Consider the following 144,179-nt stretch of genomic DNA (forward strand, 5'->3'; position numbering starts at 1 on the left):
GGTTATAAAAATATATTAAACAGCACAACTGTTTCCAACATTTATCATAAATCATCATATTAGAATGATTTCTGAAGGATCATAAGACACCAAAGACTGGAGTACTTGCTGATGAAAATTCAGCTTTGCATCACAAAAATAAATTACATTTTAAAGTATATTAAAAAAGAGAACCATTATTTTAAATTGTAATAATATTTCATAATATTACTGTTTTCTATTTTGTTTTTGTTTTTTTAACTGCAGGCTTGATGAGCATAAGAGACTTCTTTCAAAAACATTAAAAATAGTAATGTTTCCAAACTTTTGACTGGTACTGTATTTGACATCTTGACATTTTAAATGTATTTACTGTCACTTTTGATCAATTTAATGCGTCCTCGCTGAATACAATATTAATTTCTTTCAAACTTATGAATGGTAGTGTAAATAGACCTGCCTGAATAAACCAGGAAGTTCAGTACACGCACTACATGATGTCATATAGAGGAGATCGGGGCAAGTTGTCACAGGGTCTGTATCTCAGTAACTATCAGGTTTTGAATCAAAAGCATAAAAACACACACGTTTTTCTCTTACGCTTCTTCAAGTCGGAATAATTTGTGTGTATTCTGCAATTAAACCACACTGACATAAAGATAAGAGTCACTATATATAGGCTATATATATATATATAAGTAGAGTATATATAGAGTATATATATATATATATATATATATATATATAAATATCATTATACTATATACTGATGATGGGAGATTTGTTCTCAGGATCTTTCATATGTTGTAGTTAAATATAGTTCATTAATTACAGTGTATGTTGTGCAACACAATGGTTTGATATCGGTGTGCAACTCTCATGATTAAAAAAGTATAGCTTATGTTATGGAAAATGGCTAGACAGTATTTTCAAGGATATTCTTCTCAATAATGTTACATTTAATGGGGACATTAAATTTAACATTTAATTTAATATTCAACAAAAATATCGATCTGCCTGCATTTACACTATTTTATATATAATTTTATATATATATTTTATATACTAATTTTATATATATATAAAATTGAACTAAATAACTTTTTTACAACAAAAATGAACCATCACTGAACTTACTTAAGCTGGACTGTGAAACTATTTTCTTCTGGAAACAAACTTTTTTTTTTGCATTATTTTCCTGTTATCTCTGTAAAGCTGCTTTGAAACACTCTGTACTGTAGAAAGCGCTGTATAATATAAATCAGTGTCAGTAAACATCAGAGACACAGCTTCAGTTCAGCGGCTGCTTTATGCTGCCATCTAGAGGAATCACCAACACACTGACTCAACATTCACTCACTCCTTTACGATGTCGAAAACTGACCATTTAACAAGTGTGTGTTCAGACAATATGAAGAAATGATGGGGGAAAAAAGGCTTGATTATAATGTCATTAGTTTATTTGGCACAAATCTCTTCGATTTACAAACAGTCTTGAGTCATGTTAGCGCATTAGCATGAGATTCGTTTGATAAACACAGAATGAACTTCACGATGAATCTCACCAGCGCGCATGAATTCATCAAACAGTTTCCAGAATTGATCGTTGAGTTGCTCCAGATCAATCTCAGTGTTTTATTAGGAGTCTCGGATGTTTAAAAGCCATTTATTAGATTATAATCGTTGTGCTTGAGCGTCGTGTGATTGTCAGGTTAGTAGGAATAAGAATGAGATGATAACAACAGCCCCAAGAAGTAACTATACTCTTAATACACATCTGAAATCTCACTGTCATGAAAATATCAAAAAAGGTGCCATTTATTGTAACAGGTTTAAAAATGATGAAACAATTAGATTCGGATCTAATGAATCACATTGACTGAAGTGAACAAATACTTTTTGGAGTCACTGTATAATTCAATATTCATCCAAAGAGAAAATGAAGAGTTCAGATGCAAAAACCTCTAAGTGCCATCTGAAATTTTCTTCTAGAATGATCATTTTCATAAATCTTGTATATTTAAGTTCAGTAATTTCACTTAAATGACAATTAATAAGTAATTTGCATTGTCATTTAAGTGAAATTACTGAACTTCAATATACAAGCTTGATAAAAATGATCATTCTAGAAGAAAATTTCAGATGGCACTTAGAGGCTTTTGCATCTGAACTCTTCATACTTGTGAGTCCTGTAGTTTCATATTAAAAGTCTCCTTTCAGTAACACACTAATGGTTGAAGACCGAATGTGATTTGTTCATTATCCAGCTGAATATTGGTTAATTACTGCAGTTAGTAACACTGTAGTGTCCCTCTGTGAGGGATGATGCTGAAGTTCATGTTTCGTTTCTCTCTCCAGGCACTTGGGAGCTACACACACACGAGCTGCACATTCATACCTGTGCAAAACACACACACACACACACACACACACACACGCACACGCACACACGCACACACCCTGTCCTGGATCAGCGATAAAGGGTAAAACGGGTGAACCTCATGAAGAGATGACCAGCTCATATTTCACCCCAAAATAATAAAAAAGTATTTAGGTAAAACTTTATAAAATACATTACCGTATGCAAGTATTTTTAATGCATTAATAATGCCTTCTTATAATGCCATGCATCATGAATAACTGTAACCTCATCTCTAACACTTATCTATTCATTGTTACACCTTTAGAAATAAACAATTCATTTCAAATTGCACAAGGAATCTACAAATATTATAATGCATCATAAATGTACACTATGGCTACCTTTATAATGAATTAAACATTACGTGTTTTTGTTACTATATTGCAGGAAGGGATGTTTTTAAAATCAGCAAATCAACAATTAAATTAAATTCAAAACAATAAATACTACCATATACATACAATTATACTTTTAAATAATATATAATTTGGGAAAAAAAAGTGTGTTTAAGTGATGTGCTTTTTTAAAAACTTATAATCACATAAATTATATTCAAAACAACAAATGCTACCATGAAGTATACCTATAGTTATACTTTTAACTAATATTTAATTTGAGGTAAAATGTGTTATTGTTGTGCAAAAATACATAAATCTCAATGGTCCTAAATCAGGCTACATGCAATTCATGTAAAATCTTATTTATCTTTTGATTTCGGAGTGAAAAATGACCTGATCATCTTCATGAGTCTCACCCTGATATGAAAGTGATATCCAGACAAACACATGCTGTAAACTCGACATGTGTGTGTGTCCAGAAACGCATTCAGTCGGTATTGCACTTACAGGACGTTCAGTCTGTGACGGCGGGACGTACATTCAGCGCGTCTCTGACTAGCAAACACACACACACACACACACACACACACACACACACACACACACTCGCTCGCTCGAAACACAAAATGCTTGCATCAGAAATCAAAAGCTAAACAACTGTTTCCTCCTCTTCATTGGCAGCATATTCTCAAAAGAGTGACACTTTACAGTCAGGATCATTAGTTAACACGAGTGTTTTTTAATCTCAGTTGATATTAATTTCAACATTTACTAATACATTAATAAAATCAAAGATTGTATTTGTTAACATTAGTTAATGCACTGTGAACTAAAGCACTGATTAACTAACAGTCACTAATGTTAGTTCATTAATACATCAAGCTAATGTTAACAAATGAACCTTATTGTAAAGTGTCACCCAAAAAAAAGAAACTAAATTTGTTCTGTTTTACTCCGGGTCTCTGCGCCGCTACCGCGCGCTGTAGCTGAACTGCTGAAACTTGCGCAGCAGGATCTGCGAGAGGTCGAAGGTCATGAAGCTGATGCCCACAGCGATGGGCCCTTTGACCCAGTTCATGCTCAGGCCCTTGTAGAGTCCTCGGATCACGCCCTCCTCCGCCACGATGTCCCTCATGGTGCCGGTGATGGTGCCGTACGTGTGTCCGGTGACGCCGGCCGTCTGCATGCGTCTGCGCACCACATCCAGCGGGTACGAGGAGGACTGGCCGATCAGACCCGCGCACGCACCGAACGCCAGACGCTCGTACGAGTACGGCTGAGAGCGACCCGTGTGCTCTGAAACACAGAAGAGACCAGTTACTGAGGAGACAGAGAAGAGCCAATAAAACTAAACACAATGCTAACACTTCACAAAACGGTTTATTAGGTAACTACCGTAGTTGAAGGGTTCGTTCCCCCAGAAATGAAAACTCTGTCAGTAATTCCTCTCCCTCATGTTGTTCAACCCCGTCAGACTTTCGTTCATCTTCAGAACACAAATGAAGATATTTCTGATTAAATCTGAGAGCTGTCTCACTCCTCTATAGGCTTCTCTGTTAGTGAAACTTGCCGGTCCAGAAAGTTATTAAAGACGATGTTTAAAATAGTCCGAGGACTACAGCGGCTCAACCTTCAGATTATCAAGCGACGAGAATACTTTTAGTGCGCAAAATAATGGCTTTATTCAACTCTTCATGTTCTTCTGTGTTTCTCTGAGTGAGTTCACGTAGTGTAACAGCAGCGCTTCTGTGTTATACGTCAGAACGGAGGCTCACTATTGGCCGACGCTGGTCATGTGTCTGATTCTGGCCAATAGTGAGCCTGCGTTCTGACATAACATCAATAGTTGAATAAAGTCGTTATTTTTGTGTTTTTGCGCACTAAAAGTATTCTCGTCGCTTGATAATCTTAAGGTTGAGCCACTGTAGTCACTCGGACTATTTTAAACATTGTCTTTACTAACTTTCTGGGCCGGCAAGTTTCACTAACAGAGAAGCCTATGGAGGAGTGAGACAGCTCTCAGTTTTAATCACAAATATCTTAAAGGTCCCGTTCTTCGTGATCCCATGTTTCAAACTTTAGTTAGTGTGTAATGTTGCTGTTAGAGTATAAATAATATCTGTAAAATGATAAAGCTCAAAGTTCAATGCCAAGCGAGATATTTTATTTAACAGAAGTTGCCTACAGCGAACGGTCGATTTGGACTACATCCCTCTACTTCCTTCTTTAATGACGTCACTAGAACAGTTTTTTGACTAACCTCCGCCCACAGGAATACACAATAAAAGGGGGCGTGGTCTTGTTGCGCTCCCACGGAGAAGAGGAAGAGTTGCGTTTGTAGAGTGTGTTTGTCGCCATGTCGTCGAGACGCTGTTATTTTCATCCCGGAGTCCAATCACCTTTGTTTGGCCTTCCCAGGGACGCTGTACTTCGAGATCAATGGATACAATTTATGCGCATGCCAGTCTCCACGTTATGGGAAGAGGCGTGACCTTTCCGGGCAACGTGTGCTAAGCTGCTGTCGAATCACAACACAGGAACCGCTGGCACAATCAGAACTCGTTACGTATTTCTGAAGGAGGGACTTCATAGAACAAGGAACTCATCAGCTCGTTCTTAGGACAGTGAAAACAGCGTAGTACAGATAAGTAAATTGTGTGAAAAATACTGTGTTTTTTTACACGCGAAACATGAACACATGTTATATTGCACACTGTAAACACAATCAAAGCTTCAAAAACACACGAAAAACAGGACCTTTAATTTGTGTTCTGAAGATGAACGAAAGTCTTACGGGGTTGAACAACATGAGGGAGAGTAATTACTGACAGAGTTTTCATTTCTGGGGGAACTAACCCTTTAATATGAACTAAGAATGAACAATACTTCTTCAGCATTTATTACTCTCAGTTAATATTAATTTCATCAAAATGTAAGTTTTTTTTAGCTTTTAGTATTAATATGTTACCCTTAAGGTTATTAATAAGCTGGTATGTTCCAAAAACAATTCGCATTTAGGAGATATAAGCATTAATAGTTAAGAAGACCAGTTAACGAGGGTTATGAAACCCATAGTTGATGAATTAACTAATGGGACATTGTTGTAAAGTGTTACCGTGTTTTCTGGTTCAAGAAAATAAAAAGGTAACACTTCACAACAAGGTTAACATTAACTATATTAGTTAACATATGAACAATACATCTAAAGCATTTATTAATCTTAAAGTTAATCTCAATATTTGACTAATTTGCTCTTTAAAATCAAAAGTTAACAGTTTATGCATTGTGTACTAACATTAACAAACAATGAACAGTTGTATGTATATTAACTAATATTAGCAAGGACTAATAAATATATTGCTCACTGTTGATTCATGTTAGTTAATACATGAACTAATATTAAAGTCCCCCTGTGGCTAAATCCAGCTTGTAATGTTGTTTATGTGTCTATGTGGTGTTTTTAATGTGCTTTAAGACAAACCATGTGTAAATTCATAAGTCGACAGCATTGCTGAGTATTTCCTCCTTAAAACTGCAGTGAACCAAAGACAGTCTCAAAAACACGCTTTGAAATCGCTGGTGTTTCTGACGTCACAAACTACCTTGTAACCAATCAGATCAACGTGTGATCGTCAACCAGTGGATCTCTGAGCTGAGTGAGTGAGTGGAGGCGGGGCTCATTTGCATATTCATAGAACCGCGCATACTAAATGAGGCAAGGGTGTCGAGTTACAGCTATTTTAAGGTATAATTTTAAGGCATGAAGACATTTTTTTCAAGGAAAAAAACATTTAAATATGTAATTTTGGTGATCAAAAATGAGTTTTAAGGGATAAAATTATTGACTACAGGGGGACTCTAACAAATGAGACCTTAATGTAAAGAGTTACCATAAAACTAAAAGCAGTCAATAATTTGAAACTAAAAATGACACAGAAACTTAGACAACAAATAAAAAAACGGAATGGAAACGCTATAATAACACTGAATCTCTCTAACTCACACACACACTTTCTTGTACATCTATCTTTATGAGGACATTCATTGACACAATGCAATCTCTATCCGCTTACCCTAACCTTACCCATCACAACTAAGTGCCTAACCCGACCCCTGACCCTAAACCGACCTTTAACCTCATTATAACCTTATCCCTAAAACCAAGTCTTGACCCTCAAACAGGCCTTTAAAGTGAGGACATTTTGGCCGGTCCTCACTCTCTGAGACCTCTTTACTCTCTTTGTCCAATGGTCTAAAACTCAAACTGGTCCTCACAAAGATAGTTGTACAAGTACACACACACGCACGCACGCACACGCACACGCACACACACACGCACACGCACACGCACACGCACACTCTACCTGCGTGAACTTTCTTCAGCGTCTCGTATGTAAAGAAACTGATTCCTGCGTACGGCACGACGCCGAGGATGGTGGGAGTGAAGCCCCTGTAGATCGTCTTCAGCCCCTCCTCGCGAGAGATGCGCACGAACACGTGCATGATGTTACTGTACCTGAGGACCAATGACATCATCACACACTGACATCACACTCGCGTTTCTTTACAGCAGTTGTTGCCTTAGCAAACTTCCAAGGACGCCTCACGATGACAAAACAAGCATTTAAAAACATCTGAAAATCAAGATGTTTCTAATTTGAATTCACTCCCTAAACTAATGTTTGTCTTTAAAGAACCAGGATTCCCACAGTCTTGGAAAACCTGGATATCATCGTTGCTGTCGGGCGGAAACCTTATATCTCCATTTTTCAACTTTTTAAATTTTCCTTTTTTTTAACGGGAATCCATGCGATCCCAATGGATGAATCAATGTCTTCTGAAGTGAAAAGACTGCGCGCTTAAGAAAAATACTTTGCAAGAATGAAATGAAAGAATGAAAGTGAAGACATTTGTCATTTGATTTATTTTCTTGTTATGTTTCAGCACTTTTCTGGAATGATTTGAGCTCTTATTGTTTTTATAAAGTTAATATGAACTGTAATTTACGCTTTAAGGATGTTATTTCTCTTTGTAAAAACCCAAAACAAATCTTTATAATCCACTGTTAACTTTCGTATCCTTTATTTTCACAAAGGTTTCTAAAGAAAATACCAACTTTTATAGATTTCCTATGTGAAGTAGAATATTTAATCAAATCACTAAGAAAAATTGAAAATATTTTTTTTTAAAGAAATATGATTCTTTTATTAATGCACCATGATTGATACCCGTTTTTCTGAGGGTGTTTTTGCTCGTTTGATTTTTTTCATTTCTTTTCTTTGTTTCATTCTTTCCAATTTGTCCTATGTGAGAATATTTCACTGTGCAAGAATGATAGAACTTGTTTAATTTATACTTTTGTTGGAAATATTCTAGATTTCTAAAAGATGTGTGCTTCCACTATTGTAATATTTTCTTGAAATATTAATAAAAAATAAAATAAAAAATAGACCAGAAGCATTAATTTATAGTTAAAAAAGTTCAAAATACTAGTATTTTTGTTACACACACCTAGCGTTTGGCTTCAGAAGGCATTGATTCATCCTGTGGGTTTTGGATTTTTGGAGTATGGATTTTTCAAGCAATGGCATTCAATGGCATTATATGGACTCACGGAGAAGGATTATTTTCCTAAAAAAATCTTTGTTTGTGTTTATCTGAAGAAAGAAAGTCATATCCATCGGGGATGGCATGAGGGCGAGTAAATGATGAGAAAATTTCATTTCATTTAAAAAAAAAAAAGTTAATTTTTATCCCTTTTTCCCCTTAAGATAGATGGATGAAACGTCTTACATTTCCTTGGGTGTGACGGCCATGCGTGCGCGGACCATGTCCAGTGGGTACGTGATCATGGCAGCCGTTGTTCCCGCCATCGAACCCGCCAGCAGCCGCGGCACAGGCGGCAGAGCTCTGGAAAACAGGATAATTTCACCATTAAATATAATTCATCCAAAAACGGCTTGTTTGGATATTGTGGGATCTGTGGAATCATTTGCATATACATTTGCATATGACTGCCTCCAGAGCAAGACATCAACCAATAGATTTACATCATCGCACCATAGGCCCCGCCCACCCTTGCGTAACTGTCATTTGCGTACACTGGATATGAGCGTTGAGTCATGTCAAAAGCATTATAATGAATGACGCTGTCTACACTGGATACAGTATACAGATGCTCGTTCACTTTCTGTCCACACGCTCGAGTCTGTCGATAACAGGACAAATGGAAGAAGAAATGGAAGCATAAGGAACATTCGCTTTGACTCCAGAAGGATCCCAGCATCAGAAACGTGGTTTAATGTGGATTAACGTGGATGTTTGTTTAATTTCTCATTTGTAAATCGCTTTGGATTAATAAATGTACATGCCCATGTAAATGTGCAGTGGTGAAGCACCAGTGACTCACTTGCCCTGGAAGCCGTAATGCTGTCCCAGAATCCTCTTGTATTGTTCATGTGCGCAGAACTGGATGGCAGCGTATGGAATAACGCGCACCATAGTGGCCGAGTTTCCCCTCCACAGACTGAAGAAGCCATCCTTGAGATATGTGCGGTAAATTAACCTGTACGCCTCCTGGAAATGACAAAATGTATATATTTGTGACCCTGGATCCAGTCTCAAGTCGCACGGGTATATTTGTGGCAATAGCCAACAATACATTGTATGGGTCAAAATTATTATGCCAAAAATAATTAGGATATTAAGTAAAGATCATGTTCCATGAAGATATTTTGTAAATTTCCTACCGTAAATATATAAAACATGTATTTTTGTGAGTGAATGCAGCACAAACTTGAACATAAATGCACAACTTTAAAGGAGATTTTCTCAATGTTTCGATTTTTTTGCACCCTCAGATTCCAGATTTTCATATAGTTGTATTCAGCTTTCATATCCTGTATAAATCTCAATTTAAAAAAAATCCAGGGTCCAGGGTCACATATGCATTTTATTCAAAGTGACTTACAAGTATTATTCAAGTATATCAGTTCATACATTCCTAGGAAATCGAACCCATGACGTTGGTGTTGCAAGCGGCCTGATCTACTGTTTGAGCGACAGGAATACAAACATGGCATTCATCACAAAATATACGAAGTCATCTGCAGACTGACAGATATATCAAACTTTTAAATGTATATGCAAAACCACTGACATGTTAGCGCAGAAAAAAAAGTTGATTCACATTGAAAAGTAAAACACTCACCTTAGCGGAGAATCTATTCGACGACACTGAAATGAGAAGATGAAGAGAAATATTTAGAGTTTCACTTGTTATTTCAGATAAAAAAAAGCTATTCAGCAATAAATAAGAAATAAAGCACTAATATGTATTCCTGTGAAACATTTATTGTGCAACAACAAGGTTTATTTACAAAACTAGGGGATTATTCGTACATCATCATTCTTCAAAATGCCTGGATTTCAACTTTAAAATGTGGATTTACATTTATAGTATAAAGATAAAATGGTAAAAAAATAAATAACCTTTTAGAGTTTCCATTTTTTTTTTAATTTAGTTGTTTTTAAGGAACCCATTCAATATGACTATGCAATAACAATAATAGCTATTATTATTTTATGATTATTGTTGTTATTAAATATTATTTATAAGTTATAAAAATTAAACAAAACAATAAAGAAATACAGTACTATAGTAATAATACCATTGCACGGTAAAATATATTATTTAATAAAATAATTTTACAGTAAAATCACACTAATATACATCGTTTTCAAATAAGGCTTTTATTTTGGCGGAAATTTGTGGATTTTTTGGGGGGAATTTTCATAATTTTAAAGCTTTTGCTGACAACAGTTTTATAAACAATTCTCGTTGCAAATTTGGGAAGTTGGTTGGCGCATTTCATTTTCAATTGCACGTTATAATTGACCCGAACTCATCGGATCTACATGAATCACACAAATGACCTATTTTCGGTGAAAGGTGACAAGTTTGCACCCCTGTGAGGTGGATGTATAAAGTCAGTTCTCCTCAAGTTCACACAGGTGACATTAATAACAACTGAGATCTTACAGTGTGACATTATTGATAACTGAGATCTTACAGTGTGACATGACTTACAGCGATGATCTTGTTCGTACAGTCTGACAAGGAACAATCGTAAAGGATGCTAATAAATCGCACAGTGTGCACCCGGCTTAAGTGTATTTGAAGTGTTTAAAATACTTTAGTGCCCTGCTAATGTGTAGTCAGTCACTCAAGGAAGGTTAATAAGAGTTGTTCTTGCCTTGGAAGATAATCTTGGTTCGATCCAGTGGGGCGACAGCGGTTTTAGCCACAGCTCCTGCAAACGCCCCCGAGAGCAGAGAGTTCAAGACCGACCGGCCCTGTTTAAAACCCTACACACACACACACACACAGATTAGTTATGATTCATAAATATTTTCACGTAAATACCTCAATCCACATCTTCTAATAGTTAAACACACCCAGTGTTAATCAGTAAGAATGTGATGGAGTAAACATGTCCAGGCATGACCACATACTGTGGCTTCTGGGAAGGACTCAAGCCTTCCCTCTAATCTTTATAAAGCAGAACAGGTTTATATTCACACTCTTAATCCGTTTCCACACACAAACTCATGACCTGAATAACTGCCTGAATACCTTATTTATCAAACCTCAAGTCTCAGCATGCCGAACGACTGAATGACTACAGACTACAGATTCATCCGCCCTGTTCATCATAATATGAAGGATCCTGTACCTTATAGAAGCAATTAAAAAGGTTCTCCACATGCAACATTTAAAATTATTAACAAATGCATGCACAATTATCCATGATCTTTGTAAATATTGCAAATGTATCGTATAAATCTCATGGATAATTGTGCATGCATTTGTTAATAATTTTGAGACTAATTTCATCCCATTCTATGGCAATTTGGGGGGGCGAAATGCAATTGTAATTGTGTTTAGGGTTGCACAGTTGGCCAAAGTTGTGTGATTATACATCAATATGGCTAAAAAATAATCATTATTATTACTTAATAAAAATATAAAAACGACTAAAAGGTAATATTTGATAATCACACTAAGCCATAATGCGATTTTGGTTTAATCCAGACACTTTAACCTGTGAACCCTTGTAAAACACTGAGACGGCTGATGGGATTTACTGTAAACGAGACGATCAGCAGCCCACATGGAAATAAAAACAAAAATATCATGCAAAATAATGAATGATGGTCATGATAATAACTATAATAACAGCTAACTGAAATAGAAACTGACTCTTATTCTAAATATAAAAGTGTATGACATTATTTTGAGCATGAAATCGTCCCACATTTCTGGATAATCGTAGATTAAATAAAAATAGAATTATAATATTCTCTCTCAACACTTCTTATTGCTATTATAAAACATTCATAACATGATACAAATATTAAATGTTCATTACAAATGTTACTTTATGGCATTACACATTAGCTGGTACTACATCACTGCTGGAACACTAGATTGACCAATCAGAAGACAGGAACAGGACTACATTAAACATTAAAGCACACAGTGACTCTACAGGACCCGAGAGAGGAGAGTCACCGGTTAAAGAAAACACTGGAAAATACTTCGGTTATCTAGAGATAGAGACGACAAGGAACTTTCTTCCAACAGACATTTGATCCCAAGATCACTGATGGAAAGCTTAACCCATGACTGAAGATCTCAGTCAGCTTGTAAATAGATGATGAGGTCACACACTTTCCACTGATATAATGGACAATCCGTCCATTTAAATGGGTATTAGATGTTAAAATGTTTTCTTGCATGCCATCTTAACCCTACTGCGTCATATTTGATATGCAAATTTTGATGCAAATGGCCTCTAAATGATCAAAACTTTGATTAAAAACCTGTTGCACACAATCTACTGCAGTCCTTCTGTCGTCTGATTGACAGTTCATACTTTTTTAGCAAGTAAAAGCCTTTAAATATAATTTTTAAAATGTTCAGCTTGTGGTTCACGTGTCCTTATCATCTTTAATGATTTAATAAAGTAAACGTAATAACTTTGATATTGTCAATAATGTTTTTAAGATGAACACTTACTGGACTGAAGCAACTTCGGTTTACTTGATTATCCATACATCATTTATTAGAAATATCATGTTAAAATGTGAGTCTCAAATATGATCATCAGGCTTTTGAGGAAGGTTTATTTGTTCATCTCTCAATCACTGTATTGCATTAAATGTAATGTGTTTGTAAAATGTAATTGCAATAAATGTAATGGAATACAATGATTGAGAGATGAACAAATATGCTTTAAAATGCAGAGCTTTGACATTGGGAAATATCGAGTGACAACGACTGATATTTATATGCATTTTATGCAAGTATTTTGTCATGATGTTATAAAGACCTCATTGATTTACATTACAAGCATCAGAATTTCATCTTATGTTTTGTACATATAAATATCTGCACTAAATTGCATATTTTTGCTAAGTTTGGGCCTGTGAATAAAACTGAGCTGTTTTTTCCTCCATATTCTCACTATATCAGACTATCTGAGCCATAAAAGCCTGATGTATCAACAAAAAACACACAAAAGCAATAGATTGTTTTCATATTTTGTCTCAAGTTTCAATAAACTGTTTCAAAAATAGACTATGATTTCATTTGTCAGGCTTTACAGGGTTGATCTCAACTATGAGTAATTCATTTGTGGTTTGACTTCCTGTAGACGGTAAACACTGACTCTTTCAATATAATCTTCTGTTCTTCCTGTTGCACAAATAAAGACCAGCCCGAAACACCTCACAAACTGGTTTTTACTTCTGCATTCTTTAACAACACAATGAATGTGGATTGATATGGTTAACGTGCAATTATTTCTACAGAAATACAACGGTTGTGTCATCATTTACAAGCCAGAATCCCCACAAATAAAGTCATACGGCTTCAAAATGACATGAGGACGAGTCAAAACATTTAAAATGTAAACGTAACCCTTGTGTTGTGTTGAAAACCCTGCAACACCTTTGGTGTTCCCAGTCAAAAATGACCAGCCTTTTGAAAAAAAAATTGCTTGTAAATCTCTCGTTATGCTTTATCATCACCTAATATTGCATTCAGTCTTTTTTGTCAAATTATTTTCATTCAATTAGCACAGGTTTTGTATTTATTTTTTGAAACTGACTGGTCGTAGACCTCATTGATTTGAGTGAAAAAGGCATTATTTGTGGATAAATTTGTCAATATTCAACAAAATATGGGAAAAATGTCCAGTTTATCACACTACTGTGCTGTAATGTTTAACCAGGAAGTTTGTTTTTAAATATTTTTATTTTGTACAAAATGGAACTGTAAATTGTTATCTGGTTGTACAGAAACATTTTATTAAATATTGCCAAAATAACCCACAAATAAAATTTTTTTGGTCAAAAATTTAGGCTCATCATAAGCACAAATAAAGGAGGCCTACGATCAATCAGAGCCAAAAAGAAATCCAAAACCTGTGATAATTGAAAGAAAACAAGTTGACAAAAAAAGACTGGATCCAATATTGGGTGATAATATAGTGTAATGAGAGATTTATACAAAAAAATTTGTAGGCCAGTCATTTTTGACCCGGAACACCAAAGTGCAACAAGGTGAGGGGGACAAAAAATTACAAAAAAAAAAAAAAATCTACTTTTTTGGGGAAGTAGTTACACCTTGAGAGAGTAAAGTCAGTAAGTTTTAGTCCAATGTGATAACGTTACCTAGCATTTTCGGGAAAAAGAAAATGACCCAATAGTCAGAATCAGTCGGGACCAAATGGTGCAATCTTACTGGCTGTTCTCTGCTGTGGGCGTGTTCAGAAGTGAGTGTTCTTACCTCTGATTGGCTGGAGGCGGGGCGTGGCAGCACTTCACCCGGTGCCAGCGCCCCCTGGCGCTCCTGAACTGCATTACCCATGCCAACCTGATCCATTCATACACGCCAGCACACCGGGGGCTCGCCGGCCGACACGCTGACACTCACACCACACCTGGAGAGACATGAAATTAATATTAGAATGTACATCCCATCATATCCACCTTTTTCCTAACAAGCCTACTGCGTTTTAGATGATCCGTCAACTCAAAGATTAAGTTCAACTCAAAAAGACTGAAACAAATCATTTCAAAACATAAGGTTGCGCAACAAATAATCCTGATCCGTAAGCTGTGAAACTTCCTTCATGTTCTCGTGTTCAGACTTCCAGAGAATAACCTAACGCTTGGTATTTTAATGTGATGTGTAATGAATGCAATCACTGAAATCTGTTCCTCCTGATTATTTTCTTTTTTTCCCCTTGTATTCTGCTGTAACAGTATAAAAAAAGACAACTTATACTAGGCATTAGTGATGCACGATATATTCATTTTTAATGTTATCGGCTCAATAAGAAAATTTGGCCGATATCTTAAAGCTGATAAATAATGTATTATTTCCTTAAGCTGAGACACTTCAGATGCGCACTGTTCACCATGATGGATTTAAATGCTTGAAATAAGTTATAATGTGACCCTGGACCACAAACCCAGTCACATGGGTAAATTTTTTGAAATTGAGATTTACACATCATTTGTAAGCAGAATAAATAAGCTTTCCAGTGATGTATGGTTTGTTAGGATAGGACAATATTTGGCCGAGATACAACTATTAAAATCTGGAATCTGGGGGTGCAAAAAAATCTAAACATTGAGAAAATCTCCTTTAAAGTTGTGCATTTATGTTGGCGATTGTGCAGCATTCACTCACAAAAATACATGTTTTATATATTTAAGGTAGGAAATTTACAAAATATCTTCACGGAACATGATCTTTACTTAATATCCTAATGATTTTTGGCATAAAAGAAAAATCTATAATTTTGACCCATACAATGTATTGTTGGCTATTGCCACAGATATACCCGTGCGACATGTGACTCGTGACGTGATCCAGGGTCACATATAGGCTACATAAAATTATAATGAGAACATCATTATAATTGTGTGCTTGGGACATGGTGAGACTTTTGCTTTTGTAATCAGGCTCTCAAAAATTATCTAAAATTTGGATTTAGATTTATCGGCCAACATATCGTTTATCGGCTTTCGAATATCCAGAATTATCGGGCCAAAACTTTAATATCGGTGCATCCTTACTGGGCATCTGTATTCTGCTCTGCTTAATTTATATAATATCCCATGAATAATTCACTGCACTAAGTAAGAATCTTTCATGTTTCTCCCCAAATCCTCACGTCTCTTTCCAGGTTTGTTTTCACACGGATGCTTTAAAATGTAATCGTCTCCCGTTTCCACTTCTAATATTACCAGCGTTACTGGAATGTTTCTAAAGCTGGGAAACACAATGTTTATTCTCTGTCAAAATTATGGAAATCATTTTGAAATATTACCAATGATCCAGTTAATGAACATTTTTGATTATGGCAACGTATGTTACATAATACAGACTTTACACAGTGATATTTAATATTGCTGAAGAAATAAATCAAGCGTTTGGGGTTATTCATGGTCTAATTTGCGAATGCTTTTACACTTTTTTTCTTTTTTTTTGCACTAAAAAAAAAAACAAATCTTGCAAATAATCCTACAAAAAGTTTAAGTTTGTTTATGCAAAATATATTATCAGATTTGAAGTGACATGTCTTTTCATGTGATTATCTATGTGTATTATCAATCATATTCACAAGATTTTCATCACAAAACAGATTATAACCATAAATGCAAATATTGAATTATTAATCTGACTGTGTTCAATGAATATGAAATTCACTCATTCAGCAAATAAAAAGTGAATTGGTTTGCAGAAGCAGGCCAGAGGAACTGATATGTGACGTGCCGACAGGAATCCAGAAGCGCCTGGATCAAATCTCATCTGAAAGGGTCACACAGATGGACCTCTAATAATAGCGCGAATGCTGAATTATTCAAGGTCCTGGAAGCCAGTGAGACGAACAAGGCCTGAGCAACACAGCTTAATATAGCACACAACTTTATGTATCCTTCTGAATGTAATCTATGCATGATTTATTCTGCTAATGGTTCTGTGATACTAGTTGGCAACACAATAATAACAGAAGTGATCAAGAGGACGTTAATAAGGTGTTGTCAAAGACTACTTTTATGATTGATAATCCGCTTTTTGGAGCTTCAAAAACTCGGGCACTATTCAATGCCATTAAAGCTGGGAAGAGCCAGGATATTATTAAAAGGGGTGGTTGATTATGATTTGACTTTTCTAACTTTAGTTAGTGTGTAATGTTGCTGTTTGATCATAAACAACATCTGCAAAGTTATGACTCTCAAGAGTTCAAAGCAAAGGGAGATATTTGCTTTTAAAGAAATCGCTTTTTAAGGACTACAACAAACGGCTGGTAGAGACTACACCACATTCCTCCCGGGTTAGTGACATCACCAACCCTTGAATTTACATAAACCCCGCCCCCTGAACACGATTTATAGATTATCAAGACAGAATATGCTAAACAATGACTAGAAGATAACTACACATAAGCTTCATAAATTCATCAACTAACCATTCAGAAATGTTGTCTACATGTTGTCACTTCTTCTCGAGTCTCTCCATCTTTCTGACTCCGGTTTGAACATAAAAGACTAAAAGTTTTTGAACTTTTCAATCAATCAATCAACTTTTATTTGTTAAGCACATTTAAAAACAACACTAGTTGGCCAAAGTGCTGTACAAATCTAAAAATTACTCAACACTCAACAAACAGTACTCACACAAAACACTGGGTTAATATACAACCCCGAGCAGTATCTGGAAACCTAGGGGCAATTGTAAGCCTCAGCATAGAGGTGTGTTTTTAGCATAGATTTAAAACATTCTAACGAGTCACAAGATCTGATATGCAGAGGAAGACTATTCCAAAGACGTGGGGCTGCCACAGAAAATGCACTATCTCCTTTGGTTTTTAACCGTGATTTGGGAACATGTAGGAGCAAACTCTGGGATGATCTAAGGGGTCGAGCAGAATAGTGATGCTGTCTCTGTATCAGACATGATACATACTCCGGAGCCAAACCATGCAGACCTTTAAAAACCATGGACAAAACTTTATATTGGACTCTAAATTCAACCGGAAGCCAGTGCAAAGAGGCCAGTACCGGAGAAATCCTAGACCATTTCCGTGTGCCTGTCAATAGTCTGGCTGCTGCATTTTGCACCAACTGCAGCCTTGATAACAATTTTTTAGACAATCCTAAGTATAGCGAGTTGCAGTAATCCAATCTGGATGATATAAAGGCATGAATGACAGTTTCCATGTCCTTAAACGACAAAATGCTCTTTAATTTGGCGATGCTCCGCAATTGATAAAAGCTACTTTTAACCACAGCATTGACTTGTTTGTCGAATTTCAGCTCTGAATCAAAAATTACACCAAGGTTCCTTGCTTCCTTAATGGCTAAGGGGTCAAGATGTAAAGTAAGCTGTTTAGCTAACTTAGGTGGACCAAAAATCAGCACTTCCGATTTAGACTCATTGAGCTGCAGAAAGTTATCAGCCAACCATGCTCTTATCTCATTCAAACACTCAGACATAGTAGTAATGTTGGGGTCATCATTGCATTTCATGGGCACATATAACTGGATATCATCAGCATAACAATGATAAGATACATTATATTTTTGGCATATTAGTCCCAGGGGGAGCATATAAAGGGAGAACAAAACAGGACCAAGACATGAGCCTTGAGGAACACCTGAGGAGACCGGCTTAGAGGACGATATAGAGTTTCCAAGCTCCACTGCAAAAGATCTTCCATCAAAATACGATGTGAACCACTTAAACGCAAGCCCCCTGATCCCACCCCTCTCCCTCAAACGATCAAGAAGAACTCCATGATCCACAGTATCAAAAGCCGCGCTAAGGTCAAGAAGAACTAACACCGCCCAGTTCCCAGAATCTACAGACCACAACAAATCATTTGTCACTTTAATTAGTGCAGTTTCGGTGCTGTGTTGAGACCTAAAACCGGATTGAAATATCTAAAAAAATTTATTTTCTTTTAAAAAAGCTGAAAGTTGATTAAGAACAACCTTCTCCAATAACTTAGCCAGAAAGGGCAATTTAGAAATTGGACGGTAATTGTTTAATACTGATGGGTCTAAACTTGGTTTTTTTAAAAGTGGCTGCACCAAAGCATGCTTAAAATAAGATGGGACCACACCTTCTACAAGGCTTTGATTCACTATCGACATGATCGTAGACCCCACTTCATCCCAGACCTGAATTAACAAACGTGGTGGGACCACATCAAGCGAGCAAAAAGATGGCTTAAGATGTTTCATGACTTCTAGCAGATTAGATAGTGACACAGGCTCAAACATCCATAAAACATCCATTTCAGTGCATGTGTGTGTGAGGTAAAAGGACACAAGCTCTTGAAGCTCCGCCCCCTGTGCCGGGAGCAGCAACTCATTTGCATTTAAAGGGACAGACACAAAACGGCACGTTTTTGCTCACCCTCAAAAAGTGACAATTTTAACATGCTATATAGCTTCAAAAACTCGGGCACTATTCAATGCCATTAAAGCTGGGACGAGCCAGGATATTATTAATATAACTGATGAAAAGAAGAAAATCATACACCTAGGATGGCTTGCGGGCAAGGAAATTATGGGATATTTCACATTTTTGGGTGAACTATCCCTTTAAACAGCGTCCATTAGGGCTCTTAGTCAAAAAGTGTGCATATTTGGAGAAAAATTTATTTATCATCACATGTTTGCAAAATATTTCATCATACAGAATACCATTTCTATTCATATTTCACTGAATTATGCGATCTGAAGAGCGAAACTCTGACGTTACTGGTTTGATCGCATTAATACAAACACTCGATGGTGGTTTAAAGTGAGTTTTGAGTAAAAGGGTGATATATTAGGTGGATTAATGTAGAGTGGGATGAAAGTGGTAATAAAGGCTATAATAAAGGCTAATAATGGCTAAAATACAAACAAAATAACAATAAAAGAATAATGAAGATTAAGTCTCATGGCAGAGGAGTGAAAGGATCGTCGAGTGAGAACAATAGAACGTGAATTGATCAGATATTAGACAATCGCTTGCAAATGTGTGTTTAAAGGGCAATATAATATTTTATTAGCATCTTATCAGCCTTCTCTAAAAACACACATGAACATGGTCTTGGGAAATGCTTCATAAAATGCATAATTTTTGAGGAATCATCCTCAGATTTGAAATGAAGCATGAGCAGACTTGTGGCTTCGGCTTAATTGTGGTTATAAGTTGTTATACCACACATACACATGATATAGTTTTATACATTTAAAATATATATATTAATTAAATAGTTTTATTTTATGTTTGAGCTTGTATATGAACGAACGAGGCATTTATATATATCTCCACATTAATAATAGTCTGAGTAATTCTTGAACTGTAAACTCTCAAGTGTTAACTTTCTAAATATATGTTGGTTATGTGTCTATTCAGAATTAATTATGAGCAGCAACCTTTTTATTTTGGGCATGTCATTTACGTCCCACTTGCCAAAATGGGGGGTGTTTGGTAATGGGTTTAAGACAGGAGAAAACCTGTGGCCTATTCTGTGTGTCGAGGTGAACTGGAGCCAGAAGATCAGTGTGTGAAAGGTCCTTCACGCTGACACACATTCAGTGCGCACACACACACAGCCCCTGCAGACGGCATGTCACGTGACGCGCTCGATTACACCTGACTATTCAGAGTGACTTTAGTAATTCACGATTAGGTCTATCACGCAACAGATTAACAGCTTTTTAAACCTTGGGTTAACCAACATTTCACAATTGAGATTGTCATACATGAAACTGTCATTTTTAATCGTCTGTAAACTCATTTTGTTTCACAATGTTCATACAAATTGTTGAGAAATCTTAAAAGTCCCCCTGTGGTGGAAATCCAGCTTTTAAATGTTGTTTATGTGTCTATGTGGTGTTTTTAATACGCTTTAAGACAAAGCATGTGTAAATTCATAAGTCGACAGCATTGCTGAGTATTTCCTCCTTAAAACTGCAGTGAACCAAAGACAGTCTCAAAAACACGCTTTGAAATCGCTGGTGTTTCTGACGTCACAAACTACCTTGTAACCAATCAGATCAACGTGTGATCGTCAACCAGTGGATCTCTGAGCTGAGTGAGTGAGTGGAGGCGGGGCTCATTTGCATATTCATAGAACCACGCATACTAAATGAGGTGAGGGTGTCGAGTTACATTCAAGATATTTTAAGGCATGAGGAATTTTTTTTCAAGGAAAAAAAACTTTTAAATATGTCATTTTGGTGATCAAAGATAAAATTAGGCTATTGACTACAGGGGGACTTCAATGCAAAATTCAACGCAACTCGATGCACCTTGACACAAATCTATACAATAACAATAATCCTATAACAGTAACTAATTAAAGTTAAATTTAAAATTGTTCAGGGACAACATTTGTGGGATTCTGTTGATCTAAAATGGGTTTTTATGTAAATTCAATTTATATTTCTTAGTATGTGCATCTCAAAAGTTCCTGTAAGCTGGAAAATGTTTAATTACTTTTTTCTTTTTTTTTTAACAGTGCATCGCACTAGCAAGATAACCCAGGATTGTTAACCCAGGGTTAAAAATTAATGACACAGGGTTAAAGGATCTCAAGTGGGAAAGGGTTTTTTAACGATTCGGACACCAAAGCAACTGATCTGTTTTCACGTTGGGTTGAAGTGTGGGACGGTTTCCAACACCCCTCCCGCTCGCCTCGCTCTATCCCAGTCTTTTATGTTCCCTGAGGATCAGATGACAGACCCAATGAAAGCCTATTGTGATTCGCAAAGAGCAAAAATACAGACAACCAACAAAAAATAACGACAGTGTTTAACAAACGGCGACGGTATAAACACAAGAAACATCTTATATGGAACTGCACACAGTAATGCATGCATAAATATGGCTTAAAAACTGATGTTTACATGCGAAGATGAATATGATCATATTCCAAATATGATCATTCTTGTGCATGGAATCCTAAAATTGATACCGCATTCATTTTCATGTATATATACATTGTTACTACTTTTTCTACTGGCTATTTATTAAAATCAATTGTTGATTATTCCATTTGAAACTATTTTTTTTTTAATCTCTATTTATTTGGTTTAATCTTGTTTTGTTTTTTTACACTGTTTTTCTCACAAATTTTGGTTTCCCTCAGTTTGATGTGTTATTTATGAAACATTACATAAGATTTCTCTTGTCGGAGAATCAAAACAGATATCAAATATAACACCAACATCAGCCAAATAATACTTATTTATGAGACATATCAATCATTTTACGTTGTCTATTTTGCAGAATCAGCCAAGGATTATATCTTACCAAGTAAAAGCATCAAATACAAAATACCTGTCATCAACAATAGACAATAAATGCTTGTTTATGAAACGTATCCAGATTCATTTACAACCACTGAGCATGTAAATCCATCAAATAAAACACTTGTCATCACCAAAACAGATCATAAATGCCTATTGTCCTCTAACATACCATGATTGTTTACGTTGTTTGTTTAGCAAAACGACGTCAACTGAAAATGGGCCATTGTTAAATATTTACTCGGAGACAGATATGAACTCATGACACAATTCTCAAAGTCAATATCAAAGTGCTTTAACCTTTTAGCCAGTTAGCAAAACAACTGTTATTAGCATTACATTTCAATGGAGCTTCTGGCTTACCTGACAGTCTGACAGCACCTGTTGTAGTTCTGCGGAAAGATCGAGAACAAAAACACCAACTTTAATGGCATCTGATAGCAGTCTTCTCAAACATTCCCATGGTGTTGGACTACTGACCTCATACACAAATATATGATGAAGTGATAAACTCCAGTCACCATCCACTTACATAAACAGTAACGTTAGCCAGTCACCATCCACTGACATAGAAAAACAAGCTCGCGTCAAACCACACGAGTCAGTTCTGCAGGAAAGCTGGTTAAACACATTTTACTCCACTTTTACTGCTGATGCTGTGACTTTGAGCTGGTCTACTTGCACATTTCACGCGTCTGCTGTGCTGTCACACACTAGCATGCGAGCGTTGAAGGGCGAGTCCGCGTGCATTGTGGGAGTTGTAGTCCAGAACGGGAGCGCGCTTGACGTGGATAGGCTCGCTCGAGGGGCGTCAAAGCGGGTAAACATTAGAGAGGGTGGGGTTTGAAGTTTTAGCGAGAACAATGCTTCATTTAGGCATAAATAAGATTTTTCCGATAGATAGGCATGAATAAACCTGCTGTCATCATGTTTCCCGTTCTTTCCGACAATAGAGCATGCGACGTGCTGGTAATCACGACTTAACAAGTGGGAATGTAGGAAGTTTCCGATAGCACGTGAATGCAGCGTAAAAGTCTGTAATGCTGAGAAAGGCGTGGACATGATGATACCATGGTATTATCAGGGCGTGGCATATAATTACTATGGTAATCAGAACAGTACCATGGTCTTATCAGGGAGTGACATATAATTACTATGGTAATCAGAACAGTACCATGGTATTATCAGGGAGTGACATATAATTACTATGGTAATCAGAACAGTAAAATGGTATACATCAAATACAATCTTATATCAGATCAGATGTAATATAATAGTCAGTGGCACTTTATTTATTTATATGCACTGAAGAAACAGTATTCTTTTGCAGAAAAGGGCTAGTAGTTTGTTGTATATTTTTGTCATTTTAATTACTTTTTAAAAAATGTATGTAGTCTATTATTTTTATTTAAATTTTAGTTATGTTCGTACATCAAGTTAAACTAAATGAAATAAAACTAGCTGAAATAAAAGTTTTTTTAATATATTCAATTATTTTAGTAGCTCAAGTTAAACTAAATGAAATAAAACTAGCTGAAATAAAAGTTATTTTAATATATTCAATTATTTTAGTAGCTCAAGTTAAACTAAATGAAATAAAATATAGCTGAAATAAATTAAATATTAAAATAACTTTAATTTCAGCTAGTATTATTTCTAAAATAACTAAGATTACATATTAAATTAACTTTTTAGTTATTTTAGTACATTGAGTTAAACTATATGAAATCAAACTGAAATTAAATTAAATTAATGAGCTGCAATTAAAGTTATTTTAATATTTAATTTTATTAATAATATATTATTTTTAAGGTGATTTTATTTCAGGTAACAAAAGTTATTGTTGGTTTTGGTTTTAGTTTTAGTTAACTATTAAAAGGTACTCAAGTGTCTCATATCGTTAGAATCCTTGGCTGAAAACGAACAAAACGTGGATTTGATCGTCACTTTGGCGAAATTTTCAGGTATTTTGGATTTTTCGAAAAAAACTATTTTTGCAGTCCTAGTTTTTTTTGCACGATCGGAACCAAACCAACGCAGAAAGATTCTCAGGAGTCTGATTGCCAATAGTAAACAAAAAAAGTTGAAATTTCGATTCACGTCCGCGACGCGACGCCAAAATGGTCGAAGTGGGCGTGGCCACTTTTACTAAAACGGCTATGCGTCTTGAACGGAATGAGATAACTTCACCAAACTCGGTACACCTATGTACGGCCTCGGTCTGAGGTCGCATGGAAAAGGATGCAGCGACTGGCCACTTGATGGCGCTATAAAATGAAAAAACACGGAAATGGCTAAAGCTTCACAACAGTCAGTCCTATTGACTTGAAAACTTGCAAGTGGTATCTTTGTCCAAGGTGCCGTGATTGTCTATGAGGACATTCGCGTATCTCGAAAAACACGTCCGCCGTCGGCCAATGAAGTTCGAGTAGCTGTCAGAAAAGGTTAATAGAGGCCGATCGGAACGAAACAGGCCTCTACAGGCCTTTGAGAATTTTTTTTTAAGAATCGGCCACCAGGGGGCGCCTTTGCATCTTTTTCCGCGCAAAGGATTGGATATCACCTGATTTTTTGCAAATACCACGAAGTAGAATTCTTATTCCAAGCAATTTTGCCTCTAGAGCTACCTCTGTCAATCAAACCGTTCGTTAAATATTGGAGATTATTTCAACAACCCATTTTCGTGAACTGGACCGAGGTTTTTGGCTCAACCGCGAAAATTGATAAAAAGCTTTAAAACATATATTTCCTAAGTAAATAACCCGATTTGGCTGTAAACGGTCTTTTCCATCTATGATCTAGTAGTTACAGGTTTGCTAAATAAAACATAATACCTTTTTATGCATGTGCTTAAAGGCCTTAAAGCACTTGAACCCTGTTAATTGCTGCTTGCAGCTATATTTTATTTGATTTTGCAGTTGTAACTATAACAACAATAACCTATTTATTTTAGTATACATTTACAATGGTACATTTTTGTACCGGAATATTGAGCTGGACACTGTAAAATCCTAAAGATGTGTAATATAAACATGCCAATGTGCCTCTAGAGCTGCTTGGTTTAATCAACAAACACAATCGGTTCTAGTACAGAGCAGGTGTAAACAGAGCATCAAGTACTGCAACACATACAATTGAGAACACATTGGTGGCTCTAATTTTAGCTCACCATGTCTTCTTGTGTGCATGAAAGGGTATTTTGGCATTAAGCATTAAATGCACTGCAGTGAACGCACATATGGGATACGGCGCTGGATGATGGTCTTTACATTAAATATACTAAGGGTTAAATGCAATCCAGAAATGCACTTCTGTTAACGTCAGCTCAAATGAATCCAGACCAAGAACAGTGGTCATTCAAGGTTAAAAAACATTGTACAAACTATAAATAGCTGCAATAACATGTTTAGACACAAAAAAAAACAACTGTAAATTGTAATGCATCTTATGCACGTGGTCTGATATCACTGGAAGGATGTTGGATCACATACATCTAGCACGACCTCCACAGTTAGGACATGTTTCCACATGACTTAATCGTGATTGTTTGAGTGTAGCAGACGTTTGAGAACGCGTTGGTTCAGTGACTCAGGCTTCCCTTCGTCCCTGTCCAGAGTTCCCGCAGCTCCACCTGGCAGCCGAGGTCTCTGAGAGCGGCTCGACCCACGTCACCACAGTCCCTGTGAGCCGCCAGAGCCTGCGAGATCAGCGCCTCCGCCCCCATCTCCAGAATGGGCTGAGTGTAGTCGCGCGAGCGGGCCACCAGGTTCCTCAGCAGCATGCAGGACTGTTTCTGAAACAGCAGGAGACACCACATCACAGCAAACACGGAACAGAGCTTCATAAATCAACACAGCCTGAGGAAAGACACGTCACTACAGCATCTGAGGAACATGTGTTCAGTTTTTGTTTTGGCTTTTTAAGAAAAAGAAAAGAAAGGGAACAGAAGTACTTAGAGAGTAAAAATATGATTCAAATTGGTTCAAAGTATCTGTCAAGAAGCAATGTAATAATTTTATTAAAATAAATATATAAATATAAATATATAAATATATATATATATATATATATATATATATATATATATATATATATATATACATACATACATATATATATATACATATATACACACACACACAGCAAATGTATAAAACAGAAATTGTTAAAATAGGTTTTATTCAAAATCACTATGAGCCAGTGTCATTTTTGTATTATTGAGATACTATTATTCCCCCTTCTATGTAAAGCGCTTTGAGTGCCGAGAAAAGCGCTATATAAATGTAATGAATTATTATTATTAATTATTATTATAGTTGAGTAATATTTTTAATTACTTTAATTTATTTTATATTTTTATTATTTTAATTTTTGTTAAAGTTTTAGTAATTTTGTTGAGTTTTGTTTTCATTATTATTAGTTTAAATTTTTTTTTTGTTATTTGTTCATTTGTTTTATTTATTGAAGTTAATGTCTAATGTCAGCTACCGACATACAACTATAAAGGCACGCCCCTGCTGATTGGATTTCTGCCCCTTACTGCATCATGAGTGGACACGCCCCTTCCTGTTGATTGGCTCTCTCCCTCTCTCCTCCCCCATCATGAGTGGATACGCCCCTTGCTGCTGATTGGCTCTCTCTCTCCCCACCCCCCTCAATGAGTGGACACGCCTCTTCCTGCTGATTGGCTCTCTCTCTCCTCCCCCATTATGAGTGGACACACCCCTTCCTGCTGATTGGCTCTCTCCCCTCCCCCATCATGAGTGGACACGCCCCTTACTGCTGATTGGCTCTCTCTCTCCTCCTCCATTATGAGTGGACACACCCCTTACTGCTGATTGGCTCTCTCTCATCCCCCATCATGAGTGGACACGCCCCTTTCTTCTGATTGGCTCTCTCTCCTCCCCCATTATGAGAGGACACTCCCCTTACTGCTGATTGGCTCTCTCTCTCATCCCCCATCATGAGCGGACACGCCCCTTACTGCTGATGGGATCTCTCTCCTCCCCCATCATGAGTGGACACGCCCCTTACTGCTGATTGACTACAAGTGTGTTTTGGTGCTCAGTCTGATCCACTTTTCCACACTTTTCACTTTTTCAAAAATCGCTTACTGCACCTTTAAAGTGACTGACCAAGATCACAGGTTTTGCATGAGCCTTGAATGCAATGCAAGTCTCTAGTTTGGATAAAAGCATCTGCTAAATGCATGAAAGAGGACGTGCTTTACCTGCACATTAACGTTAGATGGGTGATTCTTCATGGCCTGCAGGGCCGCCAGCGCGCCGCCACACTCCATGATGACTTTACAGTTGTTGGGTTTGCGGAGGGCGAGAACACACAGCGCCGCACATCCCTGCTCACACACCTGACCCACACACAGGAAGAACAGAGCAAAACACATGAGGAACTGGGTTTATGAGGAGCTTCAGAAGTAGCTTAGATTAACAAGTGATTTTGAGCTGAATTAGTTACCCAACAGTCACACAGTTTTAGTGCAGCACCAAACAAAAAAAATCATTGCATTATTAATTGTAACAAATTTTTATGAAAATAACTGATGATAAACAAATTGTTTTCAGATACATTTATAAAAATGCACAAATGTTAAAGATTTGGGGTCAGAACACATTTTTTTATTCAATAAGGATTGATCAATTGATCAAAAGTGACAGTAAAGACATTTATAATGTTACACAAGATTCTTTCAAATAAATGCTGTTCTTTAGAACTTTTTATTCATCAGAGAATCCTGCACAGAAATATGAACTATTTTCAACATTGATAATAATCATAATGTTTCTTGAGCAGCAAATCATCAAATTAGAATGATTTCTGAAGGATCATGTGACACTGAAGACAGAAGAGACTTGTTAAAATGTTATAAAAACTTCTAACAAACTTTTGAACGGTAGTAACACTGAAAATGTGAATCTATTAATTAGTCTCAACTTCCAGGCCAATTTCCTGGTAATTAGCAGCATTTAATTATTGATCTTCTTTATGAGGCATTTTAAATACTGAACATTATTAATTATTATTATGATTATCAAATGTTTCTGGAAATAGCCCTTGTGTTGAGTGAGTGTATGAAGTATTTATACAGTAGTCAACATCTGAAGTGGATCAAAACCTTTCATCAAAGTTATACATGAATTGTGAACAATACCGTTCGGTAATACCATATACATTCATTTGAGTTTACCAGACATTCTGGATAATAATTAAAGGGGTGGTTGATTATGATTTGACTTTTCTAACTTTAGTTAGTGTGTAATGTTGCTGTTTGAGCATAAACAACATCTGCAAAGTTACAACGCTCAAAGTTCAAAGCAAAGGGAGATATTTGCTTTTACAGAAATCGCTTTTTAAGGACTACAACAAACGGCTGGTAGAGACTACACCACATTCCTCCCGGGTTAGTAACATCACCAACCCTAGAATTTACATAAACCCCGCCCCCGGAACACGATTTATAGATTATCAAGACAGAATATGCTAATCAGTGACTAGAAGATAACTACACATAAGCTTCATAAATGCACCAAATATGTTGTCTACATGTTGTCACTTCTTCTCGAGTCTCTCCATCTTTCTGACTCCGGTTTGAACATAAAAGGCTAAAAGTTTTTGAAATGTTCAGTGCATGTGTGTGTGAGGTAAAAGGACACAAGCTCTTGAAGCTCCGCCCCCTGCGCCGGGAGCAGCAGCTCATTTGCATTTAAAGGAACAGACACAAAACAGTGCGTTTTTGCTCACCCTCAAAAAGTGACGATTTTAACATGCTATATAACAATATCTGTGGGGTATTTTGAGCTAAACCTTCACACACACACTGAGTCACATCAGAGACTTATTTTACATCTTGTGAAAAGGGCATTATACCACCTCTTTAAATAATAATTGGCACTGTTTAAAGGGGACACACCTGTGCATTGCCCATGTGACGGTTCATCGCCATCATGATGAGTTCCCCCCCGCCTGCATTCACGACAGCGTCTTTAACATCATCATTTCCAGCGATGGCCTTCAACGCACTGAGCACCTGCTTCACGAGCTCCTGGAAAACCGTTTCACAAATCAACAGATCACATCAACAAGCCGTTCAAACTCTTGAGCTTTAGTTCTGTTCACAGTGCAGAGACTCTCACTGACGAGCTGAAGATGCAGGAGCTCACCTGACTATCCAGACCATCGGCCAGGAGTGTGATCATGAAGTTCAGGCCTCCGAGGTCCACGATGTCCTGACAGAACTCGTTTCTCACGGCCAGACGGGACAGAGTGGCACAGAGTTCACTGAGAACTGAGGTGTTTTCTGAGTGAGCTGAGAAATAAACATCATCATCACCGGTCATTCATAAACTAATACACACTGCCGGTCAATTAAAGGGATACTTCACCGATTAGCATTAAGCTTTGTATCAGTAGAAACCCGGTAGTATTTTGGAGTGACCGTGCTTCCCTCCCTCATGTCCCCCTGAGACGAGAGATTTCTGTATTGTGTGTCTGGAAAAAACCCTCATTTATCGTCATCAGAGGCTCTTTTGTCCAGAGGCGAGAGACTACAGCCAGTAGGAGGAGCTCGTCCCGCATGTCTTCAACCCGCCCATAGGGGGATCTCACCATAAAACACCGTCTCTTCAGTTTCCAGTCGACTAGTAGCCTAGCTGTATCATTTCTCCCGATACTGCCCTCTGTAACCGGTGGGCGTGGCTTGGGCGTGTCCTCGTAGGGCAGCGAAGCAAGTGCATTCTGGGAGTTGTAGTCTTTCATCCACATGAGCCAAAAATACATTTTCTGGCGTTTCTCAGTCTAGAAGGCACCAACTTCTAAAATAATTTCACATTTCTACTACATAAATGACCCAATTTAAATACACATTCATCTTTCCAGCGGTGAAATATCCCTTTAAATTTTTTATGTTTTTGAAGGAACTCTTTGTGTTCGACAAGGCTGCATTTATTTGATCAAAAATACTGTAAAAACAATGAAATGTTATTTGAATTTAAAAGAACTGTTTTCTATGTGAATATAAAGTGAAGTGTAATTTATTCCTGTGATCAAAGCTGAATGTTCAGCATCATTACTCCAGTCTTCAGTGTCACATGATCCTTCCGAAATCACTCTAATATGATGATTATCATCATTACATTTATGATTATTATCAGTGTTAAAAACAGTTGTATTGCTTCATATTTTTGAGGAAACTGTGATGCACTACTGTTCAAAAATGTGGAGTGAAAGTTAAAAAAATAACTTTTATTCATTAATGATACATTAAACTGATCATAAGTGACAGTAAAGACATTTATAATGTTACAAAAGATTCTATTTCAGATAAATGTTCAACAAAGAATCCTGAAAAACAAAATGTTGCACGGTTTCCACAAAGATATGAAGCAACACAACTGTTTTCAACACTGATAATAATCATAAGTGTTTCTTGAGCATCAAATCATCATATTAGAGTGATTTGTGAAGGATCATGTGACACTGAAGACTGGAGTAATGATGCTGAAAATTCAGCTTTGATCACAGGAATAAATTACACTTTACTATATATTCACATAGAAAACAGATATTTTAAATTATAATAATATTTCACTGTTTTACAGTATTTTTGATCAAATTGGAGATTTCCATCAAAAACATTAAAAACGTCTTAGTAGTGTATTATGCAGATATTCTTTGCATGGTCGTTACAGTAAAATTGATTGGTAACACTTCACAATAAGGTTCGTTAGTTAACATTAGCTAACTACATTCGTTAACATGAACTAGTAATGAACTGCATGTATACAGCATTTATTAATCTTTGTTAATGTTAATTTCACCATTTACTAATACTTTATTAAAATCTTGTTAACATTAGTTAATGCACTGTGAACTAACATGAACAGTATTTTTATTAACTAACATTAACAAAGATTAACAAAAACAGTAACAAATGGATTGCTCATTGTTAGTTCATTAATACATTAACTAACGTTAACTAATGAACCTGATTGTAAAGGGTTACCAATTTATTTTATGATTTATTGATTATTGCATGCCTAGTGGCAACTTGGCTCACCTTTAGCAGCTTCAACAATGACTTTCAGTCCGTTCTGCTCCACCACGATCATCCTGGCGTGTTCATGAGCCTGTCCAAAGGGAACACGCAGGTCATCGTCGAAGGTCATGACCCTGAGCGCGGCACAGGCCTCCCTCACGACCTCGGGGTGTTCGGTGTGGCGTGTGATGCTCCGGGTGAGCAGCGGCAGCACGCCTGCCTTCACCAAAGCCTGCCTGTTGTTCTCGTGCTTCAGACTGAAGTGGCGTATGATACGCACACACAGGGAGGTGAGAGAGGCGTCCGTCTGGTGCGCAGTTAAAGCGCCGATTAAAAACTCACGGCCTTCGGCGTCCAGGAGATCCGGCTGGCCGTCTGTTAGCACTGAGAGAGCGGAAAGAGCAGCAGAGAGCGCTTCTTTCTCTTCACCGGCTCTCCGGCAGCAAGCGAGGATTGTGGGATACGCTTCCTTCTGAGCGGCCAGGTATCGCTGTGCGAAGCCGAGAGAACACTGTTCGGTAAAGACTCTCAGATCCTCCCGGACACATGCGGACGGGGACACCAGTGCAGCTTTGAGCGACTCTAAAGCCTGAAAATATGCCACTGGTTAAATAGAGGAATAATGAAAAGAATAGTGATTTAGATAGAGAACATGCCAGTCTCAGTGGAAGTGAGGTCGTGAGGTTAGTTTAGCTGCTAAACACCTCATATGAAGATATACCTGAAGAACCTCGTGAGCTTCTGCGTTTTCTTCAGAACTGACTTTCGGCACTGCTTTAACGATGAAGGTGAGATCCACACCTGTGTGTAATAATCAAATCACTTCATTATCATGCATCATATGCATATTATGTATCATATCACATATCTACAAAACAATGCAATAGTGTGAAGTAAAAAAAGTATTATTAACATTTTAAATCACATTTTTGTAGTTCACTTAAGTAGTCATTCAATGCAAAAATTTTATTTTTAAAAGTACACAAATATTCCATGTAGACTCTCTCATTTTTTTGTACATTTGGAGTGCTGTCAGTACAGAGAACAACGACAAAAATCGGTGTTGCCTACACCGTGTTATCCTCTTTTTAAAATTTGCACCCTGTTGACTTCAATGGGGCGAGTTTTAAACCTGATTTTAGCCTCTTAACATCCTTGATGTGTCATTACAAGTGCACAGGTCATGTGAGTGATTCCTTCAGAGTGAACACGAGTGAATCTGACTGCAGTAGATGTGAAAGATATGAATAAAAATGATGTTTATTCAGCCAGCGCTCATACCTGTATTTACTTCCCGTTTTCGGTCGAAGACCACAGTAGTCGATTGTCGAGTTCACGCGCATTGGTTTAGTACCTATGATCACGTGCCCGAACTCGACAATCGATTACTCTGGACTTCGACCGAAAACAGGATGTAAACACAGGTATGAGCGCTGGCTGAATTAACATCACTTTTATTCATATCTTTCACATCTACTGCAGTCAGATTCACTCGTGTTCACTCTGAAGGAATCACTCACATGACCTGTGCACTTGTAATGACACATCAAGGATGTTAAGAGGCTAAAAGCAGGTTTAAAACTTGCCCCATTGAAGTCAACAGGGTGCAAATTTTAAAAAGAGGATAACATGGTGTAGGCAACACCGATTTTTGTCATTGTTCTCTGTATTGACAGCACTCCAAATGTACAAAAAAATGAGCTCAATGTTAAAATTGACCGGAGTTCTCCTTTAATATGAGCTATATGAGATACCTAGGTAAATGTTGTTTGAACTAGTTTTAGATGGAGTTCAGCATGTTGCACTGCAGTGTGTGTGTGTGTGTGTATGTGTGTATATATTTGTATGTATAAATATGCATTCATGTACATACATGCATGTACACCTATACATGCATGCATATACATGTTCATATCTCCACATGCATGCACATACAATTTCATATATAAGTACACATGCATGCATATACATTTTAATATACATGTCCACATGCATGCATAGTATACATGTTCATATATATATATATATATATATATATATATATATATATATATATATATATATATATATGTCCAGATCCATGCATATATATAATATATTCATATATGTCCACATGCATGCATATATATACATATATATATATACACGAAGGGTGTACAAAATAATTAAGCAGACACATGAATTAAAACTAAATGCAGAGATGATTTTTCATTTGTTAAACAAGTTAGGAATTGAACCTCTACTGGAATTATCACACAACTCACCCTGAGACTCAAACTGCTCGATAGCCTCTTTCAAAGCTTCGCTGCCCTCCATGTCGAACTCCTCGATGTTTTCTCTGACCACAGCATCGAAGGTCTCCTGAGTGATCCTGCGCTTCGCCATGATGAACTGATGCTGAATAAAACATCAGAATATGGGTGCAGTTTCAGTGCTGCTGTTTGCTTTTATAGTCTGTTTCTTAGGCATGTACCATGATAATACCATGGTATTCAGTAAAGTACCTTTGAGAAACTTCAAATACCATAGTACATTTGGAAATCGTTCAATATTATAGTATCACAATCTGATAACGTCACTAACGTACCATTATAGAGACGCGGTACACTGCAATCAAGCGTGACTAACACAAAAACAGTGTTTATTACCGTAAAACACTCGCTGTAGGTTACAGTACCTGAGAGTGACATTTATTCGTAGCCAAAGCGATTTAAAAACAAAACTGATAAAGATCATGAAACTCACCAACACCCAAGCTGGAAGCCCTGATGATAAAAGCCTCCCTGGAGATGAGAAGACAGTGGGCAGTACGCAAACAGCGCAAGTGTAGAACAGCGGCTGAGCCCAACGGAATTTAACTGACGCAAATGCTTCGTGAATTACAAGTTACGACAAAAACCTGCGTTGCGTTGTCTTTAATGTGGCTCGGGTGAGATCTGTGAGAGAAATAGGTTCCACCTCATGTAATAGTTACAAACAATATATTTCTTACATTTTTCTAAAAGTGTATGCTATATTAACTGCATTTTTTTCCACGAAGAAATTATATTATTATTTAAACTATTTAAACACACCTCGCATTTAATTATAAAGGGGCATTTGACCACACATACTTTTCAAAGTTATGTAATTGTTTCACAAGTAAAGCATTAAAACATTAATATACGAATGAATGAATGAATGAATGAATGAATGAATTCACGAATGAATGAATTATAGATTAACATAAAAGTAATGCAATAGACACAACATTGAAAATTGATAGCGTTTATTTTGTATGCATTTATTCTGTTATTTACTTAAACATTATACAAATAAATTACGTCCTATTTAAGCAGTTATATGTGCATGTATTTTACTGTTTATTTATTTATATATTTATTTAACGTCCCATTTAATTAATTAATTAATATGTATTTGTTTGTTTGTTAGTTTATTTATTTACTTACTTAAATATTGTAAAACTAGCGTCATATTTAAACATTTATATATTCATGGATGTGGCATAAATTTATTTATTATACAACTAACGTCCTATTTAATGTGTATGGGTGTGGCATTTATTTATTTATGTATTTTATTTACATAAATATTGTACAACTAGCGACCTATTTAAGCATTTATGTGTGCATGGATGTGGCCTTTATTTATTTATGTATTTGTTTGTTTGTTTGCTTGCTTGTACAACTAGCTCATATTTAAGCATTTAAATATGGATGTGGCATTTATTTATTTATTTACTGAAATATTGTACAACTAGCGTCATATTTAAGCATTTATATATGGATATGGCATTTATTTATTTATTTATTTAAATATTGTACAACTAGCGTCATATTTAAGCATTTATATATGGATGTGGCATTTATGTATTTATTTATTTACTTAAATATTGTACAACTAGCGTCATATTTAAACATTTAAATATGGATGTGGCATTTATTTATTTATTTACTTAAATATTGTACAACTAGCGTCATATTTAAACATTTAAATATGGATGTGGCATTTATTTATTTATTTACTGAAATATTGTACAACTAGCGTCATATTTAAGCATTTATATATGGATATGGCATTTATTTATTTATTTATTTAAATATTGTACAACTAGCGTCATATTTAAGCATTTATATATGGATGTGGCATTTATGTATTTATTTATTTACTTAAATATTGTACAACTAGCGTCATATTTAAACATTTAAATATGGATGTGGCATTTATTTATTTATTTACTTAAATATTGTACAACTAGCGTCATATTTAAACATTTAAATATGGATGTGGCATTTATTTATTTATTTACTTAAATATTGTACAACTAGCGTCATATTTAAGCTTTTATATATGGATGTGGCATTTATTTATTTATTTACGTAAATATTTTACAACTACTAGCGTCATATTTAAACATTTAAATTTTAATGGTTGTGGCATTTATTTATTTATTTACTTAAATATTGTACAACTAGCGTCATATTTAAGCTTTTATATATGGATGTGGCATTTATTTATTTATTTACTGAAATATTGTACAACTAGCGTCATATTTAAGCATTTATATATGGATATGGCATTTATTTATTTATTTATTTAAATATTGTACAACTAGCGTCATATTTAAGCATTTATATATGGATGTGGCATTTATGTATTTATTTATTTACTTAAATATTGTACAACTAGCGTCATATTTAAACATTTAAATATGGATGTGGCATTTATTTATTTATTTACTTAAATATTGTACAACTAGCGTCATATTTAAACATTTAAATATGGATGTGGCATTTATTTATTTATTTACTTAAATATTGTACAACTAGCGTCATATTTAAGCTTTTATATATGGATGTGGCATTTATTTATTTATTTACGTAAATATTTTACAACTACTAGCGTCATATTTAAACATTTAAATTTTAATGGTTGTGGCATTTATTTATTTATTTACTTAAATATTGTACAACTAGCGTCATATTTAAGCTTTTATATATGGATGTGGCATTTATTTATTTATTTACTGAAATATTGTACAACTAGCGTCATATTTAAGCTTTTATATATGGATGTGGCATTTAATAATTTGTATGATTTATTTCAGCCATGCCATATGACTGGTAAATGCACATTGGATTTTGCTCCTGTGTCTGACGCTAGGAGGAGCTATAAATGTCCGCGTTGTCTCTGCGTCATGACGCTAGGATGAACGCGTCATCTGAATATAAGCGCGCGCTGAGCGTGACGCGTTCTTCTCCCTGCCTGTCCCCACCAGCGGAAGGCAGCGTGCTCTCTGTTCCAATATCAGTGCCGAGTGAATCCAGAACCATCTGCCAAAATGGTGCGTATCACACATATTGCTTGACCAGATACCGCTGTGCGGAGAGCGGATTCAGATGTTAGATTAATCATTTTTGTGTATAACGGGATTTTCGGTCCGATGTTTAAGGGAAAAGGCCGGCTAGTTTTCCTCAAAACAAAATGGCAGCGGCTGTTTTGCGGCATGACTCATTTCTTAAAACACTTTGTAAATTATTTGTCGTTGTTTTGTAAATGTGTTATAAGTAGTTTATTACATTCTCAGCGTAATGACTCAATCCAGAGCCTTATTGTTACATTTGAGTCGTTTAGTTTGGTTTTCCCGGTTCCGTCAGACCGGGCCGGGCTAGCCTGTTAGCTCACGATGCCACGTATTGTGAAAAAAAAATCGTGTGTGAGGAAAATCTAATATATATATCCTTTTTGGTAGCCATTTTTGTAATTCTGTATCTTCATATTGTATTTCTACTCCTAGTTATTACATTTTCCGCCTGTTTGTGAGGGTCTGTGTGTGGTTTTATTCACTTTGCCGGTCGGTGTAACGGCAGGTGTCGGGAGTGTTCAGGCTGGCCGCACGCGCACCGGCACTCCGCAGTCACATGTGACCAGTGACGTAACCAGTGCGTGTCCCGCATGTGCGGTTATCAGCGTGGCCACATCATCATCACGCACATGGCCGCCTATTGTTTGCGCAACGGCTTCCGGGAGAAAGGGCGCAAAGCGATTAATATTTATGGAGGTTCTTTATTCGCCATTGTGTTTAATGTCACACCGCGGCAAAGTAATGCTAAACAACCCATAAACGCGTTACTGCCAGTTTATTGTACTTTTGACAGGCTCTGCTAAAAGCACGTGACACTGGATATTGAACATGACACATTTGATGTTTATATGTGGATAGCACCATTTGCATCGTATGCGTTCTCTCTCTCTCTCATACACACACATATATATATATATATATATATATATAAAAAAAAAAAATCTTGATAGCTTGAATCATAAATGTAAACTATATTATCATCCAGCTCTAATCTGCTATATGTGACTATAAAGACAACAACAACAACATGGTTAACACTTTCTATAAAGCCTGTATTTATAATGCATTATAAGTTTGTGTTATTAATTAAATTACATGCATAATGCCTTATGACAACATTATAATATGTTGTATCATCTGGTAAATAATCATAACAACAGTTACAATACATTATAATACTTACCCATTTGTGGTTATAACTTTTAAGAGTATGCATTATAACACTAGATAAAGCCTGCATTTATAATGCATCATACGGGTATTCATAATGCATTATAAGCAAACTTCTAATGTGTTGTATCATCACATGAATAATTGTTATAAATATATATATGAGACAACATACTGACAGAGCGTTGGCGCTTCCTGGGTTCGATTCCCAGGGAAAGCAAGAACTGATAATGTAAATGTGTACCTTGAAATGCAGTGTAAGTCGCTTTGGATAAAAGCATCTGCCAAATGCATAAATATAAACATTTGAAGTGGATCAAAAAAGTTAATCAAAGTTTTCCTAAGACAAGAACGGGTATTCAAAATTCATGTATAACATTTGTCTTGGGCCTAGTGTATTCTGCACTTCCAAATCACACAAAAAATAAATCAATCACATTTACACAAATAACGGCTGCATAAACCATAAGACCAGCAATAAATAACCAACAGTAAATAAGAATTATAATATAAATCAATAAATATCACCCCTGTGTTAGATAATAAGTGATAACCAGAGACACTCATATGCCTTTGTCTTTGCCATTCAAGATTCTAATGGAGGCAGGCACAAGAGTTGTCAAACCGGTCGACATTTGGGCACTAAGTAACGTCTCCCTGAAGGCAGAACCACGTACTCCTCAGGGTAAAGGATGTGAGAAGGGTCACAAGTTTATATATAATATCTCGCTGCTCTCTTCCAGGTGAACTTCACAGTCGACCAGATCCGTGCCATCATGGACAAGAAGTCCAACATCCGTAACATGTCCGTGATTGCGCACGTAGACCACGGGAAATCCACACTGACCGACTCTCTGGTGTCCAAGGCTGGGATCATCGCTTCCGCCCGCGCCGGAGAGACCCGCTTCACTGACACACGCAAAGACGAGCAGGAGCGCTGCATCACCATCAAGTCCACGTAAGGCGCCTGGAAACTGCGTTGCGATATTAAAACTGCATGATATTAAATGCATAGAAACATTAGCATGCATATCTAAACCTGGAAATATCAGGAAATTTTAACATTTCAAGCCTGTAAATGAAATACATAGAAACATTTTCATGCATAACTGGGAATTTTAATATTGCAAGCCTGTAAATAAAATGCAATTAAATGCATAGAAACATTAGCATGCATAACTAAACCTGGAATTATCAGGGAATTTTAATGTTGCTTCTCTGTAATCAAAATTCAATCAAATAAACAAACTTATCCATGTTATGACGTAAATGATATGATGCAGGGAGTGGTTGTGATGTGCACGAGGGCAAAGTGCTGTTTACCTGCCGTGTCAGTGCTTTATGGTATTGAGTCATACGTTTATTTTCCACTCTGGAATAAAATCAAATATTTGTGCTACACCCTGTTATGACTAAAGCCCTGTTCGCACGGGATTAGCATTACCTGGTGACCTCTAGTCATTAGTAATAATTGCGGAGGTCGTCTGTGATCTTAATCCCGTGTGAATCGGCATCTCTGTGATTTGTAAAGTAAAAATTCCCCCGTAAATGACCTTCCATATTTCGCCGAACACGAGGTCCTGTGATGATATTAGTGCCGTGCGAATCGGCATCTCTATGATTTGACGGGGTCGTATATATTTAAGGTTTTTGATTCCTGTGCACCTTTATATCCATCGTTCATGAAGAATAAAGGCTGCGTTGGAGTGTTTTGATGGTATTTTGGGTGCTGGGTTATATTGCTATACACCATACGATACAACTATACAATTTGCTGAGAAAGAAAGCTGAAAATCATTAGAAGCATGAAAACAAAAAGAATGATTAGATGGAGATGGAGGACATGTATAACAGAGGAATGTTCCTCACCACATGCTGTTTATGATATATCATACAGCTAGACCTATAATTGACATCATATCCAGGAGATAAGTCAGTGTAAAATCACAGGCTTCGCTGACCCCGTGCGAATGCGCCACATGACATTCATTGATTTCTAAATCACACGAGGTCCCCAGATAATACTAATCAGTGCGAATAGGGTTTAGCATAACCCAAACCAATTGTCTGACATGCTCACTAGAACAGAAACTAAAGCAAAGTTGCGTGTCTAATACTGATGATGTACGAAGAGCGTGTTGTTGAGTCCTCTTCTGTTGTGCCTCTTCAACAGCGCCATCTCCTTGTACTACGAGCTGAACGAGAATGACATGGCCTTCATCAAGCAGTGCAAGGATGGGCTGGGTTTCCTCATCAACCTGATCGACTCTCCCGGCCACGTGGACTTCTCCTCGGAGGTCACGGCCGCTCTGCGTGTCACAGACGGAGCTCTGGTTGTGGTGGACTGCGTCTCTGGTAAGTGTTTTACTATGTTTACTGTGCATCATACTGTCATTGATGTGTAGCACGGAATAAATCACCAAATTCGGTCTTAAAAAGAACTGATTTCATACAAGGGATCGTACAAGGTGGTTTAAGTGCTTGAAGGACTTGAATTTGATGTTTTAAGGCGAGACACTACAGGTGAATAGGGTAAAACTTAACTAGCAGATATCACCATGAAACTTTCCCAGTTGATTACCTACATTAAGATGAGAAAAAAAAATGTATTACAAGTTTTCTGTAATTTAATGTTTAATTATGCAAATTAGGCCATATCTAATTAAATGTGCTAATTTGCATATTTTAAAAAACGAAATCTGAGTATTGGATAAAGCCAGGTTCAAAATTATTTTTTCATTGTGTTCACATATTAGATGGGGATGGGGGATGGGGGAATTACAGAGGGATTTATGGATATCTACTTTTGTTATCCTGCAAATCAAGAATATACTGTCAATAGCCTTAAAATTAGTTGCCATGTTTTTTGGAATAAAATGTTATATAAATCAGGCTAGGAATAATATATTTACAAATCCCTCTACAAATCTTCATAATATAACTAGGTACAAGACTGGAAGGTTTGGTGTATATATGTGCTACTGAAGTGGAGATTTCAGACTTGGAGAATGAGAGAAAAGTCAGTTTGAGAAAACGGGCTTTAAAGATTTATATCAGCCAATGAGATTGCGCATTCAGCCCTTTCTCTTTCACGATTGGTTGCTGATAAAAAGGAAATGACCATATTTGGATCCGACAGCATTGTACAGGAGAGAGAGAGCTTTCTAACGGTGTGTGTGATTTAGAAAGCCAACTTTTGTTGAATTTATGAGAAATCTACAGACGCAAACAGACAAAGTGTAGTAAAATAAAGACCTAAATGTGTATTTCAGACTTTTTTTCACCACAAGTCTGAAAGAAGACATGTTATTGAAGACTAATACCCAAAAATCTAAAAATTGACCAGTAAAAAAAAAAACGATGTTTTTGCCTTCCGTGTCTCGCCTTAAGCATTATCGTATCGCATTATTTAATGAGTTATCGCATTTTTCTTCAATATCGTGCAGCCCTAGTTATGGCCTTCATAGGGTTTAAAATGTGCCGGTTGCTGAATCTACAGGATGCTGAGTGTGCTTTGTGCCCAGGTGTGTGCGTGCAGACCGAGACGGTGCTGAGACAGGCCATCGCCGAGCGCATCAAGCCCGTGCTGATGATGAACAAGATGGACCGGGCCCTGCTGGAGCTGCAGCTGGAGCCTGAAGAGCTTTACCAAACCTTCCAGCGTATCGTGGAGAACGTGAACGTGATCATCTCCACGTACGGAGAGGACGAGAATGGACCTATGGGAAACATCATGGTGAGAACAGGCACTCGTTCACTTAACCTTTAACATGCTGAAATGGTCTATGAGGAGAAATCATGCACCACTCTGATGAGCTGACGAACCACTACTAACCCAATATCTGAGACCTGCGCTGATCCTGTAGGGATACTGGTAACACTTTACAATAAGGTTCATTAGTTTACATTAATGTATTAACTAACAATGAGAAATACATTGTTCATGTTAGTTCATGGTGCATTTTTGCAGGTATGACGCAAATATGCTATATTTTCAAAATTTCATAATCATTTAACAAACAAGTATTCATTACTTCAAAGAGCTCATTGTTTCTGCATTAAATGATTACATTGTTGAAATTTTTTGCTAACTGTGATTTTTGATTATCATAACTTAAACAGTCACCTCTGATAACAGATCACTCTAAATTGACTGTTCGCAAAGACCCGCCCCCTTTAGTTACTGTTGCTATGTCCGACAAGCCATGCCGCTCACACACTACACATGTTTCTCACACAGTGAAACACATCGCAGAGTAGAGAGGACACTGACAACACACTGAGACAGGACAGACCAGGTTACTCTTGATATGAAACAAAGTCTCTCACCTTAAAGGGGGGGTGAAATGCTCATTTTCACTCAATCTCCTGTTAATCTTGAGTACCTATAGAGTAGTATTGCATCCTTCATATTTCCAAAACGTCTTTAGTTTTATTATATTTATAAGTTAAAGATTGGCTGTACCGAGTCTTTCCGGAAAAAACCGAGCGGCTGGGGGCGGGCCGTGTGGGCGGTGTGCTAAAGCTGTGCTAACGCGCCGAGCTAGTAACGTTAACAACACACAGAGACATTTGAAGTAGTTTACTCACCGTGACTGCTCGATCCTTAAGCATTAGACGATCTGCAAATAAGTCGATCTGGGCTTTGTTTATAAAACAATCATCGTCGAAATGCAGGGAACAAAGAGTCGTGCACAACCTCCGTTGATGCTTCGAAAAAACAAACTCCATCCACTATTCCCTTAACGCTGGGTTCTTTGGGAATCTGTGCAGGGTTGTCTTGCCCTGGCAACCAAAAACCCACTTCTTTGGTGACATTGACTTCCCTAAAAGCCGAGCAGAGCGCTTTGAGGTAACGTACTGCTTTCGCTCTCTTCTCTCTCTGGTCTACGAGTGCGCGCGCGCCCGCGGAGAAGTGCCCTTAGGACCCATATAAGGAAATTCCGCTCTATCTTACGTAAGACAGAGCCATACTCGAAAAAAACTTTCCGAAACTTGTGACAAACCGGAAGGAGTATTTTTGGAACAAAAATACTCCTTCAAACGTACAACTTAACTTTTGAAACTTTGTCCATGTTTAGCATGGGAATCCAACTCTTTAACAGTGTAAAAAACTCAGTATGCATGAAACAGCAATTCACCCCCCCTTTAAAAGTTGGTCATTTAAAAAAAAAAGCAATTTAAGCAATAAATACCGTTTTGTGGCTCTTAAATGTCTCTCAGATCGCTCAGTTAAAGCTGCTCGTGAACCGATCTCGTCCTTCTAGTTCACTTATAGCATCAAATAAACATGAATGAACATAAGAAGGAATGTTACCGTTTTTCAAGTTTAAATCCACCAACGTTAGTCTAACTCTCCTGACCGCTTTGTCGGACAAAAATGGCAGATTATGATTGGTCAGATCGCCTGTCAATCAAACTCCCTGCGACGGGTCAATTGTAATGTGGACTCATGCACTTTCTGTAAAGCTGCTTTGAAATGTGTATTGTTAAAAGTGCTATACAAATAAACGTGAATCGAATTAACTAATGTTAACAAATACAATCTTTGATTTCAGTAACGTGTTAGTAAATGCTGAAATAAATATGAACTAAGATTAATTGATGCTGTAGAAGTGTTGTTCATGTTAACTAATGAACCTTATTGTGAAGTGTTACCATGATTTTTAATAGCAATAGCCAATGTTAGAGCAGTGATGTAGTTAGGCTGATTTCTGATCCGTGTTTATTCTGCTTTCTCTCAGATTGATCCAGTGATCGGTACCGTGGGTTTTGGTTCCGGTCTGCACGGCTGGGCCTTCACTCTGAAGCAGTTTGCTGAGATGTACGTGGCCAAGTTTGCTGCTAAAGGTGAAGGTCAGCTGAGCCCGGCTGAGCGCTGTAAGAAAGTGGAGGACATGATGAAGAAACTCTGGGGTGACAGGTGAGACTCACCAGGATAACACAACGAAATAAACCACAAATATCATTTTATTCATTCATGTGAATTGAATAATCGTCAAAAGTTCTCGAATGCTCAGCAATGCTGTTCATTTGATTTAAAAATCAAATCAATATTATGAAATATTATTGCAATTTCAAGTTTACTATGTGAATATATAGTAAACTGTAATTTATTCTTGTGATCAAAGCTGAATGTACAGCATCATTACTGCAGTCTACACTGTCACATGATCCTTCATCAGGTTTGTATGATATGCTGATCTGCTGCTCAAGACACATTTTATCAATTATGAAAATATTTCATTTTTTTCAGTATTTTGATGAATGGAAAGTTCAAAAGATTTTAAAAAATTTAATCTTTTGTAACATTAAGCAGGCTTTACCCATCATCTGATTAATGCATCTTGCTGAAAAAACTTGTGAACCCAAAAATTTGAACTTATACATTACTCGTGCTTATTAAATTCAGCGGTTACATGTTACTCATCCTCTGCTTCTCTTCCAGGTACTTTGACCCGGCCAATGGTAAATTCAGCAAGTCCGCCACCAACCCTGAAGGAAAGAAACTGCCCCGCACCTTCGCCCAGCTCATCCTGGACCCAATCTTCAAGGTATAAATCTGTTTGCCAGCCGAACAAGTAGGATTGGAGACCGTTCACATTTTAATCGGTTCACTTTACCCAACGGTACTTTAGGCATGTTTACCTCAATAATTGTAAAGAAACTAAGTAACTTGTAGAAGTGTTATTGACATTATGCCAGAGCTTCCTTGGTCTCTGTCTGCCAATGTCTGATGCTTGAATATTAATAAAAACAACCATTTTAGTAATAAATAAAAAAATAAAAAAAATTATCTGAAATATTCTGTTTCCCACAAATTCGGTTGTGAATTTTCTAGTAATCCAATGAAGACGTAAAACATTAATTTAATTGATCTTTTATATGAAATTAAACTTTTTTTTTTTTTTTTCTCCATTTTTTTTTTTCAAACATGCGGCACAACTGAGCTTTATACTGATAAAATTACAACATAGTTGAAAGTGTGATTTATTCCTTAAAATAAATTTATTATTATTAGTATTAAATTAAGATATCTGAATTCTACTGTACAACTAGGGCTGCACGATTCTTGCTAAAATGTGAATCACGATTTTTCTCCATGGGAATTGAGATCACGATTCTCTTACACGATTCTCATTGTTTCAACCAAAATCTATTGCACTCAAGTACAAAAAAAAACAAAAAAAAAAAACAAAACAAAGGACATTTAAGTATAATAAAGTGCAGGAGCAACAAAAATTGTCTCTTTTCGATTTTAGACCCCTTAAAGTGAATAATTTTAAAGCTTTATGTTGTTGAACATAAGAGAACATTAACATATACAATAACAGCCTAAATAAAAATAACTAAATAGAACCTGTGCTTTTTGCTCCAATTGGCACACAATGTACATAGTACTTACATCTACTGTGTTTACGGGAATACTCGACTTGGCGTTTTGAAATATTTCTGTGTTTATTTGGCCGTTTAGATTTTATGTAAAAGTCAGTGCCATTAAAAGTACCAAGTTCGGTACCCAACCCTACGAACAAGCCTCAAATCTGTTTTCAATACTCTGGTGATCATACCTCACTTCCTCAATCTCCAGGTGTTCTTTAGTTATTGAGTTAAACATTCCTAAAGTACCGAAAAAGGTACAGTTGGGTACCGGCACCGAATTTCAGATACCGGTTGAAATGTGAACGGTACCCAACCCTATCGCAAATGCAATTAATCGTTCAGCCCTATTGCCAACCGAAGCCTCGAATCTGTCTTCGATACTCTGGTGATCATACCTCACTTCCTCAATCTCCAGGTGTTCGATGCCATCATGAACTTCAAGAAGGAGGACACCGCCAAGCTGATCGAGAAGCTGGACATCAAGCTGGATGCCGAGGATAAGGAGAAGGAAGGCAAGCCTCTGCTGAAGGCCGTGATGCGCCGCTGGCTGCCCGCCGGAGAGGCTCTGCTTCAGATGATCACCATCCACCTGCCCTCTCCCGTCACGGCCCAGAGGTACCGCTGCGAGCTGCTCTACGAAGGACCTGGAGATGATGAAGCTGCCATGGGTACGACAGTCGGTTTATACGTTTCTCTGCGGTGTGCAGGGTTGATCACTTCACTCATCTCTCTCTCAATAATCAATGCTATTTGTTCAAATATCTTGCACTACTTTATCAGTGTCTGATCTAAAGCTGGGAAAATGATCCGTAACTGATGAAAAAACGTAATTCCGGTCAAATATTGTGCTACAAACATTAACATCTTTAACTTGTCAATGCTTGTAAATGGTATAAGTGGGAGAATCCAGAGCTATAGTGTGCATGCACCATGTCGGGTGGTTCTTTGCTTCTGTGTTATGCATTAAAATAGTTTTAATGCACGGTTAGCGTTTGACTCTCTTGCATGTCTGATTTGGTTGTTCTCGTCACAGGTGTTAAGAACTGCGACCCGAAGGCTCCCCTCATGATGTACATCTCAAAAATGGTGCCGACCACCGATAAGGGCCGTTTCTACGCTTTCGGCCGTGTGTTCTCCGGTGTCGTGTCCACTGGGCTGAAAGTGCGAATCATGGGACCAAACTTCACCCCTGGGAAAAAGGAGGACCTTTACATAAAACCCATCCAGAGGTGTGTAGCGCTCCAGATGCATTAACACTACTGATGCACTGAAATAATGTTACGTTTTTAGTAGGGCTGGACAAAGATTAATCGCATCCAACATAAAAGTGTGCGTAATATACGTGTACTGTGTATAATAATTTTGTATATATAAATGTGCGTGTATATATGTAAGAAATATTTGCATCTATATACTGTATGCATAATTTATATTCTATATAAATATTTTATATAAATATTTCTTACATTTATACATGCATGTGTATATGTATATACGAAATTATTATACACAGTACACACACATGTAAACACACTTTAATTTTGGATGTGATTAATAGTTGCCCAGCCCTAGTGTTTTGTTAACTGAAAAAGTTAAATCAAACTCAAACAGAGCTGTATATAATGCATTAAAAATATTTATTTCAGCCGTATATTCATTGCCAAAATTTAAACCAGGTATAATAAAAAAATAAAAAAAGTACCTCCTTTCTGACCCTGAATGTCAATTCCAGGACCATTTTGATGATGGGTCGTTACGTTGAGCCCATTGAAGACGTGCCATGCGGTAACATCGTGGGTCTGGTTGGTGTGGACCAGTTTTTGGTGAAGACCGGGACCATCTCGACCTTCGAGCAGGCCCACAACATGCGTGTGATGAAGTTCAGCGTCAGCCCTGTGGTGCGAGTGGCGGTGGAGGCCAAGAATCCTGCTGACCTGCCCAAACTAGTAGAGGGACTCAAACGTCTGGCCAAGTCCGACCCCATGGTGCAGTGCATCATTGAGGAGTCTGGAGAGCACATCATCGCTGGCGCTGGAGAACTTCACCTGGAAATCTGCCTTAAAGATCTGGAGGAGGACCACGCTTGCATTCCACTTAAGGTTTGTGCATGAACAACTGTCTTTAATCCTGGTGTGTCACTTTAAAAAAAGTTACAGATGGGTCATCCATAGAGGACATAAATGTCGGTGTCAAAACTCATTAAAATGAGACCAAACCTAAGTCTGTGCTCCTAAACTTCACATTTTTAAGACCCTTGACAGATTATTGAAGTGAAGAAGAGAAAAAAAAAAAGTTTATGAAAATGATTTAACTGTTTCAAATCAAATATATATTTTATGAAACATGAACTCTAAAACTGCTAGAAAATCAAAGCCATAAATCTAAACAAGTTGAAATGTGAAAAAATGAGCTTTCAGTAAGATTTTGTTTGGGTGCAGTACCAGATTTTCCGCATTAGATGGCAGCAAAACTCACTGGGACACAGTGGCTGGATTTGTGATTTGCTGTAGTTTTTCTCTCCAATATTACACACACATATTACACTCATACAAACCACACTCTTGACATCCATAGCAACACACCCACACAAAATTATAGCTGAATAATTCGCTCTAAAATATGCAGAATAAAACGAGTATTTGCTTTATTGGCCAAACCTGAGAAAATTGCACCATCTGGTTAAAAGTGGAGAACTTAAAGCAAAAACTTGTCCGTTTTAAGCGTACCCTAAAACAGTGTTTCAGGCAGTGCTGCAGCAATAGGCTATACAGGTTATAAAAAGTGTATTCTAGCAGACCCCAACAAATTAAATTATGAACTTGTACATGTGCATAATATGGGCACTTTAACTAACTAGTTTCTTTAGTGATGTTAACTTGTTTTGTAAGATGGACCCAGAAAAACTTTTAGTGTGTTTTGTATCTGTGGTATTCCAATCAGTCTGTGAAGCTGATTTAGCAGTAAATTGAACTGCAACTAACCTGATGTAACCTATGACCCGTCGATCTCGTTCTCCAACAGAAATCGGACCCCGTTGTGTCATACAGGGAGACGGTCAGTGCAGAATCAGACCAGATGTGCTTGTCCAAGTCCCCCAACAAACACAACCGTCTCTACATGAAGGCCAGGCCGTTCCCAGACGGTCTCGCCGAAGACATCGACAAGGGTGAGGTGTCGTCCCGTCAGGAGCTCAAGACCCGCGCCCGTTATCTGGCCGACAAATACGAGTGGGAGGTCACAGAGGCCCGTAAGATCTGGTGCTTCGGACCCGACGGAACCGGACCCAATGTCCTGGTGGACGTGACCAAGGGAGTGCAGTACCTGAACGAGATCAAGGACAGCGTTGTGGCCGGGTTCCAGTGGGCCACTAAAGAGGTGAGAGACGCTCAGAATGAAATGGGCTGCACAATATATCGAAATATCGCAAATTTATAAATCACAATATGCATATCGCAATGGCTTGCAATATGGGTCACGACGCATTAGTAGGTTATGTAATTAAATATATTTTAAAGATAATTAAGTTTATTTTACATACTTTAAGCATTATCGTATCGAATATCACCTTATTTAATGAGTTATCGCATATTGCATTTTTCTTCAGTATCGTGCAGCCCTGGTTTGTGTTAATACCGGTTGTGTTGATGTCTGGTCTGGTCTATGATGAGAAATCATGCACCACTCTGATGAAGTGATGGATAACCCCTACCACTAATATCTGAGACCTCCACAGACATGAACACAGTCAGATCTACAGGGTTGTGTTGAAGGACAATTGTTCCTGGACATTCATTTTGAAAATGTTATTATAATTAGGGGTGTCATGATTACATTCGTCACGATTCAACACAAATACTGAACTCACGATATAATAATCGCAATATTTGTAGCCTTCAATAATATATTAAAGCCTTTGTGTCTCACTCTCAGAAGATTTGGATTAGACCTGATTATTTTACGATGCCTTTGACACTCTTAATGGACTTTAAATGGAGAGACTGAAATCTCTCAGGTTTATATTTTATTATAATTAGGGGTGTCACGTCACGATAGATGAGCAACAATTTGATACAAATCGTGAGACTGAACTCATGATATACTATCGCAATATTTCTTAGCCAACATAAAGTTTTTAATACTATCAGGAACAACAAATATCCCCCCACTGTATTATACATTTATATCTAGTATTTTATTGTAGTATGTCAAACTCTAACCTTTTTTTTGTTTGTTTTGGATTTGTTGGATCTCTTGCTCAAACTCTCCCAGTAATGCACTATACATATAAGAATAAACCATCTAAAATGCTTTGAATAATCATACTTCTAAAACTAAATGTGATATGGTGATATAAATTATGTTTGCGCTTTTATTTTGAGGGCCGTTCCAGTGCGTCGTCCTCAGATGATCAATGCAATCAATCAGTTTTAAGTGCAAGAAGGCATTCCCGAACTCTAAAGGGTTACTCATCCAAAAATTTAGCATTCTCATTCTTGATGTTTTTGCATGTCACTTCAGCATTTGAGCGTGCATGTTATCTACAGTACGCGCGTTGTAAATCTGTTCATCTTAAGCCTTCGTGTCTCTTCAGAAGATTTGTATTAAACATGATTTAATGTCTTTGAAAAGACCGAAATCTGAGCCTTGCATAAAATTAGTCAATCACGAATCATCATCGCATTTTTATATTGTGACTATAATGATATATCATTACACCCCGAGTTATGATTTTAATAAATATTAATGCTAATATTTGAAGACTTGTTTCCTCCCTGTCCTTTTACTTTCTTGCTCCTGATGTTCAGCTTTATTTGCTGAGATATTGAAGTGTTGCGAGTGAGGACGCATGCTCACGGTCTCGTTTCTCTCTCCTCAGGGTGTGCTGTGCGAGGAGAACATGCGTGCCGTCCGCTTCGACATCCACGACGTGACTCTGCACACGGATGCCATCCATCGCGGCGGTGGCCAGATCATCCCCACGGCCCGCAGGGTTCTGTACGCCTGCCAGATCACAGCCGAGCCCAGACTCATGGAGCCCGTCTACCTGGTGGAGATTCAGGTGAGGAGATTCACCTGCAAGAGTCATGAGCTGTATGAGCTTCATCTAACGGTTCTGTGTATCAGGGTTCCCACGGGTCCTGAAATCCTTGAAAGTTTGTGAAACTGAGAAAAATTCAAGGCCATGGAAAGTTTGTGGAAATAAACATAAGGACCTTTCTATGGAAGCTTGTTTCCGCCACAGAATAAAACATTTTAAAATATAATTGCGACTTTTTATCTCACAATTGCGAGTTTAAATCTCGCAATTCTGACTTTTTTTTCTCGCAATTGCGACTTTATATCACGCAATTCTGACTTTATAACACATAATTGCAAGTTTATATCTCGCAATTCTGACATCTTTTCTCACAATTGTGAGATATAAAGTCCAATTCTAAGGAAAAAAAAGACTGACTTTTTTTTTTAACCTCAATAGTTTATATCTCACAATTCTGACTTTATAACACGCAATTCTGACTTTATATCTGCTAATTGCGTATTTTATATATGCTAATTGCGTATTATAAAGTTACAATTGCGAGAAGTAAGAATTCTGACTTTATAAGATGCAATTGCAACTATTTCATGCAATTCTGACTTTATAACACGCAATTGTGACTATTTCACGCAATTTTGACTTTATAGTACACAATTGCGAGATGTAAACTCGCAGTTGTGAGAAAGTTGCAATTATCTTTTAAAACGTTTTATTCTGTGGCGGAAACAAGCTTCCATACCTTTCACACTGAGATTCCGGAAGTGTCCCAGGATCGTTTGATTTTGGTTCATTCACTCTGCCAGTGATTGTCTGGAATCTGTGAGTGCATTCACACACATCCCGTAAAGACACAACGTCAGGATAGCATGTGACGTGTAACGTACGTGTCAAACATGTGGTACAACAGCGGAAGTTAGCATTTTTTTTTCCGGATTTGGTCGTACATTAACGCATCGCATACCGTTCCACAAAGCTGGCGAACGATCTCAGGCCCTGGATTTTTTTTTTTTTTTTTTTAATAAACATGCATGGATACAGGTCCTCGAAAGTGCTTGAATTTGAAGTTTTCTGGAAAAAAATCCATATTTCCTCCGGTCTGCTAATGTTATGTGCCAACACTTCATGGCCTATGCACACTAGCTAGCATGCATGCTTGATTTACGTTAGTTACTCGCATTTACGCGTTACGTTGTGTTTCCCGCATGAGGTACTTATTGTACGTTGCCATGACGCATGAAACTACTACAATGGTACCTCAACGTTTCGCAGACAGCCGTGAAACATTGCAAAACTAGACTGATGTAAACTTGCTCTCACTTGAAATGTGTCCCCTCAAGTCCTTTAATTTGAGGGTTTTGGACCGGGAAAGTCCTTGAATTTGAAGTTAATGGAGGTGTGGGAACCCTGGCTCATGTCCTGGCTGGTCTATGATGAGAAATCATGCACCACTCTGATGAAGTGATGGATAACCCCAACCACTAATATCTGAGACCTCCACAGACATGAACACAGTCAGATCTACAGTGTTGTCTTGAAGGACAACTGTTCCTGGACATACATTTTGAATATTAAATTATAATTAGTGGTGTCATGATGCAAAATCACGATTCAACACAAATACTGAACTCGAGATATGATACTAGCATATACTTATGTTTACACAATATGTTTGAGTGTTTCTCACCCGCATCTCTCTCTCACACACACAGTGCCCAGAGCAGGTGGTCGGCGGCATCTACGGCGTGTTGAACAGGAAACGAGGCCACGTGTTCGAGGAGTCACAGGTCATGGGAACGCCCATGTTTATCGTTAAGGCCTTCCTTCCCGTCAACGAGTCTTTCGGTGAGTAACCGTTCCCATTCCTCTTCGACTGCTGCTTTCTTCATTGCTTTTTTCTAATAAAATAAAATGCATTGTATTAGAAGTCGATTTTTACCAAAATGCACTTATTGACAAATTTAACGACTCATTTAAGTCCCATTTTATTCAAATAAAAACTTGTTTCTTTGCTGATGTCCTCTGTCTGTGTGCAGGTTTCACAGCTGACCTGCGCTCCAACACCGGCGGTCAGGCGTTCCCTCAGTGTGTGTTCGACCACTGGCAGATTCTGCCCGGCGACCCCAAAGACGCCGCAACCAAGCCTTTCCAGATCGTCGCCGAGACACGCAAACGCAAGGGCCTGAAGGAGGGCATGCCGGCACTCGACAACTTCCTGGACAAGTTATAAACCGCTGAACGACTCGCCTCCCACTGTTAGCCCAACCTCTGCGCTTTACTCTCTCATTCCCGTCTCGTTCCTTCCCTCCTGCACTCGCTTCCTTCCCTCAGAGTACACGAGAGGGACTGGACTGTACAGGGCACAAACATCACATTTCTCACATGCAAACAGGGAAGTCAAGTGGATTATGTAAATCTAAATAAAGAAAATAAAAATTGAAAATTACTCGAGTGTGTGGCGTGTCATTGCTGGTCAGTTCATATGTTGATTTCATGCGTTTATGGGCTTAAGGTGCAGTTTTGCCTTTTCTGGTCCTTTTTCTTGCACTTTTCCGAATCTTCGATTCGGAGTTTCCAACACAGCGAAATTATGAATTGAACGTATCCTTCACAATGCATAACAATGAAATGTTGATTTTAAATAACTTTACATCTGTCTGATGAAAAAAACACTCCGTTCCTGGTGAAAACAAAAAAACATGTCAGTCTCTTGTAATTTATTAACATCTAGTGCTGGAAGATTTTTGCTCATAGATTTTTTTTTTTTTTAATTCTACCGGTTTCACGGTATGACTTTTTTTTTTTTTTTTTTTTTTTTTTTTAAAAGCATGACTGGGTGTTAACCGCATTTTCTGCTGATTGAGAGAGGAAATACTGCAGTAGATTAACTTTGAATGCCCTATTTTACTGTCTTACTGAGTGAATATTGTAGAAAAATTCCACTAGTATTAATACAGGTTTGAAAGGCTGTTTACAAAGAGGTGCCTTTTGGAAAATCAATTTGTGGCGGGCAGTGATGATATTGTGAACCGATGTATGGGAAAAACTGTAATATAATTTGACAGCTATCAATTATAGTTTAACCTATCCATCTTTATTGTCATGCTAAGTAACACATACAGCTGTGCCTCACAACAGTGCAACACTGAAAACGGACCCTCTCAAACAGTGTCACGCCGCATTCCGAATGTTGTTGTAAGTGACATACACCAATATTGGGATATATTATAAATTCATATAACAAAAATAAACACTGGTTTTATTAGGTATGAACTGGTATACTGCCCAGCACTAACATCTCCAGCACATTTTTTAATTACCCAAAGATCAAACATAGTTCACCCCTCACACACGTTATCACATCCGTCAAAAACTTAAACTCGCCATTGGCTGGAATATTAGAACTAAAAACAGCCGTCCAGGGAGTACATGCATTACCAGGAAAATACACACTACCAGATGTTTCGACTACATTTTCCGAGAAGAGGAAGAAATGCTGTCTGTCAGAGACGATAACTTACATAATACATAATGAATTTGTTCTTCACTCGCTGAAATTGAATTGGAATGATCACAGAACCAGGTGAAATACTTTACACTGCAGGCTAAAGAGAAAAAACGCCAGTCCAATTGAAAAACTTTACCGGGTTAGTGAAAATCATTCAACATGTGTTGTACTTTATATTTTGACAGACATTGTAAAGATGATACTTTTTACATGATTTGTTACATTTAATTACCCCTTAGCAAATAAATCTGAGATTAAAAATGAGGATTTTATGAAGTAAAAAAAAAAAAAAGTTTGATAAAATAATCAAAAAACACTCAAAGTTAATTACATATCAATATGATTTATGCTCGCCACTAATTTAATGAGACAACTGCTATATCTTATAGTTTTAGTAATAATATTGTTAAACATTGTGTCGTCAAAATGATAAATGTCAACATTATAAAGACACAATTTCTCTTTCATTAATTTGATATAATTCAAGTTTTCTTAGTGTCTTCATGATTATCATGCTTCTTTGATCTTCTTGGGAAAAGTTTTGAGATCATGGTCACACCAAGTGCTCGTCTGGTTCCTGAATGTTCCTCAGACTCCGGGATGGATCGCAAAGACCCGAATCCTGAGCTGTGAAATGAGACTTCTGAGCGTGATGAGCTACAAACTGAAGCGCTGTCTGCTCCTGGTCGTGATCTGAATGAACTGTAAGCAGAACTTCCCACAGACAATGTGTCCGACCGCTGATCTCCACTCACTGGGGGAAAAACATTTAAATCAGTAAAAGGTTTGAAACTCTTATATAACAAAATTCTGAGATTTAAAACTTTCAATATGTTCCTAAAAATAACACAGTCTATTGGTAATCATTAAAACATTATGCAAATATTTTATTAATCTGATGGTATTTTACATGTTTTTTCCCTGTTTTATCTATGAAATATCTTTATTACAAGCCTGATTGCTATTTAATGCAATCATTTAAAGTTGACCATATAGATGTATAGAGAAGAAGAAATGATCAGTATAAACAGGTGCTTAAAAAATGTTGATCATCAACCTAAGAAGATCAAACTAAATATTATATGTGCTTTTTTATTTTATTTCATATCAGGTTTGCATTTATTTTCATAAATTCAATAATAAAAAAATTGAGAAAATGGAAGGAGATTTAGGCTAGAAAGGGTCCAAATTTTATTATGGGCGAAAATATGTGGTGACAAATTTACGACAATGTAGATTAAATATTATATTTTCACAACAAAACAGATGGTATTCATGGAAACCATGAGCTCTAATGCTGTAAAGAAGGTCACAGGGAGACCAAAATGTACTGAAAGTGCCAAATAAAACAAGACACTCACTGTTTGGTGGTGGCAATTCAATGCTGTTATATCGTTTTATGGCCCCTGACTCGTAACTTGTGTGAGATGAATCTCTGGAATGTGATGAACTGAAAATTGTGTCTGCTCCTGATCGTGATCTGAATGAACCATAAGCAGAACTTCCCACAGACCATGAATCAGATCCATCATCTCCACTCACTATAATAATGAAAGCAGAGAGCAGATCAGAAGAACATTTACAACATTAATGTCTTTGACAGACACTTTTATCCAAAGCAACTGACATGGCATTGAAGGAATATATTCATCAGTTTATGTAATTAATTCAGATGGTCAACTTTTTGTTAACTCTAAATGGGCCAGGGAAGGAGGATTCACTTGGTTCACACAGAAACAGAACATTAGGTATATGATTAAAATGTTCAATGTTGTTTGACCCTGCAGCTTTTGCCTGGTTTCCTAATGAAGCTAAACAGGGTTGAACCCAAGTATAGGTCTCTGCAGGACAGTAATAGGAGTTACCAGATCAGTGGGTGAGGCCATAAACAGAGGGGCGTTTTCAACCGTGTTCCCTGATTTGCCCACGTCACAGTGTGGGTAGGGTTTAGGGGTGGAGTTGGGTGAAGGGCATCATTTTCAATGCATGATTTATAAACACCCACCAGTTTGAAAACACCCACAAATTTAGAAACGTCCACTTGTTCTGCAGAGACCCCATACTCATTGAACCTGGTCAGTATCAGGAAGGTAAAATGCAGTCTTGGTAATAGCACTTATATGAGATTGAAATGTAAGTGACAAATAATAGTATGAGCAACCCCAGAGCCCGTCTACGGAGAGCCTGGCCACTCCCTATTAAGTCGTATTGTACCGAATTGTGGTTGTAGTTCCACCAGAGCTCCACTGGGGGCGATCGCCCATGAGTGCACAATGAATGGGAGTCTATGGAGCTAGACGGCTAAATTTGTCTCTTTCACCCGATTGCCGTTGAGAAATCTCAGATTTGATTGTAGGTTTTGCAAGTTCAACATGGGTTATAGGTCGAAAGTTGAATGAACGAGTACTTATGTCCTTTTGATTTCTTACAGGTTGAGTTGTTGTTGCCCATAACACGCTAGCATTCTGCTAATGAACGCTGATTGGTCAGTGAAGGACTGATTACGACCAGAGATACCGCTTGATGGTCTTTTAAAACAACAAAACAAAAACTCTTCTAGCGCGTGTGTTTGCCTGTGTCAGCTGTGTTGTGTGTTTCCCTGTGTCAGCTGTGTTGTGTGTTTCCCTGTGTCAGCTGTGTTGTGTGTTTCCCTGTGTCAGCTGTGTTTCCCTGTGTCAGCTGTGTTGTGTGTTTACCTGTGTCGGCTGTGTTGTGTGTTTCCCTGTGTCAGCTGTGTTTACCTGTGTTTCCCTGTGTCAGCTGTGTTGTGTGTTTGCCTGTGTCAGCTGTGTTGTGTGTTTCCCTGTGTCAGCTGTGTTGTGTGTTTACCTGTGTTTCCCTGTGTCAGCTGTGTTGTGTGTTTGCCTGTGTCAGCTGTGTTGTGTGTTTCCCTGTGTCAGCTGTGTTGTGTGTTTGCCTGTGTCAGCTGTGTTGTGTGTTTACCTGTGTCGGCTGTGTTGTGTGTTTCCCTGTGTCGGCTGTGTTGTGTGTTTCCCTGTGTCGGCTGTGTTGTGTGTTTCCCTGTGTCGGCTGTGTTGTGTGTTTCCCTGTGTCGGCTGTGTTGTGTGTTTCCCTGTGTCAGCTGTGTCGTGTGTTTGCCTGTGTCAGCTGTGTTGTGTGTTTCCCTGTGTCGGCTGTGTTGTGTGTTTGCCTGTGTCAGCTGTGTTGTGTGTTTCCCTGTGTCGGCTGTGTTGTGTGTTTGCCTGTGTCAGCTGTGTTGTGTGTTTCCCTGTGTCGGCTGTGTTGTGTGTTTCCCTGTGTCGGCTGTGTTGTGTGTTTCCCTGTGTCGGCTGTGTTGTGTGTTTGCCTGTGTCAGCTGTGTTGTGTGTTTCCCTGTGTCAGCTGTGTTGTGTGTTTGCCTGTGTCAGCTGTGTTGTGTGTTTCCCTGTGTCAGCTGTGTTGTGTGTTTCCCTGTGTCGGCTGTGTTGTGTGTTTCCCTGTGTCGGCTGTGTTGTGTGTTTGCCTGTGTCAGCTGTGTTGTGTGTTTCCCTGTGTCAGCTGTGTTGTGTGTTTGCCTGTGTCAGCTGTGTTGTGTGTTTCCCTGTGTCAGCTGTGTTGTGTGTTTGCCTGTGTCAGCTGTGTTGTGTGTTTGCCTGTGTCAGCTGTGTTGTGTGTTTCCCTGTGTCGGCTGTGTTGTGTGTTTGCCTGTGTCAGCTGTGTTGTGTGTTTCCCTGTGTCGGCTGTGTTGTGTGTTTCCCTGTGTCAGCTGTGTTGTGTGTTTCCCTGTGTCAGCTGTGTTGTGTGTTTGCCTGTGTCAGCTGTGTTGTGTGTTTCCCTGTGTCAGCTGTGTTGTGTGTTTCCCTGTGTCAGCTGTGTTGTGTGTTTGCCTGTGTCAGCTGTGTTGTGTGTTTCCCTGTGTCGGCTGTGTTGTGTGTTTGCCTGTGTCAGCTGTGTTGTGTGTTTCCCTGTGTCGGCTGTGTTGTGTGTTTCCCTGTGTCGGCTGTGTTGTGTGTTTCCCTGTGTCGGCTGTGTTGTGTGTTTGCCTGTGTCAGCTGTGTTGTGTGTTTCCCTGTGTCAGCTGTGTTGTGTGTTTGCCTGTGTCAGCTGTGTTGTGTGTTTCCCTGTGTCAGCTGTGTTGTGTGTTTCCCTGTGTCGGCTGTGTTGTGTGTTTCCCTGTGTCGGCTGTGTTGTGTGTTTGCCTGTGTCAGCTGTGTTGTGTGTTTCCCTGTGTCAGCTGTGTTGTGTGTTTGCCTGTGTCAGCTGTGTTGTGTGTTTCCCTGTGTCAGCTGTGTTGTGTGTTTGCCTGTGTCAGCTGTGTTGTGTGTTTCCCTGTGTCAGCTGTGTTGTGTGTTTCCCTGTGTCAGCTGTGTTGTGTGTTTGCCTGTGTCAGCTGTGTTGTGTGTTTCCCTGTGTCGGCTGTGTTGTGTGTTTGCCTGTGTCAGCTGTGTTGTGTGTTTCCCTGTGTCGGCTGTGTTGTGTGTTTCCCTGTGTCGGCTGTGTTGTGTGTTTCCCTGTGTCGGCTGTGTTGTGTGTTTGCCTGTGTCAGCTGTGTTGTGTGTTTCCCTGTGTCAGCTGTGTTGTGTGTTTGCCTGTGTCAGCTGTGTTGTGTGTTTCCCTGTGTCAGCTGTGTTGTGTGTTTCCCTGTGTCGGCTGTGTTGTGTGTTTCCCTGTGTCGGCTGTGTTGTGTGTTTGCCTGTGTCAGCTGTGTTGTGTGTTTCCCTGTGTCAGCTGTGTTGTGTGTTTGCCTGTGTCAGCTGTGTTGTGTGTTTCCCTGTGTCAGCTGTGTTGTGTGTTTGCCTGTGTCAGCTGTGTTGTGTGTTTCCCTGTGTCAGCTGTGTTGTGTGTTTGCCTGTGTCAGCTGTGTTGTGTGTTTCCCTGTGTCAGCTGTGTTGTGTGTTTGCCTGTGTCAGCTGTGTTGTGTGTTTCCCTGTGTCAGCTGTGTTGTGTGTTTGCCTGTGTCAGCTGTGTTGTGTGTTTGCCTGTGTCAGCTGTGTTGTGTGTTTCCCTGTGTCAGCTGTGTTGTGTGTTTCCCTGTGTCGGCTGTGTTGTGTGTTTCCCTGTGTCGGCTGTGTTGTGTGTTTGCCTGTGTCAGCTGTGTTGTGTGTTTCCCTGTGTCAGCTGTGTTGTGTGTTTGCCTGTGTCAGCTGTGTTGTGTGTTTCCCTGTGTCAGCTGTGTTGTGTGTTTGCCTGTGTCAGCTGTGTTGTGTGTTTCCCTGTGTCAGCTGTGTTGTGTGTTTCCCTGTGTCAGCTGTGTTGTGTGTTTGCCTGTGTCAGCTGTGTTGTGTGTTTCCCTGTGTCGGCTGTGTTGTGTGTTTGCCTGTGTCAGCTGTGTTGTGTGTTTCCCTGTGTCGGCTGTGTTGTGTGTTTCCCTGTGTCGGCTGTGTTGTGTGTTTCCCTGTGTCGGCTGTGTTGTGTGTTTGCCTGTGTCAGCTGTGTTGTGTGTTTCCCTGTGTCAGCTGTGTTGTGTGTTTGCCTGTGTCAGCTGTGTTGTGTGTTTCCCTGTGTCAGCTGTGTTGTGTGTTTCCCTGTGTCGGCTGTGTTGTGTGTTTCCCTGTGTCGGCTGTGTTGTGTGTTTGCCTGTGTCAGCTGTGTTGTGTGTTTCCCTGTGTCAGCTGTGTTGTGTGTTTGCCTGTGTCAGCTGTGTTGTGTGTTTCCCTGTGTCAGCTGTGTTGTGTGTTTGCCTGTGTCAGCTGTGTTGTGTGTTTCCCTGTGTCAGCTGTGTTGTGTGTTTGCCTGTGTCAGCTGTGTTGTGTGTTTCCCTGTGTCAGCTGTGTTGTGTGTTTGCCTGTGTCGGCTGTGTTGTGTGTTTCCCTGTGTCGGCTGTGTTGTGTGTTTCCCTGTGTCGGCTGTGTTGTGTGTTTGCCTGTGTCAGCTGTGTTGTGTGTTTCCCTGTGTCGGCTGTGTTGTGTGTTTGCCTGTGTCGGCTGTGTTGTGTGTTTCCCTGTGTCGGCTGTGTTGTGTGTTTCCCTGTGTCGGCTGTGTTGTGTGTTTCCCTGTGTCGGCTGTGTTGTGTGTTTGCCTGTGTCAGCTGTGTTGTGTGTTTCCCTGTGTCAGCTGTGTTGTGTGTTTGCCTGTGTCAGCTGTGTTGTGTGTTTACCTGTGTCGGCTGTGTTGTGTGTTTCCCTGTGTCGGCTGTGTTGTGTGTTTCCCTGTGTCGGCTGTGTTGTGTGTTTCCCTGTGTCGGCTGTGTTGTGTGTTTCCCTGTGTCGGCTGTGTTGTGTGTTTCCCTGTGTCAGCTGTGTTGTGTGTTTCTCTGTGTCGGCTGTGTTGTGTGTTTGCCTGTGTCAGCTGTGTTGTGTGTTTACCTGTGTCGGCTGTGTCGTGTGTTTCCCTGTGTCGGCTGTGTTGTGTGTTTACCTGTGTCAGCTGTGTTGTGTGTTTGCCTGTGTCAGCTGTGTTGTGTGTTTCTCTGTGTCGGCTGTGATGTGTGTTTGCCTGTGTCAGCTGTGTTGTGTGTTTACCTGTGTCAGCTGTGTTGTGTGTTTGCCTGTGTCAGCTGTGTTGTGTGTTTACCTGTGTCAGCTGTGTTGTGTGTTTCCCTGTGTCAGCTGTGTTGTGTGTTTCCCTGTGTCAGCTGTGTTGTGTGTTTCCCTGTGTCGGCTGTGTTGTGTGTTTGCCTGTGTCGGCTGTGTTGTGTGTTTGCCTGTGTCGGCTGTGTTGTGTGTTTACCTGTGTCGGCTGTGTTGTGTGTTTACCTGTGTCGGCTGTGTCGTGTGTTTGCCTGTGTCAGCTGTGTTGTGTGTTTGCCTGTGTCAGCTGTGTTGTGTGTTTACCTGTGTCGGCTGTGTCGTGTGTTTCCCTGTGTCGGCTGTGTTGTGTGTTTACCTGTGTCAGCTGTGTTGTGTGTTTGCCTGTGTCAGCTGTGTTGTGTGTTTGCCTGTGTCAGCTGTGTTGTGTGTTTACCTGTGTCGGCTGTGTCGTGTGTTTCCCTGTGTCGGCTGTGTTGTGTGTTTACCTGTGTCAGCTGTGTTGTGTGTTTGCCTGTGTCAGCTGTGTTGTGTGTTTGCCTGTGTCGGCTGTGTTGTGTGTTTGCCTGTGTCGGCTGTGTTGTGTGTTTACCTGTGTCGGCTGTGTTGTGTGTTTCCCTGTGTCAGCTGTGTCGTGTGTTTGCCTGTGTCAGCTGTGTTGTGTGTTGCCCTGTGTCAGCTGTGTTGTGTGTTTACCTGTGTCAGCTGTGTTGTGTGTTTACCTGTGTCAGCTGTGTTGTCGATGCCTCGAGAGAAAAGAAAGTGCAGAGCTGAAAGCACCAAAGTGACTGAAGGATTGCCGTAAAGCAGTATCTCTGGTCGTACGATGTGTATGACGTCATTGACATTTTAAAAGACTTTTTAAAGCAAATAAGGGACTCTAAAAAATTATATCCTGAGAAAAGTGGATTTTGATGGGTATAGCGCCACAGACCTCCATTCATTCTGGACAAAATGGCTATCTCCGATTTTGATTTAGGCAGGGAAAATTTTCTGCTATGTCGAATTTTGTCCAAAACCTACTTTTGCGAACTAGTCCCTGGTTTTTCGCCCGATCGGAACCAAACCAGTCTAGGACAATTCTCTGGACTCTCTAGATCAATAATTATCAAAAAAAGTTGAACTTTGGCATTTGGGTGGCTGTAACAGGGTCATTTAGAAAAGGGGCGTGGCAAAATACACTCAAAAGCCTATAAATCCCAAAGGAAAACTCAGAACTTCACAAAAATTGATGAGCATATGTGTCAGAACATGGTGAGGAAGAATGCAGAGTTTCATGGAGATCGGACCATAGGTGGCGCTATAACTGGCAAAAAGCCTTCATTCTTATTAGGGGTTCAAGCATGAAATGCTGAAACCCTCTTGTAATTGTAAGGATTTGCAAAACGCATCGTGCAGGACAAACCGTAAGGCCTAGAGACTTGAAACCTGGCCAGATGGTAGGCCTCCATTTGGGGACAACCTATCAGAGTATGACCCCGAATGGCCCATAGGTGGCGCTACAGCAACCAAAAGTTCAAAATTGCTCATAACTCTTAGACCGCTTGTACCAGGATCAAGTGTCTTATATCGTTGGAATCCGTGGCTGGAGTCGGACAAAATGGCTATTTCCGATTTGCTCGCCCTTCAGGCGCCAATTTCGAGTAAATTGCATTTTTTTAAAAAACCTATTTTTGCGAACTTCTCCTAGGTTTTTGGCCCGATCGGAACCAAACCACTGCAAGAATATTCTCTGGAGTCTGACAATCAATAATCATCCAAAAAAATTTAAATTTCAATTAATGGTCGATAAGGGGAACCAAAATATATGATGGCACCAGGTCCACTTTTTCTAAAACGGTTATAAATTGTGAACGGAAAGAGATTTTTTTGCTTAACTTGGGATACATCTTCCTGAGCTCAATCTGAGATCACTTGAAAAAAATTGCAACAATTGGCCACTTGGTGGCACTATAAAACGGTTATAACTTGTGAACAGAAAGAGATATTTTCGCAAAACTTGGGACACATGTTCATGAGCTCATTCTGAGGTCACGTGAAAAAAAATCATGACAATTGGCCACTTGGTGGCACTATAAAATGGTTATAACTTGTGAGCGGAAAGAGATATTTTCGTTAAACTTGGGACAAATGTTCATAAGCTCAATCTGAGTTGACATGAAAAAAATCGTGACAATTGGCCACTGGGTGGCGCTATAACAGTGAAAAAAATCATGAAAATAGCTATAAGCGCACCCAACTGTTAGTCTACTGAAAATTGGCATGCAGTCTCTTTGTCCAGGGTGCCATGATAGTCTATGAGAACATTGGTGTATCTAAAAAAACTCAGTGTACGTCATTGGCACAATGCCTTGAAGGAGCCTTAGAAGTTTCAAGCCAGTGTTTTTTCACAGGAGTGACCTCCTAAGACTCCTGAATCCTTGCCGAGTCCAACAATACCAAACATGCCATGTTTCGCCTTATGGTTTTTGTAAGTGTCATTTAGAGCTTTAAAAAATTGTGTTTATCTTCAAAGCCGTTAGTCCGATCGAGACAACAACAAAAAAACAAAGGAAATTTGAAAACATAGGTAAATAGCTAAACAATAATGCCAAAATGTTCAAATTATTATAGGAACTGACAAAAAAATGAATTAAATCCAATCAATTTCACCCATGGATCATTTTGATGCTCTCACATGTTTGAAACGAACAATGATGGATTGTGATGAAATTTGTTTTGAATTGGGACTGGCGAATCCCCGTCCATACTGTCAATGACCATTCGCAAAGACCCGCCCACTTTAGTTACTGTTGCTATGTCTGACAAGCAACACCACTCTCACACCACACTAAGTTCTCACGCAGTGAAAAATACATTGCGGATCAGAGAGGAGACTGCGCGCTGACAGACAAGTACTTTTGATATGAAACAAATGGCGCTATTCACTGCGTCATCATTGCACGCGCCAGACGGAGTATCCTGAATAAAAAACAGCAAAAACAAAAACATCCAAAAACAGCATACACTCGATTTCCTCCATTGTCCTGTGTGTGTGGCAGCGGATGTATCTCGCATAGAAGATTAAGTCACGGCAGTTTCCTGCGGCGTCGCTATGACGACCAGTTACTATTGTGGAGGTACTATCTGCAATAGAAATTGGAGCGAAAAGCGAGCCGAGCCGAGTCGAGTCGAGTTGAGTTGAGCTGGTACTGGTAATGGAAAAGCGCCAAAAGTCTCACCTTTCAAATGTAGTCATTTTTTAGAGACATTTAAACAATAAATACCGTTTTGTGACTCTTTAATGTGTCTGACAGATCGCTGTAGACTCGAGGCTCAGTTAAAGCTGCTCGTGAACCGATCATCTCTTCCTTCTAGTTATAATATTTACTAGTCAATGGCGATTCTATTGCCAATGTGTGCGTAGAGGGTTGATGAGATGGAATTAATGTAGCCCCATCAATAGATAAACAATAGATAAAAGTTCAGACTTTTTTAAACCTAAAAAGGAAAGACCATTGGGAGAAATCAGAATTATATATTTTTTATACTTATTAGGACACAAATAATACATTTTCACGTTTATTTTATTTTAAACTTCACCTAATGGGCATGGAAAGCTGCTATAGCTGCCATATAGGCTACACCTTAATAGCGGACGGGGTAAGACCAGCAGAGAAGCGATCTTGGAGACAGCGGGCAGTTAACTGGGTCCTAACCACGCTCTCTACACCAAACGGTGAAAACATTCCACTTTAGGCCGTACAGTCTCCTTGTGGATGGAGCTCTAGAGTATGGTCTTGATCACTCCGGCTGACATGCCAGCCTCTAGATACAGAGCCCCCTTAGGGGCCAGACACACAGTTTCCACAGCTCTGGGAAAGAAGGTCCTTCCTGAGGGGAATTTCCCACGGAGGACCTGCCAGGAGTGATATGATGTCCGAGAACCATATTCGGGCCGTCCAGAACGGGGCTACCAAGAGTAGACTAACCCTGTCCCGACGGACCCTCTCTTGAACTTGAAACAATCTACATTGTTAAAAGCGCTATATAAATGAGGATGACTTGAACTCCCGAGAGCAGAGCCTTGGCCTGTACCATGGCATCCAGCTTGTCTGGGGTATGGGGAGAACCACAGCGGACAGGTGGTTATAAGGTGGTTCTCTGGGCAGGTGTTAACATGCTCTTTTTTGTGTTGAGTCTCAACCTCAAGTACTTTATATGGCCAAGAACTGAACCGGCATTTCCTGAGACTGGGCCAGTATCAGCCAGTCATATAGTGTCACTATCACTAGTATCAGCCAGTATCAACCAGTATCAACCATATATAGTTCAATACATGGAAGCCCTGGAGCCTCAGAAGGGCCAGATCTGCATCCAAGCATTTGGTAAACCTGATATTGGTAAACTTCGCCCCCAAAAGCAAACCTCAGGAACTTCCTGTGAGAAGGAAGGATGGGTATGTGGAAGTATGTGTCCTCGGACCTGATTTGACTCACGATGGTGGGAATAGCCAACATCCTGAACCTGAATCTCCACAGAGAACGGTTCAGATGCTGCAGATTTATCATTCATTAATTCAGGCTCTTAACGTCGAGGACGACGATTGGCATGGCGATTCAGTGCACCAAGTTTTGCTACCGTACAGGAGAGTGCTGAGAATACAGGCCTTGTAAACTTTGAAGTTGCTATGTAACCAGATTTTAAACCTTCCTACATTTGGAAATGCATAGAAACCTTCCTACATTTGATCTTACGATAATTTCTCTGATGTGCGTACATGACACAAAAACCGTGCATGTGCCTCTCTTCCAGATGTGAAATTTATAAATCGCAAATGATTTAGGAATTGTGTGCAGCAGAATGGTTTCCGATCTCTGCATTGTAAATGCTGCCTTATTAATGTCATTAACATGTAAAAGAGCACCAGTCAACGTCCACATCTTTTACTTGAGAATGAAGAACGGCAAGAATTGCTTAGATTTCCAAATACCTGCAGTACTCCGACTCTCTGTCACAAGAAAAAAGTGTGTATGTCAGCTTAGACCCTGATGTGGTGCTAAGAACTTTTCCACGTCAAAGACCATTTTTATAAACATTAATGTTGGCATGGATTTTAGAGTACACAAACTATAAGATCAATTCTGTGCTTTCACACATTTTAAAAAATAGGCCCATAGTCTAGAACAACGAGGAAACACATCTGAGGCTATATGTAGATAATATTCATAATATTTTATGATGTCACTCACTAGTCTGTGATCTGAATTCCTCTCTCCATTTGTCCAGGTGCCCTTCAGTTTTATTTCTACCATCCATCTCTTGTAAAATCTTTCTGTCTATTTCAAAATGGCAGCCGTTGTTTTGTGCCACTGTCTCCTCAATCTTCTCCAGCAGCTCCTTGATCTGAGTGTCGTCACTCCTGTTGCGATTGTTGAGAACATGAAACCTGTTCCCACATTTGTCCAGCAGCCACTGGAGATCCGGCCCTTCACTCTCAATGTACTGCTCTATAGATGTGTGTAACAGAGAGTCTCCACCAATGAACAGCACTATAGTGTGACTCCAGACTCTCTCACTGAGAAGACCCAGATGCTCCTGCAATGCTTTTCTCTCAGTCGCTTTAAATAAAATGTCCACACGTATGATCAGTAGTACAGCGTGTGGTCCTGGAGGACACAGAGACACACTGAGCAAAATCTCCTGTTTCAGTAACTCAGGACTGAACTTTACAGAGTGATTCCACCACCATCCTGGAGCTTCAACGACAGTGATGTGTCTGTCTGCTACTTCTCCATGTCTCTTCACACACTGAGCAGATTTCTTCAAGTCAAACTCCTCTCTGCCCAGGATGGTGTTTCCAGCTGAACTCTTACCAGCTCCTCTATATCCCATCAACACAATCCTGAGCTCTGAGAGATGTTGGGCGTCACCTGCAACAAATACAGAACAAACACACTTCTTAAGGTGGGTGACATCTTAAATCTTCTTAAATAATCTCTCTTTGTGAAAAAGGAGTTACTGAAATTAAATGGTCCCTCTAAACAATGAATAAATCTCTCTCTTGTGGCTGTTCTCACATTAGAAAGCATTATCAATGCACTGGTGGCTATTAACACCAGAAAATACATGACTGTATTACATTTACCATCTACATTCATTTACTAGATGGAAAGAAAGCCAAAAAAGGCCATTTTTGACTGCTTATAATGATAAAAGACGTTAAAAGACAGCCTAAATTGGCATAAACAGATCCAAAATCCTACCTGTATTTACCAACATGAAAGCAGTAGGCTAAAGGTTTTTCACAAAAACTTTGAACATGTTGACATTTCTTCTTTCATAAAAATAGCCTCTAATCTTACAAATGTCCATTTTACATGACATATTTTTTGCCTTGCGTTCCGTTCACACCAAGGATGATAACTATAAAGATAACGATAAAGATATAGTTCCAAAATAGCAGAGTTCACACCACAAAAATAAAGATAAAGATGTGAGGAATGATATCGTTGGGATCATTTTCATAACTATTTTTTTCCAGCTGTCGAATGATAAAACACTGACAGCCAATCAGAATCCACTCGAAAGGGCTCGCCTCACACATTTAAAATGGCAGACTACATTGCTGAGAACTTAATCGCAGAGGTACAGAAAAATCAACCACTTCTTGACAAGTCAAGCTCCATTTCAAGAAAATGGATATGGAAAACAATCGTTCATACCCTCTGAATAAATGGTGAGAAGAATTACCTCAGGAATCCAGCGCTCCTTTGCGGTGAAAAAGACCAGGTGTTGTTTTTGTTTCACTATATTGGCTACGTCAGCTAAATTCACTGTTAGATTGTTAGATCAATTACAATGACTTCACTCAAAACACAGCATGCTGAGGACATCTGCGGGTTAAAGCCGTGTAAGTGCAACAAAAACAACAAAAACATGTTCAGCGTTGTACACACTTTGAAACCACAGCGTGCCAGTGTAGGAAACTCAGAAGTGAAGACCAGAAGACTTGGTTGTATCTTCAGCTGGATTCTTTAATGAGAACACGAGCTGTCGGTAGCTGCAGTCATCAAGTCTAACTAAGGCAGTGTACATTGTAGTTTATATACATTTAGAGGGCAGTGCTTAGAAATGCAGACAAAGCACCTGGGTGACGACCTTAAACAAAGCATGCAAATGAAGTACCCTGGTTTAGGAACCCGCCCTAGACTCTAGAGTGTTACCAATCCTAATCCAATCAGCATAACTACGACTGGGACAGGTGCTCCAAGAGCCATTAAAGACAAAGGGTGAGAGTCTCAGGAATCTGACTCATTTAACTTACAATAGAGAGAACGTCTCAGGTTACGACTGTAACCTATGTTCCCTGAGTACAGGGAACGAGACACTACGTCAAAATGACGCTATGGGGAATGCCCCAGGCGTGACAGGTGTCTGAAATCAAATATCAACTCACGTCAATCATGTTGACTGGCGACAGCCTGTGAATCATCAGCTTGATTGATTAACGCGCGACCTGGATGTATAAAGGGGAGCCTTGCACACATGACAACATCCTATCATCTGAAGGGACTGTTGCAGGCAGGCCCCGAGGCATGGCAGGAAGACGTAGTGTCTCGTTCCCTGTTCTCAGGGAACATAGGTTACAGTCGTAACCTGAGAAGTTCCCTTTCGAAAGGGAACTCTACACTACGTCAGAATGACGCTATGGGGAACGATATACCAACGCCACCATGCTGAGGGGAGTGCATGCCCAAAGGCAGTGACAACTGTCCGAACCAGTCATTCAGAAACATTGGAACCACTCACCCTTAGGTCACATCGGGCTGTCAGTGACAGCACTCCCTACCGGTCATAGCCCAAGCTAATGAACCAAGAAACCGCCAGAACATAGTTAATGGGGGGTATATCTGGGCCAGCTCAAAGGCTTAGGACATCAGCTTCCAATAGAAGGGGTCCCTTCTAGGGAGTGTGGCTAGGGGACCCAAGGGACTCCCAGCCAGTCACTATTCAGGGGAGCGTGCCACCTGAAATGCCACCAGGCAGGCCTGACCTGGTGTCACTACATAAGACACTACAGTCTGGCCACTTCCTGTCTGTCCGAAGACAGAGCCTCTGGACACTTGCCTTAGGAAAGCCTGCGGGCCCAGCTCGCCCTCCCCCTCCTGTGAGAGCTCTTCGGCCTCTGCCACAACGCCAGGGCCCACACACCCTCCTCCATCTGCTCGAGGTGAACTAAAAACAACTGATACCAGCTCTCAGTGATGTGTTTTGGGTCCCCGCTCTGATAACAGTAACTTTCTCAAATGTTTACAGAACAAGCGGGAACCCAGTGTGCCTGTATCTTTCTCTATTGCTGTTCTATTACAAGATAGAAAGTCTAAGGCCTTCAATAGCCGTGCAGCAAACCTAACTAATCTGGTGCCTATTACACGTCAAAGTAAGATTGATGTGGGGACAAAAAGTAAGACTGTTAAGTTAGCACTTTTAAACATTCGTTCACTTAAAAATAAATCACTTCTAGTCAACGATTTAATAACCACAAACAACCTGGATTTTATGCTTCTAAATGAAGTCTGGCTAGAAGACAGCTGCAGTGCAACAGTCCTCAATGAAACAGCCCCTCCGAACTTTACTTTTATGAGTGTCTGCAGAGCTGTTAAGAGAGGTGGGGGTCTAGCTGCTCTTTTTAAAGATATCTATCAATGTAAGCAAATATCATTTGGGAATTACCCTTCTTTCGAATATCTGGGTATTGTGTTGAAAGGTGCTCCACGCATTTTACTTATCATTATTTACAGGCCTCCAAAATACTCTCCAGCCTTTGCTGAGGACTTTACAGAACTGTTATCAGCAATTACCTCAGAGTTTGACTGTTTTGCCATTGCAGGAGATTTTAACATTCACATAGATAATGCAGAAAACAATATGGCAAAAGAAATCAAAACTGTTTTAAAAACTTTTGATCTGACTCAGCCTGTACATGGACCCACACACAATCGTGGACACACTCCAGATTTACTTATCAGTAAGGGTCTAAACATTTCATTAATTGTTATTAAGGATGTAGCACTGTCTGATCATTTCTGTATTTTCTTTGATATATTGATCTCTCCTGCCATTGAAGCTAAATCTGTGTCTGTCAAGAAGAGATGCTTAAATGAGAACACCAGTGTACTATTTATGAAGGCTATATCCTTAACACCAAGTATATCTGCTGACTCTGTTGATTTTCTCCTTGATTCTTTTAACTCAAAAGTTAAAGGTATAATTGATGATATTGCTCCTGTTAAAGTCAGGAAGAAGAGTGGCAGACAAAAAGCACCTTGGAGAAACTCAACAGCAGTGCAAAATATGAAAAGACAATGCAGAAAAGCAGAGCGCATGTGGCGGAAGACTAAACTTGTAGTCCATTATAACATCTACAAAGACAGCCTCCATGCTTTCAATATGGAACTAGGCAAAGCTAGACAGACTTTCTTCTCAAATATTATAAACAGCAATTTAAACAACACACGCACTCTTTTTGCTACTGTAGAGAGACTGACAAACCCTCCAAGCCAGATTCCCAGTGAAATGCTCTCAGTGAACAAGTGTAGTGAGTTTGCTTCGTTCTTCTCTGAGAAAATCAGTAATATCAGAAAGGTGATCAGCACATCCTTGAGTTGCAATGAGGTCAGACAGATCAAACCACCTGAGAAAGTAGTTACTATGTCTGATTTCAAAGAAATTGATGGCAAAATTTTGGAAGAAACTGTACAGCACCTTAAAACATCAACATGCGCTCTTGACACACTTCCCACATCATTTTTCAAAAGTGTGTTAAACAGTTTAGAAGCAGATCTTCTAGAAGTGGTAAATGCCTCACTTCTCTCTGGGAGTTTTCCAAACTCCCTGAAAACTGCAGTTGTCAAGCCCCTCCTGAAAAAGAGCAATCTGGATAAGACCATATTAAGCAACTAAAGACCGATCTCAAATCTTCCTTTCATAGGCAAGATCATTGAAAAAGTTGTCTTCAATCAGCTGAACAAATTCTTGAGCTTGAATGGATACTTTGACAATTTTCAATCTGGTTTCCGACCGCACCACAGCACAGAGACAGTGCTCATAAAGATAATAAACGATATTCGCTTAAATACTGATTCAGGCAAATTATCAGTGCTGGTGCTACTAGACCTCAGTGCTGCATTTGACACTGTCGATCATAACATACTTCTTGACAGGCTGGAAAACTGGGTGGGGCTTTCTGGGATAGTCCTAAAATGGTTCAGGTCATACTTAGATGGGAGAGGTTATTATGTGAGTATAGGTGACCATAAGTCTGAGTGGACATCCATGACATGCGGAGTACCTCAAGGCTCAATTCTTGCACCACTCCTGTTCAACCTGTATATGCTCCCAATGAGCCAAATAATGAGAAAGAACCAAATTGCTTACCACAGCTATGCAGACGACACACAGATCTACTTAGCCCTATCGCCTAACGATTACAGCCCCATTGACTCCCTGTGCCAATGCATTGACGAAGTCAACAGTTGGATGTGTCAAAACTTTCTTCAGTTAAACAAAGACAAAACTGAAGTCATTGCGTTTGGAAACAAAGATGAAGTTCTCAAGGTGAACGCATACCTTCACTCTAGGGGTCAAGCAACAAAAAATCAAGTCAGGAATCTCGGTGTGTCCCTAGAGTCAGACCTTAGTTTCAGTAGTCATGTCAAAGCAATAACTAAATCAGCATACTATCATCTGAAAAATATTGCAAGAATTAGATGCTTTGTTTCCAGACAAGACTTAGAGAAACTTGTTCATGCTTTCATTACCAGCAGGGTGGATTATTGTAATGGACTCCTCACTGGCCTTCCCAAAAAGACCATAAGACAGTTGCAGCTCATACAGAACGCTGCCGCCAGGATTCTGAGCAGAACCAGAAAATATGAACACATCACACCAGTCCTCAGGTCTTTACACTGGCTCCCAGTTAAATTTAGGATTGATTTTAAAGTATTGTTACTGGTATATAAATCATTCAATGGCCTAGGACCTCAATACATTGCAGATATGCTTACTGAATATAAACCCAACAGATCACTCAGATCACTAGGATCATATCAGCTAGAAATACCAAGGGTTCACTCTAAGCATGGCGAGTCCGCTTTTAGCTATTATGCCAGCCGCAGCTGGAACCAGCTTCCAGAGGAGATCAGACGTGCTCCTACAGTAGTCACATTCAGATCCAGACTCAAAACACTTCTGTTTAGCTGTGCATTTACTGAATGAGCACTGTGCCAATGTTCGTCCGACTGTTTGTACTGTATTTTATTTTATTTTTCTAAACTGTTTTAATTATTCTTATTTCTTTTATTATTTTAATTTCTTCTATGTAAAGCACTTTGAATTGCCATTGTGTATGAAATGTGCTATATAAATAAACTTGCCTTGCCTTGCCTTGCCTTGCCTTGCCTAGGAAGGCATCCAACGAGGGACTGCGAAGCAGGCAGTGAACCACTCAGCCCGGATCTCAGAGACGGGACATCCTGGAGAGTATGACTCAGCATAGTGCTTTACAACCCTTGCCAGCGAGGGGAGTTTCTCTACTCGATCCATGGATCTACCCAGTGTTTGTGTTTCAAAACACTGAGGAGGCCTGTGAGGGCCTAAAGGGAGCTACCTCCAGGAAGGCCTGGTAGGACCTCTAACCTGGCGACCACAACATGGGGGAGCTTGTATTCAACCACAATATGTGGGAGCTTACCTTCAGGAAGGCCGGTGAGGCCTCTAACCTGGCGACCACAGCATGTGGGAGCTCATATCAGGAAGGCCGGTGAGGCCTGTAACCTGGGGACCACAACCTGTGGGAGTTTACTTTCAGAAAGGCCCTAGAACCGAAGTCTGGGCCACGTAAGAAAGGGAATTAAGCGTACAACGCACAACCCTTACCATAAATATGGATTACAGAAAGTACATGAAAGAAAGTGCATGTACTTAGCCATTCTGAATCCAAGAAGGCCTGATGAGGCCTGTAACCTGGCGACCACAGCATGTGGGAGCTCATACTCGGGAAGGCCGGTGAGGCCTGTAACGCGGTGACCACAGTGTGTGGGAGCTCATCAGAATGTGGAAGTAGCTAGAGAAAGGCGTCTGTCGTAATATACGTGACGACAGGACACATCTGGAGTGGGACCCGAGGTGAAAGACCAGGGTCTGAGCCACATAGGAAGGGACCGAAGCGTACAGCGCATGACCCTTACCACAAAAATGGATTTTAGAAAGTACACAGGACGTTAGTCGTGTGACTTACCATAAGCATGGGTTTAAGAAAAATAGATGAAGTAAAGGTGCATGTACTTCATCACTCTATATTCAGGAAGGCCTAGTGAGGCCTATAACCTGACGACCACAGTAAGTGGGAGCTCATTCTCAGGAAGGCCCCTGAGGCCTGTGACCTGACGACCACAGACTGTGGGAGCTCGTATCCAGGAAGGCCGGTGAGGCCTGTAACCTGGCAACCACAGCATGTGGGAACCCATGATCAGGAAGGCCAGATGAGGCCTATAACCTGATGAACGCAATGCGTGGGAGCTCACATTCAGGAAGACCTGAAGAGGCCTGCAACCTGACATGTGGAAGCTCACAACTAGTGAGGCCTAAACCCTAGCGACCACAGCGAGTGGGAGTTCACATTCAGGAAGGCCTGGAGAGGCCTGTAACCTGACATGTGAAAACTCATAACCAGGAAGGCCTTTAGGAAGCCTGAAGCCTGGTGACCACTGAATGTGGGAGCTTAACACTCAGAAAGGCCTGTGAGGCCTGAAACCTGGCGACCACAGTATGTGGGAGCTCATACTCAGGAAGGCCTGTGAGGCCTGTAACCTGGCGACCACAGTATGTGGGATACTCAGGAAGGCCTATGAGGCCTGAAACCTGGTGACCACTGTAAGTGGGAACTCACATTCAGGAAGGCCGGAAGAGGCCTATAACCTGACATGAGGAAGCTCATAACTAGGAAGACCTGCGACCACGGTGTGTGGGAGCTCATACTCAGGAAGGCCGGGTGAGGCCTGTAACCTGGCGGCCACAGTATGTGGAAGCTCACATTCAGGAAGGCCAGGTGAGGCCTGTAACCTGACATGTAGAAGACCATCACCAGGAAGGCCGGATGAGGCCTGTAACCTGGCGACCACAGTATGTGGGAGCTCATAACCAGGAAGGCCGGATGAGGCCTGTAACCTGATGACCACAGCATGTGGGAGCTCACATTCAGGAAGGCCGGGTGAGGCCTGCAACCTGACATGTAGAAGCCCATCACCAGGAAGGCCGGTGAGGCCTGTAACCTGGCGCTACAGTATGTGGGAGCTCATAACCAGGAAGGCCTGGCGAGGCCTGTAACCTGGCGACCACCGTGTATGGGAGCTCATATTCAGGAAGGCCTAGTAAGGCCTGTAACCTGATATCCCAGTATGTGGGAGCTCATAACCAGGAAGGCCGGATGAGGCCTGTAACCTGGCGACCACAGTATGTGGGAGCTCATAACCAGGAAGGCCTGATGAGGCCTGTAACCTGATGACCACAGTATGTGGGAGCTCACATTCAGGAAGGCCGGTGAGGCCTGTAACCTGACATGTGGAAGCTCATAACCAGGAAGGCCTGGTGAGGCCTATAACCTGGCAACTACAGTATGTGGGAGCTCATATTCAACCACAGTATGTGGGAGCTCATACTCAGGAAGGCCTAGTGAGGCCTATGACTTGATAACCGCAGTATGTGGGATCTCATATTCAACCACAGTAAGTGGGAGCTCATACTCAGGAAGGCCTAGTGAGGCCTCTGACCTGCTAACCACAGTATGTGGGAGCTCATATTCAACCACAGTAAGTGGGAGCTCATACTCCGGAAGGCCTAGTGAGGCCTCTGACCTGCTAACCACAGTATGTGGGCCCTAAATGTTTAGACCCTTACTGATAAGTAAATCTAGAGTGTGTCCATGATTGTGTGTGGGTCCATGTACATGCTGAGTCAGATCAAAAGTTTTTAAAACACTTTTGATTTCTTTTGCCATATTGTTCTCTGCACTATCTATGTGGATGTTAAAATCTCCAGCAATGGCAAAACAGTCAAACTCTGAGGTAATTGTTGATAACAGTTCTGTAAAGTCCTCAGCAAAGGCTGGAGAGTATTTTGGAGGCCTGTAAATAATGATAAGTAAAATGCGTGGAGCACCTTTTAACACAATACCCAGATATTCGAAAGACAAGAAATTCCCAAATGATATTTGCTTACATTGATAGATATCTTTAAAAAGAGCAGTTTGACAGTTTTCTTGACAGTCAATTCCTGGGAGCTCACCTCAGGGAGGCCCAAGCACTGTCCGGTTGCAAAATGGGGACTGTCTGGTCAAGGAGGCCTGTTAAGACCTACTACCTGACCATCGAAAAAATCTTTAGATTTACTTTCTTACCCATAACATTTTGCCCCAGACTCTAAAACAGGAGACGTGGTCTGAAAAGAAACAGAAATATGTTAATTTCACATTTTACAAAAAGACCAGAATTACACCTGCTCTTTTTGTTCACTGCTCATCATTTTAATTCCTCAATTAAAATGCAGCCAAAAACACTGGATAACGCGATCTGGATGATAGGCTGAATTACTAAATATCTAACTTCTTAAAAGTCAGATAATATTCCACCATTTTAATTCATAGAATTAAATGCAGCCATAATCACCAGACAATACTGTTTTAACATTTATACGTTCTCGTAATCTACACACTGCCTCGGCAAGCGCGAGAAACGAGCCGTTAAAAAATATTTGGCTTTCATCCCTCGAGAAGAAAGTCAACAGGTGCGAGGTTGAAACATCCGACAGCGCACGGATTTTTTCTTTCTCACGCGCGCCGAGATATTTCTTAATGAACACTGCCAGCACCCTCAGGAACTGACTGTGAACGCCTCGTACCCAAACAGTATTGTTTCACAGATCGCACGCACCACAGCTCAGATGCTGAACCCTCCTCCCTCGAGAAAAGGGTCCGACGAGAGCGGAGCATTTTTAAATAAAAAACGCTCACAGTTTGCACAAGAGGCTCTCGAGAGAGCCTCCCGCGCGCTTCAGCGATATTCTCAAAACAGACAAACAGTCCCTGAAGAAGAAAAGATGTTGTCATGTGTGCAAGGCTCCCCTTTATACATCCAGTTCGCGCGTTAATCAATCAAGCTGATGATTCACTTTTCCAGTATCACTTTTCACAGAAAAGGTTTCTATAACTACGTTGTGTGGTGAAGGTTGTTACAGCGTTGTCACAATGTTGACATTGAACTACCGTTCAGGGCCATTGCTTAAAGTTGTGCCGAGGGTGTCTGGACAACCACTGGACGACATGTACTCGTCACTGCCCTGAAGCAGGAAAATCAGCATTTTAAATCCCAACCACCTGTTGGGCTCATTGTGTTGTCTCGTTCTTCATCGAGCAAGGATGCGTGAGTATTGCGTTTAATTTAGCCTATCTCAGCTATCAAACACAACCTACAACTTTAATTTCTAATGTGATTAATGTAGCATCACTCGCACTGTTTAGTTTTTCTGTTTGATTTTTCCGCTATTTAGTCTCATTCATTTCTTTGCTCCTTTATCGTCCGGCTTTTGGCTACTGTCTGCCATACAGACCCGGTTTTGTTCATTAAAGGTAGGGTAGGTAATCCTGTTCAGAAACATTTTTTTTATACTGGGTGAAATGGTCCTTCCATTCTGATAGTAGTCAATACATTATGTGTTCAGAAAAAGGAATGAAAAAAATCTGACCTCTGTAGCAGCTGTAGGACAGTAAAAACTCTGACCAATCACTGCCATTCGGTGCGAATGTAAAGAACCAATCAGATGCCTTCATGTCTTGTGCCCGAGCACCACTGCGTGCACAGCCCTGCGTGCACTCATCACATGTCACCATTCCCGGAAATATTCAGCTCACTACACCGAGTAAGCTGGAGTTTGAGGCACAATGGCTGAGAAAATGCAGCAAAAAGTACCAATGCCAGCTTTGCTACTTTGCTAAACTACTTCCTCGGACCCTGCCCGCACTCTTGAACGACCTCCTCTGCTTCGCCCTCGACCCCGGAGTGGACCTGTCCTCGAACCGACGATGCGGTACTTGTCACCGGAGTGTAACGTTAGTCCTCATCAGAGTCAACAATGTTTTCATCATGGAAACTCTTACATGCAAAACACCGTATATGTTATGACTCTTACACGAAATTCACCTTCATCACAGTTTAACTGATGGTAATGGAAAAACGTGTATCAATGCAACCTAGCTTTGCCTTATAAATATAGCTCGTTACCTATAGCCTAAATATAGCTCGTTACCGAATCAAACAAAATATATTTTAAACTTTACCAGTATCGATATGCTAGCTTGATAGTGAGTACTAAAAGCCATCATATTTGTTTATATTCATAGTGATAAAGTTAGGTATTTTATTACATGTGATTCTGACATGATGTCACTGCATGCACTGCGCTCCTTCCTCTCCGCTCGTCACAGGTAAATAAATGCGTCTTCAGCTGAGCCTGAGCGTTTGGCGTCGCGCGTTCATGTGTTTTGGGGGCGTGGCTTTAGAAGGAGCCCAGAAGGGAGGGGGTGGAGTGAATGGAAATAATGAGCTGTGTTTACAACAGTCGTGAGAGGTCTACAGACACTCGATTTTTATACTTTCTTTTTCAGAGTACTTACATTTTAATTATGTATTGATATATAAAGACAGTTAAAACAAATTTGGAATGTTTTTTTTTTAGAAAAATCCTACCTACCCTAGCTTTAAATGTTCTGATCTGCTTTTGCTTTTTATGTTTTATTTATTAAATGTAAAATAAATTTGTATATTCGTTTATTTCTTTTTTTTTTTCTTTTTTCACAAATGTATTTTTGGAAGTGCAATTTGATTACCATATGCAGTTTTAATAAAGTTGAATTAACGAAACCTTCTGTCATTTTTACTCTTCAAAGTGTACACTTGCAGGTGTTGATAGCCCCATTAAATAATAATATAGATAAACAATAAACGATAAAAAGTATATAATTATCTAACAAAATGTTAAATGGGGGATATAGCAGCATATAAAAATATTGTCAGAACGTCGTCTCTCAGTTGCTGAATGTCGCGCAACAACGTTGCTACAGCCCTGTCGCGTCTTACAATTCTACGTTGTTACAATGTTGCGAGCACGTAGACAGCGACGTTGCCATAGCAGAAATGCAACGTGCCACAGACGTTGCCACAACGTAAATGTGTTTGCTGGGTACATACCCCTCTCATCTCCGTGCGTGCTGTAGCGGTGGGTGCGTCAGACAGAGTTACGGCACGCACGGAGATGAAAAGAGTATGTATGGACTTATCTAACTCTGGGGGATACGGTGAATAAGCTAAAGTCCCAAAAATTCGGCGTGTTCCTTTAAGAAATGAAAGTGCTTATTTCCTTCAGTAACAGATTTTAGGGGCCGTCACTGTGAGCTGCTTTGAACCCATCTATTGGGAATGCCTCTACAAATAGCGGTTAATGACAAGAAGTTTATTGCTATTATTGCTGTGACTGTTACATTTTCATGACTTACTTAATATACTCAGTGTTTATCTGCACTATAAAGTATATGGACTCACTCATCTGTGATCTGATGTTTTCTCTCCTTTTTTGCGTCCTCTTCATTCGTTCTTCTGCTCTCTCTTCCTCTGCTCTTCTTCTCTCTTTCATCTCCTGTAAAATCTTTCTGTCTATTTCAAAATAGCAGCCATTGTTTTGTGCCACTGTCTCCTCAATCTTCTCCAGCAGCTCCTTGATCTGAGTGTCGTCACTCCTGTTGTGATTGTTGAGAACATGAAACCTGTTCCCACATTTGTCCAGCAGCCGCTGGAGATCCGGCCCTTCACTCTCAATGTACTGCTCTATAGATGTGTGTAACAGAGAGTCTTTATGAGTGAACAGCACTATAGTGTGACTCCAGACTCTCTCACTGAGAAGACCCAGATGCTCCTGCAATGCTTTTCTCTCAGTCTCTTTAAATGTGTAGTCCACACGTATGATCAGTAGTACAGCGTGTGGTCCTGGAGGACACAGAGACACACTGAGCAAAATCTCCTGTTTCAGTAACTCAGGACTGAACTCTACAAAGTAATTCCTCCACCATCCTGGAGCTTCAATGACAGTGATGTGTCTGTCTGCTACTTCTCCATGTCTCTTCACACACTGAGCAGATTTCTTCAAGTCAAACTCCTCTCTGCCCAGGATGGTGTTTCCAGCTGAACTCTTACCAGCTGCTCTACATCCCATCAACACAATCCTGAGCTCTGAGAGATGTTGGGCGTCACCTGCAACAAATACTGAACAAACACACTTCTTAAGGTGGGTGGCATCTTAAATCTTCTTAAATAATCTCTCTTTGTGAAAAAGGGGTTCCTGAAATAAGGTTCACCTCATCTATATGGGTGTCAAACTACACATTATTGATTAAAAATGACATATAAGTGTATCTCACATTAATTAAACTCTTAAATCAGAATTGAACAAAGGTTATCAATGGAGAATAATTCTGAAGAAAAGAAAACGGCTTAAAGGGATAGTTCACCCAAAAATGAAAACTCTGTCAGTAATTACTCTCCCTCATGTTGTTCCAACCCCGTAAGACCTTCGTTCATCTTCGGAACACAAATGAAGATATTTCTGATTAAATCTGAGAGTTGTCTCACTCCTCCATTGGCTTCCAAGGGATTGAAACTTGCCGGCCCAGATAAGTTATTAAAGACATCGTTAATATAGTCCAAGTGACTACAGTGGCGCAATCTTAAGTTTATCAAGCGACGAGAATACTTTTTGTGCGCAAAAAGTAAACAAAAATAACGACTTTATTCAACTATTAATTTCCTTCTCTCTGGGCCTCGAGTGAGGTCACGTAGTATAACTGTGCAGCGCTTCTGTGTTGTACGTCACACGTAGGCTCACTATTGGCTGACTCTGGTCATGTGTGTGATGCGTGTGACGTACAACACAGACGCACTGCGCTATTTTACTATGTGAACTCACTCGAGGCCCAGAGAGAAGGAAATGAATAGTTGAATAAAGTCGTTATTTTTGTTTACTTTTTGCGCACAAAAAGTATTCTCGTTGCTTGATATACAAGCAATTGATTGAGCCACTGTAGTCACTTGGACTATATTAACGATCTCTTATTAACTTTTCTGGGCCGGCAAGTTTCAATCCCTTGGAAGCCAATGGAGGAGTGATCCAGCTCTCAGATTTAATCAAAAATATCTTAATTTGTGTTCCGAAGATGAACGAAGGTCTTACGGGGTTGGAACAACATGAGGGTGAGTAATTACTGACAGAGTTTTCATTTTTGGGTGAACTATACCTTTAATTTCAATGATCTGGAGACAAAACAACAAATCACAGAACACACCGATTAAGCAAGACTAAATTCCAAATAGCTTCAGAATAATGTTTTCAGAAAGTATATTCTTTAAAAAATGATTAGGCTAAATTGTCCCTCTAAACCAATGAATAAATCTCCCTCTTGTGTGTGTTCTCACCGGGGAAAGCATTATCAATGCACTGGTGGCTATCAGCACCAGCAAATACATGACTGTATTACATTTACATTAATTTACTAGATTGAAAGAAAGCCAAAAAAGACCATTTGTGACTGCTTATATTTAAAAAGGACTTTATGAAAAAAAAAAAAAAACCCAGCCTATATTGGCATAAACAGATCCAAAATCTTATCTGTATTGACCAATATGAAAACAGTAAAAGTGTCTTGCAAAAACTGAACATGTCGACATTTTTTCACTCATAAAAATAGCTTCTAATCTTACAAATGTCCATTTTACATGACATATTTTTGCCTTAGTTGGAGCTGCAAATAAAATATAGTTCCTCCAGCAGTCTAGTAGTTTTTACTTGTACTTTCAAAGTGTGTTTGACGGGACTCACTTCCTGGCGCTTCAGAACAGCAACAAACATGAGGCGTGTGTGTCTACAGGTGTAAAGCTGATGTTTAAGATTATATTCAAGACGAGATGTTTGCAGGGTTTTTGTTTTTGTTTTTTGTATTGTTTTCTATGGATTAGGTAAAGGGATTTCTGATATCAAAAGCACACCCTATGAAGAACAGGATTGTTTAAAGGGCACCTATTATGCAAAATTCACTTTTACATGGTGTTTGAACATAAATGTGTGTTGGCAGTGTGTGAGCAAAACCACCCTAGAATGATAAAAATCCACCCAGTAGTTTTTTTACTATCTCAATAAATCATAAGCACTGTCTCAGAACGCCCTGTTCTAAGATTGCTCTCACTGTGACGTAGAATTGCGCTAAGCCCCACCGACGTGTTTGATTGACAGTCTGGTTTTGGCATAGACCCCGCCCTCGGTGATCTATTCTGTACACCATCGCCATTGTTTCAACGACAGCCGGTAATGTCTCCTAAGAAGTGTAGGTGTTCTGTTGTGGGATGTAAGAATGGACATAGTAGTCTTCACTGACATCAGAGCCACTGAAAACGCAGCGGATGGATTTTATTTATGAAGAAAAGGCGCCACTTAAACTTCCTAAATACAAGAATCATTTTCTGACTGACTGTTTAGTGAACGAGGGTTAAAGTTAATCCTCAAGTGTGGATCGTTGCCTACTGTTCGCGATCCAACGTCACCTCCAGAAGAAGTAAGTGTATTTTATTATTTTTGAGCAAATAGTCATTTCAATCGATGTCAGCCAGTTCAACAACAAATGCGTCTAAAGCTATTTATTGTCGTCGTCATAGGATGTCTCAACAAACAACGTCAGACTGTTTTATGTCAGGTACATTATTTTTTGCAGCAATAACAAATGTAAAATGAATACCTTTATCTCCATAGACAGTATATAAACGTCTATCTCCCTGCAGCATTTGTTTTCTGGTTCTGTAACGTTAGCCATCTTCTCATATTTGCCACATAAGCGTGTGTGTAAGTTAGTTTCAAAAAATTGCGCGAAAGTTATCACAATTTGTTTGTGTGTGTGTGTGTTTGTGTGTGTTGCACATCCATAATTGCAAAGGGGACGCGATTAAAACTTTGTAAGTACATAAATGTATCAAATAACCATTCCGAGACGTTTAGTCCATTCTCATTCGTGTTTATTCTGTGCCGGACTCTCTTCATCATCTGGGTCCAGCAGGGCGGGGGTATGCAGCTCATTTACATTTAAGGTGGTACACACCAAAACAGCTCTTTTTAAAACAGGCCCCAAAAATGACATTTGCAAATGGTTATAATAAATTAACTGTGGGGTATTTTGTGCTGAAAGTTCACAAATACATTCTGGGGACACCCAAGACCAATATTACATCTTGTAAAAAGGGGCATAATAGGTGCCCTTTAAGAAATGAAAGTGCTTATTTCCTCCAGTAACAGATTTTAGGGGCCGTCACTGTGAGCTGCTTTGAACCCATCTATTGGGAATGCCTCTACAAATAGCGGTTAATGACAAGAAGGTTCTTGCTACTATTGCTGTGACTTACATTTTCATGATTTACTTAATATACTCAGTGTGTATCTGCACTATAAAGTATATGGACTCACTCATCTGTGATCTGATGTTTTCTCTCCTTTTTTGCATCCTCTTCATTCGTTCTTCTGCTCTCTCTTCCTCTGCTCTTCTTCTCTCTTTCACCTCCTGTAAAATCTTTCTGTCTATTTCAAAATGGCAGCCGTTGTTTTGTGCCACTGTCTCCTCAATCTTCTCCAGCAGCTCCTTGATCTGAGTGTCGTCACTCCTGTAGTGATTGTTGAGAACATGAAACCTGTTCCCACATTTGTCCAGCAGCCGCTGGAGATCCGGCCCTTCACTCTCAATGTGCTGCTCTATAGATGTGTCTAACAGAAAGTCTCCACCAGTGAACAGCACTATAGTGTGACTCCAGACTCTCTCACTGAGAAGATCCAGATGCTCCTGCAATACTTTTCTCTCAGTCTCTTTAAATCTAGTGTCCACACGTATGATCAGTAGTACAGCGTGTGGTCCTGGAGAACACAGAGACACACTGAGCAAAATCTCCTGTTTCAGTAACTCAGGACTGAACTCTACAGAGAAATTCCTCCGCCATCCTGGAGCTTCAACGACAGTGATGTGTCTGTCTGCTACTTCTCCATGTCTCTTCACACACTGAGCAGATTTCTTCAAGTCAAACTCCTCTCTGCCCAGGATGGTGTTTCCAGCTGAACTCTTACCAGCTTCTCTATATCCCATCAACACAATCCTGAGCTCTGAGAGATGTTGGGCGTCACCTGCAACAAATACAGAACAAACACACTTAGGCTATCATGTAGTGTGTGCTTTCTGAACAGTTAACAAGAAAGCTGCACTAAAAGTATGCTAATCATAATAATACAAATGCCTCATGAATGGAGTAACGTTAATCATCATCCATGGACCATGGTAAACTAAATTATGAAGAAATTGGCATTTGTTGCAAAAAAAAAACGTTTTCAGTAATTATATATCCTTAAAAATATGCAACATGTAAAAAGGCAAACTAAATTAATGAATAAATCTCTCTCTTGCGGGTACACTCCTTACGCATAATTGCACAGCCAAGCACTTTAAACTACATGACTGTATTCTGCAAATAAAGCTAAAACGCAATCCGTGACAAGCCATATGTTTAGGAAACGACTATATGGAGAACAAAGCCAGCCTTAAAGGTCTTACAAAAAAATCTTAGCTGGGTCATTCCAAATATGCCCCTCGATCTGAGCTGCACCAATCACATCGAGTTATCTGATATAGGCGGGCCAGAGGCGAGCTAAACAGAAGACGACAGCGCTGTGACGTCGAAGTCTTTAGTAAACATTGCAAGATGGCTATGGATGAACACCAGTTGTTTGAAACGGCTTTGGCCGCTACAATGAAAGATTTAGACTTTTTCTCTAAAAGAGGAACAGAAGACGGTGCTCGAATCATTCCTTTGCAAGAAGGGAGTTTTGCTGTTTTGCCGACCGGATACGGTAAGAGTCTAATACCAGTTAGCTCCGCTGGTAGCTAAGCGATAACTTGATGTGATTGGTCGTAGTGTTATCCAATTGCGTGCAGTGAGATTTTCAAATGCATGCTTGGTGCTGCCCCTCGAGCTGGCCGATCTTCATTAGTCGACGCCAGACCATTAATCTTATAGATTTAGGTCTGGATTTCCAGGCTAGGCTACTAAAGGTTCTACGCTAAAAAGACAGTGATAGTGTTGAAGACTATAGAGCCACCCTCGGGCTGAGGCTGTAATACTCTGAGCTAATATTAATGATCCTGTGTCGGACCAGCAAACACCTGAGAAGGACAGTGAGAGTGTATAGATGCTAAAGACCTGTGTGCTCATGTGTGATTGAGGCAGTGATAGGAGCTTCTTGACGGGACGCTGTCACCTTACTTCAGGGAAGTGTTGTATTGTATTGTAAGTATTCGGGGAATTGCCTTGAGATACTGTTTACTGTAGTTATTATTTTTAACAACTGGAAGTTTTTTAAATTGTCAGTGGTAAAGAAGTCAGATTTAGTAGGTTGTATTCGTATTAAATATTTCCACAACAATTAACAGATCTTTACACGGGAACACAGGAGATAGATCTATGAAGGTAAAAGAGTAGCAAAACTCGAGAGCACGTAGATGTGAATTTGAGAACTTGTACAATAAATATTTGTACTTGAACGCTAACATTTACACTCACAGCTCCAATGTGAAAACCTGTAAAATAAAAATCTGAAGTTGAATGTTGAAATTTGCACTCGCTGACAATAGTCACAAACCTGTATTCTGAATTTGAAGCTGCAGACAAGTACAGTCACAAATGTGTAAAATACCATTCACAGAAATACAATGACAGACACAAACTTGTAGTACATAGTTGCACTTATTCTTACATTCACATTTGCAGTACAAACTCAATTAGGCATTTGCAACTTCTCAAATCTGTCACTGCAATTTCAAATTTCGTGCATTGACTTTTGCTACTCTTTTCGCATTGTATTAGGTGCAAAACTAACTTGTGCACTTGAAACTCTGTGGCGGCGAGAGAGAAAGAGAGATGGAAAAACCCCTAATTGAGGTTGTACTGTGAATGTCAATGTAAAAATAAGTGCAATGTACTACAAGTTTGGGTCTGTCATTGTATTTCTGTGAATGGTACACATTTGTGACTACTTGTCTGCAGCTTCAAATTCAGAATACAGGTTTGTGACTATCGTCTACAAGTGCAAATCTCAACATTCAACTTCAGATTTTTGTTTTACAGGTTCATATAGATCTGCCACCAAACACGGGCTCCCACAACACTGCTAACTCTGAGAGATTAGCACCTGTTGCACAAGCATGCCCTCTAGTGTCACACTCCCACATAACCTTATACTTCACTACCATTTCTTTTTCATGTGTTCACAATTTAATGTGTTATGTGTTTATATCAAATGCTGGAAATGTGTGTGATTGAAGAGGTACATTATATTAGTTAAATTTTAATAATAAGAGTGTGATGCAATGCAAACTCATTATCAATGGATATTTTTGATATATTTCTTTGAAATTCATTTACTGTTGATTGCATCAAGCGAGGTCTTCTAGACAAGACATTTTCTATATATATCAATATTGTATCTGATGTGATATTACTAATATTAATATTATTATTTTTTATATTAGGCTACTTTATTATTAGGGGCCAAGCCCCGAAGGGGCTATGGCACCTATTGTATCTGTTAGTTTTCTTATTATTATTAGGGGCCAAGCCCCGAAGGGGCTATGGCACCTATTGTATCTGTTAGTTTTCTTATTATTATTAGGGGCCAAGCCCCGAAGGGGCTATGGCACCTATTGTATCTGTTAGTTAGGGGCCAAGCCCCGAAGGGGCTATGGCACCTATTGTATCTGTTAGTTTTTAGGGGCCAAGCCCCGAAGGGGCAAGGCACCTATTGTATCTGTTAGTTTTCTTATTATTATTATTATTATTATTCTTCTTCCTCCTCTTGAAGTCTATGGCAGCCCTATGAACCATACATAGGAAAATGATGAAATTTGGCACACTTGTAGTGATGGTAATGAAAAGTAATTGTAGCAATTTTTGAGTCTCTAGGTCCAACTCTATAGCGCCACCAGCAGTTCAAAAATTCAACATTGAAATGGTTATAACTTTTGAACCCTTTGATCTAGAAAAATGAAACTTAGTACACCTGATTCATCTCATCATGCTGATTAGAACCAATATCTTACATTAAGACTCCGCCCATTACAGTAGTGGCCATTTTGAAAAGTACAGTATGCAGTTTTTTTGCTACTCCTCCTTCAAAATTGGTCTAATTTTGTCCAAACATGTACTCAAATGATCTTCGGACTGAGCCGCATAAAAGTACTGTCCCCGATTTTTTTTATTCTTCTCTGATCAAAAGTTATGACGTCGCAAACTTAACGAGGTCGACCCAAAATTGGTTCAGAAGCTATAGCTCGGCCAAACTTTGATCAATCGAAACGAAAATTGGTACACTTCATCGGAAGCATGATCTGAGGTTCCATGCCAAAGTTGGGAACAGCGCCACCTACGGGTCATGAGATATGGAAAATGCATATTTTGGCCAATAACTTATGAACAGTTTGTCAGAAAATTATAAACTTGGTGTCTATCGATTCCTTGGGTCATGACAAATCCGTGGATATCGATTTTGCCATGATGGGATGTACCACGTGTCCGCCATTTTGAATGATGTCATAATTTGCAATATCTTTTAAACTATTTGAAATTTCTTCACCAAATTTGGTATGGATCATCATTAGCATGGCCCGAAGGTACCTGAGAAATTTGATCACAGCGCCACCTAGTGTTCCAGAGATATCATTGTTTTTTGAAAAAACGCTTATAACTTTTGCTAACATTGCTTGAAATTTGATTTCTTTATGTCAATATATTCCTTGGCTTATGCCGATTTCAACGATATCTCATATGTTATTTATCAACAATGTGACTGGCCGCCATATTGGAGTGAATGTAAAACAGTTTTTTCGCTACTCCTCCTTCAAAATTGGTCTAATTTTGTCCAAACATGTACTCAAATGATCTTCGGACTGAGCCGCATAAAAGTACTGTCCCCGATTTTTTTGCTATACTGGAAAAAAAAAGTTATGATGTCGCAAACTTAATGAGGTCAACCCATAATTGGTTCAGAGGCTGTAACTTGTGAACAGTTTGTCACAAAATCATAAAATTGGTGTCTATCGATTCCTTGCGTCATGTCGAATCTGAGGATATCTATTTTGCCAGCATTGGATGTACCACATCATAAGCTATATTAGCATTAAGTTAGCTTAGCATGCTAATCTCGTTAACATGATTTTGTGTGCTCATTCACACACTGAAGCCTCTCCTCTGCAGCTTTGTAAAACATGTCCTCTGGGTGGCGCAAGTGGTTCAACCATGCGTCATGAATCCCGAACCATTGTGGTCGTGGGTTCGAGACCAGTGTGGGGCGACTTTGAAATTGTGTATAAAATAATAATTTAAATTCCTTCCGGCTCTGCACTGCTGTTGGTGCTTAAATGCTAGCTGTGCTGCTGTAATTGATGTGCTTACTGTGCTTGATGTACATTAAATTTCTGATGTTTTGCTCTTCTGGCTCCGCATTGCGCTACAGCGGCTGTTGCTTGCTCTGCCTTGCAGGGCTTGGCCCCGTATTGCTGCTTGCAGCTATATTTATTATTATTATTATTATTCTTCTTCCTCCTCTTGAAGTCTATGGCAGCCCTATGAACCATACATAGGAAAATGATGAAATTTGGCACACTTGTAGTGATGGTAATGAAAAGTAATTGTAGCAATTTTTGAGTCTCTAGGTCCAACTCTATAGCGCCACCAGCAGTTCAAAAATTCAACATTGAAATGGTTATAACTTTTGAACCCTTTGATCTAGAAAAATGAAACTTAGTACACCTGATTCATCTCATCATGCTGATTAGAACCAATATCTTACATTAAGACTCCGCCCATTACAGTAGTGGCCATTTTGAAAAGTACAGTATGCAGTTTTTTTGCTACTCCTCCTTCAAAATTGGTCTAATTTTGTCCAAACATGTACTCAAATGATCTTCGGACTGAGCCGCATAAAAGTACTGTCCCCGATTTTTTTTATTCTTCTCTGATCAAAAGTTATGACGTCGCAAACTTAACGAGGTCGACCCAAAATTGGTTCAGAAGCTATAGCTCGGCCAAACTTTGATCAATCGAAACGAAAATTGGTACACTTCATCGGAAGCATGATCTGAGGTTCCATGCCAAAGTTGGGAACAGCGCCACCTACGGGTCATGAGATATGGAAAATGCATATTTTGGCCAATAACTTATGAACAGTTTGTCAGAAAATTATAAACTTGGTGTCTATCGATTCCTTGGGTCATGACAAATCCGTGGATATCGATTTTGCCATGATGGGATGTACCACGTGTCCGCCATTTTGAATGATGTCATAATTTGCAATATCTTTTAAACTATTTGAAATTTCTTCACCAAATTTGGTATGGATCATCATTAGCATGGCCCGAAGGTACCTGAGAAATTTGATCACAGCGCCACCTAGTGTTCCAGAGATATCATTGTTTTTTGAAAAAACGCTTATAACTTTTGCTAACATTGCTTGAAATTTGATTTCTTTATGTCAATATATTCCTTGGCTTATGCCGATTTCAACGATATCTCATATGTTATTTATCAACAATGTGACTGGCCGCCATATTGGAGTGAATGTAAAACAGTTTTTTCGCTACTCCTCCTTCAAAATTGGTCTAATTTTGTCCAAACATGTACTCAAATGATCTTCGGACTGAGCCGCATAAAAGTACTGTCCCCGATTTTTTTGCTATACTGGAAAAAAAAAGTTATGATGTCGCAAACTTAATGAGGTCAACCCATAATTGGTTCAGAGGCTGTAACTTGTGAACAGTTTGTCACAAAATCATAAAATTGGTGTCTATCGATTCCTTGCGTCATGTCGAATCTGAGGATATCTATTTTGCCAGCATTGGATGTACCACATCATAAGCTATATTAGCATTAAGTTAGCTTAGCATGCTAATCTCGTTAACATGATTTTGTGTGCTCATTCACACACTGAAGCCTCTCCTCTGCAGCTTTGTAAAACATGTCCTCTGGGTGGCGCAAGTGGTTCAACCATGCGTCATGAATCCCGAACCATTGTGGTCGTGGGTTCGAGACCAGTGTGGGGCGACTTTGAAATTGTGTATAAAATAATAATTTAAATTCCTTCCGGCTCTGCACTGCTGTTGGTGCTTAAATGCTAGCTGTGCTGCTGTAATTGATGTGCTTACTGTGCTTGATGTACATTAAATTTCTGATGTTTTGCTCTTCTGGCTCCGCATTGCGCTACAGCGGCTGTTGCTTGCTCTGCCTTGCAGGGCTTGGCCCCGTATTGCTGCTTGCAGCTATATTTATTATTATTATTCTTCTTCCTCCTCTTGAAGTCTATGGCAGCCCTATGAACCATACATAGGAAAATGATGAAATTTGGCACACTTGTAGTGATGGTAATGAAAAGTAATTGTAGCAATTTTTGAGTCTCTAGGTCCAACTCTATAGCGCCACCAGCAGTTCAAAAATTCAACATTGAAATGGTTATAACTTTTGAACCCTTTGATCTAGAAAAATGAAACTTAGTACACCTGATTCATCTCATCATGCTGATTAGAACCAATATCTTACATTAAGACTCCGCCCATTACAGTAGTGGCCATTTTGAAAAGTACAGTATGCAGTTTTTTTGCTACTCCTCCTTCAAAATTGGTCTAATTTTGTCCAAACATGTACTCAAATGATCTTCGGACTGAGCCGCATAAAAGTACTGTCCCCGATTTTTTTTATTCTTCTCTGATCAAAAGTTATGACGTCGCAAACTTAACGAGGTCGACCCAAAATTGGTTCAGAAGCTATAGCTCGGCCAAACTTTGATCAATCGAAACGAAAATTGGTACACTTCATCGGAAGCATGATCTGAGGTTCCATGCCAAAGTTGGGAACAGCGCCACCTACGGGTCATGAGATATGGAAAATGCATATTTTGGCCAATAACTTATGAACAGTTTGTCAGAAAATTATAAACTTGGTGTCTATCGATTCCTTGGGTCATGACAAATCCGTGGATATCGATTTTGCCATAATGGGATGTACCACGTGTCCGCCATTTTGAATGATGTCATAATTTGCAATATCTTTTAAACTATTTGAAATTTCTTCACCAAATTTGGTATGGATCATCATTAGCATGGCCCGAAGGTACATGAGAAGTTTGATCACAGCGCCACCTAGTGTTCCAGAGATATCATTGTTTTTTGAAAAAACACTTATAACTTTTGCCAACATTGCTTGAAATTTGATTTCTTTATGTCAATATATTCCTTGGCTTATGCCGATTTCAACGATATCTCATATGTTATTTTTCAACAATGTGACTGGCCGCCATATTGGAGCGAATGTAAAACAGTTTTTTCGCTACTCCTCCTTCAAAATTGGTCTAATTTTGTCCAAATATGTACTCAAATGATCTTCGGACTGAGCCGCATAAAAGTACTGTCCCCGATTTTTTTGCTCTACTGGAAAAAAAAAGTTATGATGTCGCAAACTTAACGAGGTCGACCCATAATTGGTTCAGAGGCTGTAACTTGTGAACAGTTTGTCACAAAATCATAAAATTGGTGTCTATCGATTCCTTGCGTCATGTCGAATCTGAGGATATCTATTTTGCCAGCATTGGATGTACCACATCATAAGCTATATTAGCATTAAGTTAGCTTAGCATGCTAATCTCGTTAACATGATTTTGTGTGCTCATTCACACACTGAAGCCTCTCCTCTGCAGCTTTGTAAAACATGTCCTCTGGGTGGCGCAAGTGGTTCAACCATGCGTCATGAATCCCGAACCATTGTGGTCGTGGGTTCGAGACCAGTGTGGGGCGACTTTGAAATTGTGTATAAAATAATAATTTAAATTCCTTCCGGCTCTGCACTGCTGTTGGTGCTTAAATGCTAGCTGTGCTGCTGTAATTGATGTGCTTACTGTGCTTGATGTACATTAAATTTCTGATGTTTTGCTCTTCTGGCTCCGCATTGCGCTACAGCGGCTGTTGCTTGCTCTGCCTTGCAGGGCTTGGCCCCGTATTGCTGCTTGCAGCTATATTAGCAATTGTTATTGTCAAAATAACAATTCTTCTTCTTCCGCAAATGGGAGTCTATGGCAGCCCTATGAACCGTACATAGGAAAATGATGAAATTTGGCACACTTGTATTGATGACCATGAATAGTAAATGTAGCAATTTTTGTGTCTCTAGGACCAACTCTATAGCGCCACCACCAGTTCAAAAATTCAACATTGAAATGGTTATAACTTTTGAACCGTTTGATCCACAGAAATGAGACATAGTACACCTGATTGCTCTCATCATGCTGATCACAACCAATATCTTACATTAAGACTCCGCCCATTACAGTAGTGGCCATTTTGAAAAGTACAGAATTCAGTTTTTTCGCTACTCCTCCTTCAAATTTTGTCCAATTTTGTCCAAACATGTGCTCAAATGATCTTCGGACTGAGCCGCATAGAAATGACTGAACAGAATTTTTTTTATACTGGGAAAAAAAAGTGTTATGATGTTGCAAACTTAACAAGGTCCACCCAAAATCGGCTAAGAGGCTGTATCTCGGCCAAAGTTTGATCAATCGAAACAGAAATTGGTACACTTCATCGGAAGCATGATCTGAGGTTCCCTGCCAAAGTTGGAAACAGCGCCACCTACGGGTCATGAGATATGAAAAAATTGCTATTTTGGCCAATAACTTTTGGACAGTTTGTCAGAAAATCATAAATGTGGTATCTATGGATTCCTTGCATCATGCCAAATCCGTGGATACCAATTTTGCCAGGATGGGATCTACCACGTGTCCGCCATTTTGAATTTTGTCATAATTTGCAATAACTTTTAAACTAATTGACATATCTTCACAAAAATTAGCATTGATCATCGACACAATGTCCTGAAGGTACATGAGAAGATTGAACACAGCGCCACCTAGTGTTCCATATATATAAGGTCTTTTGCAAAAATGCTTATAACTTTTGAAAACATTGTTCAAATTTTGATTTCTTTACGTCATTATGTTCCTTGGCTTATGCCGATTCCGTTGATATCTCATTTGTCATTTTCCAACAATGTGACTATCCGCCATATTGGAACAAATGAAAAACAGTTTTTTCGCTACTCCTCCTTCAAATCTTGCTCAATTTTGTCCAAAATTTGATCAGATGATCTTTGGACTGAGCCGCACAGAAATGACTGAACAGATTTCTGATATTCGCTACCGTTCCCGAGATATTCATCTTCAAAGTTGACCTAGCATGCGTTTTTTGCCTTATACTAGTTAACTTAGCATAATAATTGGTTAGCATGCTAACCAGATGCCATTCTTTCTAATGTGGCTCTTCAGCTATCAGGATAACCATAAGCTACATTAGCATTAAGCTAGCTTAGCATGCTAATCTCTTTAACATGACTTTGTGTGCTTATTCTTACACTGAAGCCTCTGCTCTGAAGCTTTGTAAAACAAGTCCTCTGGGTGGCGCAATCTGTTCAACCATGCGTCATGAATCCCGAACCATTCTGGTTGTGGGTTCGAGACCAGTGTGGGGCGACTTTGAAATTGTGTATAAAATTGTCATTTCAACTCCTTTATCATCTGGGTAAAAGCTGTACTAATGTTTCTAACACTGGGATTAGAAATGTGTTTTTTTCTACATTCTGTGTTTGTTCTCATCAGAACTTTTGTTCATTTTGATTTCATCCTATCTGTACCTCTGAACCCATCTGTTCTTCATGTACATTCTATTTCTGCTGTTTTTGCTCTTCTGGCTCCACATTGCGCTACAGCCCTACTGTGCTACAGCGGCTTGGCCCCTGTATTGCTGCTTGCAGCTATATTCTTATTATTATTATTATTATTATTCTTCTTCCTCCTCTTGAAGTCTATGGCAGCCCTATGAACCATACATAGGAAAATGATGAAATTTGGCACACTTGTAGTGATGGTAATGAAAAGTAATTGTAGCAATTTTTGAGTCTCTAGGTCCAACTCTATAGCGCCACCAGCAGTTCAAAAATTCAACATTGAAATGGTTATAACTTTTGAACCCTTTGATCTAGAAAAATGAAACTTAGTACACCTGATTCATCTCATCATGCTGATTAGAACCAATATCTTACATTAAGACTCCGCCCATTACAGTAGTGGCCATTTTGAAAAGTACAGTATGCAGTTTTTTTGCTACTCCTCCTTCAAAATTGGTCTAATTTTGTCCAAACATGTACTCAAATGATCTTCGGACTGAGCCGCATAAAAGTACTGTCCCCGATTTTTTTTATTCTTCTCTGATCAAAAGTTATGACGTCGCAAACTTAACGAGGTCGACCCAAAATTGGTTCAGAAGCTATAGCTCGGCCAAACTTTGATCAATCGAAACGAAAATTGGTACACTTCATCGGAAGCATGATCTGAGGTTCCATGCCAAAGTTGGGAACAGCGCCACCTACGGGTCATGAGATATGGAAAATGCATATTTTGGCCAATAACTTATGAACAGTTTGTCAGAAAATTATAAACTTGGTGTCTATCGATTCCTTGGGTCATGACAAATCCGTGGATATCGATTTTGCCATGATGGGATGTACCACGTGTCCGCCATTTTGAATGATGTCATAATTTGCAATATCTTTTAAACTATTTGAAATTTCTTCACCAAATTTGGTATGGATCATCATTAGCATGGCCCGAAGGTACCTGAGAAATTTGATCACAGCGCCACCTAGTGTTCCAGAGATATCATTGTTTTTTGAAAAAACGCTTATAACTTTTGCTAACATTGCTTGAAATTTGATTTCTTTATGTCAATATATTCCTTGGCTTATGCCGATTTCAACGATATCTCATATGTTATTTATCAACAATGTGACTGGCCGCCATATTGGAGTGAATGTAAAACAGTTTTTTCGCTACTCCTCCTTCAAAATTGGTCTAATTTTGTCCAAACATGTACTCAAATGATCTTCGGACTGAGCCGCATAAAAGTACTGTCCCCGATTTTTTTGCTATACTGGAAAAAAAAAGTTATGATGTCGCAAACTTAATGAGGTCAACCCATAATTGGTTCAGAGGCTGTAACTTGTGAACAGTTTGTCACAAAATCATAAAATTGGTGTCTATCGATTCCTTGCGTCATGTCGAATCTGAGGATATCTATTTTGCCAGCATTGGATGTACCACATCATAAGCTATATTAGCATTAAGTTAGCTTAGCATGCTAATCTCGTTAACATGATTTTGTGTGCTCATTCACACACTGAAGCCTCTCCTCTGCAGCTTTGTAAAACATGTCCTCTGGGTGGCGCAAGTGGTTCAACCATGCGTCATGAATCCCGAACCATTGTGGTCGTGGGTTCGAGACCAGTGTGGGGCGACTTTGAAATTGTGTATAAAATAATAATTTAAATTCCTTCCGGCTCTGCACTGCTGTTGGTGCTTAAATGCTAGCTGTGCTGCTGTAATTGATGTGCTTACTGTGCTTGATGTACATTAAATTTCTGATGTTTTGCTCTTCTGGCTCCGCATTGCGCTACAGCGGCTGTTGCTTGCTCTGCCTTGCAGGGCTTGGCCCCGTATTGCTGCTTGCAGCTATATTTATTATTATTATTCTTCTTCCTCCTCTTGAAGTCTATGGCAGCCCTATGAACCATACATAGGAAAATGATGAAATTTGGCACACTTGTAGTGATGGTAATGAAAAGTAATTGTAGCAATTTTTGAGTCTCTAGGTCCAACTCTATAGCGCCACCAGCAGTTCAAAAATTCAACATTGAAATGGTTATAACTTTTGAACCCTTTGATCTAGAAAAATGAAACTTAGTACACCTGATTCATCTCATCATGCTGATTAGAACCAATATCTTACATTAAGACTCCGCCCATTACAGTAGTGGCCATTTTGAAAAGTACAGTATGCAGTTTTTTTGCTACTCCTCCTTCAAAATTGGTCTAATTTTGTCCAAACATGTACTCAAATGATCTTCGGACTGAGCCGCATAAAAGTACTGTCCCCGATTTTTTTTATTCTTCTCTGATCAAAAGTTATGACGTCGCAAACTTAACGAGGTCGACCCAAAATTGGTTCAGAAGCTATAGCTCGGCCAAACTTTGATCAATCGAAACGAAAATTGGTACACTTCATCGGAAGCATGATCTGAGGTTCCATGCCAAAGTTGGGAACAGCGCCACCTACGGGTCATGAGATATGGAAAATGCATATTTTGGCCAATAACTTATGAACAGTTTGTCAGAAAATTATAAACTTGGTGTCTATCGATTCCTTGGGTCATGACAAATCCGTGGATATCGATTTTGCCATAATGGGATGTACCACGTGTCCGCCATTTTGAATGATGTCATAATTTGCAATATCTTTTAAACTATTTGAAATTTCTTCACCAAATTTGGTATGGATCATCATTAGCATGGCCCGAAGGTACATGAGAAGTTTGATCACAGCGCCACCTAGTGTTCCAGAGATATCATTGTTTTTTGAAAAAACACTTATAACTTTTGCCAACATTGCTTGAAATTTGATTTCTTTATGTCAATATATTCCTTGGCTTATGCCGATTTCAACGATATCTCATATGTTATTTTTCAACAATGTGACTGGCCGCCATATTGGAGCGAATGTAAAACAGTTTTTTCGCTACTCCTCCTTCAAAATTGGTCTAATTTTGTCCAAATATGTACTCAAATGATCTTCGGACTGAGCCGCATAAAAGTACTGTCCCCGATTTTTTTGCTCTACTGGAAAAAAAAAGTTATGATGTCGCAAACTTAACGAGGTCGACCCATAATTGGTTCAGAGGCTGTAACTTGTGAACAGTTTGTCACAAAATCATAAAATTGGTGTCTATCGATTCCTTGCGTCATGTCGAATCTGAGGATATCTATTTTGCCAGCATTGGATGTACCACATCATAAGCTATATTAGCATTAAGTTAGCTTAGCATGCTAATCTCGTTAACATGATTTTGTGTGCTCATTCACACACTGAAGCCTCTCCTCTGCAGCTTTGTAAAACATGTCCTCTGGGTGGCGCAAGTGGTTCAACCATGCGTCATGAATCCCGAACCATTGTGGTCGTGGGTTCGAGACCAGTGTGGGGCGACTTTGAAATTGTGTATAAAATAATAATTTAAATTCCTTCCGGCTCTGCACTGCTGTTGGTGCTTAAATGCTAGCTGTGCTGCTGTAATTGATGTGCTTACTGTGCTTGATGTACATTAAATTTCTGATGTTTTGCTCTTCTGGCTCCGCATTGCGCTACAGCGGCTGTTGCTTGCTCTGCCTTGCAGGGCTTGGCCCCGTATTGCTGCTTGCAGCTATATTAGCAATTGTTATTGTCAAAATAACAATTCTTCTTCTTCCGCAAATGGGAGTCTATGGCAGCCCTATGAACCGTACATAGGAAAATGATGAAATTTGGCACACTTGTATTGATGACCATGAATAGTAAATGTAGCAATTTTTGTGTCTCTAGGACCAACTCTATAGCGCCACCACCAGTTCAAAAATTCAACATTGAAATGGTTATAACTTTTGAACCGTTTGATCCACAGAAATGAGACATAGTACACCTGATTGCTCTCATCATGCTGATCACAACCAATATCTTACATTAAGACTCCGCCCATTACAGTAGTGGCCATTTTGAAAAGTACAGAATTCAGTTTTTTCGCTACTCCTCCTTCAAATTTTGTCCAATTTTGTCCAAACATGTGCTCAAATGATCTTCGGACTGAGCCGCATAGAAATGACTGAACAGAATTTTTTTTATACTGGGAAAAAAAAGTGTTATGATGTTGCAAACTTAACAAGGTCCACCCAAAATCGGCTAAGAGGCTGTATCTCGGCCAAAGTTTGATCAATCGAAACAGAAATTGGTACACTTCATCGGAAGCATGATCTGAGGTTCCCTGCCAAAGTTGGAAACAGCGCCACCTACGGGTCATGAGATATGAAAAAATTGCTATTTTGGCCAATAACTTTTGGACAGTTTGTCAGAAAATCATAAATGTGGTATCTATGGATTCCTTGCATCATGCCAAATCCGTGGATACCAATTTTGCCAGGATGGGATCTACCACGTGTCCGCCATTTTGAATTTTGTCATAATTTGCAATAACTTTTAAACTAATTGACATATCTTCACAAAAATTAGCATTGATCATCGACACAATGTCCTGAAGGTACATGAGAAGATTGAACACAGCGCCACCTAGTGTTCCATATATATAAGGTCTTTTGCAAAAATGCTTATAACTTTTGAAAACATTGTTCAAATTTTGATTTCTTTACGTCATTATGTTCCTTGGCTTATGCCGATTCCGTTGATATCTCATTTGTCATTTTCCAACAATGTGACTATCCGCCATATTGGAACAAATGAAAAACAGTTTTTTCGCTACTCCTCCTTCAAATCTTGCTCAATTTTGTCCAAAATTTGATCAGATGATCTTTGGACTGAGCCGCACAGAAATGACTGAACAGATTTCTGATATTCGCTACCGTTCCCGAGATATTCATCTTCAAAGTTGACCTAGCATGCGTTTTTTGCCTTATACTAGTTAACTTAGCATAATAATTGGTTAGCATGCTAACCAGATGCCATTCTTTCTAATGTGGCTCTTCAGCTATCAGGATAACCATAAGCTACATTAGCATTAAGCTAGCTTAGCATGCTAATCTCTTTAACATGACTTTGTGTGCTTATTCTTACACTGAAGCCTCTGCTCTGAAGCTTTGTAAAACAAGTCCTCTGGGTGGCGCAATCTGTTCAACCATGCGTCATGAATCCCGAACCATTCTGGTTGTGGGTTCGAGACCAGTGTGGGGCGACTTTGAAATTGTGTATAAAATTGTCATTTCAACTCCTTTATCATCTGGGTAAAAGCTGTACTAATGTTTCTAACACTGGGATTAGAAATGTGTTTTTTTCTACATTCTGTGTTTGTTCTCATCAGAACTTTTGTTCATTTTGATTTCATCCTATCTGTACCTCTGAACCCATCTGTTCTTCATGTACATTCTATTTCTGCTGTTTTTGCTCTTCTGGCTCCACATTGCGCTACAGCCCTACTGTGCTACAGCGGCTTGGCCCCTGTATTGCTGCTTGCAGCTATATTCTTATTATTATTATTATTATTATTCTTCTTCCTCCTCTTGAAGTCTATGGCAGCCCTATGAACCATACATAGGAAAATGATGAAATTTGGCACACTTGTAGTGATGGTAATGAAAAGTAATTGTAGCAATTTTTGAGTCTCTAGGTCCAACTCTATAGCGCCACCAGCAGTTCAAAAATTCAACATTGAAATGGTTATAACTTTTGAACCCTTTGATCTAGAAAAATGAAACTTAGTACACCTGATTCATCTCATCATGCTGATTAGAACCAATATCTTACATTAAGACTCCGCCCATTACAGTAGTGGCCATTTTGAAAAGTACAGTATGCAGTTTTTTTGCTACTCCTCCTTCAAAATTGGTCTAATTTTGTCCAAACATGTACTCAAATGATCTTCGGACTGAGCCGCATAAAAGTACTGTCCCCGATTTTTTTTATTCTTCTCTGATCAAAAGTTATGACGTCGCAAACTTAACGAGGTCGACCCAAAATTGGTTCAGAAGCTATAGCTCGGCCAAACTTTGATCAATCGAAACGAAAATTGGTACACTTCATCGGAAGCATGATCTGAGGTTCCATGCCAAAGTTGGGAACAGCGCCACCTACGGGTCATGAGATATGGAAAATGCATATTTTGGCCAATAACTTATGAACAGTTTGTCAGAAAATTATAAACTTGGTGTCTATCGATTCCTTGGGTCATGACAAATCCGTGGATATCGATTTTGCCATGATGGGATGTACCACGTGTCCGCCATTTTGAATGATGTCATAATTTGCAATATCTTTTAAACTATTTGAAATTTCTTCACCAAATTTGGTATGGATCATCATTAGCATGGCCCGAAGGTACCTGAGAAATTTGATCACAGCGCCACCTAGTGTTCCAGAGATATCATTGTTTTTTGAAAAAACGCTTATAACTTTTGCTAACATTGCTTGAAATTTGATTTCTTTATGTCAATATATTCCTTGGCTTATGCCGATTTCAACGATATCTCATATGTTATTTATCAACAATGTGACTGGCCGCCATATTGGAGTGAATGTAAAACAGTTTTTTCGCTACTCCTCCTTCAAAATTGGTCTAATTTTGTCCAAACATGTACTCAAATGATCTTCGGACTGAGCCGCATAAAAGTACTGTCCCCGATTTTTTTGCTATACTGGAAAAAAAAAGTTATGATGTCGCAAACTTAATGAGGTCAACCCATAATTGGTTCAGAGGCTGTAACTTGTGAACAGTTTGTCACAAAATCATAAAATTGGTGTCTATCGATTCCTTGCGTCATGTCGAATCTGAGGATATCTATTTTGCCAGCATTGGATGTACCACATCATAAGCTATATTAGCATTAAGTTAGCTTAGCATGCTAATCTCGTTAACATGATTTTGTGTGCTCATTCACACACTGAAGCCTCTCCTCTGCAGCTTTGTAAAACATGTCCTCTGGGTGGCGCAAGTGGTTCAACCATGCGTCATGAATCCCGAACCATTGTGGTCGTGGGTTCGAGACCAGTGTGGGGCGACTTTGAAATTGTGTATAAAATAATAATTTAAATTCCTTCCGGCTCTGCACTGCTGTTGGTGCTTAAATGCTAGCTGTGCTGCTGTAATTGATGTGCTTACTGTGCTTGATGTACATTAAATTTCTGATGTTTTGCTCTTCTGGCTCCGCATTGCGCTACAGCGGCTGTTGCTTGCTCTGCCTTGCAGGGCTTGGCCCCGTATTGCTGCTTGCAGCTATATTTAGGGGCCAAGCCCCGAAGGGGCTATGGCACCTATTGTATCTGTTAGTTTTCTTATTATTAGGGGCCAAGCCCCGAAGGGGCTATGGCACCTATTGTATCTGTTAGTTTTCTTATTAGGGGCCAAGCCCCGAAGGGGCTATGGCACCTATTGTATCTGTTAGTTTTCTTATTATTATTATTATTATTATTCTTCTTCCTCCTCTTGAAGTCTATGGCAGCCCTATGAACCATACATAGGAAAATGATGAAATTTGGCACACTTGTAGTGATGGTAATGAAAAGTAATTGTAGCAATTTTTGAGTCTCTAGGACCAACTCTATAGCGCCACCAGCAGTTCAAAAATCCAACATTGAAATGGTTATAACTTTTGAACCCTTTGATCTAGAAAAATGAAACTTAGTACACCTGATTTATCTCATCATGCTGATCAGAACCAATATCTTACATCAAGACTCCGCCCATTACAGTAGTGGCCATTTTGAAAAGTACAGTATGCAGTTTTTTTGCTACTCCTCCTTCAAAATTGGTCTAATTTTGTCCAAACATGTACTCAAATGATCTTCGGACTGAGCCGCATAAAAGTACTGTCCCCGATTTTTTTGCTATATTGGAAAAAAAAAAGTTATGATGTCGCAAACTTAACGAGGTCGACCCAAAATTGGTTCAGAAGCTATAGCTCGGCCAAACTTTGATCAATCGAAACGAAAATTGGTACACTTCATCGGAAGCATGATCTGAGGTTCCATGCCAAAGTTGGGAACAGCGCCACCTACGGGTCATGAGATATGGAAAATGCATATTTTGGCCAATAACTTATGAACAGTTTGTCAGAAAATTATAAACTTGGTGTCTATCGATTCCTTGGGTCATGACAAATCCGTGGATATCGATTTTGCCATGATGGGATGTACCACGTGTCCGCCATTTTGAATGATGTCATAATTTGCAATATCTTTTAAACTATTTGAAATTTCTTCACCAAATTTGGTATGGATCATCATTAGCATGGCCCGAAGGTACCTGAGAAATTTGATCACAGCGCCACCTAGTGTTCCAGAGATATCATTGTTTTTTGAAAAAACGCTTATAACTTTTGCTAACATTGCTTGAAATTTGATTTCTTTATGTCAATATATTCCTTGGCTTATGCCGATTTCAACGATATCTCATATGTTATTTATCAACAATGTGACTGGCCGCCATATTGGAGTGAATGTAAAACAGTTTTTTCGCTACTCCTCCTTCAAAATTGGTCTAATTTTGTCCAAACATGTACTCAAATGATCTTCGGACTGAGCCGCATAAAAGTACTGTCCCCGATTTTTTTGCTATACTGGAAAAAAAAAGTTATGATGTCGCAAACTTAATGAGGTCAACCCATAATTGGTTCAGAGGCTGTAACTTGTGAACAGTTTGTCACAAAATCATAAAATTGGTGTCTATCGATTCCTTGCGTCATGTCGAATCTGAGGATATCTATTTTGCCAGCATTGGATGTACCACATCATAAGCTATATTAGCATTAAGTTAGCTTAGCATGCTAATCTCGTTAACATGATTTTGTGTGCTCATTCACACACTGAAGCCTCTCCTCTGCAGCTTTGTAAAACATGTCCTCTGGGTGGCGCAAGTGGTTCAACCATGCGTCATGAATCCCGAACCATTGTGGTCGTGGGTTCGAGACCAGTGTGGGGCGACTTTGAAATTGTGTATAAAATAATAATTTAAATTCCTTCCGGCTCTGCACTGCTGTTGGTGCTTAAATGCTAGCTGTGCTGCTGTAATTGATGTGCTTACTGTGCTTGATGTACATTAAATTTCTGATGTTTTGCTCTTCTGGCTCCGCATTGCGCTACAGCGGCTGTTGCTTGCTCTGCCTTGCAGGGCTTGGCCCCGTATTGCTGCTTGCAGCTATATTTATTATTATTATTCTTCTTCCTCCTCTTGAAGTCTATGGCAGCCCTATGAACCATACATAGGAAAATGATGAAATTTGGCACACTTGTAGTGATGGTAATGAAAAGTAATTGTAGCAATTTTTGAGTCTCTAGGTCCAACTCTATAGCGCCACCAGCAGTTCAAAAATTCAACATTGAAATGGTTATAACTTTTGAACCCTTTGATCTAGAAAAATGAAACTTAGTACACCTGATTCATCTCATCATGCTGATTAGAACCAATATCTTACATTAAGACTCCGCCCATTACAGTAGTGGCCATTTTGAAAAGTACAGTATGCAGTTTTTTTGCTACTCCTCCTTCAAAATTGGTCTAATTTTGTCCAAACATGTACTCAAATGATCTTCGGACTGAGCCGCATAAAAGTACTGTCCCCGATTTTTTTTATTCTTCTCTGATCAAAAGTTATGATGTCGCAAACTTAACGAGGTCGACCCAAAATTGGTTCAGAAGCTATAGCTCGGCCAAACTTTGATCAATCGAAACGAAAATTGGTACACTTCATCGGAAGCATGATCTGAGGTTCCATGCCAAAGTTGGGAACAGCGCCACCTACGGGTCATGAGATATGGAAAATGCATATTTTGGCCAATAACTTATGAACAGTTTGTCAGAAAATTATAAACTTGGTGTCTATCGATTCCTTGGGTCATGACAAATCCGTGGATATCGATTTTGCCATGATGGGATGTACCACGTGTCCGCCATTTTGAATGATGTCATAATTTGCAATATCTTTTAAACTATTTGAAATTTCTTCACCAAATTTGGTATGGATCATCATTAGCATGGCCCGAAGGTACCTGAGAAATTTGATCACAGCGCCACCTAGTGTTCCAGAGATATCATTGTTTTTTGAAAAAACGCTTATAACTTTTGCTAACATTGCTTGAAATTTGATTTCTTTATGTCAATATATTCCTTGGCTTATGCCGATTTCAACGATATCTCATATGTTATTTATCAACAATGTGACTGGCCGCCATATTGGAGTGAATGTAAAACAGTTTTTTCGCTACTCCTCCTTCAAAATTGGTCTAATTTTGTCCAAACATGTACTCAAATGATCTTCGGACTGAGCCGCATAAAAGTACTGTCCCCGATTTTTTTGCTATACTGGAAAAAAAAAGTTATGATGTCGCAAACTTAATGAGGTCAACCCATAATTGGTTCAGAGGCTGTAACTTGTGAACAGTTTGTCACAAAATCATAAAATTGGTGTCTATCGATTCCTTGCGTCATGTCGAATCTGAGGATATCTATTTTGCCAGCATTGGATGTACCACATCATAAGCTATATTAGCATTAAGTTAGCTTAGCATGCTAATCTCGTTAACATGATTTTGTGTGCTCATTCACACACTGAAGCCTCTCCTCTGCAGCTTTGTAAAACATGTCCTCTGGGTGGCGCAAGTGGTTCAACCATGCGTCATGAATCCCGAACCATTGTGGTCGTGGGTTCGAGACCAGTGTGGGGCGACTTTGAAATTGTGTATAAAATAATAATTTAAATTCCTTCCGGCTCTGCACTGCTGTTGGTGCTTAAATGCTAGCTGTGCTGCTGTAATTGATGTGCTTACTGTGCTTGATGTACATTAAATTTCTGATGTTTTGCTCTTCTGGCTCCGCATTGCGCTACAGCGGCTGTTGCTTGCTCTGCCTTGCAGGGCTTGGCCCCGTATTGCTGCTTGCAGCTATATTTGTAAAATGAGATTGTCTGCATATTGTGAACTCGCTTCAGTCCGCGGGAGGTCTGAGCAGAGCGAGGAGCAGGCTGATTACTGATTAAATACAACGATTTATAACTGCATTTTCCAACTTATGCAGATTATGCCTCTGGATAAAGAACCACTAAACAGCAGACTTGACTCCAGTCTTTATTCAACATCGCACAGCACAACACAACACAACGCAGACGGGTAGCCGATTTGTAGCGAGAGACACACATGCACGCCCAAACCGACTACATTAGCCACACTGTTTTTACAGTTTATCTGTGTAAAATGCAAACATTTTTAAAGGTTATCCTGGGTTTATAATTCAGCTAATACCTATATCGTTCAGTTTGTGTGGCATATGAGCAACTGTTACGTTTTTAGTAAATATTATTTAGTTATTTTATTATTATTTTAGTTAGTAGGCCTACATGCACTGCAAAAAGTAGCCTACTTTTCTGCATAGTATTGTGTCTTGTTTTCAGTTATACTACAGGGCCGTTGAATGCTTGTATCTGATTGGATGACGAACGTTCTAAGGTGTGCATTATTTTCAGGGAAACGCACAGCTAAAGTAGTTCCAGGCAGGTCTTGACCGCATTACAGTTCCATATCACTTCGCGTAGTTAACGATAATAACGGAAAATAGGATACAATTCATCTATGACAATTCATAACAAGAAAAAGCATTTAGCCCCATGCGCTTGATCTGGAATTTTCAATGTCTAGCTTCACAATCAATGGAAACATGCAGTTTAATTTGAATAAATAAAGTATATCCTATCTATAATCAATAGAAAATTAAACTGAATATAGGCTAAATAAATGGATAATCCTGCAGCACGGATTATTATTGCAGATAATATAACAAATAAATAATTATTGATAGGCCTGCTTGTTAAAAGGGATTTGTGTTTCATTTATTTGGCTAGTTTGTCATCTGTCAATAATAGAAAAAAAAGAATGAATTCGAATTAATTAAAAGGAATTGAATTAATAAATAAATAATAATATTGACGCACATGCTTTTCTGTCTCATTATTGCAACATCTCTCTCTCTAATAACTGCATTAATAACTGGGGACACACTTTAAGGCCGGTTATGAATGTAATTTGATACGTATGACTGATCATGCCCAAACGCGTGTTCAGCGCGTTCAGTCTGTGTTCAAAACTCCGCTTCGCGTCGTGACCGCATTACCACCTCGGGTGTGCATTATTTTTCTAATAATTCAACGGCCTGTCGTCAATTATTCCTTACTTAAAGCATGTCAAATATCAAAACATTAGGTAGATAAATAGTCATAAAAAAAAAAAAAAAAAATGACATAGCCTGAGATGGCACAATACAATTTCTGGTCATTTAAGTTGTCTTCACTTCATATAAAAAAAATCGATTAAACTTATTTTATATTTTAATTTTTCAAAGTTGAAAAGGCAGAATTGATGGAATGACCCAGCTGTAGACCAATATGAAAGTGAAAGCATTAGCGATGTCTCACAGAAACAGTAGGCAAAACACGTCGAGTTTGATTAAAAGTCATTTTTACTATGAATTAACAAGGAAAAGACTATTAGTTTTTAAAATAATAAATGCTTACTTGAGTCCATTTTCATTCACACTGTCTCAGTCGGAGTTCAAGAGTAAATGTAGGTTTACCAGCACTCTAGTAGCCTAGTGTTTATCTGTCGATGTCTGAGTGACTGGGACTAACAGGTGCTTCAGAACAGTGGCGCGCATGGCCGGGTCTACAGGTGTAGTGTTTCAAGAAGAGGTTAGTCGTGTTTACGACGGCAGGGGCGATCAAATCACTAGATGGCGGTGCACTTTCTCTTAATAATTACACAAAAATACAGCAAGGGTTTTACTCTACTTCTAGAAAATGAAGAACAAGGAATGTGCATCAGGTGTGTTTTTCTTCATTTTCTTCAACAGTTTCAATTCATTTATGAAGCCACAAACGTTATCGTTATATATTATATTGTTATAATATAATCAGGGGTGCACATAACTTTTTTAGTGAGTTACTCAGGTGAGTACCAGGAGATGGTGTTTGGTACTCACCCCATATGTAGTGTGGTCTTAATAAGTGCAGTCTTCCTCACTGTCCTCCAAAGTGTCGCCACCACTGTCCTCTTCAGTGTCACCCCCACTGTCCTCTGCTTCAGCTTCCTGCATGGTAGATGATGAAGATGCTGCAGATGCACCTCCCTGTCCTTGGTTGAGCCTCCGATTTGTCTCCATCCACAGGTCAACAGCTTGCTTTGGGTCAAATGTCTCTGTGGTCTGCTTTGACAGGTGTATCTGCATCAGGGCTGAGAGACGAGCATGTGACAGACGAGATCTGTACTTGGTTTTTATTATGTTGAGATGTGAGAATCCCCTCTCACAAGCTGCACTGCTTAAAGGCAGTGTAAGAGACAGCTTAACCACCTTGTTGATGTGGAGTAAGCATCTGGGTTACTTACTATTTGGACCAAGTCATACACAGAAGAGGCTCCCAGGCGTTTTCCTGCCTGCTTTAAGCGCATCCATTCTGTCACAGTGGTGTCAGAATGCTGCAAACTGTTGCGTTTCCAAAACTGTGGAGGTCTTGCATTTCCCGAGGCCATGTTGAAGGATCAAATACTAAGAAGTGATCACATGATTTGAGGGAGTTATATCTGATTTCAAACTCTTCAATTAACCCCCTGAGTAAGTTTGTCTTGTCTCTGTCAGCATCAGTATTAGAAACAGTGTGTGCCCTGTGGCCTTCACCATCAAGCAGAAGTGTGAATTGTCCAGTGGCCAACATGAGTTCATCCTTACATTCTCCAATGGTCAGCTTTTCCTTCTGAAACCTAATGGATGTGGTCTTCAAAATGTTGCCAATGTCAAGCATGTTTGACAGAAAGCACTGAAAACGTTCTGTGCAGATATGCTGCAAGTCACTGTTATCACTCGTAGCCAGTTGCATTTTAATGGCTGGCAATAGTCTTGATATTTTTAACAGTGTTTCATGCCTCCATGCAGACCATCTGATGTTATGAAACTTACCCAGTTTAACAAAGGAGATCCCATTTTCTTCACACAGCTTCTTCAGTTCAGCCGTTTTTTTTGCTCCACCTTTTTGTAAATAAAACTGCAGCAGCTTGACCACAGAGCGATTAAATGTCTGACAGTAAGTAACGTTGCGATCAGCTGATTTTGTGCAATTCTCCAGTGTGTGTGAATGTGACAGAATGTGCACAAGGGAGTCTCCAACCACAGCAAGTCGCCGTTGTACCGACGTTTACAGCAACCCCGTCTGTGCACACAGCGACCAACTCTGTTGTCCAGTCATCCAAGCCTGTGTCCTGGAAAAGTCTAACAAGTTCGTCTGTTATGGCCTGCGCAGTTCGGTCAGCACCCAATTCAATCAGTCCAATAAAGTCTGAGGTAAACTCCCTGTTGCTGGTCACAGAAACAATGTAAACAATTTCCTGTGATGTCCTCAGATCCATCAAAAAGCAACCTCCAAAATTCAGCAGACTGCAACTTGGCTCGTAACTCCCCGCTGATGGCGCAGGCGATGCTTTGCATGATCCGTGTGCCCCCTTCACGTGAATGATATGCACCTCCGACATTTACTCTTAGCCGCTTCAGTAAATGAATATCCTCAGAATAGGAAGACATGGGACGTGCGTGTTTAGCTTTATGGAAGGCGAGGAGAAAAATATTAAACAGAGCTTGCCGCTGTTCTTCATTGACTGGACATTTATTCTTGGCTAGCTTGTTTATTAGCAATAGCTTACGCCACATTCGTGTGCTCCTTGCTCTTTTCATGTTTGTCAAATAAAGGATGGTTGAAATTCTTTGAGCCTTTATAAAACGCACCTGTTTTGTCTGCTAGTTGTGGATTTGAGCGGCAAATCTTGCACCGCATTTCAGTTCGCTCATCGTCAGCTTCAAGCCACTGCACATCTTTGAGCCACTTTTCTGAAAAAAGTATTTTTTTTCGCTCTGACTCCAGTTGACGTTTCTTTGTAGGTGGCGAAACGCCAAAGAAGCTGCTTAATGTCTGTTGCTTTTTGGACATCTCTGACAGTGTAACTTAGTTGACAAGCAACATGTCATGTGTAACGCCCGTTTCACGCCCGTTTCACACATACTCCGTGTGCAGTGCGTGTGCGGTGCGGGTTGCAGTGCGTATGCAGTGCAGGAGCAGCACATGCAATAGTGCTTTCACATATGCTGCGTTTGCCGTGCGTAACTGATCCGCTGCTGTAGGCTATAACACAAATACATACTCGCTATTTGTATTTCAAATCCAGAAGTTATCAGCAACTTTTATTTAAAAAAGTTTTTTTTTTGTCAGCATTGCAATTCTCTTTGTACACCTACACTCTTTAATAGACATATTCACGTTTAAACACAATTTAAACAACATATTATTGAATGCATTACTTCTATTTAATTATAGTTGCTCAAGCAAGTGGTAAAATATTTTACCATGTACAAATATTAAAATCGAATAGCCTACATTTTAAATTAAAACTTAAAATTGACAAAAACAGCAGACTCATACCTTTTCTTTTGCATAATTTAAATCTTTATACAATAAACCTTGCATGTCACAAAGAACTTGTTTTTCCACCTCCACGAATGAGACGAGTGTTGTTCATTATGCCTTGTTGAAGTAAATTGTATTTTCCCTTGATTTACCCGCGATCTTAACGTCTCAGCATTGCGATTCTCTTTGTAGGCTATACATACTCTTTAATGATGCACGTTTTTAAACACAATTGCAACGGCAGCCTATTATTCAATGCATTACTTCTACTTAAGTTGCTCAAGCAAGTGGTCAAATATTTAACCATGCATAAATCGCAAACATTTTAAATTAAAACTTAAAATTGATAACAGCCGATTCTCATGCCTTTTCTTTTTCATTTAAATTTTAATACAATAAATCTTGCATGTCACAACTTGTTTTTCCACCTCCACGAATGTTCATTATGTCGCCTTGTTGAGGTAAATAGTATCGCTTTCCTTGCTTTACCAAAAACGTAGTAGGCCTATTTAATTAAATACATTTATGGTGAGATTTACTACATTTTATTTAATTAATCGCATTTATGGTGAAATTTCTACATTTTCAGGTCAATCTGTGTTCATTTTGACCACGAAACATGCGCTGTCACTTTAATTCAGCGTGTGCAGCACAGCAGAAATAGACTCGGTGCGGAAACGATCTCTGCACTGCTGTATACGCACCGCAACTGGAACGGATCGCCGGACTGCAAACACGTGCAGTGTGAAAGCTCTAACCTGTTAACATGGGTACGGAAAAAAATACGCACCGCATACGCACTGCAAACGGAGTATGTGTGAAACGGGCGTCACACATACTCCGTTTGCCGTGCGTGTGCGGTGCGTATTTTTTTCTGCACCCATGTTAACAGGTTAGAGCTTTCACACTGCACACGGATGCAGTCCGTCGATCCGTTCCAGTTGCGGTGCGTATACAGCAGTGCAGAGATCGTTTCCGTACCGAGTCTATTTTTTGCTGTGCTGCAAACGCTGAATTAAAGTGACAACGCATGGTTCGTGTTTAAAATGCACACAGATTGACATGAAAATGTAATAATTTCACCATAAATGCATTTAATTAAATAAAATGTAGGCTAGTAATCTTACCATGAATGCATTTAATTAAATAGTACCATTTTTCACAGTCATCTTTTTATTTTAAGACGAGGTAAAGCAAGGAAAACTACAATTTACTTCAACAAGGCAACATAACGACACTCGTCTCATTCGTGGAGGTGGAAAAACAAGTTAGTTGTGACATGCAAGACTTTGTATAACGATTTAAATAGAAAACGTATGAATCTGCTGTTTTTGTAAATTAAGTTTTAATTTAAAATGTATGCAATTTTAATATAAGTAGCTACAGTACATGGTTTAATATTTTACCACTGCTTGAGCAACTTAATATATAATCTATATAGAAGTAATGTATTGAATAATACGTTGTGTTACGACCTCTCATAAAAATATCAACTCTGAGAGTAGAGACTACCTAAACAAGAACAAGTAGGCTAAACGGCGGAATCAATTTATTTACTCACTCACTCACAACAGACGTCACAAAGACTCACAATAATAACGAACATTCCATCCAGTGAACGAAATATAACAGCACGGACAACAACTAGCCTAACAAAGAAAACAAAAATATATGTTTGATCTGTCGACGCTTCTTTCTCCTCCTCGTTGGCGTTTATATTAGTCAGCTCAAAAAGATAGAGCAATGCCAAGACAGTCAAGGGAGGATGTGTACAAAGAGAATCCAAAAACTTTTTTAAATAAAAGTTGCTGATAACTTCTGGATTTGAAATAAAAATAATGAGTAGGTCTATGTGTTTGTGGCTACAGCCGCGGATCAGTTCCGCACTGCAAACGCAGCATATGTGAAAGCACTATTGCGCGTGCTGCTCCTGCACCGCATACGCACCGCAACACGGACCGCACACGCACTGCACACGGAGTATGTGTGAAACGGGCGTAAGGTTAGATGAAAAGATCGGTTAAGTACGCAAAGGCGCGGAGTAACACAAGTCGCATTACGCATTCCTGATTTTTGTCGCGCATGCATACCTGCGTACCAGTTATGTGCACCCGTGAATATAATGCTATCATACTGTATTTTGTGTAGGCAATTAACTTACTAAGCTGTAAATAGAAAAGCATGACAATCACTGCTAAATGCCGTATTGTGGCATTCCGCCATGTTTCTCACTGACATGGATGGGAAATGAGTTGGGAAATGGGATCAGCACATTGAAGAACTGATGTTTTATGTTAATTTTACAGAGATTAAACGAAAGACTGCAGCACTGGAGAAGCAGACAGAGGACTGTTGCCAAGTAGGAGACGACATCTGGATCAGGTTGGACAATAAAAAGACAAATAAACCATTCAAAGATTTATTTACTAAAAAAGATCAAATTAATTTGGTCCTTTTTACAAAAATAAGGAGGCAAAGAAAGATTTTAAGCTAGAAAATCATCAACAAGTTAAGAAAGAGCTGCTCAAGGTAGTAGAGATAAGAAGTCAAAGAGGCGTTATTAGAATTGAGACTAATATGACAAAATGTGAAGGTAACTATACAGCAACAAATGTTAAACATGAAAAAGCAAGAAAAACAGGCAGGTTAAACCTGTGATAAAATGTGATAAAATGTGATAAAGCATTTTTGGGGGAATGTGTGTTATATGTGGTATTTTTGGAAAATACTGTATATCTGGTGCGGCTGAAACCCAAAAAGAACTAAAAGACAGTAACAAAAGACCAATTTTTCCATAAATCCCGGGAGTATAAAAGCATTACAGTATCTGCCCCAAATGCGGGATTAGTTCCCTAAACTTGAGGTGATAATGAGTCAATGACTTGGAGAGCAAAAATATGTGAATGTTTATGGTCAGGAATAAAAGGAATGTCTTGAAGACATAAATCAATGGAAAATGCTGGTATAGCAATATCAGTGTTTCTCATTTTAATGTAGTTTAACTTGATGTACTAAAATAAATAAATAAATAGTTAAAACTATTGACTTCAAAATCAAAAATCAATAGAACTTAATGTGTAAATAAAAAAAAATCTGATCCAAAATATGAATAAAAACTATAATAGTATCTCAGTTATACTAAAATAACATTGATTTTTCTGTAAAGCTGCTTTGAAGCAATTTTATTGCATAAAGAAATATATAAATAAACAAAAACAGAGACTGAGCCTATTTTTATGTTTTAATTTTTTATTATTTATTTAAATTTTTAAAGAAGTATTTTATGTATTTCTTATTATAGACAAATTATTACAATTATTAAAGCTAGAATTTTCCTTTATTTTGTATATTCGGTCGCTGAAACTCCTCAACTAATGGGTCACGTGTGTCAACATTAAATACAGTCTGAAGTCCTTAAAAACAAGTGGACAAAAACATTCAAAAGTAAAGAATGATTAAACTTTATTGGACATGAGCAGTCATACAAAGACCCAATATAACCGACCCATCTACAATCAAGACACATCAGACTGAGGCTCATCCTGTAAATAAATACTGTGTTCCTGATGGATTTTCACCCTCTAGTTCAATTAAGTGCTGAATGTATCTAAGGAAACCTTGGCACAAAAGAAAAGAAGTTCCCAAAGACTTCTGGTCTACAATCACACTGCTAGACCAAAAGCTGAACGCAGGAACTACTCCAACATGGAAACTGATTGATTTGATATAATTAGCTTTTTTCAAATAATAATCTAAAAGACCATTTCAGTCCAAACTCAATGACAAAAATATGTACAGTAATTACTTCTGTAGGGCTGAATAACCACGATTCAGTTGCATACACATCAAGTCATTTTCCCCTGTATAATGGAGTTAAATGTAAAGCTCTTTTTTGGCAAGATCTTTTAATCGCAACCCAGATCGACTGATGCAAAATCCGATACATAAAAATAAAGATACAGTGCCATTTTAAAGGCCTAATGTTGTTTTAGAGTGTCCTAAAACAGGTTTACATGTGTCAAAAAAACATTTTAATTATCTCATAATATACATTGCAGCAACAGCTCTTTTCTCTCAGTGTCTGAAACAGTTAGTTCGAAGATTCAGGCCACATCCACACGACGCCAGAGCTTTCCCTATCCAATCTTTTTTCCCCCTCGTTCTAAAAAGAAATCCGTAAACACGGCGTTGTCTCAAGAAATATCTGCGTTCACACGAAACCACTGAAACCGACTCAAAACCATGTAGTATACATGCCAGACCAGTATGTGGCGCTGTAATTCTGCCACAGAGATACACTAAAAACAGAGAAGAAGACTTGAAGCATGCACATAAAACTTGTGCGCTGTATACAATAATATTAGCCTCAGTACAGTAGCTTCTACTTCTTTTTTTTTACAAAAAACTTTATAGAACAAAATAAACAGCCATAAATGGCCTGGTAATGTCTTCATCAGACAACAGACACACATCATAGCATAAGAAATAAAATATAAAGAAGTAAAATAAAGAAATAAAATATAAATACATTCAAGTAAATAATAAAGAAATAAAAGAGGCTCAGTAGCTTCTGCAGGATGAACACAAGCATGTCGTCCGCAGTTGTTGTTGCTGTTACTTGACGTAGTGTGTCTGACTCGGGTCGACACGTGGGGTGATGACATCATCGTTTCACAAAATAAACGGATTGGCTGTACACACGAGAAAGCAAGGGTGTCGTTTTCAGATTTATCCACTCTGGGACCCAAAAAATAGCGGTTTCAGGCTCCCAAACCGCCGGATCCGTCTGGACGAAACGCAGATACGATACTACATTTTTACGTATACAGCTAAACACGTCTCCATGTGGACAAGGCCTCAGTCTCATATTAAATGTAAATTTCAAGATCATACTCATCAAAAGATACTTACTAAATGTTAGATTATATGTTTTGAATCAGTCTTGTGGGCCATGCATTGTAATGTGATCTGGAGATTTTTTTCTTTTTTACACACAACACAAAAGGAAAAAATAATCAGGAGAAATGTTATTCTTATTCATATTCAGAATATAGAAATACAGACATCCATAGTAATGTAATTTTTCTCTTATTCATGAAGTTATCCGGTTAAACCAAGTTTGGGAGCAACCAGTCAGATCCCAGACAACATACTTGTACTGAACAGCAGCGTTTATCTCAGTTTCTCGACCTTCTACTCACAGTAATCCACTATCTAACCCTGTCGTCTGCTGATGTTCAGGATGTTCAGAGCTCATCTGAATGACTGAGATCCCGTCCATATCCAGCTGAACTGAATGAACACTGAAGGAACCGATGCCCTGGACCAACACCATTCAAAAATACATTTTACTTTTTCAACACACACAGTGATCCAGTGACACAAAACACACCGTTCTTGAAGTCTGACCGTCGCCATCAGCCGCTTGTTTCTGCAGCAGGTTCTGTGCTAAACCAGTCTTTCCAGTGTAAACCAGAAGGAGAAGCTGCTGCAGGACAGACGGGAAGTCTTGAGTAGATTGAGCTTCATTTGGCAGACACCTGTACATCGGCCTGAAGCAGTGCGGTGGAGAAGAGGCAGGCATGGTTTGAGCTGCAGACCTAGACTGAATTTAGGCATCATCAAACTCCACAATATGTTCATGTTCCCTTATGTTAGCAGTGAAATTATGAAGTGAACATGTATCCTTCAGAAGTAACGTAATGCATTACAATGAATACTGATTTTAAATATAACTTTAGATCTGTCTGATTACAAATGAAAAAAAACATTCAGTTCCTGGTTTTAAAAAAAGAGTTGGTTTTCAGAAGTCAACAGATTTGCAACAGCTGAATGTAACATTTCTGACAAGTCAAACATGTCAGTCTTTTTCAATTTATTAACGTCTCCAGCATGTTTTATAATTACCCAAAAATCAAACATCGGGTCACCCCTCACACACGTTATCACGTCCGTCAAAACCTTAAACGTTGTCGGTTGCAATATTAGAACTAAAAACAGCGGTCCAGACAGTAAATGCATTACCTGGAAACACACACTACCAGATGTTTCGACTACATCATCATTTTCCGAGAAGAGGAAGAAAATGGCAGCCAGAGCGGCTTCAGAATGAGGCTTCAGTCTGTCAGAGACGATAACGTACTTCATGAGTTCACACTTACAAATGATCAGAGAATAAATAGTTGTGCGTATTTGGCGTGCTGTCCGGGGGGAGGGCTCCGAGCTTGGAAATTGGGCCCGAACCCAGAGTACTCCCCCAAAAAGCTAAGTGAGCAAAGAACAGCCGCCAGCTTAACCCTCAGGGGTCTGAGGGATTTTTGGGGTCCTTGAGATGTTCTGACATGCCCTGACAATTGTGCTTTTTTCATTTGCTTATAAACATATTAATGGCAAAGGTGTAATTACACTCTATTTAGCACAAACAGGGCTAGCATGATATGTGAGCAACATGCATGTACGTTTGTATTTTTGAGAGAATAATGTTTATGCATGGTTATTGAAAAAACTAAAAACTAAAGTTTCTGAAATAAGGCCACAAAACAATACAAACAAGTCGTTACCTAGAGTTTTTTCTTCAAAATGATGTGAAAATCATTCTGCCTAATCATTGACATAACACAATACATTGATTTAAATCTTGTAAAACACTTTTTGTTTGGAAAGGCCATATGCGCAAAGGGCGTCAACAATTCAACACCATCATGCATATTTAGTGATTCACACCTAAGGAGACAATGGGGCCCACATACTTAATGAGCCATTCATTCAGGTGTGTCACCTATAGCCACAAGAAAGAATGCAAGAGCAGTATATATATATATATATATATATTCTACCAAATTGGATCACAGTTGGACAGTGTTGGGTGTAACGCGTTACAAAGTAACGCGTTACTGTAATAATATTACTTTTTTCAGTAACTGGTAGTGTAAGGCATTACTCGTCTGAAAATAGTAATATTATTACAGTTTTCCCGAGCTAGTTACTTGCGTTACATTTGCCAGTAGCACCTTCATCAAACACAGGCACACAACACAGAGAACAGAAGGGAAGGGGAGGAGGGCGTGAATGGAACAGTGATTGGTCTGGGTTTGGCACGAGGTATCATTTACCATCACCGATTGGTCGACACGCGGCAGTTAAGGCCAATCAGGCATGACTTCCCTAATGAATATTCATGAGTCTTCCCCTACCATCCTGGGAAAAAAAATATAGCGCCCCGGACGCGCGCGCGCAGCCCGTTCACTCTCACCGCCTTCAAACAACACGAGCGCTGTATTGCTCTCTCTCCCTCGCGCATATAGTAAAAAGTCGGAAGACCGGTTGTGTTTTATAGACAATTTTGCATATAAATGACTATTTATAGGGCTTGAATTACAACCTGAAACTGCGCATGCGCGGGTAAAACTGCTGTGGTGAAACTGCTGGGGTGAAACTGTGGCTCTGCGGCTCTGCAGACAGATATTATTGAGACAGATGGGGAAAAATGGAAGCGTCAACAACGGCAAGTACAAGTACAGTTGTTTGTAGTTATTTGTGCTAGACAGTGCCAGTCTGTTGTTGGCGTAATAAAGACCCTAAAGAACACTCCTCCTTTGTATGTTCTCCCTCCATCTGATGCATCTCAGGCTATTATAGAGTAATTAAGAAAAAAATGTAACTAGTAATATAACTAGTAATATAACTAGTTACTTTCTCCAGGGAGTAATAAAGTAAAGTAAGGCATTACTATTTTTGAAAGTAATATGTAATATGTAATATATTACTTTTTTGAGTAACTAGCCCCAACACTGCAGTTGGAAGCATCTCAATTTTTTATTTTTTATTTTCCACAAATTGTGCTTGCAAATTGTATAATATCCAAGGAACACATGTCTAGTAATTGTGCAGTTAATTCTCATACTGTGTTTTCAGTTTTGGAATATTTATCCTCTCCCCAAATTTGTCAATAATAAAACACAATAAAAATTATTTAAAGAAAAGGCTTATATTTACCTTTTAAAATTTGTTTACATCTACCTTGTAAATATATATATTTTTATTAAAAAGGTTACAATTACAACAACAATTCAAGTGTAATCTTTCTTTGCAAAAACTAAAGTATACATTTTATCATACATATTTCAAAGTTAAGGATTCATTACTTTGAATATAGCCTACATTGACAAAACATACTACAGTACATTTAACATATTAGCAAAAATTGGCAAACAAAAGCTTATTTGAGGTGGCAGATATTTTACAGTAAAAATGTGTAATCTATCCAAAACTAGTCAACGAAATGTTGTCTTTCATATGTCTGTAACATAGGTCTTTAGTTTTTATTATAAGGAATATAAAAGTTAATTTGCAGTTTAATACGTTGCTTATACTAATACATTTTGTTTCAACATATTTCAGTCGATTTTTACTCAGTATAGCAAAATAGTTTGCTAAAAGCAGATCATTCATTCACACACAGAAACGCAATTCAAATTTAAACCGTCTTTTTGCGAGTTGTGGTAAACAGCGCATCTCAGCCGTTCATTCATTCACACAGAAACGCGATTTACTTGAGAATGAAAAAAACTTAATACAGTATTCCATCCGTTGCTCCTCGAAATACCAGCACTTCTGAGGTACATTTTCCATTATTATTATTATTCCTCACAGCGCTGCGAGACACAATGATCTGAATAAGCTTGATGTGTTTTCTCGAGCTGATATGGGGGCTTTCACAGTTTGCACGGATTGCCTCAGTCATTTGCGTTTGAATAGCGCGCGCTCTCCGTGGGCGGGGCAGATTAAACGTAATGAGCTGAGATGAGAATGACTGACATCTCTCTCTTTTCATAAAGATTACATAAACAGAGAATATTTTTTTTTAAATAAAAATTACTTCATTTAAAAGAAGAGAATTCAAGCTTCATGCCTGTGTGTCTGTATGCCTGTTTGACTGAGTATTCGCTGAGTTATGGTTCATTTTCGGACGCGTTTCAGAATGGACTTCACTGACAGAGAGGAGGCAGAACTCGCATCATGTTTATTTTTCTTTATTTGGTGAAAAACACAACACTTTGTTTTTATTGTGAGTATAGACCCTTTGCAAACACGTGACCACGACCACGTGACGACGCCATGCTGGACGGCAAAATCACTGGACGCGCAGGCTGAGCAGTAGTAGACGAGCGGGAAATTTGATTAGTTTTAAACAGATTTAAATAGATAACGTTACCACTAAACTTCATGGCTTCTTCTATTGAAGAAGTTGTAGTGCCGTTATCGGTCGAGGTAGGGCATCTGGTAGGTGCTCACAAAGAGCGATATTTGGAGAAGTTGGAGATAGCAGGTTTGGATACCGACCCTTACCTTCTTCATCCCTCGGTTTTCACGGACCTCATTAAATCGCCGAGTCTGCCTGACTTCGGCCCACACGATTTGTACCACTATGTGGTAAACGGGGTATCCCCATACACTGGTGCTGATCTGAAAGCTTTTAAAAGTCTGGATGCTTACCAGTTCTTTGTAGCTGGCTGGGTTACAGCTACGCGATGCTACGCTAACGGCGGGGGGAGGTACCTCATAATGGCAAAGGTAAGACAACGATCTATGGTTTATTTTGTATTATTACATGACTTGGTTGAATTCTAATGTAGAATGCGGTCTGTTTATTTCTTGATCAATATTTATATAACACGTAGCCTATGATTTTAGAGGATATGGTCGGCCATGGCTTTTTAATGGATGCCTGGACGAATCCCAGCTCTGGGAAGTGCAGTCATTAATTATCGATCACACGTTAATCCATGCAGACAGTAAATCACGGTGTGTCTGTGATCCGTAGTAACCACATATAACGTTAATTGTAACATCTAGACATCTTCTTATCTGTGATTATATTCGCAGTAGCCTATGTTAAGATACTACCAGTTAATCACAGCAAAGTATTCACAATGTGCATTTGTTGTGTCACTGCAGCATTAAACAATAACATCACAATAACATTCATGTAAAAATAATGTATCTATGCCACTTTCTGTATTTGTAGGTGCATCATAGCCACTAAACCACGGAGTGTCTGTGATCAGTAGCCACACATAATTGTTACATCTAGCCATCATCTTATCTGTGATTATATTCGCTGTAGCCTATGTTAAGATTTGACTATCATAGTGATTAAGATGTATTCACAAGGGGCATTTATGGTGTCACTGCAGCAGTAAATAATAACATCACAATAACATTCATGTAAGAATAATGTATTTATGCCACTTTCTGTAATTGTAGGTGCATCACAGTCAGTCACTGTCTGAAACCCAACTACAACCATGGGTATCTTTGAAGAAGGATGGGACAGTCTTGTGCGGCCACTGTACATGCAAAGCGGGCCTGGGAGAGGTGTGCTCCCACGTGACAGCTCTGCTGTACGCAATAGACTCTGCTGTTAAACATCTGGAAGACAAAAGCTGCACTGATGGGCCCAGACAGTGGGGACTTCCTCCTTTGAAAGCAGGCAAGGCTTTGTACGAAGAGGGATCAGGAATTGATTTCTCAAATCCTGACAAAAAGCGTTGTGGTGTAAACAACCAAAGTCATTCAGGTTGTCCATCTGTGAAAAAAGTGGGTGTGTCTGCAGCAGCTATAGAACAATTCTACAAGGCTCTGGATAATGCAACTCCAAACCCTTCAGAGAAGAGTGGTATCCTACGTATATTGCCACACTACTGTAAACAGTTTCAACCAAAGGTGGTGTCTCTGGGTCTACCACAGCCCCTGACTGAGTTATACAGTGCTCAGAACCGGAAGCTGTCTGCCTCGGACCTTGAGAAAAAATGTGATGCGGTATTCAATGATATGGAAGTCACACCAGAGCAGGTATAGTCATCCCTCTTAATCTCACATGACTAAAATGTGCTTGAAGGTGTCATGTCATTAATTTCATCTTCTATAATTTACAATGTTGTAGGCAGTAAAAGTTGAGGAAGAGACACGACAACAGGGAAAGTCGAGGCTATGGTTTGACATGAGGGCTGGTAGGGTGACAGCATCTAGGTTCAAGTCAGCTGCAAGGACAGACCCTACAAATCCTTCCAAATCCCTAATTAGGCAGATCTGTTACCCTGACCTATGCAGATTTTCAACAGTTGCAACCAGGCATGTGTGACATAAATGACACAAACATACAGTTACTGTTTTTAATTTCACCATAGTGTAAGTGAGTAAAGAAATTAGATGTTCTTTGAACTTATGTTTCAACTATGGAAATGTATGCAATACATGTTGTGTTCTAATGTAGAGGACCCCTGCTTTCTTAAAAAACACATCAAAGAAACAAACACAAGACAAAGAAATGCATTTATCAGTGGAATATTTATTACAGTCAGTATTACAAATTATCAACATTAAATTACAAACATGATGACAGATTACATCCCTCAATCTCTTTGAGTGCCCTTATCTATTTTTAATCCCAGGTGTATGGTGTAGGTCCTTTGCCTATTTATTCCTAATGTTCCTTTTAAATGGTTCCTGTTATATTTAATTTACACCTTTTTAAACTACTCTGTGATATCTGTGATAGAATATGATACAAGAGAATAATATGTGCTATTAAGATTAGGCCAATTTTGGGTACTGACATCTATAGTACTTATAGTTCTTAGGGAAATGAGAGAACAAATCCAATGAAAAGGGCACTCAAAGAGCTACAATGACTTAATAACATTATTTTTCTAATTTTCAGATGGGGATGTGAACATGAACAAAAAGCCAGAGAGACATATGAGGCTTACGCTGCACAACATCATCAGGACCTAAGTGTTCGTGATGCCGGTCTCCACATTGATACCTCCCGTCCCTACCTTGGAGCATCTCCAGATGCCTTGCTGTCCTGCTCCTGCTGTGGCGATGGTATTTTGGAAATCAAATGCCCACACTGTGCCAAAGACACCGGAGTCCTCAGTGCCACTGAAAAGAAACATTTCTGCATTGAGAACATAGATGGTACACATGCACTTAACAGAGATCATCAATACCACTACCAGGTGCAAGCCCAGTTGTTTGTGACGAAGCGGAAGTTTTGTGACTTCATGGTGTGGTCTACATCCAATTTTTTTATACAGAGAATTTTGCCTGATGCTGACTTTTTTACAGAAGCAGTGCAGAATGTTGAGGGCTTCTATAGGTCAGCCATTTTATCTGAGTTATTGGCCAAGACATGCCCAGATAGACTGCTGTCAGACAAAACACAGTCCACAGACTCATGAAGTGAATTACTAGAATTGTTGGGTCTATGTAAATTATATTGTGGTCTAGACCTACTCCATTTGTAATGTTTTTCTTTTAATTTCTTATGATTTGATACTATAAATAAAATGTAATTGAATTATTAGTAAGATTTGCCAGTGTGTAATTCTACATACATTTAATATCCTTTTATAAAGAACAACAGCATAGTCAAAAGTTTGAGGGCTGGTTTATTTTACAAAAACATCTTTCAACACGTTTATAAAAGCCAACCTAAATTACATAATGTACACTCATATACAACTTCTTTTATAACGTTTGTCCTGCAAGTTTCAATTTAATACAAAGTGTGAATGTGTTAAGGGAACTGACACATGACAATTTTAAGAGGTTTATAAAACAGCAGAGTGATACAGTAGCCACTGTACACACCATCTTAGATTACGCAGCCACTAGCCTGATACATAACTTCAATAATAGTATAATAGATGGTCTTAAAAGAGCTCTCATCCACAAATATGGGTTCTATGCAACTACTAACTAATAACTCTGTTACATTTCAGCTGATTTTAATGGATAAGTAAACAATTGATTGTTAAAGGGATACTCCACTTTATAATGAAAATTCTGTCACCATATACTCACTCTCATGTTGTTTCAAACCTGTATGAATTTCTTTCTTCTGCTGAACAGAAAGGAAGACATTTAGAAGAATGTCAGTAATCAGACAGTTTCTGGTCTCATTGACTTCCATAGTATATTTTTTTCCTACTATGGAAGTCAATGAGACCAGAAACTGTCTGATGAGGGTGAGTATATGGTGACAGAATTTTCATTTTAAAGTGAACTATCCCTTTAATGTACTGGTACAACTATTTACACTTGGAATTGTTACTTAAATGTGTTTAACTTTGAAACCTCTCTGTTAAAGAATAACAGTTTTTTTTAGCTAATCAATTGGCACCACTGAGGGGCACAGATTCGTCAGGGCACAAGCCACTCTGACTATTTTGTCAAGAGAGGTGAACTCTTCTTCTTCTGATGACTTAATCAGAAGACTAATGGGCACAGGTCCATGCAACATCCTGTACTTGGATCGTGCTTGACCAATTACCCTCTCAACATGTATGCGGACTGCTGCAAGTTTTCTGGAATCTTCCAGTTCAACAGCGCCCAGCTGTTTTTTCCCCCGTGTAAAGGCAGGAGTTTCAACCCTTGCACAGTACAAGCCAACTTGTTCCTGAATCCTAAAGCCACGGTCTGCTAGGATCAAGTCTCCTGGTAGGAGATTATCCAAAAACCCACTGTTTGCTGTAATGTGAGCATCAGTTGACCGCCCACCCCAGCCCTTGGAGATGAAGGAGATTATCCCTTGTGGAGTTATACCTATTAGGTATTTTATGGTGTTGTGCGATTTATACTGAGAGTATGTCTGGGCCCTTGCCTTCAAATCTTTAGGTCTGTCAATGGTAATTTCAAAACAGTCTATTACTGACATACAATGCTTGAAAGACTTTCTGAAACACATTGGCAGAGATGTTTGGACATAATTTCTGTCAGGCCATACCACACACACAGGTACTAAGTTGTCATTTAGTATATTAATGACATTTGTAAACACTCTTGAAATTGTAGACATATGAACACCAAACAGATATGACAAAAAAGCAATCGGAAGGTTAAGCCTGATCCTCATTAATGTTAACAGTAGCTGGTGGAAGATGGTGATGTTTGCCGTATCCTTAAGTAATGGAGTTACCAGATCAATCATTGCCATAAACACTTTATAGTTGGGCAGTCCTGTAAAGGTTTTAAGTTTGTCACTGTTTTCAAAAGTGCTCTGTTCCAGATCTGAGGGCTTCAGCTTCTCCTTCAGAGCAAACGTATCACCCCGGAGTTGCTGACACTCAAATTCAAGAGACTCAATGTAGTCTGAAGTGAGGTTGGTTTGGCACATTGCATCACATTTGCCACTAGTTTCACTAATACTAGCCTCTTCTACAATCTCCTCTTCAACCTCATTTAACACATTCATCTCAGCTGACAGATTGAGGAGTGCCCTGGCAGCTTCACGTTTGGACGACGCCTGACGCTTTTTTTTCTTCATTGCCTCTCTGACCTCATACTTCCCTAGACTTCCCAGGGCCCGCCGCTTCTCGGGGGACTTGGTGTGCGCAAACACTGACGGCACATAATCAGGGGATAAAGGGTCATCACTCTTCTGTCCTGATAAAACAAATCATCTGCCTGTGAGTACCACCAAGAGGGAGCTTAGAACCATGGTCCCAGCCTATAACTATCCTGACACATCATCCATTTTATATTTGTAAAGTAAATTACAAAAACAACTTCTGGATGGGAAAAGGGTAATTTACAATCACTTAAAATTGTCATGTGTCAGTTCCCTTAACACATTCACACTTTGTATTAAATTGAAACATGTAGGACAAACGTTATAAAAGAAGTTGTATATGAGTGCACATTATGTAATTTAGGTTGGCTTTTATAAACGTGTTGAAAGCAGCACGAGGTCTGCTCTGTGTTGTTGTTTTTTTCAACTTGAGGGTGAGTATATGATGACAGAATTTTCATTTTAAAGTGAACTATCCCTTTAAATAGCCTCACATGTGTCGATGTTTACATTGCCTCTAACATAAATGTATGCGCATCAGAGAGAAGCATAGACATTTAAGTGGCACCAAAATCTGCGTTGTTATTTGTGTCAGATCCAGATGACACTGTTAGAGACGGGTGATCAGTGTATTCCTGACATTAAGCTAACGTTAGCTACGTTTGTGAATGGGTAACGTTAGACTGCACAGCCCTATCACGCTAGCTGGTACTTGCTCGTTATATAGCTAACTTAGGTTACTCAAGTTACAAATGACAATTTGACTGGGTCTCCATCTGGACAAGGATGACGGTATGGTATTACACAAATGAAGTACACGTAACTGGGAAATACATGAACCTTACCTTGTAAAAAATGCTCGCTGCAAATCCTGGAGTACTTGGAGGGCTGCCAGTCCTTTCGGCTGATGGCAGCAACCCATCGCTGCCTTCTCTCCCCATCAAATGGTATTCGATAAAAAGATATATTGGCTTTACCCTGTCTATTAGCACAGCCCACGGCACAACACGAAATGACCATTTTACTACAAGAACGAACACAAACACGTACTCGTTTGGCTTGCCGTCCGTCTACAGAATAGCTCTTCCGCCGTCCGTCATGGCGTTCAGAATTCGCGCGAGTAGAGCGTGACGTCACGTGCAAAGGGTCTATACACAAAAATAATACACACTTAACAGGATCGATTGATGTATAACACAAGCATATAAGATAAAAAGTAATTTTTTTTTTTTTTTTTTTTTTTTGCACTGATAAGGAAAAAACGAGCCTATCGCGCCGGCGCAATAGCCGACCTCAGGGGGTTAAAGACCCCCCGAAAAGAGCGCAGAGATTGGCGGGCTGGCATTTCAAGGAGAAGCCTGGATGTTTGGCCAGGAGAGCTCTCGCAGCGTCCGGCGGGAGTTCAATACTTATAGTGTCGGACGGGTAAGTACTGCTGGCATCCTGGAAGGTAAAGTTTGGATGTTCAAACTGGAGGGTTCTTGCGGCAATAGTCACGGCATCGGAACGGGTAAACCTCGCCAGTCAGGAAAAGAGAAAAAACGTAAATGCTTGACCGGAAGGGTTTTGCTACGTCTGCTGGGAGATCAATACTCACTGGACGGAAAAAGAGAAGACATGGATGCTCGACCGGGAAACCTCTCGTTGTGTCCGCTGGGAGCTCAATATTCACTGGACGGAGAAGGAGGAGACGAAGATGCTTGACCTGGGGAACTCTCGGTGTATCCGCTGGGAGATCAATACTCACTGGACAGAGGAGGAGGAGACGAAGATGCTTGGCCTGGAAACTCTCGTTGTGTCTGCTGGGAGATCAATACTCGCTGGACGGAGAAAAAGAAGTCATAGATGCTCGACCGAGAAGGCTCTCGCTGCGTCCGCTGGGAGATCAATACTCGCTGGACGGGGAAAGAGAAGACATACACTGTAAAAAAAAACTGTAAATTTACAGGAAACGGTCTGTATTTTTTAACAGAATTTTGTCGTTTTGTCATTATACAGTGAATACCTGTTATTTTACAGATATTTGTTGTAATTTAAAGGTCCACTATTAAATTTACAGGTAATTGCTTTTATTTTGGTTTTACATTAATTTTACGTTTTTTTAAAGGAAATTCTCTGTAATTTTATAGGGTTATGTGTAATTTTACATACAAAATTAAGTAATATTTTACAGATTATTTCTGTGGAATTAGAAAACAAAGAAAATAAGGTATAACTGCAGAAATTAGCAGTCACTAAACATGTTTTCCTTAAAGATTATTAAGCATGTGGGGGTTAAAGTGAGTTTTAAGATTTGTACACACATTAGGCAAGCCTATTTAATTATTTAGTCTTTTAATTTTGTCTTGCAAATAGATGTTCATTTTGATCATCATTTGTAGGCTATTTGCCCGAAAATTTCATTTAGGCCTATATTTTATGTCTTTTATGAATCGTTTTTCCAAATCTGCGTGGCTTTGTGTGCGTTTGTATGTATGTATGTGTGTGTGTGTGTGTGTGTGTGTGTGCCCGCGCAGATTCAAATTATCCGCCATTACGTTTCGTTGCTGCTAGTCCCGCCCACAACAGTTAGCTACCTACAGATCTGTCTCTGTCGTCGATCTGTGTCAAGGGCAAGCGGGAGATTTGAAGTTTCAGTCTACGCTCGTGAAGTAGTCGTGGATTGTGATCACAGTGGATCAAAGCTATAATCGTATTCGACAGAAGCAGCCAGCCGTGAGCAGGAGCGCTGAACACATATTAGTTGTTTGTAGTCTGGGTGTCAGTCAGTCTAGAAATAACGCGCCCTTTTTCAGTGAGCCTGGTTCGTCGTCACAGCAGACCTCATCCCGACCGATCAACGGCTGAGGTAAGAGTCTCATACTAACGTTACATGTGTGTACGATATTTTATATTACATTTGTGTTAAGTGGTTACACAGTTTCCTTGCTAACGTTAGCATTCTTAAATGATGTTCAGTTATAACTGGGTCAGGGCAAAACACTGAAAATGCAGCATGCGTTTTTTAATTATCGATCTGTGTTAAGAAAGATCAGTTGAACCCAACCCACATCTCTACTTGTTAACTTAAAGACCTAAAACAATCTTTAGTAGACTTGTTATTCATATTAAAGTCCATAATTGTGTATAAAATCTTCGTTATGATAGTCAGTAACATTAAACCAATAAATGGCGGGATATTTTGAAACACTGTCTGGAAGCTGAAAACTTTTCTCTTAAAAAACATACTTTATTTTATTATAATAAAATTGTAGTAAACACGTTTTTAGCTGATTTTTTACCATTGTAATAGCCACAGTTTTACTAAAAATAGGCCTACTAGGTGTGCAGCTAGGTCACAGTAAATCATATTCATTTAACATTACTTTCTATAAATGTAACTTAGCTAAAATCACATGGCAGCTCAAAATATTACTGTTAGCCTTTCCAGCTCAGCTTCAAGATCATAGTCATTTGAGTTTTTGCATTGTCCCAATGGAACATATTCTGACATGTGTAAATCTAATACTGAGTTTTAAAATAACTTGTGTGTGTGTGTGTGTGTGTGTGTGTGTGTGTGTGTGTGTGATTTCAGGTCACGTGGAAAGCAGATGATCATGGCAAACAAGGTATGGGAAGAATTCATTAAAACATAAAAATCATAACGGTTCTGATTCCATATGTTCATAACAGTCTTCTGATTCCATATGATTGCACTAAAAGTATGCACAAGGTTTGGATTTGCTACAGCAAGATTACGATTGTGTTAGATTCCACCCATCTTTCTTTCTTTTTTAAATTTTTTTTAACTACCCACTAAGCAAAATGATGTCCGAAAGACTTCTTTTCAATGTCTTTGTTACAAAAATCAGACGTTGAAATGCCGTCCACTGAGGAGCCAGAATGAAAGTTATGACGTCTTTTTTTGACGTGTTCTGCACGTCCGATATAGACGTTCATCGAACCTTCGTACAAGGTTAAAACTAGTTCAGATGTGGCCATTGTGGACATATTTCAACATCATTTATGGTCTCATTTAGACATAATTACTTTGATTATTGCTGTCTTATGATCTTACTGAGAATTAACAGAGGTTTAGATGTTGATATTCGTTTAATTTGAAGTGTCACCATTGTGGCGATCCGTGTTTGCTTTAGTTGGGCTCTTGGTCCCCGTTCCTTTTATTTTAACTTTTCTTTGGCTGCTGTAACAGTGTGTTTGTGTAACACAATTGTTGTGGCAGAGAAAGCCTAGAAAAAGTATGAGGTGTTATCAGTTCAATGTTGATGATGACATAATTATCACAAAATGGGCCTTTAATATTGTGTTTAAAGTTTTGTGTTTATATTTGCCATTAATAACCACCAACCTTTTGGAACTGCATTATTGGTGAAGGTGTATTTATTTGAAGGTGTATAAAAAGCATGTGCACATTATGTTTTGAGCAAGAGTATCATACAGTCACACACAGACATCAAGATTTTGGATATGAATCACAACAACGGTGACAACCAAAAAAAGCTTGGGAATTAAGGATGAGTTTTGTACTATGAAAGCTACCCATCATGCATTGCAGCATGAAGCTTTTTTTTAAATTGTCACCATTGTTGGAAATCATATGCACAATCTTGATGTCTGTGTGTGACTGTATGATACTCTTGCTCAAAACATCATGTGCACATGCTTTTTATACACCTTCAAATAAGTGATCATTTTAATGTTTTTGGCACCAATAATGCAGTTCCAAAAGGTTGTTGGTTATTAATGGCAAATATAAACACAAAACTTTAAACACAATATTAAAGGCCCATTTTGTGATAATTATGTCATCATCAACATTGAGCTGATAACACTCAAACTTTTTCTAGGCTTTCTCTGCCACAACAATTGTGTTACACAAACACACTGTTACAGCAGCCAAAGAAAAGTTAAAGTAAAAGGAACGGGGACCAAGAGCCCAACTAAAGCAAACACGGATCGCCACAATGGTGACACTTCAAATTAAACGAATATCAACATCTAAACCTCTGTTAATTCTCACTAAGATCATCTGACAGCAATAATCAAAGTAATTATGTCTAAATGAGACCATAAATGATGTTGAAATATGTCCACAATGGCCACATTTTAACTAGTTTTAACCTTGTACGAAGGTTCGATGAACGTCTATATCGGACGTGCAGAACACGTCAAAAAAAGACGTCATAACTTTCATTCTGGCTCCTCAGTGGACGGCATTTCAACCTTTGATTTTTGTAACAAAGACATTGAAAAGACGTCTTTCGGACATCATTTTGCTTAGTGGGGCTCTGTCATTTAGAAACATGACTTTTCCTATCACTACTATCTTAATGACACATATCTCTACCTTTTAATCCAGCTAGATGATCTGACGGTTGCTGCTCGCATCTCAGCCTACCTGATGGAAAATTCTTGCTGGATGAATGACCTTCACCTTCAACTCAACCTTGCCAAGACAGAACTGCTTATGGTTCAGCTTTCAGCCAAAACATACTTGCTGTGATCCTGCTGATTTGCCTTATCATTAGGAGGATCAGGCCCTTCCTATCTGAGCTACACAACTCTCTTGTTCTATCCAGACTGGGCTATTGTAATCAGGGCCGGATTACCCAATGGGCATTATGGGCACGTGCCCAGGGGCCCATGCGCACTTGGGGCCCAAGAAAAGGAAAAAAAAAAAATTCTAAAGAAAATATATATTTTTTTCTTTTTACGGAGCGTATTGTATAGTTGCGCAACTTGCGCTAAGTGTCTGTCTTTCTAACAAAAAGACTCACGTTAATGTATTATATCTACAGTCAGTGGCGTAGACCGTAGGGCGTTGGTACTTGAGATTTTTGACGCGTTGGACCCGGGTTCGAATCTGCCTTTGGCCGAACTTGATCTTCTTCTTTCTCACTTTTGATATGATATGGTTATTATTTATATGCAGCACACAACTATGCAGTTTTTTCAACCTCATAATGTTTATTTTAGGTTTCAGACATTTCAATACATATAAGCAAGCACCGAGTAAAACAATACATTTGGATTAAGCGTGAAAGGTTTAATAGGCTATGCATAATAAATGACGCTGGCTTATCTTTTTATTAGAGGTGGGCATAGATTAATTTTTTTAATCTAGATTAATCTAGATTAATTTTGAAATTAATCTAGATTAATCTAGATTAAAATGGCTCATTTGAATTCTGCCGAAGGCATTCAGAATATGTGTGCTACCCAAATAATGACTATAAAAGTAAGTCTTTGAGAACGGGTTTCTCAAGCCAGGTGGCGCATTAGACCAGGGGCTCATCTCCTGTTTCCAAAATGCATCACAAACTGCTTGAGAAAGCTGTTCTACTCATAGACTGTAAAAGGTTACTACTGTACTGTTACCGTCCGTAGGCAACATTAGGTAGGCCTATGTTATTATCAACTACTATAGGCTATCAATTAGGGATGGGCGATATGGCCTAAAATCCATATTGTGATATACATTGCAGCCTCTTGCGATAACGATATTATAATAAAACCATTTCAGAACAGGTTACACAGACCCTGCTAAACAACTGCTAAATGTTTTTTTTTTTTTTTTTTTTTTTTTTTTTGAAAGGGTGTATGTAGTTTTGAGAACATATATTGTGCAAAACTGTAAGTATACAACATAATTTTGCAGATAAATAAAATTTAAGTACACTAGCTGCAGAGACTTTTAGGTCTAATGTTTATTATGGCTTGGAGCTTATGAAACCCCAAATTTAAAATGAGAATATTGTCTAACTGATGTCTTTTCAGTTAAAAAGAAACACAACAACGATTCTTAAAATCGGGCGCTTTTAATAAAAAGAGATTATGTGCTACACCACTCAAGATATATTGGGAATAATACGCGCGCTGGTATTCAGTGATATGTTTCGTTTTGAATTTGAGGTGGTAGAACGGATTAGTCGTGTGTTAACTTACCGAACTGTTACACCACACAGTCTACGTCGGACGGCTTAAATCCGAACCAAGTCCAAATAATGGATGTTGCACCGATCTTTTACACCAGCTTTCACTTTCAGCCGTGTTTACTTAAGATGACGACGAATATGATGCGTTGCAGCCGGGTGTTCCTCGCGGCCGCGGGTAGATTGCGTCATCATAGCTTGTGTAGCTTGAGCCAGCTCCCAACCCAATTGGAGAATAGATTAACGGCGATATTTTTTTTATCGCGCGATAAGAGTCTCGCGTTAACGCAGCGCGTTAACGCCGATAACGGCCCACCACTACTTTTTATTAAGCAAGTTAATATCAGTGTGTATTGATCACTGATGGTATAAAGTTAAGCCTCCTTAAGAATTTCACATGCTGAAAGGCAGGCTGATATATTTGTATTCATAATATAATTCAAGCGCAGCTGTGGGAACGCACTGACTTAACAACCCCGCCCCCACGCGAACCTTTCGCCGAACCCCGCCCCCCTTAGTCACTGTTGCTACGTCCGACAAACAAATGGTCAAACACGACCAGCGCGACAGATTGCCATGACGGGAAGAGGTATACCCGTGCGTGTCAGTGACCATTTTTGGAGCAATACCTCCGCGATATCCTCCAGATCGAGGCAAAAGGGGTTACAGTATGCAGTGGAGGGATATATTCAAAATATAAAAATACGCAATGAAGGAGACACAACTACTATCTACGTCTCTATCGAGGCTAATGCTTACCGGTGTTCATACACATAATTTGTGATATGACAAAGAACAAGAAAACAAGTGTTTAAAAGCATTGAAAGACACTCACTGTTGTGTTTTTATGTGAAAGAAAAAAAACTCTCTGAAAATAAAAGTGCTGTCAATCATTTCTTATGTGTGTTTTTTCGCATAACACACTATGACTAAAATTTTAAATGCTGCAAAACACATGGGAGTTATATTCTCGATGCTGTAGTTTATCTGATCAGTCACAGTATATCATTAATCAAGCTTAATTTGACTTTTCAACTACAATTAGGCAGGTGAACTGAAAGCTTTTACAATCTTTTAGCTATAACTTATATCATTGACAAAAGTACGTGGTGCATTTTCTTCCAAAAATGATTTTCTTTCTCAAATTCATGCTTCAAGTTGACAAAGCACAATAACGAAATCACACAATAACTGTTTAACCAGACATAGCCTTAATTTGCATCTAAATAACTTTCATTGCTTGTCTTTCATAATGCACTTACGTTACCATAATATTTATTAGGGGGACAACAGATCACAAAACTCGGCAAATGGCGGTTGGGGGGGGGGGCCCTACAAGACATTGTGCCCAGGGGCCTTGAAATTCTTAATCCGGCCCTGATTGTAATGCTCTCCTGGCAGCTCTTCCAGTTTCAGTCAAACCTCTGCAACTGATCCAGATGCTGCAGCAAGAGTTGTCTTTAAAGGTAGCCCTATGCCTAAACTCACTGCTTCAGATCTGTGTCTCCAGAAGCATGTGTTCTGCAAGTGAACGGCGCCTTGTGGTGCCATCATCCCAAAGAGACACAAAACCACTTTCACTGACATTTACCTGGACTGTTTCCTGGTGGTGGAATGACCGGCGCAACGCAACACATTTTCAAGAAACTGCTAAAGATCCATCTTTTTCATAAACACTTCACCCAATAATACTAAATCTTTGTAAAAAAAAACAAAAACAAAAAAACACCTTTCTATGTGTACTGTGCTAGACTAACTGGGACTTGTCACTGCACTTGTTGCTTTTTATTATCTTTAATTATTATCTTAATTGGTTAGTCACTTTGGATAAAATGTAATTGTAAATGTTAAAATAAGTTATACTGTAAAGGTATACGGTAATTGCTTTTTATTGTGGATATTTTTACATGTTCTAAATTATATACTAAGCTTCTATTTCCTATCAATCACTTATCTTGATGTTTAGTGTTTGTTCAATTACTAATACTGTAAATATGCAGGTAATTTGTACTCATACATTTAGTTAATTTAAAAGAAATTGGCTGTACATTTGCTATTATTAAGAACTTAATTAGAGATGTTGTGAAATTGGATCTGTACAAATAAAAAATAAAACTGTAAATTTACAAACATTTGTATTTGAATTTATGTACTTGTGTGCATTTTTTATACATAATTTCATTGTTATTTTACACATAAAAACTATATTAAAAGAAAATTACTGTAGATAGACAGCATTATTATATAAAATAATTTTATAAAACCTTAAATTTACAGTATTTAATTGTTTTAAAGGTGTATATGACTTTTTAAAACATTAAAAATCCCAATAATTACATAAGATTTAATGTAATATTAAAGATATAATCTGTTATTTAATTATGGAAAATTACTGTATTTTAACGAGATTGTTTTTTGCCGTTATTTTACGGTAATTTTCTGGCGCCCCAGCTGCCGGAATAATACCGTTTTTTTACAGATTTTTTTTTTACAGTGTAGAATTTATTTATTTTTTTACCTGACAAGGGTTTGGTGAGCTTTTTTGATATGGAATCGGTTGGTCCTGGTGTAGCTTTGGTAAGCATCTGAGGACCTTCTTCCGAGAGCTTGGATCTGCTGCTGGGAGAGGCCCTTTTGGGCTGCTGAGGTTGCTGCCCCGATGTGGAATGAATGGCTGGAGAAATTTTTGGCTGGGATGCCTGATTTCTGGAGAACGGATTTTAGGTGCTTTTGGAACCAAAAGCGTGTTGCGGGTTTGTTGGAGTCATCTACAAATAGGGGTTCCAGAGGGGATTTAGCGTGAGAGTTTCTCAGTTGAAGGTATGCCAGTATAGTTTGGTATGGTTGAATTGGTGACGAGAGGCTGAAAATGTATATGAGATGGCCTTTTTTGGTTTGGTCTGTTTTGCTCTGTTTAATCAGAAAAGAGATTGTTTCACTGTCAAGTACTGATAGGTCTGAGATGCTTGGGTGAACTTTTGGGTCAAATCTGGAAGTGATAGCCGGTTCCGAGCATCTGAGAAAACCGGAAAAAAAGCTAGAATAAACATGGCGTAGAGAGTGCGAGAGGTATTAAGGGATTGGTAGCCTGTGCGGAGGGTATGAATACATTTAGTAAGAATATCTAACGTTATGGGTTGTCTGGAGTCGGAACAGGTGGGCTGGGATCGTTGGATGCCTTTAATTAGGAGGGAGGTTTGTGAATTATTTATCTCTGGGGAGGGGACGCTGTGTATTAATTTGTGAAAAAATTGGATACTGCTCAGGTAGCCTTTGATGGACCTGACTTGGAGGCCCTTAACGATGTTAAGGTAAGAGATTTATTTTATTTTATTTATTTGTTTATTTAACAGGGACAGTGCATGGCACTCAGCCATACCAGAATTAGCTACAAGCTAAATTTCATCTGTAGTCCCTGGGCAGGAAGAAGTAACATACAATTTATCCAACAAACACATATAAATATACCATAAAACATTATCACACAAGTAGCCTTTCAGACAACAACAAAGTTTCACATTCTTAAAAAACACAATAAAACAAAACAACAGGACAAAATAAAGTGCCATATTTTTGAGTTTATGATTATTGGGTACATGATTGTATAGATTTTAGCCATAATTTTATTTTATATTTAAAACAAGTAAATGTACTGATGTCTCTAATCTCGTTTGGGACTGAGTTCCAGTACTTAGAGGCTCTGATAGAGAAGGCTGATCTGCCAAACTCAGTACGTCTGTGCTGTACGGCACAGTGACCTCTACTGGTCGCCCTGGTTGTTCTCCGACTATCTGGGAGCAATGATATGAATTCCTCTAATGGGGGTGCAGCGAGATTATTAATTACTCTGTACACTAAGCAAACATTGGCAAAGCGCATAAAATTTTCAAAAGTCAAGAGTTTGTGCTTTTGAATGATACTGCAGTAGTGATAACCTGATGGCTTTTTGTCTAATACTTTGAGAGTTTGTTTATATAGCGTTTGTAGTGGAGCAAGTATTGTTTTTCCGGTTTGTGACCAACTTGTGATGCAGTATGTAAAATGTGAGAAAATCATTGAGTGCATGTACAATTTGGCAGCATCTAGAGGTAACTGATTACGAATGTGTCTAAAATTTCTTAAATTAAATTTAACAGTATTACAAACCTGCTTTATATGTTTCTTAAAAGACAACTGTGAATCAAGAGTAACTCCCAGATATTTAAAGTGTGACACAATCAGGATTTTTTCCCCATTTTCAACGACATCTGGCTGATTTGCAGATGCTTGCCTTGTTTACAAGGTGTTATATGGGCTAGCCCCTCCGCCATTTAACCAGTTTATAAAGCAGAAAGATAGTAGAGGTAGGGTAACAAGGGCAGTTAGTAGAGGGGACTGTATTATACAGTACAGGCGTAGTAAGCTTGGACAGACGGCATTCTCAGTTAGAGCTACACGCTACTGGAATAGTTTACCTGTTGAATTGAGAGAATGTAATAATTATTTAAATTTTAAATATAAATTTAAGACATGGCTTAAGGCACAACAGACATGTAACCACTAGTAATTTATATATATATATATATATATATATATATATATATATATATATTTCTTTTAACATATTGCACTTATGTCACTTTTGTAATGTATTATTTTGTATTTCATCTTCTTGCAGTATTTGATTAGGCAGTATATTGATGATACTTGGAACTACATTGTTGTTGTTGTTTTTTTCTGCAGTATTTTATGAAGCACTGTACTTATTGATGATGTTGGACATTAGTTAATATCACCTGCTCGGGACTACGGATGAAAATTAGCTATTTAGCTAACTCTGGCACATTTACATTGAAGTTTTACTACGGTGTTGATTAATGTGCATTGTCCCTGTTAAATAAATAAATAAATAAATAAATAAATAAATACATTTTCATTTTTCCTTATATAAAAATACATACACGCAGTTTTACTGACGTTAAGTGTCATGCAAGACTCAATTTTTGCCATTTCTGCTGTTAATTTGGTTGCCACTTCATATCTGTCTCTTCCATGTGCCAGAATGACCGTGTCATCTGCATACATTTGGATGTCAACTTCAGGACATGCTAGTGGTAGGTCATTAACATATAGACTGAATAACAAAGGGCCTAAGACTGAGCCTTGCGGGACGCCAACAGAACAGTTACTGAATGATGACATTTTGTTCCCAACTCTGGTGCTTTGTCTTCTCATGGTAAGATAGGACTCCATCCATTTCATAGCATCATCAGAAAAATTAAAGTTTGACAACTTAGAGAGAAGAACATTATGATTTACTGTATCGAAAGCTTTTTTTAAATCCAGAAAAACAGCTCCTACAGCACTCCCACTGTCTAGTTTTGATTTGATTTTTTCAACAAAATAGCAGGTAGCCATTTCGGTTGAGTATTTTTTTCTAAAACCAAACTGCATTGGATGAAGTGTTTGTCCAGAATTTAGAAAGTCGGTTAACTGCTCAGTTACCACTTTTTCTGCAATCTTTGATGCCACCGGCAAAATGCTGATGGGTCTATAGTTAGCTACATCAGTAGGTTCCCCTGCCTTGAAAATTGGAACTAACACTGCATTTTTCCAGGCATTTGGAAAAATTGATTGCTTTATCGATAAATTAACTAGGTGTGTAATGGGGGTGCTGAGGGAGTGAATATTGTTCTTTAGAAATGTTGAATCCCACTTGAATGTATCTTTTGCCTTTGAGAATTTTAAAGTGCTTAGTGTCTTACAAATTTTATTTTCAGGAACTTCAGTTATCTTAAAAATGGTCTTATTATAATCTGGTGTTGCTATATTTTTAATTCTTGCACCAAAAATGTCAGATAAATTCTGCACTGATGCGGTAAAATAAGTATTAAATGCAGAAGCTATTTCACTGGGATCATTATTTAAAATTCCATTAATTTTCAGCTCATGTCCATTTCCCTGATTTTGCTTGTTGTCTTTCTTTATTAGTTTATTTATGTTGCTCCATATCAATTTACTATTTCCTTTTCCGTCTTTAATAATGTCCATAAAGAACTTTGCCTTTGCTTTCCTTAGTTCATTGACTACTTTATTACGAAGGTTTGTAAAAATTTGTCTGTCAGTAATTAATTTAGACTTCAGTGCTACTTTCAAGGCAAAGTCACGTTTTTTCATCAGGTCCCACAAATGGTCATTAAACCATGGTAGGCTGCCCTTACTCCGTCCATTTTTAAAAGTTTTTGTATATTTTTCTTTAAGTCTATTTATTGTACCAATAAAGGACTCACAGGAGGCATCTATATCATCTATGAATAAAACATCTCTCCAATCAGTTTGACTTAGTTCTTCCTTGAATGCATTCATATCATGTTTCCCTATTCCATAGGAGTTTTTGATTATCTCTCGTTGGTAAATAATCCATTTTTTTGTTAATTTCCTTGCAATAAGAGTCATGTTATGATCTGACAAACCAGTGAGAAGATTATAAGATTTTATAATTCTCTCTGGTTTGTTACTGAAAATGAGATCAATTTGTGTTTTTGAGACGTTTGTTATTCGTGTGGGTCCATCTATTAATTGAGTCAGTTCAAACTTGTCTGTAAGTGCTTTTAACTTTTTTCCTAGTTGATTTTTCAGCCCAATTTAAATTAAAATCGCCCAGAACTATACATTCTTTGTTTGTGTCCAATAATTTAAGCAGGTTCTCACCTTTTTTCCCCCACTTTAAGCACTGGCCTCGATTGTTGTAATATTCCAGTCTTTGCTTATTTTAACATTTTGAACATATCCCTCCACTGCATATTGCAGCCCTTTCTGTCGTGCCCTGGAGGATATGTCTGCTGCATTACTCCATGGAGCTCAACCCAGCCATGTGTCTGTTTCTCAATTGTTTGACGGGCATAGTAACAATAACTAGGGGGCGTGGCTTTTGCGAACGGTCAATTGCATAATTGTTTGACAAAATCCAGCAAATGGCTTCAGATAGCATGTCAAAAATTTTGGGGCTGCTTTTGCATCCAAAAGTTAAGCGTACGGCAAAATAGAATTTCCCATGCCAGCGCACTCCGAATAAGTGCCAAGAATCCAGGTGGATGCTGGGCATCACTTTGAAAGCCGAAGTGATGTCTACTTTTGCGAGCCAAGTGCCCCGACCCACGATTTTTATCAGGTCGACTGCCTGATCTACGTCGTGGTATTTGAGAGGGAATTCGTCGAGTGGGATCAGGCTGTTAATGCTTGGGAACAGGGAATTATGCGGAGCTGACAGATCAACTATGAGGGGTTTCTTACCTGAAAACTTTCTCGTAGCCACTCCGATGGGGCTAATGCGAAAAACTTTGAATGGAGGATCGTCAAAAGGGCCAATCATAAAGCCTGACTCGACTTCTTTTTTTAATCAGGTTGTCTACTACGTCGGGCTCGGCGAGAGCCGATTGGAGATTATCTCAGATGATATTTTGTGAGAGCGGGTATTCCACTCCAGGTTTAAAACCGTGTTGGAGGCCAGACAGCAGATATTCAGTGAAGTCGGAGTCCGGGTGGTGAGCTAGTTCGAATGATAGACGAGAAATATTCACGGGAGTCGCTAAATAATTTTTTAAACATCTTTAAACACGAGACATACAGGACGGGCATGAGCACCGCCGCAGAAGCTGCATATGTGCAAGTACCGACAACGCTGTCTGGTGCACTTGCCGATGTTAAAGTTGTTGCAAGGCTGTTTGTTGTCAGTAGATGCTCTGGAGCTGAAATTAGCATCGTGGGGATTGATAGTTGCCGGTCTTGGCACGTAGCTGGTGGATTTAACGGGTTTGAGTGGATTTCGGATGTTGTGAGCCATAGGGGGCGGTTCCAAGGCGATGGCGTTTGATGGGACGGGCAATGGTGTAGCTGTAAAAAGAGAATAATGTGATTTTATATTTAAGAGAGAGCTGTAGAGGAGAGAAGCCGGGGCTGTGACTACTGGCGGAGGCAGCCTCACGCTTAAGTCTGCCTGTGGGGCTTGAGGAGGGAAATTGAGAGAAGCATAAGGGGGAAGAGAGGGTAGAAATGAGAAGCGTGAGCCTGTGTTGCAAACGGAGGCAGACTCGCGCTTGCTTGTGCTGCAGGCCACTGAAAAGGGGAGGGGTTAGCAGTAGTCGCAGGAAGATGATGTAATGCCTGGGCCTGCGCCGCTAGCGGAGACAGCCTCACGCTAGCGTCTGCTATGGGAGCTGGAGGCCACTGCAAAAGAAAGAGGTTAGAAACTTCGGGAAGAAGGTGCTGGGAGGTTAAGCGGGGGCCGGCCTAGGCTCGCTGAAGGCCTGGTGCTGTGGCCCGCTGCACGCCGAAAACCGTATCTTGTACGAGAGGAAGGTGGCGGTGTCGGGCGAGGCGAATCCGGGGCCTCCCGAGTTTTGCCTTGCCTGCTTGCCGCCTTGGAAGCTGGGGTGGACTTAGGAGAGAGGTTTGCTGATTGCAAGGTAACATACAGTTTGTATAGTTGTGCCTTGTTCATCCTGCGTGAGGGCTGAACATCAGAGTTTATCAGCGCTTGCCTCAAACTTAAAACTGTCCACTTTCCAATAGGCGGAATCGTAGGCACGGCTGAACGATAGGAGGATGCCGGGGAGGAAGCTGGAGTCCTCGCACCGGCGTCCGCTAGATGAAGCCTGGGGCTCAGTGGCGATATCAGGTGGAGAAGGAGTGGTCCTGGGGCCGGCTGATGGCGATGGAGGAACCAGAGTACAGTCGAACTCGTTGTCAGACGGAGATAGTTGGACTTGGGACATCGTAGCAGTATGGTAAACCAAATGCTGAAAACTGTCGAGGAATATGGGTGAGTCGACTGTGTGTATTTATAGGCCTTTAATCATGCTGATTGAGTGGACCTGTTGATTACTGATTGCTGACAGCTGGTTGGAATGACTTGATTGTTTGATCATTAGAACGTGTTCCTCCCGAACCTTGTTAATAAAACATCATATAATACATAATACACATGAATTTGTTCTTCATTCGCTGAAATTGAATCGGAATGATCACGGAGACTAAAGACTAAAGACACATCTCTATTACCTAGCATTCACATAATACATTATAGACTTCTATAATTCAGTGTTAGGCTGCATAGATTAGGTCAGCTAGAACCGGGAACACTTCCCATAAATCCTGATGTACTCGTTACATCATAAGAAGAATGGCATCTACGCTAATTTTAGTGTCTTTTGTTTATCCCGAGGTTTTCCCGCAGCCTGCCGGATCCAGGCCGTATCCAGATCTGATGAAGGACTTTAGCCTGGACCCGATGACAACGCAGTGCTGAAGTGCCAACTAGTCTCTCCCTATGGAGGATCCCTTTACCACTCCACAGATAAAGCGTTGTCGGGAAACTCAATTCTCGTATCTACCCCGAAGTGACAAAATAAAATAAAATTCTGTATCAAAAATTATGAGGAAAGACCAGTACTTTGTTTAGGCTTGGTTTGTAGGGAATTCCAAACCTGCGCACATATATTCAAACGCACATAACTATAGAACCAATTCTTAATGCGCACGTGAACGCCATCAGCGTTTCTCACAGGTTCGCGTTTAAAGTCTGTGTAGAGAGAATGGTGTCGTCTTAGCGGCCCCTAATTTAATAACAAATGATTGTTGCGACGGAAGCGAATCAATCAAAACTAACTTTAGCTGGAAAATAACTTTATTAAAGAACCGCTATAAAGCCAAAACAATCTCTGTTGCCATAAATTATACGTTTATCTCTGTAAAGCTGCTTTGAAACAATCTACATTGTTAAAAGCACTATATAAATGAAGATGACTTGACTTGACTTGACGAAACCGAGTGAAATACTTTATACTGCAGGCTAAAGAAAAAAAAAAAACACAAATCCAATTGAAAACTTTACCGGGTTAGTGAACATCATTTATTATGTGTTGTATGTTATACATTTTGACAGACATTTTTGAAAGATGATACTATTTTACATTATTTGTTACATTCTGATTCTGTTTCTATATATAAATATATACACACATAAATCTGGGATTAAAAATGAAAGGATTTATAAAGAAAGTTAAAAAATAAACACAAATGTTTGACAAAATAATCAAAAAACACTCAGGGTCCTATCATACGCCCGGCGCAATGCAACGTTAATGTTAATTACATATCAATATGGATATGGGTTCCGACTAGACTCTTCACTACTCTGGAGTTGCCCATGGTGAGAGGCGGCGGGCTGGTGTGGGTTTGCTTATAGCCCCCCAGCTCAGCCGCCATGTGTTGGAGTTCACCCCGGTGAACGAGAGGGTCGTTTCCCTGCGCCTACGGGTCGGGGATAGGTCTCTCACTGTCGTTTGTGCCTACGGGCCAAACGGCAGTGCAGAGTACCCGACCTTCTTGGAGTCTCTGGGAGGGGTGCTGGAAAGTGCTCCGACTGGGGAATCCGTCGTTCTACTGGGGGACTTCAATGCCCACGTGGGCAACGACAGTGACACCTGGAGGGGCGTGATTGGGAGGAACGGCCCCCCTGATCTGAACCCGAGTGGTGTTCAGTTATTGGACTTCTGTGCTAGTTACAGTTTGTCCATAACGAACACCATGTTCAGGCATAAGGGTGTCCATCAGTACACGTGGCACCAGGACACCCTAGGCCGTAGGTCGATGATCGACTTTGTGGTCGTTTCATCTGACCTGCGGCCGTATGTCTTGGACACTCGGGTAAAGAGAGGGGCGGAGCTGTCAACTGATCACCACCTGGTGGTGAGTTGGATCCGATGGCGGGGAAAAAGCTGGACAGACTCGGCAGACCCAAGCGTACTGTGAGGGTCTGCTGGGAACGTTTGGCCGAGCCTCCTGTCAGAGAGATCTTCAACTCCCACCTCCGGCAGAGCTTCGACCAGATCCCGAGGGAGGCTGGAGATATTGAGTCCGAGTGGACCATGTTCTCCACCTCCATTGTCGAAGCGGCCGCTCGGAGCTGTGGCCGTAAGGTCTCTGGTGCCTGTCGAGGCGGCAATCCCCGAACCCGGTGGTGGACACCGGAAGTAAGGGATGCCGTCAAGCTGAAGAAGGAGTCCTATCGGGCCTGGTTGGCTTGCGGGACTCCTGAGGCAGCTGACGGGTACCGGCAGGCCAAGCGAACTGTAGCCCGGGTGGTTGTGGAGGCAAAAACTCGGGCCTGGGAGGAGTTCGGTGAGGCCATGGAGAAAGACTATCGGCTGGCCTCGAAGAGATTCTGGCAAACCGTCCGGCGCCTCAGGAGAGGAAAGCAGTGCCCTACCAACGCTGTTTACAGTAGAGGTGGGGAGCTGTTGACCTCAACTGGGGATGTCGTTGGACGGTGGAAGGAATACTTCGAGGATCTCCTCAATCCCGCCGTCACGTCTTCCATTGAGGAAGCAGAGGCTGAGGGCTCAGAGGTGGACTCGTCCATCACCCGGGCTGAAGTCACCGAGGTAGTCAAGAAACTCCTCGGTGGCAAGGCACCGGGGATGGATGAGATCCGCCCTGAGTACCTCAAGTCTCTGGATGTTGTGGGGCTGTCTTGGCTGACACGTCTCTGCAGCATCGCGTGGCGGTCAGGGACAGTGCCTCTGGGATGGCAGACCGGGGTGGTGGTCCCTCTTTTTAAGAAGGGGGACCGGAGGGTGTGTTCCAACTATAGGGGGATCACACTTCTCAGCCTCCCTGGGAAAGTCTATGCCAGGGTACTGGAGAGGAGAATACGGCCGATTGTAGAACCTCGGATTCAGGAGGAACAGTGTGGTTTTCGTCCGGGCCGTGGAACACTGGACCAGCTCTATACCCTCTACAGGGTGCTGGAGGGTTCATGGGAGTTTGCCCAACCAGTCCACATGTGCTTTGTGGATTTGGAGAAGGCATTCGACTGTGTCCCTCGCGGCGGCCTGTGGAGGGTGCTCCGGGAGTATGGGGTCCGGGGTCCTTTGCTAAGGGCTGTCCGGTCCCTGTACGACCGAAGCAGGAGCTTGGTTCGCATTGCCGGCAGTAAGTCAGACTTCTTCCTGGTGCATGTTGGACTCCGGCAGGGCTGCCCTTTGTCGCCGGTTCTGTTCATAATTTTTATGGACAGAATTTCTAGGCGCAGCCAGGGGCCGGAGGGTGTCAGGTTTGGTGACAACACGATTTCATCTCTGCTCTTTGCGGATGATGTTGTCGTGTTGGCCTCATCAAATCAGGACCTTTAGCATGCACTGGGACGGTTTGCAGCTGAGTGTGAAGCGGCTGGGATGAGAATCAGCACCTCTAAATCCGAGGCCATGGTCCTCAGTCGGAAAAGGGTGGCTTGCTCACTTCAGGTTGGTGGAGAGTTCCTGCCTCAAGTGGAGGAGTTTAAGTATCTTGGGGTTTTGTTCACGAGTGCGGGAAGGATGGAACGGGAGATTGACAGGCGGATCGGTGCAGCTTCTGCAGTAATGCGGTCCCTGTACCGGTCTGTCGTGGTGAAGAAAGAGCTGAGCCGCAAGGCGAAGCTCTCGATTTACCGGTCAATCTACGTTCCTACTCTCACCTATGGTCATGAGCTTTGGGTCATGACCGAAAGGACAAGATCCCGGATACAGGCGGCCGAAATTAGCTTTCTCCGCAGGGTGGCTGGGCGATCCCTTAGAGATAGGGTGAGAAGCTCGGTCACTCGGGAGGAGCTCAGAGTAGAGCCGCTGCTCCTCCACATCGAGAGGGGTCAGCTGAGGTGGCTCGGGCATCTGTTTCGGATGCCCCCTGGACGCCTTCCCGGGAAGGTGTTCTGGGCGCGTCCCACTGGGAGGAGACCCCGGGGAAGACCTAGGTCACGCTGGAGAGACTATGTCTCCCGGCTGGCCTGGGAACGCCTCGGTGTCCCCCCGGAAGAGCTGGAGGAAGTGTCCGGGGAGAGGGAAGTCTGGGCATCTCTGTTTAGACTGCTGCCCCCGCGAGCCGGCCCCGGATAAGCGGAGGAAGATGAATGAATGAGATGAACATATCAATATGATTTATGTTTATACATCTCCACTCAACAATATTATGTCGTCAAAATATAAATGTCAACATTATAAAGACACAATTTCTCTTTCATGAATTTGATATAATTCAAGTTTTCTTAGTGTCTTCATGCTTATCATGCTGCTTTGATCTTCTTGGGAAAAGTTTTGAGATCATGGTCACACCAAGTGCTCGTCTGTTTCCTGAATCTTCCACAGACTCTGGGATGGACCGCAAAGACCCGAATCCTGAGCTGTGAGATGAGACTTTTGAGCGTGATGAGCTAAAAACTGAATCGCTGTCTGCTCCTGATCGTGATCTGAATGAACTGTAAGCAGAACTTCCCACAGACCATGTGTCCGACCGCTCATCTCCACTCACTGGGGGAAAAACATTTAAATCAGTAAAAGGTTTGAAACTCTTATAGAACAAAATTCTGAGATTTAATACTTTCAATATGTTCCTAAAAATAATGCAGCCTATTGGTAATCATTAAAACATTATACAAATACTTTATTAATCAGACGATTTAACAGGGATTTTACATTTTTTGTCTCTGTTTTATCTATGAAATATCTTTATCACAAGCCTGATTGCTTTTTAATGCAATCATTTAAAGTTGACCATATAGATGTATAGAGAAGAAGAAATGATCAGTATAAACAGGTGCTTAAACTCCAGAAAATGTTGATCGTCAACATAAGAAGATCAAACTAAATATTATATGTGCTTTTTTATTTTATTTCATATCAGGTTTGCATTTATTGTCATAAATTCAATTATCAAAAATCGAGAAAATGGAAGGAGATGTAGGCTAGAAAGTGTCCGAATTTTATTATGGGGGAAAATATATTGTGACAAATTTACGACAATGTAGACTAAATATTATATTTTTACAACAAAACATATGGTATTCATGGAAAACATGAGCTCTAATGCTGTAAAGAAGGTCACAGGGAGACCAAAATGTACTGAAAGTGCCAAATAAAACAAGACACTCACTGTTTGGTGGTAGCAATTCAATGCTGTTGTATCGTTTTATGGCCCCTGACTCGTAACTTGTGTGAGATGAATCTCTGGAATGTGATGAACCGAAAATTGGGTCTGCTCCTGATCGTGATCTGAATGAACCATAAGCAGAACTTCCCACAGACCATGAATCAGATCCATCATCTCCACTCACTATAATAATGAAAGCAGAGAGCAGATCAGTAGAACATTTACAACATTAATGCATTTGACAGACACTTTTATCCAAAGAAACTGACATGGCATTGAAGGAATATATTCATCAGTTCATGTAACTGTAATTAATTCAGATGCTCAACATTATGTCGACTCTAAATGGGTCAGGGAAGGAGAATTCACTTCATTGCAGAAATCTGGTTCACACAGAAACAGAACATTAGGAATATGCTTACAATGTTCAATGTTGTTTCAATACCTGGTCAGTATCAGGAAGGTTGTTATTGAAATGAGATTGAATTCTTATATGAGAATGAAATGTAAGCGACGAATCAAATGTTACACCCATATTTTTAACAGTATGAGATGGAATTAATGTAGACCAACCAATAAATAAATTCAGTTCAGACTTTTTAAAATCTAAAAAGGCAAGACCTTAGAGAGAAATCAGAATTATAATTGTTTTGCTATTTTCCATCTTTTTAGGACACAAATGATACAATTTCATGTTTTTTTATTTTATTTTAAACTTCACCTAATGGGCATGGAAAGCTGCTATTGCTGCCACATACACCTTAATAGTGGACAGGGTAAGACCAGCAGAGAAGCGATCTTGGAGGAACTCCAGCATTGAAGGCACCGGGTCCAAACCACGCTCTCTACACCAAACGGTGAAAACATTCCACTTTAGACCGTACAGTCTCCTTGTGGATGAAGCTCTAGAGTTGAGTATGGTCTCGACAACTCCTGCTGACAGGCCAGCCTCTAGATACAGAGCCCCCTCAGCGGCCAGACCCACAGTTTCCACAGCTCTGGCAGGGGGTGATATATTGTGTCCCCGGCCATGGAAATCAGGTCCCTCCTGAGGGGAATCTCCCACAGAGGACCTGCCAGGAGTGATATGATGTCCGAGAACCATAATCGGGCTCGCCAGAATGGGGCTACCAAGAGTGGACTGACCCTGTCCCGACGGACCCTCTCTTGAACTCCCGGCAGCAGATCGATCGGGGGAAATGCATACAGGCATAGCCACTGTCTTTATCATGGCATGCAGCCCAAGAGGAGCTGGATGCGTGAGGGAGAACCACAGCGGTCAGTGGGTCCTCTGATGAGATGCAAATAGATCCACTTCCGCTGGGCCGAATCTCTCCAATATCGACTATTCCCCAGGCCTCAACCCCTGCCTCGACCGGACGTCTGCTCCCAAATTCTTGTCCTCAGGGACATACATTGCCCTGAGGGACAACAGTTTCCCCTGGGACCAGAGGAGGATCTGGCCAGTCTGCAAAGCGGGCGCAACCTCAGACCTCCCGATGATTTATATAGGAGACCGCCGACATGTTGTCTGACTGAATCAGGACGTGGTGGCCGCTGAGGTCTGGGAGAAAGCTCCTCAGAGCCTTGAATCATCTCCAGGCAATTCATGTGCCAAGAGAGATGAT

General features: G+C 39.5%; 5 protein-coding genes across 9 annotated transcripts in view; 1 reads left to right on the forward strand and 4 right to left on the reverse strand.

The window, feature by feature from the left end:
- Positions 1-3,457: 3,457 nt before the first annotated feature.
- On the reverse strand, positions 3,458-23,092 carry slc25a42 (solute carrier family 25 member 42). 2 transcript variants are annotated; one of them, XM_079876932.1, is made up of 9 exons: positions 22,664-23,092; positions 22,495-22,523; positions 14,594-14,747; positions 10,995-11,106; positions 9,950-9,975; positions 9,149-9,315; positions 8,533-8,649; positions 7,104-7,255; positions 3,458-4,035 (listed from the first exon to the last, which is right to left on the reverse strand). In XM_079876932.1, exons 3-9 carry the CDS (start codon positions 14,687-14,689, stop codon positions 3,710-3,712), a joined length of 996 nt encoding a protein of 331 aa, XP_079733058.1. In that variant the 5' UTR covers positions 14,690-14,747; positions 22,495-22,523; positions 22,664-23,092; the 3' UTR covers positions 3,458-3,709. The 2 variants fall into 2 exon arrangements, with proteins under 2 accessions (XP_079733058.1, XP_079733059.1); XM_079876933.1 differs by having other exon boundaries at positions 22,612-23,092.
- A 1,910-nt stretch (positions 23,093-25,002) lies between these two features.
- armc6 (armadillo repeat containing 6) lies at positions 25,003-33,987 on the reverse strand. 3 transcript variants are annotated; one of them, XM_079876923.1, is made up of 8 exons: positions 33,929-33,987; positions 33,448-33,580; positions 31,905-31,984; positions 31,205-31,772; positions 29,310-29,455; positions 29,060-29,191; positions 27,362-27,499; positions 25,003-25,924 (listed from the first exon to the last, which is right to left on the reverse strand). In XM_079876923.1, exons 2-8 carry the CDS (start codon positions 33,566-33,568, stop codon positions 25,712-25,714), a joined length of 1,398 nt encoding a protein of 465 aa, XP_079733049.1. In that variant the 5' UTR covers positions 33,569-33,580; positions 33,929-33,987; the 3' UTR covers positions 25,003-25,711. The 3 variants fall into 3 exon arrangements, with proteins under 3 accessions (XP_079733049.1, XP_079733050.1, XP_079733051.1); XM_079876924.1 differs by lacking the exon at positions 33,929-33,987 and adding an exon at positions 33,861-33,899; XM_079876925.1 differs by lacking the exon at positions 33,929-33,987 and adding an exon at positions 33,688-33,747.
- Positions 33,988-36,395: 2,408 nt separating this feature from the next.
- Positions 36,396-52,375, forward strand: eef2b (eukaryotic translation elongation factor 2b). Its single transcript, XM_079876912.1, has 13 exons — positions 36,396-36,527; positions 38,462-38,676; positions 39,892-40,073; positions 41,243-41,454; positions 43,463-43,641; positions 44,167-44,272; positions 45,517-45,769; positions 46,135-46,330; positions 46,834-47,200; positions 48,123-48,476; positions 49,978-50,160; positions 51,849-51,981; positions 52,173-52,375. Exons 1-13 carry the CDS (start codon positions 36,525-36,527, stop codon positions 52,364-52,366), a joined length of 2,577 nt encoding a protein of 858 aa, XP_079733038.1. The 5' UTR covers positions 36,396-36,524; the 3' UTR covers positions 52,367-52,375.
- A 583-nt stretch (positions 52,376-52,958) lies between these two features.
- On the reverse strand, positions 52,959-104,511 carry LOC307161945 (GTPase IMAP family member 8-like). Of its 2 annotated transcripts, none has more exons than XM_079876914.1 (6): positions 104,389-104,511; positions 81,640-82,344; positions 77,685-78,389; positions 65,283-65,963; positions 55,006-55,185; positions 52,959-54,398 (listed from the first exon to the last, which is right to left on the reverse strand). In XM_079876914.1, the coding sequence occupies exons 1-6, from the start codon at positions 104,402-104,404 to the stop codon at positions 54,127-54,129; spliced, it is 2,559 nt and encodes an 852-aa protein (XP_079733040.1). In that variant the 5' UTR covers positions 104,405-104,511; the 3' UTR covers positions 52,959-54,126. The 2 variants fall into 2 exon arrangements, with proteins under 2 accessions (XP_079733040.1, XP_079733039.1); XM_079876913.1 differs by having other exon boundaries at positions 77,685-78,401.
- A 36,129-nt stretch (positions 104,512-140,640) lies between these two features.
- The window catches only part of LOC307161961 (GTPase IMAP family member 8-like), a 12,600-nt gene continuing 9,061 nt past the window's right edge, over positions 140,641-144,179 (reverse strand). The window contains exons 5-6 of the mRNA XM_079876946.1: positions 142,555-142,734; positions 140,641-141,932 (exon numbers count right to left, since the gene is read on the reverse strand). Of these exons, the coding sequence (XP_079733072.1) occupies positions 141,661-141,932; positions 142,555-142,734 (452 nt within the window). The 3' untranslated portion in view covers positions 140,641-141,660. The remainder of the gene's footprint in view (positions 141,933-142,554; positions 142,735-144,179) is intronic.

Source organism: Squalius cephalus, assembly GCF_949319135.1.
Source record: "Squalius cephalus genome assembly, chromosome: 7".
NCBI classification, from domain to species: Eukaryota; Metazoa; Chordata; class Actinopteri; order Cypriniformes; family Leuciscidae; genus Squalius; species Squalius cephalus.

Coding starts and splice junctions, on each gene's coding strand:
- armc6 (XM_079876923.1), bottom strand. CDS start 33,568: ATGGCGAAGCGCAGGATCACTCAGGAGACCTTCGATGCTGTGGTCAGA. Junction 31,985..33,447: donor CGAGCAGTTTGAGTCTCAGG/GTGAGTTGTGTG, acceptor TATTACACACAG/GTGTGGATCTCACCTTCATC. Junction 25,925..27,361: donor CATCTAACGTTAATGTGCAG/GTAAAGCACGTC, acceptor CTGCTGTTTCAG/AAACAGTCCTGCATGCTGCT.
- eef2b (XM_079876912.1), top strand. Junction 38,677..39,891: donor TGCATCACCATCAAGTCCAC/GTAAGGCGCCTG, acceptor CCTCTTCAACAG/CGCCATCTCCTTGTACTACG. Junction 50,161..51,848: donor TCTACCTGGTGGAGATTCAG/GTGAGGAGATTC, acceptor TCACACACACAG/TGCCCAGAGCAGGTGGTCGG.
- slc25a42 (XM_079876932.1), bottom strand. CDS start 14,689: ATGGATCAGGTTGGCATGGGTAATGCAGTTCAGGAGCGCCAGGGGGCG. Junction 9,316..9,949: donor CGAATAGATTCTCCGCTAAG/GTGAGTGTTTTA, acceptor TGTCATTTCCAG/GAGGCGTACAGGTTAATTTA. Junction 7,256..8,532: donor GCCGTCACACCCAAGGAAAT/GTAAGACGTTTC, acceptor ATTGGTCCTCAG/GTACAGTAACATCATGCACG.
- LOC307161945 (XM_079876913.1), bottom strand. Junction 65,964..77,684: donor AAACATCAGATCACAGATGA/GTGAGTCCATAT, acceptor TATTTGTTGCAG/GTGACGCCCAACATCTCTCA. Junction 54,399..55,005: donor TGAATTGCCACCACCAAACA/GTGAGTGTCTTG, acceptor TTTTTCCCCCAG/TGAGTGGAGATCAGCGGTCG.